Below are 142,503 nucleotides of genomic sequence, written 5' to 3' on the forward strand. Positions count from 1 at the left end.
TCGGATTGTGATAGATAATAAAGCACCATATTGGGCAATATGTTTGAATTTAATATTAAGAAAACCTCATCTGTATTGGATACCTTGTGTCGCACATACCATCGACCTAGTTTTGGAGGACATGGGAAAATTATCATTATTTATTAATGTTATTTTAAATGATCGACAAATAACAAAATTTATATACAATAATAACAAACTTGTGAATTTGATGAGAACATTTACTGAGGGGCGTGAATTGTTATGTTTTGAGATTACACGGTTTGTTATGCAATACATTGCTCTCCAAAATCTTATTCGAGACATCAATTGACTTTAAAAATCATGTTTGCCTATGATGAATGATTGCGAATGGGACTTGTGAGAGATAGGAATAAAGGAAAGTTAGCAAGCAAGGTTTCAGATTTGATCATGCAATGTAAATTCTGAGAGAAGACAGAAGAGATTTGTAAGGTCATGGAATCTTTGGTTAAACTTTTGAAAATTGTTGACCAAAATAAAAAACCTACTATGACTATAATTTATTAGGACATGAGAAGAGTCAAACAATCAATACTAGACTCGGTAAATCATCATTGATCGTATATCCAACTGATTGAAAAGATGTGATCAGATCATCTTAAATTATATATTCATATGGTGGGTAATAATTATGTGTTTTTAATATAGTTTAAATATTAATATTTTACTAACATTATGATATTAAGAAAATTGATATTACCATTTATTATAGCATACTATTTAAATTATCAGTTTCAATGTAATAACTTCTTAATAGAAAGTAATAAACTTTTCAAATAACGAAAATGATTATCAAAAAATTTGAACCAAATATGATTAACTAAGGGAATACAATAGACCAGGTATCAACATATATTATAGTCAAATAATTCAAAGTTATTTTGAAATTTTTATTTTTATAATTTAATTATAGTACATGATTTTTTTATATTGTTTTTTTAATCATTCTTTGCATTTTAAATAAGTTAAATTGTTTATTGACGCGACAGGGGAATTCGATGATGCTCTAACTAAAGACATGAGTAAAACTTCTTTACCAAGTAATATATAAATAATAATAATAATTTACACAATAACAAATATTAAAGTATTTAACATTTTTCTTCTTATCAACTGATTGGTGGTATAATTATGGTTATGATGCATCGACCTAAAAAAAATAACAATTAAAGTCTTGAGTAAGACTTGTTTTTTTCAGGTTGTGAAAGAAATTATAGTACCTTTGATGTAATCCATACTCATCTTCATAATAAGTTTAAAATGAAAAAATTATAAAACTTGGTATTTGCACATTATAACATGAAATTACGAGCTCGCAATATCATGAATCGTAGATTAGAGGATAGTTATTACAATCCTATTGATCTAGATTTCATATTTCAGTATGATGACGTATTAGACCAGTAGTTGAAAGAGATGAAAGATCATTTGATGGATAATAATGACTTGTCTTGGTTGGATAAATAGATTGGTACCTAACCTAAGAGAGATACAAGTAGATCTCCATCTTCGAATGATGGTAACGATGATGATAAAGGTGGTGAAGAGACATAAAATAGAGCATGAGATGCTAGTGAACCTGATAACGTGATTACGACACAAGATATTGATCATATTCATAGACCATTCGATGAGAGATACGAGATATTGGCTAGATTGACAAAGTTTCGTAGTGATGCTAATGATGGAACTCATACTCAATATTATGGTGGCGGTGATAGAGGTTATGATCATTATGGATACCTATAAGAGACGAGTATAAACGAGAATGACATATCCAACAATTATGGTATTTAGTTTAGACATGATGGTTCTTATTATAGTTATAGTCAATCCACTGATGTGTATGAGTACGGACGTTTTTATTCATATCATGGACAAACAAGCACAAGTTATGAACAAAGGGATCATAATCATACTAACACGAACGACACCACAACTGACGCCTTTACTTATTTTTTCTTCCTTGGAAACTATTGATCTCATTCGCAGCATTACGAGGAAAAATAACAATACGTTGATTTAAAATTACTTTTATGTTATTGTATTTTGTATATGTGATTTTAACTTATCATCAAATATATCTAAATAATCATTTTTTGATTTACTTTTTTGTTCAAAATATGTTTTGTAGGTGAGTGGGTTACATACTCTATTGGACATCGATGCAAATTTCAATTCATGTCATTGTGGTGCTTCACTTCAATGATTTTTATTTTTACAAGTATTTATAAGTTAATGTTTGCCTTGAATTCGAATTAGGCTAAATTCAAACTGAGTACTATATTAGAATTTAATTTATTTTTACATGTATGAACCTACTCGTTATCATACATTTGTATTTTATCGAATTACAATTAATGTTTTGATTAATTCTTAACGACTCAATGTTTCCTTACGTTTACATGGAATTCTGTAAAGATTCATTTGAAAGTTTGGTAGTGCCTGTATATTATTTCGAGAAAGTTCAAATAGATCGGTATTATAGTATAAATTATTTGATGGTAGTACTTTGATATTTTTGATGCTCTTTAAATGTTGTTTTTGGAAAATAAGTTTTGTGCACTAGTGCAATAAAAATGAAACATATATAACAATGTAAATATTTAATTTATTTATTTTGATAAGTATATTATATTTTTTTATCTTCATTTTTTAATATGAATCATTTCTGAATTTTTTCAGAAATTTTTAGATTTTTTAAATGGTTAAAAACCATTGTCTCAATGACGAACGAGACGAGACGTCTCGTTCGAGTCAACTCGGTATCGGGGTTGAACGAGACGAGACGTGAAACCGAGTTTTAAAACCACGATTTCGATGTGTGCAAATAGACGCCCCCATTTTTTTAAGGTGTAAACCGATCTGCAGGAGCAGTCATCAAAGAAACCCTGCAAAACTCTCTCTCTTTCTCTCCGTTTTGCAGAGAGAAACCCTACAAAGCCTAGAAATGGATGCCATGAGAAAGCAACTAGACGTGCTGATGGGAGCGAACAGGAATGGAGACGTGACCGAGGTCAATCGAAAGTTCTACGATCGCGATGTCTGTCGCCTTTTCTTGGTCGGGCTTTGCCCTCACGAACTCTTCCAGTTAACGGTCTCTCTCTCTCTCTCTAAGCTCTAGATTTCGATTTATTCCTTATTTATTACTGCCTCGATCCCCTATCTGAAAATATGTTTCTCGGAGAGATATACATGGAGAAATAGGTTTCATGTTGCCGATTCCAGCAATATGGGGTTAAGGTGTAGATGATGAATTGAGTTCCTAAACCATACATCATTTTACAGTTCAAGTAAGAAACCCTAATATATGGTTCGATACTACACTAATTTATGATTCGATACTGCACATAACGTTAATTGGTTTGTAGAGTGCATACTCGCACCAAAATAATAAATGCATGCTAGAAACCTAGTTACTAACGTGCCCACTCTAACGAGAGAAGGGGTGATGAACACACCAAGGAACCAAGGAACCAAGGATCGTGTAAAAACATGATTAAAACAAATATTCTTCATTGAATGATAAAGGGATTACATCTTTTTATAAATAAAGAGTCATAATCCTATTAACTTACTAATTCTATTCTTACTAAAATACCTATTCAAAGCAAATACCCACCTACTAAATCAATAATTAATCATAGAATCCTAATAAAAATAGAAATACAATCTAACTAAAATAGAGTCCTATCAATGCCCCTCTAAGAACTTACCTCATGGCGGAAAAGTAACTTCAATTGGAATATTTTCATCGTCCACTTCATCCTGTCCTTCTAACAAATATACTTGCATCGTTTTACATTAATGGCCTGGAGAGTAACGTTCATCGTAATTATAACATAATCCCTTGTCTTGTCGAACTTTCATCTCGTCATTGGATATTTGTCGTGCAGATGCTATTATCATCTCAGGAGAATTTTTGGTGTGTGTTTGGCCATTGGTAATCAATCCTGACATGGTTGATTTGCATGTTGAAGTCAGAACAATTTCTCTTCTTGTTGCCTTGCAAGTCCGATGGCTTCTTAGAGTGTCAATGGCCTAAACATTAGTACTTATTGATTGATTTCATCGCTTAAGTCTTGAATAAAGGTTCCCATCAATGCACGATCCTCGACTATCCTTCAACTCGATTTGCCAAATTTCAAATTCTTCTTGGTAACCCGCAATAGTTGAAGCCCCATTGCTTCATCTTGGTGGGCAAACTGTCCAAATTTTCGAAATCCACGGGTCCAAAATGGTTTAGCACAGCTGATGTCATATCCCTCTATGTAGAATGCGTATGAGTGTGGTTATACCACTGGTACCACGTCAAAGCCGTGCCTTCCATATGGAAAGAATGCAACAAAGTTTGTTCATGTTCAACAATATCACGGTAAACAAAAAATTGTTTCGCTTTGTAGATGAAATCAAGAGGTTCGGGCCTATCAAATTTTGGAAAATTGATTCTTGCGTACCTTGTTTGAACTTGACCTTCAAACCGGTCTTCTTGCACTCGATTTGGGACACGGTCTTCAATCAACACATCATGATTACCTACACTTGATTCCCCATCAACAAATTTAACGGTACGATCAGGAGGATGATGTGCGGGTGGCTTTTGTATAGATAGTGCTCGATTAGTTGTTGTGTCTGCTCTTGATCCTTCTCTAAAGTCTGTTACATGGCTACAAGAATGGATTGCACGTTTTCCATAGATCCTTCAAGTCGAGTCACACGTTCATCCATGATTTCAAGTTTTGATGGCTTTTTTTTCCTTTTTCCTCATTGACATGCCCTAAGAAAAAGTGCTCTGATACTAATTGTTAGGAACCTAGTTTCTAACGTGCTCACTCAAACGAGAGAAAGGGCGATCTCGAGTGCTCAACACACCAAGGATTATGTAAAAACACGACTAAAACAAATATTCTTCATTGATTGTTAAGGTGATTACATCCTTTTATAAATAAAGAGTCATAATCATAATAACTTACTAATTCTACTCTTACTAAAATACCTATTCAAATCAAATACCTATTAAATCAATAATTAATCCTACCGATAGAATCCTAATAGAAATAGAAATAAAAGCTAACTAAAATAGAGTCCTAACAATGCACCCCAAGATTTGGGCCATAATATTGATTCTAGAGCCAGATACAACTTCAACACCTTGAGTCAAATACTATGTTAAGTATTATCCCGATCTAGGACAAAGCTCACCCCAAAACCAAACACTACTCATTCATTCATCATTGATGTAGCTTAGGAAGACCTAGAAAACTAATAATAGATGGTTTTTGGAAATTCTAGTATCGTTTATGAATTCGGTAGTTCATTCCTTAACCTTTTTATCAATGAATTTATACTTACCAAAAAAATAAAAAATTTGGTAGTTCATTGGATCCGTATATCTGGAACGGACAAGGTGGATGATACTTCCTTTGAGTTTGAAAAGGATCAATTTTGGAAGGTATTTATTATGGTGTAAATGGGTTGGTTCTGGTTGGGGTATCAACGTGTCCATAAGTGGAACTTTTTACATACAATGAATTTGTTTCCTATGGGCTTCTATGTTGAAGCTTGTGGGACCCCTAATCCAAATTGGGAAAATCTCAGTTCTCCTTTTCGCAACTGGCACACTCTATTAATTATTATAACGAGAGAAGGCGGGGTAGTAGTGGTTCGACACCAAAATTTGAGTGGCTATAAATGCCCCCACTTTTATATTAAAATTTAATATAAATTATATAATCAAGGTCATTTTAGTCAAAAACTAAGAAAATTGGAACCCACTACCGTATAATCATGTTGCTTAGTTTTCAAAATTACAAAAGTATCATTTTTACTATGTAATCTTCGAAAATCCTTTAATTAATATTTTAAATTACAAATAAGCCCTTTTGGTACATGTGCTTTTGCATATGTCACCTTCTAATATTGTATAAAGAATGTAAAAATGATAAGGAAAAAAAAGTATATGAAAGGCTCTTTCAAGAGAAACTTACCACCCTTAGTACTATTGTATGTGCTTATTCTTAAGGTGTTTGCTTGCTAAGTTGGTTAAAGTCTGAGTGTTGATACCATGACATGGGTTCAAAACCCACCTTCACCTCCTAATTACTAACCACCAACTGGTTTGCTTATCAAAAGATATGTGCTAGTTTTGGGTACTATTGGTTCCATATATACATTTCAGTTTTGCTAATTAATATACCTTGAACCTGAACCAGAACCATAGCTTACTATGTACAATGGTTCTAATTCCTATTGGTTCTGGTTCTTGTATTGAAATGGTAGTTAGAAAGCAGGAACAATCATTTTTTAATTCCAATTTGATATCATTTAATTAGACCCAAAGGCACCCTGTATATTAGCTTGTATTTAGCTTTAGGCGTCTTGGTTATATTTGTTGTCACACAATATCTTCTTGATAACTTGTACATTTTATACTGATGTGAATCCTTTTTTCCTGTTTGTAACAGAAGATGGATATGGGTGCGTGTCCAAAGGTGCACTCATTGCAATTGAGAAAAGAGTATCCTTTATGCCCATTATTGCGTGTGATTTATTTCCTATTTTTTGTGGATAGACAGAGGTAGAGATTTTATTGAAAGGCAAGGAAAGATTGTAAGGTGGGTTCTTGGTGTTATCGTTTTTCTGGCCCTTTTCCCCCTTGAATTGTATTAGGTAGGACTTCCCGACCTCATTGTTTCTTTTTCTTTTAATAAAGCTTTATACTTAGAAAAAAAAAAGAAAGAAAAAGAAAGAAGAACAAAAAAACTTTGAGGTGGGAATCCTTAAGAGGTAGTTGCTATTGCTTGCATGTGCACTGTGTACTTGTACACCTTCTGTAGGTAAGTGCCCACCAAATTTTAACTTAGATTTACTCTTAGATAATATATGGTTGTCATCAGTTGCTTACCTCTACGATAAGTTATTGCATCTACCTTAATCTCTTAGTGGACCATTTACGTTTTATGTTTTTCAAAGTAAATTGACTGAAAATCTCTGTTGAACTGTTTTAGGATTTTGGAGTTTGTTCAATTGTTTTTATCCATCTTTTTTCCTAAGCTCTTCACAGATACGAAGAAGCCAAAACAAAAGGTGCTCACAACTATGACAGAGATTTGGAGGATGTTATAGATAGGCTTATTGTCGAGTGTGATAGGAAAATTACGAGGGCTCTTAAGCGTTTAGAAGATGAGGATGCTAAAGCTGCTATTGCTATATCTGTATCCGAGGTTACCCAGGTAAATGCTTTTGTGGGTTCTTTGACATTTCTCATTTCATTTACAGAGGGTCTGTTTTTATTCTGGGAAAATTAATTTGTTGACTAAAAATTTTGAATTTGATCACGTAGTTTTGATATTTTGCCAAGAAATAAATTTCCCACAAAATCTCGCTTTCTCACGATCGCAGGTAAATATTTTCTTATATCCCCTGGGAAAAGGAATTTCCCATTGGATGAGAAAATTTGAGGCCGACTATCTTTCATTAATCCGCCCATCTTCATCCAGTTTCTGTTGGAACCATATTTTTTGTACCTAATCAAACATGTTAGCAAAATGATTTTATTATGATTTTTTTATTGTTACTGAACAAACTAGCTCAAATTTTCTGATAGAAAATTAATGATATTCTTTCAAAATGCAGATTCCTGAGGTAATTGAGTTGTCAAAGAAAATCAAGGAGAAGTTGAAAGAAGTTGATCAACTTGGTAATACTATAAGATGGCATGGTTTTCTTTGTTGTCCTTTCTGGTTATTGTCATTTATGGTTGTCAGTGAGAGATGATTTATTTTGTTTGTAGTGCACCCTGTGTAGTGCAGTCAGTCAAAATGAGCAGTTGTTGCTTAGTGTAACCCATGCATATTAGTATAGCTTGCCTGTTTTTCTCTTTCTTTTCTTTCATTCACAGTGCAAAAAAGCTATGTGAACTACTCTTAAAAAAAAAGAAGAAATGTGAACTAAACTCCTGGTAGGCGCATGGTTACTTTTTCCTTGATTTTATGAAATTTGATACTTTGTTTTTTGTTGTCAAATTCGCTATGTTTTCTCCCTGATCATGATTTATCCAAGAAGATTTGTTTTGTGCCAATGACAAACAAAATCATGCTAATTTCAAATTATATCCCCCATGTGTCTGACCTTCGAGTTGGTTCACTGTTTGTGAGGCTAGTGGAGTGAAGGACATCTAGAGGTAGATTCCATTCCAAGATTAACAACGTGCGTTTTGGACACTCTGATCAACCATGTAGAGGAGGACCAATGGGTATGGGAAGCTAGGCATGATGCGAGTTTTCAGCAACATCTTTCTATCATCTCCTCTCAAATACTATGCTGCTTCCATTTCCTTCTTCCTCAATTTGAGATCGTAAAGTTCTGTAAAAAAATTCTTTCTTCATTTGCTTGACTGCTTGGAACATAATCCTCACTATGGATAATGTCATCAGGCGAGAATTCATTTATGCAAATTGTTATTCACTTTGCAGGTCTGATGGGGAATACCTAAAATACCTTCTACTTCATTGCGTGATATCTTGTGTAACCCGGGCTCAATTTTCTCTCTTTTCAACATCACCTTGTATTTTCCATATTATATTTCTGCATTCTTTGAGGGATGGAGAATCGTTTAGGCTTTCCCTTTGCAGCATAAAAAAGGATCCTTTGGGTTATGACTTCCTTTGTCATGTACTTACGCATTTGGAAAGAGAGAAATGACTGAGTTCTTGAGGGGTGCGATCATTTCCTTAAAGAGATGAACATATCTACTATGGGCTTTCTTCATTTCTAGAGCAAAATATTCAAGGAGTTTCACAGAATGTTCTTTGAAGTTTTACATTTCAGATGGGACCAAGTTTGTAATATTGGACCCATAGATTACATTCAATCACCTTTTTGTTCTTTTTCTGCATGCTTATTTACTTGTGCTTCTTGTATTTTATACTCTCTTTTCGGGTTTGGTCTAGTGACCCTTAACTCCCTTTTGATAATACAACTTATAAAAAAAATGTTGAAGCTCTAATCATTTAAAATAAAAAAGGCATGCATGTTAAGAGTGCGATTTTAGTTACCTAAAGAAGTTAAGAAAATTCTTTTAATTCATTTAAAAAACTTTTGATAATAATCAACTTATAAAAAAAATGTTGACGCTCTAATTATTTTAAATTAAAAAAGACTTGCATGTTAAGTGAGAACTTTTACTTAGCAAAAAGAAGCTAAGAAAACTCTTTTAATCATTTAAAAAAAAAAACTAGAGATTTTCAATTTATTATAGTTGTTGCGCCCTTTATACCTTAGCTTGAAATCTAGCTTTTCTTTTTATTCATTTTTTTCCATGGTATATGTATATTGTATGTACCACACTTGCACCCTTAGAGATGTGTCTCAAGGCATTGTAATAAGCTGAATCGAAACATAACAATTGGAGTTCTCTAATCACAAACCAAGCAGTAACCGTTCAGTTTTCATACTGCCAACAAGGGAGGGAGGACTTGAGAGAGGCCGAAGAGGGAGAGTAGGGACTAGGGAGTGGAGCAGCTTTGTTTTTTTTTTCTCCCCTCTTTTTGAGTTGGTCTACTCTGCTCCTTTGAATGAGGCAGGTAATTATGGAGGGGATTGTTAGTTAGTTACTGAGAATAACGTCAACCCTTGTTACTGGTCCTGCAACAACTGTTGATTTTCATAGTTGTCACCTGACTGATCAGCAGATTGTGTCCGAGTGCCTTTTGCAGATTGCGTGGGCTTGACACAATCACTAGCCTCTCCCTTAGGCCATCCACAAGGTTGCCTTTGACTCCATTCACTGGGGTGAAGGTGCCTTGAGGGGGTCCTTGCAACCTCCAATCCTTTACTCCCTTAAGCATATCCGCCTTCATGGAAGCTGGTCTGTCCCCATTGCTCCTGAATTGATCCTCTAGGGGCACTCTGTGTACTTTGACACGCGGTGTGTCTTGCTATCATGTTGTTTTGAGTTTGGTACATGCTGAGCAATTCCTTTGATGCGTCTAATTAGGATGCACCATTTACACCCCCCATACTATAAGGTCCTGTGTAGTTGCTTAGAAATTTCTTCCTGCAGAATTTTTATTTTTATTGAGAAGTATTCTTTTATCTAGTAACATATAACTCACCTGAAAAAGATGTTTACAAGGATTATTCACTATTTGACTGAGGTCTTTCATTGAAAACCTGTCTAGATAAGTTTTCTAGGTGTAGTCATAAGGATCCTTACGAAGTATTTTTTCTGTTTACGTGTGTGCACTGCTGTCTAAATGCTTGAAAATGGCATGTCCACCCATTATTTTGTTATCGTATGTGCGCTGCTGTCTAAATGCTTGAAAATGGCATGTCCACCCATTATTTTTCTTTGTTTTTTAGAATATTCATTGATGTTGTGAAATCTTGTGTGCCTCCTGGTGTTTCATTCTTTAGCTTTTATTTCAATGGGGGACCTCAATCAGTGGTTGAGGAAATCGACCAAGGAGGCTCTACCTTATAGCAAGACATGAGAATTTTATTTTTCAATTTTTTTTCCTAGTTTAACATGGTTTCAATACCCTGGTTTGTTTCCTAGTCATATGAGTGCGTTGTGTGGATCCTTGCTTAAAAATCATTGATAGATTGTATTCAGCGCAGCCTTAAATGTACTGATACAAGGTTATTAATGAGGTGCATGAACAATATTGATTTGCAGATCTTGAAGGCATGACTGATGATAAAATCCGAGCTTTGGAAGAGGTGGAAGGACTCCGAGCCAAAAGAGCAGACAAGCAGGTTATTTTCTGTTCCTTAAATCTTAATCATTAGTGATGTCAACATGTTATTTCTGCTATTCTTGAGCTTGTTTTAAAATGTTTTTAGTGTGAAGTTTCTTGATTCTGGTTTGCTCTCATAATGTTGTAATCTGTTATTTTTCTGTATGACAGTCCATTGTTCTTCTTGATGCCTTCAATAAAGATAGAGCTTCCTTACCCCAACCACTTTTAAATCCTCCACCATTGGCTGGATTGCCTGTTCTTGCTCCTCCAGATCCTCGCACCCAGGAAATGATTAATGAGAAGCTAAAGAAGGCGGAAGATCTTGGTAAGTCCATTATTTGATAAGCTTATGAGATTGTAATGTGTCTTGTATTCATTCGAACTTCTTGAGGTATTATCATGGTTCAAAATATCGGAATGTACGGTCGATGCATATTGGTATCAGCCAAGACTAATACAAAACATTGACCCGGAAACATTCAATGTTTCGGGTATGTATCAGATTATTTCGGAATGTATCGGCAGATGTGGTATTGGTTTTTTCCTTGACCTGAACATTCTTCCGATAGAACATGTTGAACCATGGGTGTTATTAAGTCCTGACAGTTTTAGCTATTTCTTTATAGCTCTGGTATTATTATTATTATTATTATTTTTGGTTTCGGGAAACTGTTTGTTTTTGTAAATGAGTTTCTTTCATTCATTTATATAAATTGTGTGAGAAGCTGGTGACTGATACACACTAGATGTCTGTTAAAAGCAGAACTCAGTGAAAAAATGTCCAATGAAATTGCTCTCCCTGATAAGCAATGTCCACCGAATAATAAGTTCACTAACCTAAATATGAGATCCGCACGTTGGAATTAGTGGATTCTTACACCGACTGGCAACCTGGCACGATCCACATTTATGTGGGCTTCGGCAATGTTGTGTGAAGGGCATACTGCACAAGCAGTCATCCTAATCACTAATATAAACCCTCTTAATCACTAGTATAGACTCAAATACTAATCCTAATTATTAAAATAGATCCTTCTAAACATAAACTAAATAAAACATAAAATTTAACTTATGCTCCATGATCTCCGATGTCATCATCACAATTGGATGAGTTTAAATATGTCAAAAATTCAGCAAAATACTAATAAATTAGTTAAGTCAAGATCTTGTAGGAAATACCTTAGTCAAATTAACAGGGGTTCATCATCTATACAATTGTAGACAAAGTCCCTCCTAACACATGCTTTCATTGGCATTTCGTTGTTTGTTTGGTGCACCTGAAGGTTGCGACACCTGGTTGAAGGTGGTTATGGCAGATTGAGCCAGAGAAGCAGTTGAATGGATTTCCATTTCAACATTTAGTTTTAATATTGATCCATGCATGGTGGCAGTGCCATTTGTTTTTGATAAGTAGAAGATTTATTGAATTGAGAAACCAGGTGGTCTATAGACCAACCTACTGCGAACAAGCTACAAGAAAAAACAAGGGAAAACTAAAGAACAAAAATACATGAAAAACACGATCCGACCTAGAGTCAAAATCCTCAAAAAATACACCATCAAATTCTTTGAAAGCCTTACTCCAGATTGGACTATGTTTCCCATGAATTGCCTAGTTGTTTTTCTCTTCATAAAGCCCAATAAATTGGAAAGGGAGTTGTGGAGGGTTTTTTAGACCCAACTCCTTGAGATGCATGATGCTCTTAATTAGGCTTGATAGGCCTTGATCAGCTGACTTTTTTGCTCTAGTGAATGTTTCCTCAATCTTGTTCCTCTGCTCCAAGAGGTGAGGTCGGATCCGAGTTTCTGGTAATGAAGATGGAGAAGGATGTTGCCCCGGTGTGGTGCCTACCAATGATTCTCCGAAGATTAAGTTAGATTGGGATGGTACTAGAAGATAAAATTGAATTTAGATAGCTTAGAGAAGATGATGAGTGGTGAAACTCAGAAGAGTGATTTTGTTAAGCTTGATTTGCCCTCCAAAATCTCCACCCTTTGCCTTACTTTGAGTGGGGGTTTTATAGGCCTATATTTGGACATGTGTCATCATATGACATACCAAGGTGTACAAGCTGAGTGGGTTATGAGCTGGTTGTGCTCTTGGGTTCTGTTCCCACACCTCTTTAATGTTTGCACTCAAGTTTGATTAAAAAATATCCCAATCCAATGATTGTTGAGTTGGACCGATTTCATGGTTTTGGGGTTGGTGAATCAAAGGATGTTGTTGTCAGCTCTGTTATGATAAGTGTTAGTGGATATCGCATTAAATGCAAATATTTCTTTTCTGGTTTTCAATTTAGACCACCTTGAATTCTTTGTCATATTGAATCCGAGGTAAAAACTCGGATGTTACAATTTTCCCTTCCACGGTGAATATTTCCTCGAATTCTTAGGTCGGGTCTTGTAATACCTTAAGACTTTTTGCGACGCGTGTCATTTTTCCGTGCTATGACTAAAATGGGCTCTACATGAGTCATACCCCATAGAATTCTTTCCTTTAAGAAGAGCATCAATGACTGGAATAGGGATGTAATAGACTACGAAATACCTGACATATTGAACAAGAAAGGAAATGGAACCAAATTTCAGATGTAAAAAGGTGATGGATAAGAATGTGATGCACTTTTCCCACAAGTCTTTTAAAAGAAGCGAAAAATTTATTGCAACAATTCCCCTCAAAGTGATGTTATCAAGAGCATGATTTAAAATTTCGTATCGTTTCGTAATGTTTCGTGTGAAACATTTCATAATTTTAGCTTGTCGAGACAAAACATGCAAGAATCCATCGATCAATCAATGTTTCAATATGTATCGTTTGTATTAGAATGTTTTGTCCGAAACAATCCGACACAAACTTGAAAATCCAAATAAAATAAAAATATACAATTCTGTGCAACAAAAATAGTGATTCGCATGGAAGAATCTTTGTAAAAATCATAGTCAGGATCTCTGGAAAAATAGAGTTTCACGCAGCAGAATCTAATCTCTCTAAAAACAGAAATTCACACAACCATGGTTCTCTTTTTAGCAGAATCATAGGTCTAAAACTGTAACACAAATTATAATTATAAATAGGGGAGAGTAATACTCTCCAATCCATTCCATTCTCTCTCCCCCTCCTCTCTCTCTCTCTCACCCCCCCCCCCCCCCCCCACACACACAAATTTCTTTGATTTGATCACGTGTGTGCCTATCGGGGTTGGATCAGAGGTGCGAGAGTTTGGATTTACAGAGGAAACTGAGCATTCGAGCTTCGAGATTAGGGTTTTCATCAAAAGTTTAGATTTGTAGAGGTTCCAGCTTCGAGTCTTTGTGAAAGGGCTTCACAACAAAGAGATGGGTTTTGTATGAAACCTTTTCAATTGACTTTCTATTTTTAAGAACATCCCCCATTTTTTTACTAAAAATTATGAAGCTCTTCATTTTTATTTTTATTTTTTTAAAATCTGGGCTTTTCCATGAAATCCAGAGTAAGTGGGTGTGACGTGTGAGTGTACATTGCGTGTACATGCATGTTGCGTGTGTGGGTGTTGGACGTAGCCCCTGTTTTTGATATAAAAGAGCCCGAATAGCCTTAATAAGTAAGGATTTCACCCTTACTGAGGATCCTTGGGCTTACCTTTTGGCATCCAAAAACATGATCAAATGTTTCAGGGTTGTAGAGGACAAAATTATATGAACTTTGAAAAAAAAAAAAATCCAAAAAAGTTATTTTTCACCATTGAATTTCAATTTTGAGTTTGGGAATTATTTTGAAGTTCGGTAGCCGGCCATTTTCAAAACCTTGGGTCAAGCCCAAAAAATATTGTTCTTTGATTTTTTGTTTTTTTGGATCTAAGTTTTTAGATGCCATTTAGAGGGCTGTGGTGTTGACTTGTAATGTGGTAATCCATTTGAGCAATACGACACTTAGTAAGGCTTAAAATCTTTACCTAGTAAGGAAAATGTTTCTCTAAAATAATAGTAAAGATAAAAAAAAAGGGAGTGTGAGTGTAGGTAGGTGTGGGGTGCAGCCCCTATATATATGATGTTAACCTTGTTCTTCTCTGCAAGACCACATAGTTTATGTATAAAAATTGATTTAAAGCCCATGAAGTAAATGGTGGGCCAAGTCTAAATTTGTTTGGGAGAAAATATGATAAATATGGTGGTATGTCCTTGACCTTGGACTTCTCTGTGACCAGGCCTTATATGTTCAAAGTGATGACATACCCTGAGTCTCATCTTGAAGAATTTTTTTTTTCGAGATAATGGCATGACCCGCCCCTATATATTCAAAGTGATGACATACCATTGATCTGAGTCTCCTCTTGAAGAGTTTTTGTTTTCGAGATAATGGCATGTCCAGATCCTATATATTCAAAGTGATGACATACCATTGATTTGAGTCTCCTCTTGAAGAATTTTTGTTTTCAAGATAATGGCATGTCCTAATCCGTTATATAAAATAGGTCATGGTCTTTAAAATGATTTTTTTCTTGATCTGAGTCTTCTATGAAGGACTTTACTTTAAAGAGTGGTAAATGTTTGAGATAACCATGTTTCTTCATTTGATGGTATACCTTGACCTTGGTCTCCTTTATAAAATTGTATTAAATCATGAACATGTTAATTTAAATCCTTAATGGGATGTGGTTGCGTTTTATTTTTCATAAGGTTGTTGAGTTAGCAGACCATGCCCCATCCACGTGATATTGGATGGAAGCATGCAAAAAAATATATCTTTGGTGAAAATGTAAATGGTGCAGTTTTGAGAGAGAGTGGTGGGGTGACGAGGCTCAAACAACACCTTGCCAGAGGGTTTAGTGATGTTAAAGACTGTCCAAAGTGTCCTTCAGATATTTCTCAGACCATGAGAGAGAACTTAGAAGAATTCGTAATCACAAATGAAAAATGTCATGCCCGACTAACTAAGATCAATGAGACGTTGATGGAGAGCCAAGTATGTAGCACGTTCTTTTTGATGATGATAGTGATGACAATCTTGACGTTTCAAGATTCGCACCCGATTTGCTACACAAACGACAAATGAAAGCTGCAATGCAATAGTTTACAGCTGAAAAGTGTGAGCGGGGCCAAAGGAAATGAAACAAATTCAAATTCGGAGATTCCTGATATGAGACTGGAGGTGGATCTGGTGGCTCTCATGGAATGAGTAAGATCTTTGGTATTAGAGACACAATGGAAAGGTACACTGAAAAGGTTCAACAAAAGTTTCAATCAAAAGCAAAGAGTAAAGGTCTGAATAAGGGATATCGACCCTTATACGTATCAGGACAGAGACTCTAAGCAACAAAAATTGTTTGAGTGTTGGTTTGGAGGGGAAGGAAAAATGGATTTAGGAAGATCGATTGCAAAATTCTTCATGTTCAATGGTATCGCAGCTAACGCTGCATCAACACCATATTATAGGACCATGACCTAACTCTGTGCTCACTTTTGAGATGAGGATTGATGTTGATCAGTAGATTGTGGATCAACCAAGAGGGTTAAGAACCAGGCGATGATGACAACGACGATGATGGTGGGGTAGTTAGTGGTAGTGGCCATAGAGGCAATAGTGGTGATGAGTATGGTGGAGGTTCTAGTGGTCACCGGTTGCAATCACAAAGGGGACTACCTTCATTTACGGAGGAGGAACACTTTGATTATGCTACTCAAGATCATGATCACGGTTTTTGCCTCAAAATACTTATGGATGTCGATCACAAAGGAGGAGACCAACTCAAAATATTTATCAACCATCAACACATGGAATGGATGCTGTTGCACGAGGCGTTGATTTGATACATATAGGATTATCATATATGGGATTGTCCGATTATGGTGTCATCTTTAGATATTCACCAGCTTCTTATGGTTTGTATTATGGTTCTGGATATGGATCATGGTATGACTCTTTATGACTCCCAGTCTATATCGTCATGAGTTAGGACTACTGCCAATAAGCAAACTCATATCTGTACTACAGTTCTCAGTCGGTGTCATAACCACAACCCGTAGTTGTTATATCTGTTCTTCCCCAGTGTTATCCACGGCCATTCCAAGAATTTTTAAGGCAATACACACTTCACTACTGAGAACATATGAGTTGGGTCGAATATTGTCATTACATAAAACAAACATATCATGTACGATTTGGAAAATCATAAGATGGCACGAACTACTTCGAGGCACTGAAAATCCACATTGTACTGATAATGTATGCTTATGAATTATCACATTACTTTGTATGTTCTTAGAAATTTTAATTTATATTGCATTGAAATGTGGAACTTTTTGTTCTACAATGGTATTAGTTATTGCTTTTGACTTAACAATAAGTTTTTTAATTATTTATCATCAAATAGAGAAGTTACCTGGTGGGAGTCGAACCCACAATCAAATGATTACAAATACTTAGCCTGGCCATTAGGCCATGGGTATGTTGTTCTTGCTGTTCATATGTAAAGATGAAATGTTTTAAGATACATAAATTCATTTTAGAATATTTTGAAAGTGTATAAATGTGAAAAAGATTATTTCTAAGTTTAAATTACAATTTTAGCTCTTCAAATATCATTTTATATATTTATTTGTGAAAAAATAATTTTTGATTATTTACTGTGAATGTTTTGGAATGTTTCAACAATATTTCGTTTTCGTTTTGGTTTTTTAAGAAACTGAAACGTTGGATCGAAACAAGATTTTAAACCATGATCAAGAGAACCTTTTGTTCCCAATACCTGTCCAAATGAAAAAAGCTACTTTAGAAGGAATGTTTGACCCCCAAAACACATGAGGGAGGGGAAAAAAACTCGAGGTACAAGATGAAAGGCTCTGACAAAACTCCATTCCGAAATATGTTCTACAACCTTCGGTTCTCTTCCAATGGGTTGATATGCATGCATGGGGGGTAAACAAATGGTGAGATTAGTGATGCTTTTGATATCATCATTTTGGTCACCCTTTTTTGAATATTGTGAGTGAAATTGGTTCGTACGTATTGGTCTATAACAAAATACTTATGTTGTTCCTCATGTCATTTTTCTGAGTTCTGTGGGTTCCTTCTGGTTTTTGTGTGTTCTATTACTGTGGCACATTTTCTTTTCTATGTTTTCTTTCATGTTAACAGCTATATGACTGTAAGTAGTTTTTGTTAACCTTGAGTTTATTTTGATTTTGATGTATTCCATATTGCATGAATAGATTATGCACATTTAGTAAATTGTGTTATTTTGCAGGTGAGCAAGGACTGGTGGATGAGGCACAAAAAGCAATGGAAGAGGCTGAAGCTCTAAAGAAGGTTTTGTAAATTTCTATCTTGCTTTTTCGAGGAAAGAGGAAGAATTTGTACATGGTCTCTATTGACATAGAAAAAACACATGACATAGTACCTTGGGAATTAGTTTAATAGGTAATAAGAAAAATGAGTCTTTGAGCAAACTAGTGTGAAAACATTTTTTTTAATTATAAATATAGATTTTATTAGAAAACAAGAAACTATACAATCTAAGAGCTCGAGGTGACATGCGAAGGAATAGAAGGGAGAAATACAAATAGAGTACCAATTAACAATGTGATTCATTTATAAACACAATCCTCCTGAAGCAATCCCCTAAACTCTATTAGAAATTGGGGCTATTTTTACTGAGCTCTTTGATCGAAAGAGCAATCACTTGGACTCCTACCTTGTCCCCCGTAAGATATTCTCCTTTTTCTTTCCTATCAAATCCCCCATACAATCGTTAATATAGAAAATCTCTACAATAGTGGGCTTGCAGTTTGCACCTGGGATCGACCCCTAAGTCCAACCATTTTGAACTGGTTGTACATGCATTAACTGCTCATGGAGAGGTCCCTTGGTCTCTGTTATCTGCTGATGATGTAGTGTTGATCAATGAAGTTAAGGAGGTCATAAATTTTTTTTTTTTGATCCGTAAGGAGGTCATAAATTCAGAACTATAGTTATAGAGGTATGCCTTAGAAACCAAAGGTTTTAAGCATAGTATTAAAGTTCAACATATTTCCACGAAACATTTCCATTTCCACAAAGTCTGACTCGAAATTTAACCAACATTTTCTTTATGTATATATTTCGGTGGAAATCGCTGTTAACTTTGTTAAATATTTCAATGTAAAGTGAATTTCAAGCGAATTAATTAAATGTTAGGTATACAAATATAAGATTTCAGTGAAAATATTTTGATGAATAGTAAACTTCGGCCCATATATTCATATAAGTAAGCACATACAATCGTTCATGTTTTAATTAGTTAGATATATTAGTAACTAACATATTTAAACGATAAAAAATATATACGAGAATGTGAGAATATATTTTATTGTTGATTATAATGATGTGATTATGTAATACATATAGCTTGTTCATTTAAAAAAGTGGTTACTTATTAAAGTATTTGTAGAACCAAGATTCAAGACATGCATTGCTAGTTTGTAGGACACTTGTATGCGAGACACGGGTTAAGAAATACCCAGATACGTTTGGTTGTGGCATTGGGGTGTTGGCAGTTGCCACCACCTAGTTAGGTTTTTCCCTTGGAGCTTGCTATGTTTCTAAGGCTTCTTAGCTGGGTATAGTGGTGACATTCTCCTGGAGTAGTATGTGATTGACATGCACAAACCAAAATTAGGGTAAATGTACAAGACATAATAGCAATTGTGCTTTTATGTGGCTGATTCTGGGCAATTAACAAACAATATAGCAAGTTCCTTGTAACTTGCTATATTTTTGAGGCTACTTGGGTGGGTAAAGTAGTGACATTCTTCTGGAGTAGGATGTGATTGACATGTACAAACCAAAATAAGGTTAAATTTACAAGACAACCATAATATCAGTTGTGCTTTTGTGTGGCTGAATGTGGGCAATTGAGAAACAATATTTTTTATAAAATGAGCGTAGCAAGAATTGGGACTTTAAGATGGACGAGTGTGAGTATGTTCAACGTAATCTGGGAAGCTTTAGAAGGAGGTAAAATAGAGGAATGCTTATTTAGATGGTTTGGACCACTTAAAAGAAAAGGTGTAGACATGACACGTACAACAAAGGTCAATGAAGACCTTAGTCTAGTGAAGAGCAGTTTTTTTTTGATAACAGAAAATTTATTGTTTAAGAAGACAAGGAGTCCTCAAAGAGCGAAACAAATGACAATCACTCGCTAATTACATTTTTCCTATCTACACACAAAATCTTCAAATAACAAGCCCTAAACTCCTTAAACTGCTTGCACCAATAAAACAACTAACCAAAGGTATCGAAAATTAGCTCTTGTGTTGTGCTTTCCTTCTCATCGAATGTAAGCATATTCTTCTCTTTCCATAAACCCCAACAAATTGCAAAAGGAGTTAATTTCCACATAATCTTCAACTTGGCAGAAAGGGAAGAGAACTTCCAACCAAACAAGGGAGAAACAACCGAGTAAGAGTGACACCACGAAATCCTAAATCAGGAAAAGAAGTGAGACCAAACGCAGTAAGTCACCTTAAAATGAATAAGAATGTGCTCCACAGACTCACCACTCACTTTGCACATATAACAATAATCAACCAGAATAAGACCCTTACGCTTAAGAAGATCCACCGTTGGAAGCTTATTCAAAGCTGCCGACTACATGAAAAAGGACACTTTTGTGGGCACCTTAGAGGTCCAAATGAAGGAATAAGGAAAACAAGCCCTCTTGATTACCTTCAAGTAACTAATAGAATGATTTGACAAAAAGGCGATCATCACTACTTCCTTTCCAAAATTGGCAATCCGCCCTATCAACGAAGGACCTGTGGAGACTAAAAAGTCAATGATAGAGATTGCGTCCCCGATCTCCCGATCATTCAGTCTTCTTCTAAGGCCAAGGTCCCAAGACTTGCCCCTCATTAGGAACCAAAAAGGCAGAGACAAGCATTCTTTTCCTCATGGATAACGAGTACAGACTGGGAAACCAAAACTGTAAGGGGCATCGCTACACCACCGGTCCTCCCATAAACAAATACGATCCACTCTTCCTACTTCATAACGAATATACTCTCCATTATGAACTATAAAATAAAAAACATTGATCATGGCAACATTTTAGTTTTGTATCTTAGAATTGTTTGTATCTTCATTGATTGAAAATTTTGTACTTTTCCCCACTGGTGTTTTGGTCTGTGCTTATTAACTTCTCCCTCTTCAGTTGGCTGCAAGGCTGGAACCGGGTCTGGACTCCGCAAAGTATACTGCTGCTGATGTGCGCATTGTGAGTCCAATTTCATAAAACCTTAGTTTAAAGTTCATTGCCATGTATACTATGAATAGTCCTTCCCTTTATCTGACATCGCATGTGCAAAGCATGTAGTTTGATGCAAAAGGTGCCAATTTGCTAAGTTGGTTAAAGTTTGTGACTGTCAATACCATGACCTTGGCTCAAAACTTACCTTCACCTACTAATTACTTACTATTAATCTTACTTGCCTATCAAAAAAGAATAAAGTGTAGTTTGATACACAATTTGTTGGTTCCACAATGTTAGATCATCATGCACTTTAATAGCATTGTTTGGCAATTCATGAGAACATAAACTGATGTATTTTGGAAGTTGAAAACTTACATACCTGAAAGTAACCCCACAGTTCTTTCAAAACTTATCATAGTTATGAACTATTCAACATTTTTCTCATTTTAAAATGTGGTACTGTTTGCAGACTGATCAGAAGCTACGTGTGTGTGACATTTGTGGAGCATTTTTAAGCGTGTACGACAGGTAATATTCTCGTCTTGTTTTACTCGGCAATCACAATTCTGTAACTTAGTTTCTCCGAGGGAACATAAAAAGCTAGTATTTAGGGTTTCAAGTACTTCAGCTTTTGACCAGGTGTACTATACCTCTTGTCATCAGCAGGCTTTTGGGCCCAGTTTAACGAGGATAACTTTTGCAGCTAAAGAATGTGCGTGTTATTCCATTTTTGATAGATTGTTTAGTTGGTAGAAACTTATGAGGCCACTATACGTTAATATCTATCCAAGTGATTATGTTTTTTTGTTTGTTTGTAATGATGACCTAGCTTGATTTTGCACTTGATTTCCAGTGACCGTCGTCTGGCCGATCATTTTGGAGGAAAGCTGCACTTGGGCTATATGCAAATCCGAGAGAAGTTAGCTGAGCTTCAGGTGAGATTATTGATTTATCTTCCATGTAATTGCTTATTCTCTTCTATGAAAGATGCACAAGAAACATTAGATGCCCATTGACGGGAACTACCATGAAAGCGTATAATGCCAAATAAATTAAGATATTCTTCTCCTGATTTTATCATTCATTTCATTTCATCTATTGCTGCATTGTGGATGTCACGTTCTATATGTTATTTTCGTGTTAAATTTTTGGGCTTCTTTTGAAGTTGGAACTCTGAACATTTTGATTCAGGTGCTGGTATTAAGTTTCAAATTCTTCCATAGAGATTGTCAGTTAGTATGCCATCTGTGAGTTTTTTCTTACCTTTTAAAAAATGCATGGTATATTTTATTTGCAAATCATCTCCTTTTCCATATATTTTTTCATTTCTGATTAGATTTTGGATAATCAACATTCCCTTGGGGTGGGTTGATTTTTTTAAGATAAACGTGCCATACTTCTTATTCTTTTTAAATTGATCTTCGTGGACTACATAAAAACGCCCGAAAAAGCGCTTATTCTATCCTGGAATTCAACTGTAGCTATTAAATAGGGTATTTACATACAAAATTCTTTCTCATTCTATCTTCGACCGTCACCCCCAGCATACTCACAGCCCACATATTTGGCACTAACACCACTATTTCCATGCCCTCCGGACACATCTCAGCATGTGTCACACATCAATGTTGTTTCGTGTTTCATAAATTAATTGAAAAATGTAGTACTGATTTGTTATGACCACACCAACAGAAGCAATGGGGATTAAATATTTTTTTAAGGAAAAAAGAATAAAAAGGAAAATAAAAAATGAGATCTGAGTAGGAAGTGAAATATTATTTTATTTAAGTAAATACTAATTATTGGCAGGAACCGATCTGGGCTTATAATGAGGATCAGATTCTTGAGTGAGCCTCTCACCTAATGTGAGCTTACTCCTGTTGACATGTATTAATTGCTTCTTGAGTTATTTCATTATCTGATTGTCTAAATTCTCTCTGTTGTGGTCACATTTGCTTACTGTTTACCATTTTTGATAATAGTGACAAAGGATGCTTTCTTCTATTTTCATTCCTTCGCAGTCTCCAATTGGATCCTAGGATATGTGCTCCACCCTAGTAGTTTTCATTTTTTTGTTCTCATCATAGTTTATTTGTCAGGATAAAAGAAAGAGATTATGGACCATATTATAGTTTGAAATTAGATACCTTTATTTGACATTTGAACCAAACCCATGCCTCTTGAGAGGTTTATGACTGCTTTTTGGTCTGCATCCAAGTGCTTTTCTGCTCCATTTCTTGATGCTTGTGGTATCTTCTCATCTCTCCACTTTGGACATAGTATTTGATGCAAGAGAAATTGTTTTATTTTTTGAGTGGTATTATATTGTTATTGATTATTTTCAGGAAGAGAGAACTAAGAGTCGTAAGATAGATCAACCAGAAAGTGATAGAAGGTGCTTTTCTTTGCAAATTCATATTTCAATTAACGCAACAATGAACATGTCAAGTGCAAGATTCTATTTCTACTTCACAATTTGTATCATTATACTCAGATCAAAGGACCGAACCGGGGACCGAGACGTGGCATCAGGCAAGGAGAGGGATCGTGATAGGGAGGATCGAGGTGATAGCCGGGAGCAGGGGAGGGATCATGACCGCAGAAATAGAGACCGTGACCAGTATCACAAACGAGAGCGTGGTCATGACCGTGAACGAGAAAGAGATTCAGATCGCTCTCGCAGTTATGATTCAAGAAGTCGCAGAAGGTCACGATCACGATCAATAGATCGGTCCAGGGGTTATGATCGCCACAGGTATCCTTGTTTTTCAGTAATATAGTTAAACTTGAGAACTCCAATGTGGATTTTCTCTCTCCTTATCTGGCTTGTTTGCTCTCTTTTTCGTCGTCGATCTTCTTGTGCAGGCGGTATGATCGGCACTAATCGCAGATTATCACAGTAGCAAGGAGAATTCGGGAAAAAAAAAGAAATAACTTTGGATTCATATTGTTTACTGTTGTTTGAAAACTTAAATATCGAACACACACTGAAGTCATAGGGGATTATATAATCTCACTGTTTTGTTTTAGATTCTGGTAGAAGATCTGTGTGCTTCCAGCGTCGATAGTGCAATTTGTTTGAATCGTAAATGTTTCTGGTTAAGTGTCGTAATATGTTATTTTGGAGTCTCAAATTCTGCAATGAAGTTGCATTGGATTATGTTTTTAGGGTGATTTAGACATAACCACCCCTCATCGCCCCCTCTGAGCTTTGGTGAATATTTGATATAACACCCTTGTATTTTTGAACTTATGAAATGCCCCCTTGACCTAAGTCTTCCATTATGGTCTAATTAAAATTGACCTAAATGTGCTCAGCTATGACAGTAATAAATTACTTTTTCAAAAATGATAGAAGTTAATCTCTACAAGGATTTTTAAGGAAATTGAAAGCGGGAAATGAGCTGAATTCAATATGGGCTCTGGGTCATGGTTTTAAAATTTGGTATTTCGTCTCTCTCATACTAACTAATAAGATCATTTAATAATAAAATAGAAAAACCTATTTGACTAAACCTAGTTTTATTGATTTGGCCGAGATTTCAAGATTCATCTTAGTTGTCAAACGAGTCATTGTCGATGTTCTTGAATGATATCAAGATGATTCAAGGTGAGTTAAGTCAACTCAATCTTGGATGAGATTTAAAACCATGCTTGAGGGTTGTTCATGCTGGGGTCAGGTTTCTTTCCTCAATGGGAAGCGTAAGGATACAAATCGTCTCAAAATGCAAGGAATTGGTTTTACGCTCTGGAAACTTGGGGGGCCTTTGGTTTGGATTGTAGATCCGAATTCTTGATTTGGATTATAGAAATTGTATTTTAGAATCCAAAATCTCGTTTGGTTAATATTGTTTCTGAAAATTGATATAGTGAAAAAAATTATCCAATTATATTTCTTGAAATTGAAAACGTGAGTAAAAATACATGTTCCAGGGATTGAAGATAATGGATTCTTGAGAAAAAAAATCAAATATTTTTGAAAAAGATGATATTTAGGTAATTTTTTTATATTAATTTTCAAGTGAATTGTATGTTAAGGAACATTTTAAGATTAAGATTAAAAAATTATGATGATTTTGTATTTTTATTTTAAAATATATTATTATTATTATTGTTGTTATTGTTGTGTTGTTATTAATAACTATAATTATATATTAATATTATTTATTAGTAGAGTCATGATGAATGCCCACAGTTTTGGTACGTGACTGACGTGTTAAGGGCACAAAACCATAGAGCTATTTCATTGGGATACACAAGAGAAAGATGTGTGGTTCTGTGTCCTTACCACGCTGGACGGGTATCAAAATCTGCATTCATCATTATTCTTATCATTATTATTATTATTATTATGATTGTGGACTTTGCTATTATTATTACTACTACTACTATTGTAATTAATTATAATTGTAGTTATAATTAATTATAAGGAAAATGCTGAAATGACACAAAGTATTTACTGCGATCTCACAAGTCTGATGTGGGATGTGCACATAACCATAGATATGTTTCCTTGCGATACGAGTAAAAACCATCTATGGTTATATATGCATGTCCACGTTAGAATGGTGAGAATCACAATAAATCTTGTGTCACGCCAACCCGACTCTAATTATAATTATAGTGTTATTATTTTTATTAATTATATTATTATATTATTGATATCATTATTATTTTGATAATTATTATTATTATTATATTATTATTATTATTGTAAGATGTATTTCATAATCGTCATAAGTGGATAATTTGTGAGAATCAGGAGAAACAACCTGAGAGTTGTTAGAAAAAAATTAAATCGATAATCCAAACGATGCATTAAATTCTAGAATTCGATTATGAGTCAAAATCTTCTAAAATCCTAACCATGAATTTGGGATATCGACGTCAAAATTCTGGTGGGACTCGTTGTTCTTTCCACCGGAGTTAATATTAATCTTACTTTTACCTTCCTTGTGGGGCAAGTAGGTGATCAAACCCAAGAGAAAGGGAGAGCAGAGTTAAGTTAAGAGGATAAAATTCGAATTAACCAAAAGAAATTAAAACTGTTTTTCTTTTTATTTTTGAACTTATCAAGAAGATTTAAAGTTGCTAGAAAATTAATCAAAGTAAATGAAGTTAAAAACAAGTAAACTTATGAAATTAAAACATCATTAGAGGTGGATCTATCTAGAACATGTTAATGAGCAACTCTTAGTTTCTAACTTTTTTATAACTCAATCGTAAAGGTTTGGTGTTAGTTCCTTAAATCGAAAAATTTAACAAATGAAACAAAATGAGGGAACATAAATAAAGTAGAATTCCTTGAACTTTTTACTACCAATTATTTATTTTAAGTATATATTCCCAAATAATTATAAATCTATCATGTTTCTTACACGTGCGATTTGACTGAAATTTGTCTATAGATGAAGTGGCAAATTATGTGGACTGTTTTGGGCCATTCTCACCTGGCACACGTAAGAAACACTAGTCATATAGTCAAACCTTCCGGTTTTTGATCGGGCCGACCAACCGCTTTGGGTCGAATTATCGAACCGCCGGGCTATTACGACGAATGGGTTTTTCTTCAATTTCTTTCCAAAAGTGGAAATCTCTCGACTCAGGAGACTGTCACACTGAGCCCTAAACCCCCATCTCTCTCTCTCAATTCTTCAACATTTTAGTCGTTTTTTTACTATTTTTTTAATTCTTGTGATCTTGTCTCTTCCCATCCTTACTGATCGTGAGTCGCAGATACTCAGATTTCACTGGTAATAGATTTCTCTTCTAATCTTCTTATGTGTGAGAGTAATTTGTTATTCTGTAATTGGTTCAACCAATGCAAACTTAGAATGAAGAAAACTAAGTCCACCACTTTTTTTTTTTCTGAAATCAAGATCAAATTTTTGTTTTTAGTTACTCCCATGATCAGTTTTTTTGTTTGTGTGGTTGTTTTCTCTCTTCATTTATTATTCGTTAATGACATAATTTGAGAGATAAATCACTGAGTTGTCAGAAGTGGTGAACATTTATCTAGAAGAAAATCAATTTCTCCAAATTTTATTATTCATCTTTTATTTTTTGTGATTCATAGTGTTGAAATGGGTTTTGGTTTTTTTCTTGTGTTTCATTTTTTTTATTTATGGTTTTTGTATTAAATCTGTTAGTGTTTTCTTGGGTTTATTTCATTGATGTTGATTTGATAATGATGTTTATGTAATTCCTACTTTGGGTTTGCCATATTTTGTTAGGATCCTTAGGTTAAGACTTAAAATTTCCACTCCATTAACACCTAGGTATTTTTTGGAGCATTGGTTTGGATCTTAACATTTGCTATCAGAGCCAACCCCACGTCCAGGGTTTGAGTCACGGGTGGAAGAAAAAAAAGAGGGTAAAGGGGGCTCCACTATAGTATGGGATATGGAAGGGGGTCTTACAAAAAAAGGGCACCGCTATAATATGGGATATGGGTAGGGGTCCGCTATTGTAGGCCACCATGATTAGTTTGGGAAGGGGCAACTTTCTTTACCTAGTTCTTGGAAAAAAGGCCAAGGGCTGGAGGGGGGGCATAAAGTGGGCCAACGAGTGCAACGGCCTTGAAGCGTGGGGGTATTTTAAGATCCTGAGGTTAAGATTTAAACTTTCCACTCCATTAATGCCTAGGTATTTTTTGGAGTGTTGGTTTGGATCTTAACACATTTTTTCTCAAACTTAAGTTGGAGCTCTCCTTGTATTCATGTAAATAGCCAATCTTAACCTATGAACATCATGTATCTTAAAAAAAAATTGAATAGTTATTGTGTTTTTTTTTTCCATCAAAATTACTAATGGGTTTTCCTTTTTTTTATAAAAATAAATAAATAAAAATAGAATGGATGGACAAACCAGAGAATCTCTACATGATCCTAACGACACCAGTGAGCAATCAAGTGGGCAGTTAGATTCAGAGGGTGAGCATGAAGAACACAATACCTTGAATTCAGAACTACAAACGGGAGGTAATGCTGTAGTGGTATCGGAATCCCAACCTTTAAAAGATATTGAGGTCCAGCTACCTGTAATTGGCACGGTCTTTCAATCAGAGATTGAAGCGTACGATTACTACAATGCATATGCCAGATCTTCGGGGTTTAGCATACGGAGAAGTAAAATGGTAATGCGTAAAGATAAGACAGTCACAAGAAGGGTTTTTTGTTGTTCTAAAGAAGGTTTTCGTTGTAAACATCCAAGAGGGAATCCAATGAAACCACGACCAGTAACACGAACTGGATGCAAAGCACGCATGGATATCCATTTAAAAGATGGGAAATATGTAGTCAGTGGTTTTGTTGAAGAACATAATCACCCGTTTGCACGTCCATCTGAATCGCACATGTTGAGGTCACAACGAAAGCTTCAAGATCCACAGACTTTTGATATTGAGAATATATTGTCATATCTGCATGAAGAAATTGAAGTGCCTCAAGACCTCAACTTAGAGGATGGAAACTACACTGATTATCCTTCGCAAAGATGGTGTTACGAGATTTTGAAGAAGGCACAGGTTTTGTTTGGCTACCTTAAATTCATGCTCAAATTTATTCATTTTCTAAAAGTGTAGCTGGTACACAATGTTAGAAAATATAAATATTGGGTAGCTTTGTATGTTCACGAATTTCTTGGGAAACGAAGTCATAGGCACGTAGGTTCAGAGCCAGACCGACTACTTCAAAAGTACTCATCCATATACCAGCTACTGGTACAATAACATAAAGAAATGTAACCAAAGTTTAATGGACCCCCTTTATTTTCCAGTCCAAAACCTGTAATCTTTATCTTCTAGGGTAAAAGTTTTACCAGCAAGATTTTGTATCCTCAATATCATCTTTTACTTTAAAAATCCTACTAATTTGTAAATGAGATAAATTTTTTTTTTTGCTAGGCAAGCGAGAATGCGAGATTAGTGGTCGACAATTTTTTTTATCCCAAGTTGTGGTATCAAAACTTAAGACTTTTAACCAACTTAGCAAGCTGGTTAAGTGAGTTGTGGCTGGACATGATTTACGTGAGTTTTGGCTGTTGGCTGCTTTTACTTGTTTTATCGTCATAATGAACATGTATACCTAATCCCAAATATTGGGTTCCGCAACATGAATTCTATTTCTCCCTACAACACTTTTGAGAGCTATATTTTGTTGAAGGCATGTGTGTTCAAATCTTTTCTTACCACCTCAATACGTGTCATTGCATAACTTTTTGAACGTTCAACTTGTACCAAAACACTCTTCAGTGGATATAATTATCATCATCGTGCATTCCTTATCTCAGATTTGGGTCAACAACATGAATCATATTTCACCCTTTTAATTCTATTTGGAGCTAAATCTTTAGATTTTTTCTTACTACAACCCCCCCCCCCCCCTCTCTCTCTTTCTTTAAAGTTGTTTCTAAGCAGCTCTTGAATTAAGCGGGTTAGAATATCTTTTCCTTTTAAGTTTAGTAGGAGGCCTCTCATTACAATAGTTGAATGGTTGAGATTTGAGAATGCAAATGAACTTTTAAGGTGAAACCTTGGTGAGGTGGTAATGCCACAGACCTAGGATCAAAACCCCGCCTCACACTTAAACCTATCACAATGGGGGAAGAAGAAGAAGAAGAAAAAAATTGCATATGAACTTTTTAAGTTGATATTTGACAGTTTCCTTGATTTTTGTGTCTGATTCCAAGTTGATGTTTGATATTTTCTTCAATTTTTTTTCTGATTCTATAGTTTTGCTTGTCTTCCCTCAGTTTTTCCTTCTTTATATATATATATATATATATATTATGTATATTGCATTCCCTCCGTGGATCTAGTCCTGGACCAGTTAGTGAGATGACCAGCAGTGTGTCAAAGCCTGATTAAATGGGCACAAAAGATGCAATGCACCTAGAGATAATTCATCAAGCTTTCATTGGATACTATTGCACTTTCTTTGGTCCCACAGTCGGGTGTGACTTTGGTTTCCAGATATAGGTCACGCCTAAATCTAAGCCTTGTGTACAGGGTCAGATGATGGGATCCAGAAGGTGTCAGGGTTCCACTTTACTAATGTCAGTCTCTATTGTGGTTCATTAACTGATTTTGTGTCAAAACATATATAGATCATTACTTGCATGGTAAATGTGCCATCGTAAAAAAATAGAAGACATGTTGAAACAGGGCTATAGGCTTTTTCCAATAGGATGTGGCTTAGCTGCAATCATGCCATGGATTATGGACGTGGGAACAACACTCCACACCTCTTATTAACTTAGCTAAGGCACCAACTCCCAGTTTTATGGTTGTTTGATGTAGAAAAAGAGCTTTTCTCTAGGGTTTTTAGAGTTTTGGACATATCTGAACCCTTGCTGAGGGCTTTAATGCCACAGACCTAGGATCAAAACTTTGCTTAAACCTATCAAAATAGGAAAGAAGAAGAATATTTCATATGAAAATTTTAAGGATTCTATAGTTTTACATATTTTTATTTTTGAAAATTGTTCTTAGTAATGAAATTTTCAAGTTGATATTTGGCAATTTCCTTGATTTTTGTGTCTGATTCCAAGTTGATGTTTGATATTTCCTTCAATTTTTTGTCTGATTCCTAGTTTTCTTTTGTGTATCATTTTATGCATGGCTTAATGGTTCGTTAGTGTGATTTTTAATGCTTTAATGTTAAGAATGTGGCATTAGTCGTCAATATTTTATGCATACCACCCATCTTCTACTTAAAAAAAAAAAAAAAAAAAAAATCTTATAATCATTGATATTTTTGTTTTTTATTTTTGTAGGAGGATAAAAAGAAGATTCGGGAACTATCAACCGAGCTCCAACGTGAAAGACGACAATCTGCAGTATATCGAGAACAACTACTTCTGGTTTTGAAAGAGATGGAGGACCACACAAATCACCTATCGAGGCAAGTTGAAAGTATAGTTGATAATGTCAAACCACTTGAACCTCGAGGGAGCAAAGAGCTTTCCTAGCATTTATAATCTTAAGAAAAATTGAGTGAGTACAGTTGCACCATTCTTTTTATTGGGTGGTATCAACTACTCCAGTTCCTTATTTTAAAATTTTCTGTACACTACTTGATAACTTTTAATATATTTACGAAAATGTAAAAAAGCTACCTTGTGTACTTCTACACTAGTTCATCTAGCAAGAAAAATGAGCATTTCTCCGTGAACTCTCTTATTTGATTTAGTAGCATTAGGCTAGGGTTTGTAAGTGAAAGCTGGATGGATCTTGATTCTTGAGCAGTGAAAGATCAACGAAAGATCTTATAAAAGGAATGCTACTTTCTCCCATTGGCCTTGTTTATGAATCTTCATCTCCTTATGAACTTCTGACCCATCTTGGAGGAGGAGTTACTTGGGTTAGATATTTTTGGGAAGATAACCAATATGCACATAGTTTCTACAGCCATGACACAAAACTGAATTATTGACAGGTAGGCTTACCTTTATAAATTTTTAGACCTTTAGGATGGTAAGGATGTGCATTCTGGAATGCTGGACTTTAGGTCCCATTCACTACATCCATTAAGATCATTTAGAGGTTCTTCATGCATTCAAGAAAGGAGTGTTGTTCAAGATAAACAGGGCAAGATTTTGGGAGGAATGTTGGGGTCGGAAGTGACATGTGACCTTGGATTGAGAAGTAGAGTCTTCTGGTTGCCTTATGGATTGTGTCGCAGGTACAATAATACATGCGGAGACAGAAGACTGATGAGTTTGGGAGGTGAGCCACTGGGGCATTTTCTGTGCGTTCATTTATTGATTTTTATGATGACATCCAACATTGACCTCTTGCATTTTGGTGTGTGGTCCTAAAATCCCTTCGAAAGTTTCATTTTTCACTTGGAGGCATTTTTCTAAGCAAGACTCTCACCATCGACAATGTCATTAGAAGATGTATTATTTCTATTAATTTTTGTCATTTATGCAAAAAGACAAGGAATCGGTGGATCATGTCTTCATTCATTGCCACATGGCTAAGGAGATTTGCATGGTAAATGTGCCATCATAAGAAAATAGGAGACATGCTGAAATAGGACTATAGGCTTTTTCCGAAGTTTGTTGTTTCTAGAAAGACTTGGCCATCTGGCTGCACAACTAGGCCTTTTTTCTAGTATGATGTGGCTTAGTTGCAATCATGCCATGGATTATGGACGTGGGAACAACACTCCACACCTCTTACCAACTTAGCTAAGACACCAACTTAGGGTTTTATGGTTGTTTGATGTAGAAAAATAGCCTTTCTCTGGGTTTTTTTATAGTTTTGGACATATCTGAACACTTGATGAGGGGTTAAATGCCTATTTCTTAGGTCTATAGGAGACACAAAGCCTCAAATTATGTTACTAGGTTTTTGGGAATCAAATCAGGACCATTTAAGGTTCCAGACGAATTTGGAAATTTGTGAGTGTTTCGGTAAATGTTGGTCCTTGATGTTACCTAGGGTTTCTGGATCTTAAATGTTTTTCTAGGGTTTATGCGAGTTGGGTGGAGAAGATATGGACCTTTTGTAGTGGTTTCGGTAGTTTTGGAATCTATTTGGTTGTCCAAAGTGTAGGGTGGTGTTGGCGTAGCCATGGCTGAGTGGCTAGAAGGGGACCAAGTTGTAGAATTTTTCGCTAGCTTTCTGGATTGGTATTATAATATAGCAATTCTGATAAACAATTAAAAAGTTACATTTGTCGGAAGCCCGAGTTGGTCATGAGGCCTTATGATCATGCACACACAGGCGCAAGCTTGGCCGAGTTGCCAAGATGTTCTGTTTGGATCGTCAAAGGCTTGTCCAGATGAAAATTCCTGTTGTACATGCCCACACTTGGGATTCGGTTCCAATTCGTCTGAAAAGTTAATTGATGGCCCAAACGATTTGAAACTGTCTGGAAATTGTTCTAATTCGAGAATAGCTCTAAGTTGATTATTCTGGGAAAGGTAAGACAATGATCAGAGCCTTGAATCGGTTGATACCATATTTAAGCTTCGACGCTGTAGCTATTTTTCTTCCTCCTATCCAGACATTCTCTTATGGTGGTCCAGTCGGAACAGCTTTGCCCCGACGCTGTGTTGCAATTGTGTATCCCGAGGAAAATATATGTTTCTATGCACACGCCACATCATGAGAGTAGAGGGGGAGTCAGAAAATCACAACTCTTATCCATATCATTATTATGATACCAATGGAAACTCATGATGAGTGCAAGTACAGATTGACTCCATAATGGCAACACTATGGGATCACCACACAATATTTGTAGACAAACCATTTATCCCAAAAGATCGATCTGATGGGGAAGGACACAATTATGAATATAAGATGACCACGGGTTGAACTGGGGCACAATACGTGATACCTGAGAGTGGAGACGTATAACACAACAGTCCCCCTCACTCATAAGGGTGGAAAATTCCTTCGAATAGACTTGAATCCGTGACCTATATAAATCTAGTCCTCTGTTACCAAGATAATTTCGATGAAAAGTAAGAGAGCAAATGCTCTACTAAGCAATATATAAATGATAATAAAGAAAATTATATTTATAACCCCCACAACTATTGTATACACACCCCACAAGACTACTATACAAACACCAACAATATTATCTTTTCTATACTACACCAATGATGCATTTTCTTATAAATCTAAACTAATTGATCCCAATGTAATAACAGTTCAGTTATGGATTGAGGTGTAATTTAGGATTTTTCTTGTGTTTATTTTCTTCTCGCTGTTGTACTCTTCATGGTAATCTCAACCGTGTTTTGTTTTAATAAAGATATTTGATTTATCTAAAAAGAAAAGAAAAAAAAAATCTATTGTGTTTGCTATTCTCTAGTCATATTTTAATTTACCCAAAAATAAAAAAAAAATTCAGTGAACCACAATAGCATGGATTCACTAATCTGTTGGTGTGTGCGTTGAATCGCATGGATCCAAATCAAGTTATACCGTGCATTTGTTCGTTTGATAATAATTCATGTTTCCATGTATTTAGTGGGATTAAATTCTTTCGATTTTTGAGGAGATTATATTTGTCGACTATTTAAAATATGGTGAGATAAACACTGAAAAATAGTGTTTTAAAATGACCTGACAGGATTGGACTAGCAAGTCTACATGGATCGAATTGATCGTAAAAAAAATATTTATGGGAAAATCGGGTGATCCATCCAATTAAACTGGTTGGGTTAGTAATCGGCTGGGTCAATGAAAGCACTCCGAAACATGGTTGTAAATCTCGTCCGAGACTTAGATGATTTGCCTGAGTCATCCCGGTCTCGTTTAACAACGATATGGATATACATGATGTCTCAGCATTCACATCATCTCGTGAGATAAGCGAGATGTCTTAGATGATATTTTGAAAATCTTGACCAAGTCAACCAGGGTTTTTGTAGATTTTGATTAAAATAATTAATTTTTTAGATTTTAAATATTTATTATATAAATGAAACATGATTTTATGACTAAACATTTCTTAATCTATCTTATTTTATTATAAAATTATAATTATTTTAATTTAAATATATGTAAATCAATCAATATAAATTGAGTTTAATGACTTGTCTCGTTTGAGACGAGTTGACTCATCCAAGGACAAGACCAGAAGCCAAGCCAAAGTTTTGAAACCATACTACTCCAGTTGTGCTGGGGTGACACAAACGGAGACACAAAGGTGACAAAATGATGTGGTGTCGTGCACATTACCGTAGATGCTTTTTTGCAAGATACGAGTAAAAAACATCTACAGTTATGTGTGCACCACCATATCATTTTTGCCACCTTTGTATCATTGCAGCATTTTCCTACTCCAAAACTCCAAATGAGACCTTACTAAACTTTAACTTTAGACATAAAATTAAAATTAATTGAAAAACCAAATCCCTAGATTTTCCTCTTTTCCACACAATTGCGTTTTAGTGATTTATTTATTTATTATAAAGATCATGCAAATCATCTTCTCTACTATTTTTTTTTTAATCCCCCAACTTTACTAAGTTAGTAACTTTACTAAGGGTCCTTGGTGTCACGCATCCAAAAACATGATTCGATGCTTCAAGGTTGTAGATGATGGAATTATATGAATTTTGAAAATAAAAAAATTCAAAAAAAAATTATTTTTCATTGTTGAATTTCATTTTTAAGTTTGGGAGTTATGTGGTTCATTTTCAAAAACTTGGATTTAGTTCTAAAGAATTATATATATGAGTTTTTCGATGAAACTAAGAGGTGTGGAGTTGGATTTCTGATGCGGTAATCCATTTCAGCAAAAATAAGCCCCTTAGTAAGGCTCAAAATCTTACTATGTAAGTGAGGATAGGGTTTTGCCAATTTTAATTTTAATTTTTTTTTTTTCAGTTTTTTATATATTTAAATATTTAATAATGTAATATTTTGAGTTTGCATGATTGACAAATCGACCTGTTAATGACCGGTCCGAATTTTAACAAACGCGTTCGGAGGAATTGACTCGGTCGGCTCAATTTGAAATCTCCAAACCGGGTTAAACCGACAAATCGGTTTAAACCGTGTAAACTTAACAAATGAAACCAACCCATTTTTGTTAATCTCGTTATTCAACAAAACTGAAAAACCTGTAAGATAGAAGCCAGAGAATCCTCCAGTTCAGACCCACACTCTACAAAGGATTCTTAGTTCTTAAAGAATTAGTGGTTTTCTTGGATGAATTCTTCACAAATTAAAAACCATCACAGAGTTCTTCTCTGCAACACTACCTGCACTATCAAAAAATTATCCACTTTGACTTACTCTACTTCTTCAATCCTTCCTCCATCATTCCATGAAGAATTTAACCAAAATAACCTCCCTCTACTGCTTCAATCACTCTCGAGAGCTCGATCTCTCAACGCAACAAAATCCTTCCACGCACTCACAATCACGATGGGTTCAAAATTTGACCAACCCATCTTTATATGCAACAATCTTATCTTTGTATATTCATCTTTAGGTGAATTATTGACATCTCGTAAGGTTTTCGATAAAATGCCTGAACGAAATGTTGCATCTTATAATTCGATTATTGCAAGTTATGTCCGGAATGGACATGAAGATGAAGCTTGGGAGGTCTTTACCCAAATGATGGATTCGGGATTAAGGCCGACACAATTCACTTTTGGGAGTCTATTGTCTTCTAACTCATTTGATATTTTTCGAGGATTTCAATTGCATTCATTGATTTTAAAGACTGGAGTGCTATACATCGATGCTTTCTCGGGGACTGCATTGTTGGGTTTGTTTGGAAAACTTGGAAGATTGGGTGAGGCACTTCAATTGTTTGAAGATATGCCTATAAGGAGCTTGGTAACATGGAATTGTATAATTTCTTCGTTTGGACGACATGGCTTTGCTGAAGAGACTTTGGGTTTGTTCCGTGAGCTCCTTAGAGCGGAGATCTGTCCATCGGAACATTCTTTTGTGGGAATTTTGTCTGCGTTTGGAAGGATACCTGATTTTGAATCAGGCAAACAAATACATGGATTAGTGATTAAAATTGGCTCAGAATTTTACCCTTCGGTCACAAATTGTCTTATCAATATGTACGCAAAATGCGCGGGGACAAACCTTGCGGAGAAAATATTTGAGGAGATGTCTATCCGGGACGTAGTTTCGTGGAATATTATTATTGGGGCTTTTGCAAGGAGTGAGAGACCCGGAAAAGCTTTGGAACTGTTCTTGATGATGTCATGGCATGGATTCTTGCCAAGTCAGACCACATTCGCAAGTGTTATTAGTTCTTGTGCGAGTTTGCAGACCCCAAAGTATGGTGAATTCATTCATGCAAAAACTATAAAGAACAATTTTCAATCTGATATTTTTGTGGCCAGTTCATTGGTTGATTTCTACGTGAAGTGTGATCATTTGGAAAAGGCACATCTTTTGTTTATTGAAAACGAGAAAAATGTGGTCTCTTGGAATGGTTTGATTACGGGTTACTCTACTAAAGGCTCTCGTATTTCGATGTATCTAGTAAAAGAAATGCTTTATACGGGTTTTCGACCAAATGAGTTTACGTTCTCTTCTGTTTTGAAATCTTCATCGAGTCAAGACTTGCAACAACTCCATTGTTTGATCTTAAGAATGGGTTACCATCGACATGAATATGTTTCCAGTTCTCTCATTGCCTCGTACGCTATTAATGGTCTGATATCTGATGCATTGACTTTTTCCACTGATTTGACCCCACCATTGCCTACAGTCTCCTCTAACATAATTGCTGGAATATATAACAGAATGGGCCAATACCAAGAAACCCAAAAACTTCTTTTACAACTCGAAGAACATGATATCGTGTCTTGGAATATTTTGATTGCAGCTTGTACCCGTCGTGGGGATTACATAGAGGCATTTGAATTGTTCAAAGACATGCAAATGGCTCAAATTCTGCCTGACAATTACACAGTAATGAGCCTTTTAAGCATCAGCACTAAGCTTTGTAACCTTGCTTTGGGCAGTTCCATTCATGGGTTTATCATTAAGATGGATTTCAAGAACTGTGACATATTTGTGTGTAACGTGTTGGTGGACATGTATGCTAAATGTGGCAGCCTCAAAAGTTCTACAAAAGTCTTTAATGAAATGACGGATAGAAATTTGATCTCATGGACGGCTCTTATTTCGGCCCTAGGGCTTCATGGTTATGCATGTGAAGCGCTTGAACGGTTCAGAGAAATGGAATGGCAAGGTTTCAAGCCGGATAGGGTTGCTTTCGTTGCAGTCCTTTCAGCTTGTAGGCATGGTGGGCTGGTGGAAGAAGGGATGGAATTGTTTGGACGAATGAAAGATGACTATGGGGTTGAACCTGAGATGGATCACTATGTTTGTGTGGTGGACTTGCTAGCTAGATATGGGCATCTTAAAGAAGCGGAGCGACTAATCATCGGCATGCCATTTCAGCCAAATTCTCTCATATGGCGCACTTACCTTGAAGGTTTCAAAAGATATAGCAACATCAATTTGGAGGAACATGCAGTGGGATAAGAAAAGGAAGTTGAGATAAACTTTGATTATCCGAAAAGGTTAACCATTGTCTTGAAAGCCAACAGAATTCATCTGTGCATGGGAAAAGTACCAAAACTCCCTTTATCAATTTACCCGTTAGAATCAACATTGTTCCTAGCTGGCTGCGTGCATTTGGATTGTAAATGTGGTTGTTTGGATGTAAGCAATCCTAAACAGACACCTTCTCTACACGAGTCTGACTTTGAAGCGGCCAGGCCGCTTCAAAATTTTGGAGGAACCCTCCTGATAACATGATACCTGGCTTATTGTATTTATTTCACACCCCTACATTTTCATAAAGATTCGGGATACCTCCTTGGAGACACCATGTGTAATTCAAAGGAGAGGGTTCTACCGAAATTTTGAAGCAGGATGGCTGTGTCAAAGTTTTTTCCTCTCTACGCTGCCTTCCCATCATCCATGGCCTTGGTGTATTGCTCTTCCTCACAAGCACAACTATTGGTAGATGACCTGCCAAACTTTCAACTTTTGGGTCTATCTCCATTCCAGAATATTGTTGTTCAAGGTCATGGTCTTGCTTATGAAGCTGCCAAATCAAGTTAAATGTTGTTATACCAAACACGATAATGTCCAGTAGAGGTTATCTCTACACAGGATATTGCACGAGAAATAAGAGTAGCTCTAGTGGAGAGGCATTGGTCTGGAACTTGCCAGATGGGATATGCTGCAGTGGAAAAATGGTTGGACCTCATGAGAAATTCCATCTCTACTGCCATATGTCAAGAGGTTTGGAAATGTATCATAAGTGTTGGTGCCCGTAGCCAAAAGTCAAAGTTTATCAGAAGCTTGGTTTAAAATTCCTGAAAATTTAGCTTTTTTATGATTTCCCAGTATACTCCAGTGAAAGAATTGTAGCTCTGTAAAACCCGCCCCCTCTCTTTTAACAGTAGAATCTCATATTGGTTTTCATATGTATAATACTCACTTTTTTGTATCTTATACGGGCAACGGTAGCTTTGGAAACTCATCTAGGTGAGGGATCCAGGATGATAAAAAGTTGTGCTGAGATGAGTTAATTGGGTGTGAAGAAGCAGATTTTGAACCGTATAAGGGTCTGGAATTCAAGCCAGAACGTGCTGCCAAGGCATTATGTGATGAATACATCAGACAGGTTGAGTTTATCATGCATGCCATGTTGAACAATTGGTCAGAGGTTGAGCGAAGTGTCCTTTCTTGTCTACTTGCATGTTACGAGGTTTTCTTTGTCAATCTCAGAGGAAATTTTGGGCTGGTTCCGAACCATGAAAGAGCATATATGGGAAGCTGCGTGGTGTTGATTCTTGTAATGATTCGAAAAGTCGGGAAAATGGGTTTTTACAAGATTTGTAAATGACTATAATCATCGAATGGTGGTTTCCACTTGAATGTCACCCTACTATGGAGAGTTCTCTTCATTTAATATAATTAGAAAATTGAGTATCTTCTTGATCCTTTGCACGGCTAATTGCTATGTCGTCCTTTGTATTTTTTTTCGTAATAATTTTGAATTTCTGATCCACTGAATTTCATCTTTGGGTCAGTTGATGCAAAACCTTGGCACAGTTGTACCAGCAATTCTTTAGGTTCTCTGTCGACTTCAAGATCAGATTGGATCTACTTGCAGGGGCGGAGCTAGTAAGGAGATGGTGGGGGCAATTACCCTCACAGAACATTGAGACACCCCTATATTTTCAACTAATTACATGCCTCACCTCCCTATTTGTCCCCACTCCCTCACCTCCCTCCAATTCCCCCCCACCCCCCTCCCTTTTTTCAATTTTTGGTTGATGAGAGTGCCTCTTGCTCAGGCCTTCTCATATACTAATTGGAAATGACCTAAATATTATTTTCTTCAACTTCTAACCAGAAACCTATGAATTTCTCCTTAAAATCATTCATCTTCAAGTTCTTCAACTATACAAGTAACCATAGTTTGCCCCCACTAAAAGAAAATCCTGACTCCGCCTGCCTACTTTTCACCTTCCTCAATGAGAATGCCAAGAGTCAAGAGATTTGAACTACACACGATATTCCAATTGACTGTAGGTTATATATAAAAGGGTAGCGTTCAAGGGCCAACTTTTTGGCAAAACATTTTTCAAAACATGGGTTAGAGGTTTTGGAATGGGCTGATTTTTGGTGAGGATGATCTCTACGGTGAGGAGATCATCCTCACCAAAAATCAGCCCATTCCAAAACTTCTAACCCTTGTACAAGCTGAAAAATCGTGGACCGTCTATTTTTTGTAAACTGTTTTTGATGGGGTTAGAAGTTTTGGAATGGGCTGATTTTTGGTGATAATGATCTCCTCACCGTAGAGATCATCCTCACAAAAAATCAGCCCATTCCAAAACCTCTAACTCATGTTTTGAAAAATGTTTTGCCCAAAAGTTGGCCATTGAACGCCCCCCTATATAAAATCATTCACTAGACTTTGAGCTACTAGTTTATGTTCTTAGGGGTTTGTTTGTTACAGATTCCAGCTTCTGCTTCAGGATTTTGTGTCTAATAGAAGTAGAAACTCAGAGTTTAGGAAGCTACGTCCAGGAGAGCATTGTTTGTTAAAAAAGTTGATGAAGAAGTAGTAGAAAGAGGTTGAATTGATTTTGTTGTCTGATAGATCAGTTAAGAAGAATGAGGGGTAAAATCGTCATTTCACCCGCATACATTTTTTGGTGTTGACTTCTCATAGTGGCTCTCGCGTGAAAGCTAACCCAACAAGACTTCTCAAAAACGCAATTTTGGGCTTTTTGTAAAAACTGTTGAAGCAGATATTGTTAACAACAAACGTGTTTTTCTGCTCAAAGCTCCAAAAACCATCGAAAAAAGCCAAACCTACCCTCTTGGTAAAATGATCAACAAAAAATTTATATATATATAATAATAATAATAATTATTATTATTTTTCCTACATAATAGAGTTAATTAATATATGCTTAGAAAAAGAATATTATTTTTATGCAGATCATCCAAATATTTAAATCATTAGAAAATTGACTTGAATGCGTTTAAAATTGACTTAGCAGTATTTATATATTATAGTGGAGACTATTAGTTATTTTATAACTAAAAGACACTAGGTTGATATTTTTATAATTAGAGTCGTCTCGGATTTCGGACGAGTCACATTAACTAACTCGCCAGGCCAAGTCATCTCGGCCTACTACGAGTTTTAAAACAATGGGCAGTGCGGCTGACGCGTTCTGGGTTAGGTGCGCATGCGAGCATCCGCAACACACATCTGGACAGTCTCTATTCCCGAGGTGACTGCACACTGCTCTCCTTCGATCTTTCCTCCATTTCCACTGTAACAATTATTCACTCGAAGGGGAAAAACTTCAATCTGGAAGGGATTCGATCGAGAGCTCAAATATTTTGGGTTTTCGAACTTGTTTTCTGTGACTGTTTCTTCAGGTTAGGGTTTCTTGATTGATACTTAAAACTATCTTATTCTGATCTCTGCTCAACCTCTAATCGAACTGCTTTTGTTGTTCTCTTGAGTAGAGGAAAGTTGCAGAATTTGAGTTTGTTTAAAGTTTCATGATTCAACTTCATTAGCTTTGAAGTTCAACTCTGGTACAAAGGTATCTCTTGGTTTTGATTTTTCTTGAAAGGTTAAAAAATTTACTTTCAATTTGTTGACTATCAGCTTGAATTGCATTAAGTTTCTTTTGACCTAACTTTACGCTTGAGAATTGATTTGCATACTTAGATGTTTTGGCCGTCTTTTTAATCTAGAAAAAGGTGTAATTGAAAGATTTCAGAGAAAGCAAGAAAATTGGGAATTTTTCTAATTTTTAAGTGATATAAACTAGTGTTTTATGCTTTTTTTTTTTTTAATACAGGCATTCCACAATAATAAAGAAAATTATAATTGAAAAAACTTAAAAATTGAAAGTGAAATGTAACGGTTTTTATCGTAAATCCAACAACAATCAAGTAGAACTCTAAACAATGTTTTTAAAAAGCATGAGATGTATGTGAGGCATAAGCATTATAATTTTACAGTTATGTAAACAGGCAGTTACAAAGTTAAATAAATGAAAGAAATAAGAAAATCAGTTAGAGCTCTTCTTTCTTATGATTAACAGCTTCTTTACTGTATTTGTTAATTATTAGTTCAGTAACTATAATGCTAATGTAGTATTACTCATGATTAATCCACTCAACAAAATAAACAAGGTATATTTTTAGCAAGCATAATTTCGATGATCATAGCAGGTTGATGACTTATTTGAGAGCCCATTCCTTCATTTCAATCTTGGGATTATTATTCATTTCATATAAAGCTCAAGTTTTTGAGAGCTGGGTGTTTTAGAATTTTTGGTTTGCCCATCATGAATAGCTATGTAGTCACTTGAAAACACTTACAACTGAATCCACTCGAACAATGCATGTCAGATTCATTTTTTTATTTTGATAAGTAAAAATTTATTGAAAGAGGACAAGATGTTCTCGAGGAAGAAATACAAACTAGCTTCTCTCACTACTTACATTATCCCACGTAAACAAAAAAGTCTTCAATAAACAAACCTCTAGACTCCTTAAACTGTTTATGCAAACAAACCAAGGATGCTAAAAATTAACTCATGCAAGGAACTCTCCTTTCCGTCAAACATAAGTCCTTTCCGTTCTTTCCATAAGCCCCACTAAATGGCGAAGGGTATGAACTTCCAAAGGAGATTTCCAACCAAGCAAAAGACCTATGATCTAGTGGGGATGATACCAACTGACCCTAAATAAAGAAAGAAAATAGGGCCAAACACCAAAAGCTAACTCAGAATGCATAAAAAGATGATCAATAGACGCCTCCATGATATTGAATTTCAACATATTTTCACGAAATATTTCCATTCCCACAAGCTCCTACTCGAAATTTAACCTACAGTTTCTTTTTTGTATATATTTTGGTGGAAATCACTATTCATTTCGCAAAATATTTCGATGAATAGTGAATTTCGACCGAAATAATCAAATTTTAGGTATGAAAATGCAATATTTCGGTGGAAATATTTTGATGAATATTAAATTTTGACCGAAATATTCTTTTTTGAAAAAACTTATAATTGCTTTTAGAAAGAACTTGTAAATTGCACATAATATTCATCCGTTAGTATAAATGAGTTACGATTAGTTAGCTATCTATATCATCTTATTTAAATGTATTCTAAGCATATTAGTATCAAAGGAAAGGAAATATAATAACACATGAATACAATACTTAATAGTTTCTTCATTTTAATGTCTTATATATTAAGTTTTATGTAGTTATTGCAACATTATTATTCTCATTTCCATTGTCAGCCTCTTAATACATGTGCATATGTGTAGCAAAATGTTGTTGATATTCAATTTCGCACTCCATATGGTAGTTTATTGTATTTTGATGACTTAATGAGTATGTTTTAATACCTATTTTATAATTTTCTAAAAGGTCAATGAAAATTTCTTCAATATTTCTGTCATGTCCAAAAATTGTATTCATTTCCACACTGATCGAAATATTTCCATTTCCAGACTAACCGACTAGACACCGAAATTGAAATTTGATACCTTGGACTCCCCGCTCGCATTACACATACAATAATAATCCACCAAAAAGAGACCCTCACACTTAATAAGATCAACCGTAGGAAGTTTGTTCAAGGTTGCCATCCACATGAAAATAAGACACTTTTGTGGACCAAATGAAGGAAGAAGGGAAGAGCATATCTTGGTTCCTTTCAAGGAGCGAATAAAACAACTTAACAGAGAAACGACTGTCACGATTTCCTTCCCAAATCCTACGAGTTTGATGCTTGCTCTTGTTTCTTTTGATAAAATTTTCTCCATTCCCAATGAAAGAAAACAATACAATAGTCTTCAATCCACCACATCAATCCCTAGGTTGTTCTAGTTTAGTTTTACTTAAAAAGTGAGTTGTCCTAGATTAACCTTCCTCTTTATCTCCTCTTTTTTTGATAAGCTCTTTATCTCCTCTCTAGAGTTTTCTTTGATTAATTTATGAAGTTCTCTCATGTCTTCCTTGTATCTCTTTATTGAGTGTGCCATGATATGTTATCCACTCAAGGTTCTACCTTCTTCTATTAATTTCTTGTATTATAAGCTCAAGCTAATCCATGTTGAGCTTTTATTGTAGGGTCATAGATAATAACCAGGTTTTACTTGTTTAATTTTTGTAGTCATCTATTTGGCTCTTATGCATGTTTCGAATTAATGAATGGATGGGAATATGTGGTACTATATTCAAAGTTTGCTCGTTTGAGGCATTAGGACCAGTTATGAAATGAATGAATCATACATTAATATGGACTGCTGCTTTTGATTTTGATTTATGGTGTTTGGGCATCAAGAAGATACAGGATGGACTTACGTTTCTTATTTGTTGTAGGAGTATATAATGGCAAGCATCTCCAGTCAAGGGCTTGAGTTAAACAAAAGTGAGAGTGGTTGGGAAGCTGAAATCTTTGATGATTGTGAGCCGATAAAAGATGAGCTTTCAGAGAGACTGGATTCATGTTTTGCTGGAAATGATGAGGTGCTACACTTGTCTATTGATGAAGAACCTCTAACCGCTGACCCTTTAGAACCATATGTGGGCATGGAGTTTGATTCAGCAGAGGATGCTAGGGAATTTTATGACATGTATGGTGTGCGCTTAGGTTTTACCATACGGAATACCCGGATTCGCCGTTCACACAAGGACAACTCAATTATAGGTAGGGAATTTGTTTGTTCTAGGGAAGGTTTTCGTGCAAAAAAACATCTAAACAGGGAAAACAGAGTTCTTCCACCGCGGCCAATCACTAGAGAAGGATGCAATGCAATGTTAAGGGTAGCCATGAAGGATGGGAAAAAATGGACTGTTTCGGGTTTTGTAAGAGAGCACAATCATGAGCTAAATCCTAGCAAAGTACCGCCCCGTCGAATGCAAAGGAATGCATGCAGTGAGGTAAGTTTGAGAGGAATTGTTGTATAGTATATTTGGTATTTTTTATAAGTAAAATTTATATTAAAAAACAACAGTGGAGGTCGAGGAGACCAACCAAAATTTATTTTAAGTTTGGTAAATTTTGTTGAATGCATCACTTCATTCTATATAGGAAGATATCTGAAATTTATACCATGTAATTGTAGAACTGTGTTTTAACCTAATACGAGAAGCTTGAATTGCAAAATATTAGATAGTTCTTACACTTGATAAAAGAAAGTTGAATTGTTGAAGACTTTTCCAATTGTACTTTTTTTTTCTCGTTTATTACTAGATTTGTTTTTTGAATAGTATATGTTTATCACTCATGATAAACCACTTTAGTGTAAAAGAAGAAATAAAAACGCGGTTGCAACATGTTTTAGTATAGAGACTATTCCTTGAAAAATCAAATTAGATGACATCATAAAATCATTTAATTCTAATTTCAACAAAGAAAAATGTTTACCAACTCTTAGTACATGGAATAGTGAGAACTTGAAAGTAAGCTTTACTTGCAAATGACACATAATGGAGATGTGAGCAAGGTTTAAAATATCGAATCAATTGAATGTTTCAGATAATGAAAAAACCAATACGGTATCGACTGATATATTTAATACAAACCAATACATTCCCGAAACATTGATCAGTCTTGGCTGATACCAATACATTCTGATATTTTAAACCATGGATGTGAGATTGACAGATAAGCATAAAGTATTGTAAAATACACTCCCCTTATTCCTTATATCCAATAAACCATAAGACTGATAAAATTTAACTCCTTCATGTTTCATCGACAATATAAGGATTAACTACTTGAATAGTTTGATTACCATTTGATGATGGAACTTTGGAACGAAACCCCACAGTTGTAAAGCAACAACCATGCTCAACTAGAAAAGCCAGAACAAAACTCTTTACAATTCCTCTGTACACTGATTAACTAAGATGCATGATTACCTTCTAATGCTGCAATGATAACGAAGCTTGCATGTTCCACTTCTGAAAAATTGTATGCATTACGTCATGTTGTTGGGTGTCAGTAATCTACAAGGGCTTATTCAATGCATTTATTTGTTACCTGCTTTTGTTTCCTTGTACTCTAACTTTTACATGTTTCTAATCCTTCAACTGGCATGTTGAAGAAGTCCCAAATTCATCCCTCCAACTCCATGCGTTACCTCATCCTGTTGAATGCCAGTAATCTACGAGGGCTAATTCCTAGTATTTAAAGGTTGCCTGATTTTCTTTCCTCATACTCCTCCAACTTGTACAGTTTTCTAACCCGTCGGGGCTGGCGTGTTGAAGAACTCTAAATGCATCCCTCCATCTCCGTGCTCTCTCTCCTTGCACTGCGCTAAAGAGTTCCTCCTTGCTATTCTATAAGTTCGTAGGCATCCCTCATGCAAGGAATTGTAGTGCCAACCTGTTGAGTTCTTTCAAATGCTTGAGTTACATTATTCCTGCTTCAGTTTTCTCACATCTTATAATGCAATCTCTCAATCATTCAGTCGCTAAATGACCGCATAGGCACCTATTTTGTTGTGTATATGCATAGTTTATGCGTCTGGCTTTGAGCTATGGTTATAACAGTCTGTTGTTTTGTCTTTAGTTAGAGTCACTCCTTTTTCCGTGATATATGATGCTTCAGAAGATTATTTCTCTTCTTCATGGATGTCATGTCTTCACCGTCCAAATGACATTTCTCAGTGACTTGACTTGCTCATACTCAACTCCTCTTGAACGACTGTATTGATTGTTCTGAAGAATTTGATTCTTTAGATATTGTATGGTGTACCTTGATAAAGATGAGATTGTAAATACACTTAATTAATTTTAAGATAAAAAGATATCATAGCGCATGAATGTAGTACTTCATTTAAGTAAGTGTTTTTTATATTAAGGTGTATGCCATTAGAATGACATTGTTATTCTCATTATAAGATGTTATTGTTTTTCACTGTCAAGCTCTCAAATACTTGCACATCTGTGTAGCAAAACGTTGTCAATCTTCATTTACATGCATCATATGGTTGTTTCTTATGTTTTGATGACTTAGTAGTTTCTTTTAATGCATGTTTTACTCCTATGGTTCAATGAGATTTTCCTCAATATTTTCTGTCACTTCCTCAACATTTCCATCATTTTCATGAAAATTGTTTAATTTCCACACTAATCGGAATATATTCACAAATATTTTCATTTCTGACTGGCCAAAATAGACACTAAATCAAAATTTAAGACCTTGCGCTTGATCCTTAAACAACTTAACTTACTAATTTAAGTTAAATGATAAAATACTAACTAAGAGCCCACTAGCGACCATGGAGTTATTGGGGTTGCTATTTTGCTTGAGCGCACCGTGTAGATTTTGACGGAGTTTTCTTCGAGAACTTCATGTTTAAGTGGGATGAGTTATGCCTTTTATAGTTTTGTAAGGGCTTGGTTTACCATGCGGCAGGGTTGCCTTTGTAGTTTTTCTGTTCTTTTTTTTTTTCCCCCTTTATAAGGGTCTCTCTCTCTCTCTCTCTCCCTGATAAATTTATAGTTATAAAAAAAAAAATAAGAACCCAATAGTTATTGAGCTCTTACATGTAAGTACTTGAACCAACAATTGGGAGGATGAATATGCTGCATACTGACATAAGTTTTCCTCAAAACAATGGATGTTATATCTTTATGTTATTTCATGGGGACTGGTATTTATTATGATATTCATTGCAGGATGAGAAAGATCAAAAGATCCGTGAACTGTCCATAGAGCTGCAGCGTGAGAGAAGACGATGTGCAGCATATCAAGAACAACTCCGTATGATTTTAAAAGATATTGAGGAACACACTCAACACTTATCACTAAAAGTAGAAGACATAGTTAACAATGTGAGAAATCTTGAATCTGAAGATCAAGATGGTTCACCCCAAAGTTAGGGTGAGTACGATCAGAATAATATTTATTTTGTTAAATGGATCAATTGTGCCCAGCTTCCCGTGTATTGAACGACAGATTTTGCAATATTGGGTGGGTTCTTGCATGAGTCTCAATTCACTTAAGGTGGATACGTTTCAACTGTCCCCTAAAACTCATCTTTTCTGGGAGATTTTCATTGGCCAAGTCCTATCTAAACACGGAATCTCCAAAATAAAACTAAAACCCATAAATCCTAAGATGCTAATTAGGACCTCTTGAAGTGATAGTTCCTTTCCTTCCAATTGATTGAATTGTTACCATGCTTATAAAACAAAATAATAATAATAATAATAATAATAATAATAATGAACAATATTGCTATTATCATTCCAGTCGAGTATCTGCCCTAGGAATTTCCCTATGTGAGATCCATCCATGATGGGTTCTGATCCCATTTATGCGTGCCATGTGTATTAATAGATAATTCTATTTTCATAGACAATTGCATGCATGACACCATTGCCATGAGATGGTTTTTTTTTTTTAATTTTAATCCATTTTAGAAGTATGGCCTTTTCTGTACACTCAATAAACCCTTAAGTACCTTCTAAAATGTAAATAGGCACAGTATCATTTTGGATGCTGCTATTAGAAAATGCGGGTTTTGTTAGTGGCCTGCAGAAGTTCAGATTTTTTGGGTACTGAAGGCGGGAAAAAGAAAGAAAAAAAAAGGCACAAAAATGGGGACCTATAAAGGTGCCACCTCGGTGAAGTGGTAGAGTCTTTGTGTGGTAGTGCCATGATCTGGGATCAAAATCCCTCCACACTTAAACCTATCAAAACAAAAACAGGGATCTGTGGTGGCTGTGAGCATAGTTCTTGCCCGGTGTTTGAAACTGCCCCTATAGATATGACGAGAGAATTACTCTTTGGTAGCGCCCTAACAGTTCTATTTCTTTACTTGTTACGTTGTTTGTTTATATTGATTTTTTGTTTTTTTGAATCTATTGGCTAATTTATCTATAACCCTGTAGTAACCACTAACTAGGGAGTGGTATGGCCAGCTTGATCTTCCTAGGCAAGGAAATAAGGTGGGCTGTCATGCCATACAACCGACATAATACTACTTGCACAAGAAAACTGTTGCCTGGTTGCCTTCATAATGGAGATGGGAGAGCATTGGATCTGTTAAAAAATTATTGGGGGAACAAAATTATGGTTTTTTTAATAAAAGGTTTAAGTGTGAAGGCGGCGATTTGATCACAGGTCTGTTGTACTTCCAAGCAGACTTTACCATCTCACCTATATGGCACATTCACAAAATTATGATTTCATCCATCCATCCAAGGTACACACCTGTAGATACTGAACAATAGATGATAACAGAGAGATCTTGAGATGGCCAAACCGATGTACACAACTTGGTCACGTAATCGAAGAAGGGACAAAGTATGGTTATGTCACTCCTCATTGATGGAATGTCACTGAAATGAAGATATGTAAGTAAAACATAGGAAGAAACTAAGTAAGACCCATTAGTCTAAATATAAAAGGGTGGCGATTGCATTAAAGAATCACCAAAATAGATGTCACTGAGGTTTGAATAATTAAAACCCTGGCAGAAAAAGGGAACTTGTCATAAGATGAAGTCTGGAGTCATTAAAACAAAGAATCCATTCAATTCTAGTAAGAGAAACTCTTTTATGCTGTTTGCTAACTTTGTGTATAAAAGTGAAATTGGCAGGTACCCCGTTGATGACATGATCGAGGAGCCAAAGAAGACCAGGATACGATCTGTTTGTGACATATCTAGAGGTGATTGCATCATGAAGATACCCACATAGTGACCATGGGTGAGATATATTCAATTAAGAAGTAAATTTCCACATGTGGATCTGGCTGGGCATTAGATAGAAGATGAGCAAGGTATGCAGAGTCTACATTATTACAAAGTCTGAGTTTTAACAGAGCCAAGATAATGCCTTGGTTAACTGCAATTGTTTCTTCAACCACTAAGGTTGTGGTGAAACCCCAAGATACACCATCAAGAGTTCAGCTTTTCATCCAAGCCATTATGTATTGGAATGAAGAAGGTAGGTGAGTTTGTGGAACTATAGTAGTTGGTTTTGGGAATGGGGAGGTTGGGTAGGAGTTAGTATGGTTGATGGAAGTATGTTTGGGGCTTGGCTTGTTAAAATGGAATGAAACCCATTGTCTAATCAGGAAGAAACACATTCTCCTATTTATTACAGTGAGAAGGAATCAAACTATTACTCTAGTTTCTGATGCATGAGGGACAGGCAGAGGAATCAAACTAAGATGGAACCTGATTTTACAGAGAAAACACAATCAATAAAATCCATAATTCAGCAAAACGTTGAATGGTTTTTCATTTTCTTGATGTTATGTCGGATCTCCATCATTAGCAGGATTTGGTTGTGTATAGATCGGTCTGGTAAGGAAGTACTTTGGCTAGGTTCAATAATATTTGGAGATCATCAGTTTGAAATAGTTGATGATCAGCTTTGCAATGATCTTCACCATGTGAAAGCTAATTAGCTTGAAGAAGTTCAGCTGGTTTAGGTTAGATTTGGTACTTGTAGTCTATTCGTTGGATTTGTACCATGTTCCCTTCGAGTGCCTTGAGATGCGTCTTCTCGTGAATTCTTGGATCTCATCCCTCGTATCTTCTCCTTGAGAGAGAGAGAGAGAGAGTTAAGAATGAGTGGTTGCGAATTGAGATAGTAAGAGTAGATATGAACACACTTCGATTAACATAAAACATATTCCAAACATGATTGAATCGTGAAACAATGTTCATTCAGTCGGCTCCAAAATTTTCAAGTTAGTTTTTGCCTTTTAAATGCATTGATAAGAATTCAAATAGTAGTTGCATTTCCTAAATACAAACTCAAATCCCAGTTTGGGATTCGCTTGGATGTGTACCCTTGGAGGGAGAAGATTTTTACTATGCAAAAAAAAAAAAGAGATTTCTATTGGCACCCCAAGTTTTATTTATTACACCCCAATTACTTAAAATTTTTATCACCCCATCTTAAATTAACACACCATTTAATATAGTAATTAACATTTCCATGTCAAAATTTTCTTCATGATACTTGGACAAGATAATAAATAAAAAACACTCAAAAATTACCACTATAGACACTAACCCATTAAAAAGAACAAGTTGACATCAGTGACGATAGTCTACTCCAACCTCTTGATGTTGATCTCGTGCTCTTTCCCTCTTTGATATCTCTCTATCAAAGATAAGAAAATAGCCAGACTTGACTTTCTTTCCGAAAGTGAGAATGATATTCATATCCCATTAATTTTTTATATTTTAAATTAAGTTGGGGTGCCAATAGAAGTTCTCTTTGAAAAATTAGGTCCTACTTAATTACCATAGTAAATTTCTGTTCTTAAAATTTTGCTACAACAATTGCAAATCTTCTTAAATTTCTGTTCTCTTCCACTAAATTCCCTTGGAGCCCGAGCTTGAAGCGGGCAGCCCACTTCAAAATTTGGATAGAATCCTATTCGCGACACAATGCGTGATCGTTGGTGTTCATTTAATCAATATTTTAGATACTTCCTTGGATAACCACGTGTAATCCAAAGAAGGCGGTTCTATCAAAATTTTGAAGCGGGTTGCCCACTTCAAAGAAATGCATGCGAAAACTTCACCATCACCATTCAAAGCATCGTAATTGTAAAGTTTTGGCATTGAGTAGTGGGAGAACCATTCTCTTTATATTTTAATTTTAGCCAAAAGTACATTTTACGTCAAGATACATCTTAATTAATTTCAATTAGACTTCTAATTTTATTATAAGGCACCCATCAGATATCCGAAGAAGATCCCATTCTTATGGGATCTTTTAGATGACCATCTAAAACCAAACCTAAAAATGACCAGATTCATGATGGTAGATTAAAAATTGACTAATTGATTTCGAATACATCAAGTAAATAATTAAACCCTGAGGGGGTGGTTCAATGGAAATTTCTGATCCAATAAGCAGTGAGAGTTTGTTAGTTGTGAGTTCGATACCCAGTATGAGTAGTATTTCCTCGGGGCCACCCTCGAGGGCTCACCCTCACTTACCTGGTGCGTGGGTGTTGCACATGCCCGAGAGAGGGACCGAAATGCCTTGGCTCTGGCTCGGGATCTTCCGGTCCTCATATTCGTCCGTAAGTTCGGACACCCCACGTCGTAAAAAAGAAAATGTAATTAGTTAACTTAGGTAATTGGTACCCATTGCCACCCTTGCTCTATAAGTAAAAGCTGGGGTGCCAATAGCATCTCTCAATATTTTTGAGCTTGAACGCTCCCGCGTTCCCACTCCCGCCTCACACTCGCTTTCTCGCTGCCACCACTACTTACCATCGTTTAGTTACAGTTATAACGATCGTTTTTTTTCCCGTTAATAATCTCTCTCTACCTTGAACTAAGGAGAAGACGTAGTGCTTGCGAGCGATCCAAGTGGAGATGATCTGTAATTAGGGTTTCTGGGGACTGAAAACCCTTAATTGGATTCCTTTCTTCTTCTGCTGCAGATTTCACAAATTCCAGATATAATCCATTAAAGTTGGAGGAAGCTTAGTGAGATTTTTAAGAATCTGAGGAGTTAAACGAGTTCTGTTTGCACGAACTCGAAGCAAAAGCTAGGGTTAGTAAGAAACAAGAATGAAATATTTATTTATTTATTTGGTACTTTTAGTTGTTTTTATTTATTTTTCCTTCATCTTGCAATAAAATAAACATACGCTGCTATAATCTGTATAGATGTTACTGTTGTTGTCACCATTGTCCCTTAATCTGTGCCTGTGGAAAACCAATAGGTGTATGTGTGTGTGTGTGGTTTCCAATTTTGTTTGGTAGACAACAATGGGTCTAGTTTAGTTTTCTTGGTTAATCGATGAGCTCCACAAGTGAAAAAATGTTTGAGTTTAAGTTCCTAAGCATGGAATTCTGTTTCTTTTATCTAATCTAATTGTAAAAGAAAAAAGCAACCAAACAGCAGCAAATGTTTGCAGCTCCATATATTCTTGACAGCCAAATAAACAAACAAAGGAAAAAAAAACGAGATCATCAAAGATCAAATGTTGTTTTTAGAACTTGTTTTCTTACTTTGGGCTTTCTTTTCCTTGGATGTAAAGTTTTTAAAGAGTTTAAGGGAGTCTTCTTTAAAGATTTCTTGACTAGATGAGATTTTGTCTGTAACATTACAGACAGAGTAGAGTTGCGAGGTTTGGTATGGGATATTGGCTTTCGGGTCTTGTGGTCAGATTGGTTGGTTTTCCGCCTAATCCTTTATTTTGGTTTTGTTTTTAGTACTTGAAGGTTATAGTCAAAGAGGAAAAGAAAAAGATGAAGTTCAAGGCATTCATTACAGACAATGGAGTCAATCTACTTGAGAAGAGTGAGTATCATATACCAAAATTACCAATAAAACAATATCTTTTTCTTCACCTTTTGCTTCCTCTCTACTTCACATTCTCAAGTCTCCTTGATTGTTCCTCTCTTTTATCTTTTTATTTGTATAGGGTTTCTACCTGCTTTGGACAAGATGGGAAGGGTATGCCACCTTTACCTCACTCAAGACCATGCCATATTCCTTCACAACCTCCTCAACGGTGATGGTGTCCAATCCATAGCCCAATTCCGCAAGGAATCCCTCTTCGACGACTATCGCATTTCTAGTCAGAATGATGATCGTATCGCATTCACCATAGATCTTGGCCTCCTCCATCGTGCTCTTCGTAGTAGTGTGAGCATTCGTGGAGAAGGCGGTGCCACCGCCACTGATCGCCTCCAAATCAAGCTAGTCAAGAAGCTACCGCCCAATTCTCGACAACCCATGCCTTTCCTCACCTTTGAGAGCAAGGTATCTTCTACTCTCTGCCAAGCTATGTTGCATGCATATAGGCTTGAGTGTCATAGTCCTCAATTCTCATAGGTGCAAAGTTTCTTATTCAGTAAATCCCGAAAAATAGGATTCATGGATTTGGCTTATATCTTTGCTACTATAGTGAGAGAAGGTGGAGTAGAAGTGGTTCGCCAAAATTTGGATTCCAAAAATGCCCCCCACCTTAACATTTAAACTTAATATAATCAGGGTCATTTTGGTCAAAAACCAAGAAAATTGTGATCCCACGTCCCTAAATGTATGTGTAATGTACCTATAAGCCATTACATAAACAAAATTTCAATCGTAGAGAATGTTACACGTAGTCTACAGAAAATTCTATTCAATATCTGGCAATGTAAGAAACGAAAATTGGAAAAGTCACACTAGAGTCCATTGACTGTCGTAACCCCATCCATGTCCAGCGTAGTTATGTCAACCTTTTGTAAGTGTCCGTGCAACAGAGCTTCCAAGCAACCGTTTGTTAAAAAGACAATCTATGTCTTCTTTCCCTTTGTAGGTCTCCTTGACCTCCAACTTTGAACTCTTCCTTTTTTTTCCATTTTAATGTATTTTTTAACTCATCGAAGGAGAAAAGGACAAGCCCATGAACCATAGACACCATTATTTCTTATTTCAGGGTTACAAATCCGCGTTGATCCAAGATGTTCCCATCTCAAAGCCTCTGTCTAGAGTGGATGTTTTGGAACTCCAATCTGCTCTCGACATGGCCCAGGATATACCCCCTACTCTTGTTCAGGTACCCGATCTACTTCAGCTGCAAAGCTTTGTGGATCGCCTCAAACTTGTTGGTGACTTGCTTAACATCTCCATTACCCAGTATGGCGATCTGCATTTGCAAGTCTTCACTACCCTCATCACCCTTGGTGCCGAATTCCGCAAATTGCGGGTTATTGGGGTCCAAGGTAATCTTAACTGTAGTATTCTCTCCAACTGAAACTAACTATTTGTTGGTGGAATAAACGGTACAATTTCGGTTCCAGAAGTCAACCATGATTTGTTTTGGTTATTATACAAATTTTAGTGTTGTACTTTGTTGCTTCCAGCCGAAGTTCCAGTTGGAGATCAAGATATGAGCGCTCAATCTCGCACTGAAATGGCGATGCAGAGGGGAGAAGCTCTGTCCGTGGTTTGTATTTTATCTTTGTAGAACTGATAGTTCATCGATCTTGCAAATCGTCAGGATTTAAAATCTCAGTCAAAGCATCTTGTGCATTAGCCTTCTTTCCTCAAAATCATTTTACGTATTTGTCTCATTCATGACCGAAGTTAATCCAAATGACAGTTATTGGAATTGTATGAGGTTTAATCATCATGTTTTGTATTAATTTGGACAGAAAGTGAGCATGAAACACTTCACCAAGAGTCTGCAATGCCATTTGGCAAAGCCAGATTGTGCTTTCTATGGTAAGCCATCCGCAAACATGCACCAGAGTTCTCATAATTTTCGAAAATCTGAGGTTCTCTTTAGAAGAGACAGTTAGTAATATGTGCAGATTATTCAGCAAAACTGGAGTTCAAACTGAATATTTAGAGCTTGGCCAAATTTGATCGTCATAGCTTAATTTCAAATCGTTCAGCAAGTTTGATTCTCTTTTGTATGATTTTAATTTTAATTTTAATTTTTTTAAATTTGTTGTAGGTATAGCGCCACAGGGTGCTTGTTTGACTGTGATATTCCAGTTCTTCATTCCAGGGACACGACAAACAGATAAATCTATCAGTTTACATTGTCGGCTTCCTGTACTTGACAGTGAGTCTGGTTGAAGAGCTATCAGGATACCATCTTCAGGTTTCTTTCTTACATGACGAGTCTTTTCACTCATGATCACTTTCTCACATTTTGTTAGCCAGGTGTCTAAGTTTAACATTGCAAATATAGGCTTGCCATAGTTTTTTATTTCCCGTAAAAGTTCTATTAAACTTTTCTCTAGTAATCTTTGTTGCTTTTCAATTTGTTGTATAGAATCTTGGATCATCAAAATATTAGAAAGAGAAGGAATTCCAGCTGTATTGGATGTTTTTATCATGAGTCGTGCTGGAGTAACATTGAAATGTACATTGTGGGGGACATTTCTGAAGTGAATGTGTGTCAGAACCATAGATGCTTTTCATCGAGATATAAGTGAGATCCCGATGAAAGCATCTATGGTTCTGACACACATCCTCGTCAGAAATGTCCCCCATGATGTACATTTTAATGTTACTTCAGCATTATTCTTTTATCATTCAGCGAACTTTTTTAAGGGAATGGAAAAAATAAATATTGCTAAGAGTGGTAATGCATTGCCAAGTGTTTGATTCAAGCCAGATGAATATCTTTGTCTCTCAAATATAATTTGTTTTGATACGAGTGAGAACACTTTCCTAGTTAATGCATAGACTTGAGAAATCGAAGTGCATAGCGTCGGTTGGACCAATCCAAAACATGTATTGATCTAAATCAATAGCCTAGTAGATTGTAACACCTAATTTATCCTGAATGTAATCAATTTCAACCAAACTTTCTGAATTTGCTCCTATACCGAACCACAAATCACCACTAAGAAAAATAATTTATGGTACAATTCGTTATGGGTTTGTGGAATGCATTGAATAACATACTAACCCAATCATTGTGGTTTCTTGAATTTTGTGATTGGGTTCGATGGACCCTAATAGCAGGAATCTTCTACCCAGCATGCCACTCCTGCTTCCAATCATGTAATAGTTCAGTTTTTAGATTTTAAAGACGTTCCCACCCACAATATAGAACTGCTTTCAGATACTTCCTGCAACAGACTCAATCCGACATTCAGATATACTAAAATGTGACAATACAACATATTTGATTGAGAAATTCAATTATGTATCTCCATCGCCCTCCTTACTGTCACTAAATGAACATTTACCTTTTTTCATGCTAAATGGAATATGAATACATGATGGTTATAATTTGATTCCCTTAAACCCCATTTTAGAGTGGTTTTTATGTCATACTTCTTTGGATATATCCATGTTTTAGTTTTAATGTTTTATTTTTGTTATTTCGAAAAACGATAGACATTATGTTTTAATAATTATTTATATTTAATATTTGGATCATTATATATTTTGTTTATTTATAACTTGGAATGTTTTAATATAATTGTCGAAATTGTAACTTGCTTACATTTTGGTGTAATGTCGCTTCCGTTGCCATATGCCATCATTGGATGTTCTTCGTATGTCTTCAATGGGGTTTGATCTTGGTATCCCACCCTTACGCTGGAAAGAGAGAGAGCTGAGGGATAGAGGGAAAAGAGATGGAGCTCTGAAATTCAAGATTGCAGTTCGAGTGTGGCAATAGAATGTCGATAAAATAAAAAATGATCATGGGAAAGTGAAATCAATGGGAAAATCATTTTCCACCGAAAAAGACATTTTCTAGGATAAATTATTTCCCACCCATTTTTCATGCACAATCATAAAAAAGGAAGGAAACTGGTTGCCTATGTTCTTAGGTATTTTAGATACACCCACAAATTTATTTGCCATTGGATGCATTTGTGTCCAAAGTTATCATACACATAATATCCTTCCATTAAGTACCAAAATTTAAAAAAAAAATATCAAAATCCAAAATAAAGAAAGTAAAAAAAATAAAAATAAAAAACACATTGAAATCTTTGATTATAAAGGCTCCCCCAAAAGCCACAAAAGTATTTCTACAACCTAAAAGCAACAATTTAACCCAAAGCATTAAACCCTCCCCCCTTCATCATTTGCTTGAACTCCTTAAAATTAACCATCCCATCTCCATCCACATCTACATTCTTTATCATCCTCTTACAATCTTCTACAGTCCTCCCTTGCTTCAACCCCAAAGAACTCAAAACTGACCTCAATTCCTCAACAGTAATGAATCCATCCCCATTTTGATCAAAAACATTGAATGCCTCCATCATGTCCTCTTCTTCGTCCGGTTTTTCCATTAATGTTTGATACAATTCGCCAAATTCCTCAATATCCACACACCCATCTCCATTGATGTCAATCTTCTCAATCATTTGACTAAGGTCCGTATCTGGGATAAAGATGCCCAAATTCTCTAATGAGTCGCTAAGTTCCTTCTTCGTGATTTTACCGTCTCCATTCCTATCGAACATCTGGAAGACCCGCCTTAGCTCGGCGGATTCCATCCTATTGAGGAATGGGGATGGAGGGCCTAGAGAGGGGAAGAGAGTTTAATAAGAGAATTAGAGGATTAGGGTTGAATAATAAATTGTGAGTGAAAAAACCATCAGGAAACCGTTTATATGAAAGACTAATCTTGGATAATGTCATAGGTATTATTAGACGTTGTTGAGAAAAAAGTGGAGATAAAAAAGGCCAATTGTAAAAAATAAAGGATACGGTTTGGTTTAATAAGATTATTTCCATTTTTGGTAAGAGCCGTCTCCTAGCGATTTGTCAGTTAAATTCAATGAACCAAAAGCAAATAAATTTCGTTCCTAATTAAAATATATATATATTTCTGTATAATTTTTAATTAAAAATATTTTTTATAATATTTATTCCCCACGTCTCTTCTATTTTTCCAAGCCTTAATTTCTATAATTGCCACGTCTCTCTTTCCAAATCTTTGGCTTTTTGAATGAGATTCGAGAAAATTAAGATTATTTGTATTTTTGATTATAATATATGATAGGTGGCATATGCAAAAGCACATTATCTGAAGGGTTTATTTGTAATTTAAATATTAATTAAAGAATTTTGAATATTACATCGTAAAAATGATTTTTTTTTATTTTGAAAACCTAATCAACATGATTTTATGGATTTGGCATTGTAATTTTCTTGATTTTTAATCAAATGACCTTTGATTATATTAAGTTTAAATGTTAAGGTAGGGAAATTTTTTGAAATTCTAATTTTGTTATTAAATCACTTCTACTCCGTTTCTCATTATAATAGTAAAGACAATATCTTTACTATTATAATGAGAGGAGTAGAAATGGTTACACACTAAAATTTGAATCAAACAAATGCCCTTATTTTTACATTTATACTTAATATTATTAAAGAATTATTTTCGTCAAAAACCAATAAAAGTACAATCCCACCACCCTACAATCACATTTATTATTATTTTAAATTTGAATCACATTTATGTTTTCTACAAAATTCTTTGCATAATATTTTAAATCACAGAAGACAATTATTATACAAGTGTGTTTGAACGAGCCACCAACTATAGGAATATAAAAAATCAAAATATATTAATTGTACAATTTTATATTTCAATAAAATATCACTATATATTAATTTTATTAAGGCCTCTATATTAATTTGTTTGTGTTAGGACTTGAGGTCGCTTTGTTAAGTACAAGGTTGATTTGAAAAAAAAAAAAAAAAATCATAGTGGGATGTTACTTGCCTGACCTAAACAGTGAAGCTCGGGTTACAACTAGGGCTTAAAATGGGCCGGATTTGATTTGGATCCACATTCAGATCTGAATGACTTTTTAATCTGAACTAGAATCCTTATCCGACTTGATCATACTAGATGAATCATATCCAAATAACTTAATTCCAATCCAAATCTGACCCAATCAAATTACGTAATTGATGGGGTAGGATAATTCAACATTTTTTCTTCTATACTTATTTGTTAATTGTTATATTATTCTATTTTATCATTATAATCATTTTATTTTGTAAGAATTTATGTTATATTTGAAGCAGTAGAAAAGGATATTTTGAAAAATCTAAATATGTAATTTAGACACAGGCAGATATATGGACTGATCCGTTTCCAACTTGGATCATGAGATATCAAACCATATTCGACCCATTTTTTATTCAGATTTACTCCAATGACCCAAACCCACTAAATTTGGTTTCAAATCTCTTGGATTTCGGATAAAATCCAACCCATTTCATTCCCTAGTTAGCAGTTACAACAAACCTTTGAAAAAATAGGGTTAAAAACAATAGACCCTATAAATAATCATGTTTATTTTCCTTCCCACTTGTCAATCTTATCTGCATTTATGCCAACAATTGCTAATTTATCCTACCAAGCTATCTGTATCCGTTAAGCCGTCAATCAGGTAGGCCTTCCCTCCCAACGAGAAAATGATATTCGTTGGAACAGAGAATATTTTCCTACCAAGATTGGAAAATTGTTCTCTCAGGGATAATGACTTACCTACAAAATGCATAAACGAACACATGCAAATCACATTTTCTTGGAAAAACCATTTTCCAACTAGTTTTGCTACTAGAATCATAGAGAATGAATGAAGCAAAGGGTCTGTCTGCAGATTTAAGACAAGAAAACAATTGTGTTTCAAACCATTGTGTTTATCCAAAATTGTTTTTATTGTAACCATAAATTAGCAAACATCATGATCTTCATAAAATAATAATAATATTTGTGGCAAAATATCAGCAAGTTTTCAATGAGGTAGGGAGCGCTCATCTACCTTATGGTTCCACCAGATATGGATGACACCTTGCAAACACCTGCTGATGTGGTGAAGGGCACGTCTTTATATCGTGCCACCAACTCTGCGTCCGTTTGGAGATCCACTTGCACCGTTTCCCAAACCTTCTTCTTCGGGTTGAGAATATTGTCAGGTTCACCTTGAAACCCAGGAAATGTAACTCTCTCTCCCACAGTAGCAGACTCAGGTGGATCAACCAATTCAACCTGAAACCAATCCAGTGTCACATTAATTTAATCGATCAGCACTTACATTCGTCCACATCAATCAATCAGTTTTCAACTGAAATGAAATCTATATCCTAAAAAATACCATAATTATTTTTTGTTATTTTGGGTCATTTAAGGACACGAAATTCGCTGACTTGACCCATTTGTTTCATAGAGAGGGCAAATGAAAATAAATAAATAAATATTTTGAGTTATAAGTGAATTATAACATTTAAAAGTGTTTTTCTTTGCTTACTTTAGTGTGATCGTTGTTGGAAGCAGCAAGAACCATTGCTTGCGACTTAATACCCCTCATGGTCGCTGGTTTTAGGTTGCAAAGAACGCAAACCTTCCGATTCTGCACGTAAGGATCCTTATAGTTACTAATAATGATCAAGTAACAGTATTTAAAGACATTAAGAGAGCTGTTAACCGAAGGAACCCTGACTAAGAAGAAGAAACAAACCTGCATTTCTTCAAGAGGGACATATTTGACGAGGCCACTAACAACAGTTCTTGGTGTTTCTTCTCCCACATCTATCTCTTCCACATAAAGGGAATCGGCATCTGGATGCTTCTGAACCTTAGTGATGAGGCCAACACGGATGTCAAGTCTGGTAATGGAAATTTCTGCTTCGGTAGTGGCTTTAGGTTTGGCTTCAGCTGCAGATTTTGTCGTTCTTTGTCTTTTTAAACTAACATCTGTTGAAAAACATGGAGAACTAGACATAAGCATCTCCAGATGATCAGGATGAGAAAGCATCTTCAGCAGTGGGCTTGAAAATGTCAACCTTGTAAAGGCATGTTTATTCATTTTCTATATGGACTACTATATATTCAAGCAATACATCAAATATCATTAACGCCATCGTTACTAATGTCGTATCACAAGAATTTGGGGTCAGCAAAATGAATCCTGTTCATCCATTTAATTATGTCTTTTTTTTTCTTTTTTTAAAAGTAAAATTGTATTAAAAAAACCAAGAACCAAAGGGCGGTTGAGGGGGCCAGCCCAAACAAGGACAACACAACATGAGGACTACTAGTGATAAAGCTAAGTTACAAACCCTTTCCCATCTCTCTAAGAAGTCCTAAAAAAAACACCCCTTTGAACTCCGTATAAGCTTCACCCTAGAAGAAGAACAGCCCCAAAACAGACAAGATTACATCACCCATGGACTGCTCCTTATCTTCAAAAACACCGCTATTCCTCTCTTTCCAAATAGCCTAACAAATAGCAAAAAGGCTAAAGCTCCAAAATTAATTATGACTTCAGAGTGAAAAAAGTTCACTAAATATATTTTTTGGTATCAAACTGTATAAGAGTCACTGGAATCAGTCAGAATTGGCAACAGTACACCTGCACTTCAGTATGACAGGACAGTATCTGTGATGAGGTGTAGTTTTCCAAACTTACTAGGGCACAAAATTGTGGTAAATTCCTGGTTCATAATCTCATGACCTTTTTCTTTATTTTCTTTTTGTGTTTTTTAGTAATGCAACTGAAATCACTAAAACTAACATTCAGATGGAAAAGAATGAAAACGATGTCAAGTATTACCGGAGATTTTTGTTTCCTTGAGCTGCTCAGCAATCTTTTTTGTTTCGGCCTCTGCCTTCACTATCCTATCAGCTTGACTTCCGGCAAACTTCTCCCTGTAGAACTCTACTTCATCATCTTTCTGTTTGAAGACAAGAATCATTATAGGAGTAACTACCAGTCGATGTAACAGTACAATACAAGCAAACACAAAAACAAAAAAAAAATTATTTTATAAAGATATATATACCATTTCCTTAAATAGATGCTCTGGCACTCCTATCTTGTGACCAGCTGGTAAAAACTCCCAAGGTCTTCTTGCCCTTTCAATGTCTCCTTTTTCTTCGCAAAGTGAAAGTTGTGTTTCAGAAGGGAAATTTAGTTGCTTCAGTACCTTGTGTCATCAGAAAACAGAAAATGTTTCAGAATGTCTAAACAGGTGGCTACACAAAGGAGTATTTTCTAACCTACAACAGTAGACTATGTGGCCCAGATGTTTACCTCAACAGAAAAAGAAGGCATAAATGGTTCTAAAAGAGATGCTAGGAGATATACTAGCCCAATTGAAGTTCTCATAACGATAGAACAGGAAGGTGGATCTTCCTTATAAAGTTTCCAGAATTGGCTCTCCTATGAAGCATATTGAAAATTCAGTTAGACATAAGCAGAAATAAATAATAATCCTAAAAAAGAAGGAAAGTAAAAGAAAAATGAATCAAGCTTACTTGTAGATAAGCATTTCCCTCACTAGAAATGTTCATCGCAGTTTTCAGTCCTTGCTTTAGTTTAACCTGTCATAATATGCAACGGAAATATTTTTCCTTCTGAGAAAATGCATCCAGACAAAGAAAAAAAAATCTCTAAATCAAGTTGTTGTATTATCTAGCTGCAGATAGTTTGTAAAAGCAATTAAAGCACATTAGTTGAGACGCATTCGATCACCTTCTCCATAGCTTCTAGATATTGTTCAACATATCTGCCAACCTTTTCTGCCAATGTCTTGGTCAGAAGATGCGATTCTACACCTGAAATATCAGGAAGAACAGAACCATATCCCTGTCCTGCAGAAGGGTAGATATCAGTAAGAACCGCAGGAAAATATGACACATGCAATGGCAAACATGATAAATTTCCACGCCATGTCAGAAGAATCCTTAAAACATGAATGTCATATATATATATATGGGGGGCGTTCAATGGCAAACTTTTTGGCAAAACATTTTTCAAAACATGAGTTAGAGGTTTTGGAATGGGCTGATTTTTGGTGAGGATGATCTCTACGGTGAGGAGATCATCATCACCAAAAATCAGCCCATTCCAAAACTTCTAACCCCATCAAAAACAGTTTACAAAAAATGGACGGTCCACGATTTTTCAGCTTGTAAACATGGGTTAGAAGTTTTGGAATGGGCTGATTTTTGGTGAGGATGATCTCCTCACCGTAGAGATCATCCTCACCAAAAATCAGCCCATTCCAAAACCTCTAACTCATGTTTTGAAAAATGTTTTGCCAAAAAGTTTGCCATTGAACGCTACCCTATATATATGGGTCCCATTCGGCAGCCAAAGTTAGGGAGCAAACACCAGAATGGGCTGATTTTTTGCGAGGATGATCTCTATGGTGAGGAGATCATCCTCACAAAAAATCAACCCAATTTAAGATTTCTTACATCATCAAAAGTGGTTTAGAATTGTGGACCATCGATTTTTTACCGTTATTTTGTAAAGCACTTTTGATGGGGTGACAAGTTTCAGATTGGGCTGAAAACTTTTAAGCCATATAGGACAAATTTTGGCTACCTAACATTGGCTGCCAAATGCTACCCTATATATATAGACAGCATTCAATAGACAAAGTTTTGTCCTATATGGCTAAAAAGTTTCGGAATCAGCTGATTTTTTGTGAGGATGATCTCTATGGTGAGGAGATCATCCTCACAAAAAATCAGCCCATTCCGAAACTTTTAGCCCATATAGGCCAAAACACTTTGTCCACAACTTTGTCTCTTGAACCTGACCCTATATTTATATATCAAGTTCGAGGGCGATGTACAAAACCAAATATTTTTCAACATTTTCCATTCCCAAACTTCAAATTCCAGTTTACAAGTTGAAGAATCATGGACCATCCAATTTTTGTAATGGGGTTAGAAGTTTCGGAATGGGCTGATTTTTGGTGAGGATGATCTCCTCTCCATAGAGATCATCTCACAAAAAATCAGCCGATTCTGAAATGTGTAACTCATATATTGAAAAATGTTTGGCACAATGTTTGGTTTTGTACATGGCCTTTGAATGCCCCCCCCCCGCCAGAGTATATATACACACACTCCTAGCATCTTTGATTTCATATGAAAGGGTTTCATTATAACACTAGATGGGTAGTTAATCTTAAAGAAAAAAGGTACTTGGGTCCAACTTTGGTGAAGTGAATATTAAAGTCCAACGTATGAATACCAATGCTTTTAAATGGTAAGGCAAGTGTACTGTGGCATAAGGTTCGTGTGCGTGTATTTTCTTCTAAATAATTACTTAATACACATGTAAAGTTCCCGGTAGTAGCAGTAAAATGAATCAAACAACGATGACAAAATTCTTGCTCACTAATTCAAAATCATATCCTTAGAAACGTAGGATTTTGTTTTACAAATATACATAGCATACTAACCTGGATCTTTAGCAATGAAATGCAATACTCGATTAATAAAATTGCCCAAGTTATTGAGCAACTCGCTGTTATGTTTTGCTTGCAAGTCTACCCATGTAAATAATGTGTCTGATACCTAAGTTGCACAAATCCATAAGTATTTGCAAGGGTAGAGATACAGAAAGCATTAAGTAAAACCTGACTAGTACCCAGAATTGAGATAATCAAATGGATCTAGCAGCAACAGAACTCACCTCCGGACGATTTGTTAGCAAGTAATATCGCCATACTTCTGGAGGAATCTTCGTATCTTTAGCATCGTTACCAAAAACTCCTACACCCTTACTTTTAGAGAACTTTCCTACAAAATCCATGCAACAAAAAAAAGAGAAGTTCACAACATTTTACTGATAAAAAACTAAAGAAAAAGAAAAAAGTTCACAACATTCAAGAACCAAAACACCATATTATGATGAAAAAGAAAAAATATGTGGCATTATTCAGCTGATGCATAAAATATTCGTCAAATTTGCACACTGACAAAACCACAAACATAAAGCTAAGCACACACCTGCTTCATAGTTCAAATATTCTGTAACACTGATAGTCTTCATAAATGTCCAGTTTTCGCCAGTGCCAATAAGTGTCGAAGGAAACATTACCTGCAATTAGAGAAATAGCACGAATCCTTCATTCCTAAGGCCTAAGAGTAACCATAATCACAGAAAATTTATTACAAACCTACACCAAGTCAATTACAGTAATAGATGCAAATTCATTTGCAAAGAGCTGTGAAACACAGAACAGGGTTGTAAGAGTGACAAAGAGGCCCTTGGAGGGAGGGCCCTTCACTTGATCTAATAAGCAAGAGTCTTTGGCGATGTCCAAACTTATTAGATTCCTGGTGTCAAGATACAATTTGTTAACTGCCCCCATCCCTTTCTAATTTGAAAACAAGTGGCTTCTCCATGAAAACTTCAAAATCGGATGATTGGTTGAAAGCTCCAAAAGAAAAAGTTGGTGTGGAAAAGGGAGATTATAGGTAAAGTTGATGAAAGGAGCTCTTGGCTTCTCCCAATTGTGTGCTTGTTATCTAACAAAAGTATCGCCATACAGTTTGGCTAATGCATCCTCATCATCATAAGTCATCAAGAGTTTGAAAAGAACAGGAGATGAAGCATACGTACAGTGTGGAATGGTACATTATCCTTGCCCATAAATTGATAAAGCTCCACATTTTCAGGATTCTTCCACCACTTCTCCCAGTCACGAGTATAGCATGCAGTGATTGAAATGTACCCAATAGGAGCATCAAACCACACATAGAAAACCTAAACAACAAATTGTTGCAACCAATCACAGTAAGACATAGGTCCAGCATGCCTTTCATTGACAACCAAAAATGGAATTGATCCTGACAATAAAAGAAAGAAAAAGATATAACGAAATTATACCAAGTCCATCAATTTTATTTACCTTATCTTTAAATTTCTCATGTGGAACAGGAACCCCCCACTTAAGATCCCTGGTAATACATCGTGATTTCAGCCCTTCTTTTAGCCAAGCATTCGTTGATTGAATAGCATTTTGGCTCCAAGATCCAGCCACTGACATGTTGTTGATATACTCTTCCAATTTATCCTTCAGCAATGGAAGCTCTAGAAACAAGTGGTCTGTATTACGAATCTGTGGAGTGGTCTGACATACCTGTACCCAAAACAAGTGTAAGTGTAAAACAAGAGAGCTCCTATTGGCACCCCAACTTTTACTTATTACACTCCAAATCCTTAAATAATTTATCACTCTCCAATTAAAGATTAAAACACACCTTCAAGCATTACAAAGTTTTGGCTCAAATTATAATCTCAACATCACAAAACATTGTAACACTTGTTCAAACAATTTCAGTAGTTGCTTACAAGTATGATTAGGCTCATAAAATCCTAAACCCCAAAAAATAGAAATCTAGAAGGAAAAAAAAAACAAGAGAGCTTCTGTTGGTACCCCAATTTTTACGTGTTCTCAACCACTCACTTATTTTCTTTATTTTTTATTGGGGGTGTAATAAGTAAAAGTTGGGGTGCCAATAGCAGCTCTCTAAAACAAATAGGAAAAAGTGAACCTCCCAAACATAAATTTTAGCATCAATGTTAAAACTAGGAAATAACATACCTTGCATCTAGGATCTTTTAGCTCTGTTGGATTCAACAGCTTTCCACATTTTTCACACTGATCCCCTCGTGCTGAATCATAATTACATTCTTGTGTCGGGCAGGTTCCCTCCACAAGCCGATCAGCTAAGAAACGCTTGCATGCATCGCAGTAAAGCTGTGATGTAATTCGAATTCAAAGTAGATGGAACCATTAAGGTCAGTCATAGTTATGCTGAATAACTGGTCAAAGTGCAAGTCGACTATGAAACAAATACCCCGTCAAACAAATGTAAGAGGAAGAAATCCATAGAAGTACAAGATCACTCATAAAACACACAGGAATATACCAATAGCTAAGGTTAAACATAACTATGGACCTGCTGCATTGTGTTTTCAGAAAGCCAATTGTTCTCCATCAGTTTGTGGAAAATATCTTGGCAAACTTCAGTCTGCTGAGGAGTAGATGTGCGTCCAAACTCATCGAAACTTATATCAAACCATTTATAGACGTCCTTGTGAATTGCATGGTATCTACATGAGCAGGAAACACAAGTTGAACATGTAGCAAAGATGCCATTTAGTACCATATTCATAAATTACAACCAAGTTTTGAGCACAAGCATGCCCTTAAAGCTATCTTATATGTTTCCCTCAATTATGTAACTAAATTTCAAGAGGGTTTTATGCAGTGGGTTCAGTCATCTGGCATGTTTGGACCCATAAGTTCTACATTTGGAAGAAAAGAGCCAAATTCCTCAAATGGGTGATTTTGAAGAAAAAAACTAAAGATTTATACAACTGGATGATAATAATTATGCAACGTGGCCTGAAGGTGCTAGCTACCTAAGTTGGCTAACATCCATAGTTATCTTGATACCGATGTTGTTGTTGTTGATGAAGATATATGGTAGTTAGAACGATATTGAGGGTAATGTTAATCGAAGAAAGGTTTCAAATATTAATGAAGACCATGCGAGGACTAGACTAAAAGGAGATGTAATTCTAGACTAACAAAATAGCAAACAAACTTTTGTGGAAATAGTGAAACAAGAGTTATAGAAGCTCTGGCAAGTATAAAAGCTTTGGCGAGTAAAGACGCGAAAGGCATTGCGTCTATATGGTGTCTCAATAAAATTTTCAAGTGCTTGGATATGTATGGAGGAATAATAACAATTGTGAGAACAGATAGTGGTCAGAAAAAAACCACTAATAGCACAGGTGGTACTACTAATGAGTTTTTGCACCTGTTTCAGAAAGATGGCTCTACCTATGCCTTTTTTCTTCTTGATGTCAAACGGGAAGAAAAAACACAGCACATTCTCATATGTACGCAGTAAGGGCATCAATCAAGGAAGAGCATCACATCTATGCATATGGTTTTTTTAATCAAAAGACAAAAGGGAGAGTTTGTTGAGTAATGAGTTTATCCTGTAATGTCAAACCATAGATTCCTCAAAGATTGAATAATTTGAGTCTGGGGGGGGGGGGGGGGGGGGCAACCCCTATCGTGGTTGCAAAACTCGGTTTGAAGTCCCATCCATCTACGAGACCAAGTTGTCTGACGAGATAAACACTTTAACCTGGCTTTGAATAATTTATTTGCATATATTTAAATGAAAATAATTATAATTAAAGACATTTAATCATAAAATCATGTTTTATTTATAGAACAACTATTTAAATTCTTAAAAAATTAATTATCTTAATCAAAATATAAAAAATTCCGGTTGACTCTGCCAAGATTTTCAAAATATCAATCAGAGTCATCTCTTTTATCTTGCGAGATGGTGTGAAGTCTGAGACACAATGTAAATCCGTCTCGTTGCTGAACGACATCTCAGTCTTGGACGAGATTTAAAACCATGCTTTACATGGATTCTTATGTGGTCTCCCTCATCGCTTAGTGAGTTTGCAATTTGTAAGAAAGTTGTTTTGGTTGAGTCTTCTCATTGTAGTACAGTTTAAGAGTTTTTCAAGATTGGGGTTTTACCATGTAAATGATGTGCTCTTTTCTTGTTTGATTAATTATTATTGGTGTAAAAATTGAAAACATATAAAATAAAATGAATCAAAAGTAACAAATATAGCAAATTTAATTACTTGTCACAAATCTGCTTAGGAGAGCAGTTCTCTTCCATGGCTTTCGTCTCTGTGGCGGTTCCATACTCGTCAGTCCCACAAATGTAAATCGCATTGTAGCCTCGTAGACGACAGTAACGAGCAAACACATCAGCGCTTAAAACACCTGAAATCAAAGAGAAATATTGAGATTAATTTTTCTTCAATCTTAATAATTTGATCGAAATTAATGAAAAAAAAAAAAAAAAAAACTAGAGAGTTTGAAAGTGTGTGTTACAGCCGATGATGTTTCCAAGATGAGGAACATTGTTGACGTAAGGTAGAGCACTTGTGATCAGGATGTTTCTGCGGCCTGGAATTGGAAGTTTGGGGACTTTACCATCTGCTCTGCCTTCTTTGAGATCAGCCATCAGTTTCTAGGGTTAGGGTTTCAAGGAGAGAGAGAGGAGGCTGAGCTCCTCCGCAACGAAGTTGACAAATTCAGAGAGCGAGCTAGCGAGAAATTGTAAGGCCTGTTAAGACTTCAGGGTCAACCGAAAAAACCCTTGACCGGTTCAGCAAGTATTGACTGATGCGAATAGCAGGTAGGGCTGTCAACGGATAGGTATCCGATCGGATAATGCAATATCCGAATTCGAATCCGAAAAAATTTAGTGATATCCGAATTCGAATTCGAATCCGAATCCGATCGGATATCACTGACCAGTATTCGAATTCGAATTCGAAAAGCATATCGAATATCCGATCCGATAGAAATCCTACGAATATTAGATTGTCTCTACCAACCTCTTCAGTCTGTAAAAAACCCCTTTTGGAATCCAAAACATCATGGAGTCGCATACAAACCCTTATTGAGAGAGAGAGAGAGATGAAGTATGTACCTGGAATCATAGACGCTCGGCAGACGGAGAAGATGGTGGTCATGGAATTCGCCGGTTGGAGAAGATGGTGCTCATGGAGTTCGGATAGTGAAAAAAAAGGGTTTGGCTTTAAGAGAGAGAGAGGAAGGAAGTATCACCTGGATGTGCTAACCGGCCGGAGAAGACGGTGGTGATGGAGATCGTCCTGTCGAAACCATGAAAATCAGAACGGAGGTCTGGTTTTTTTTTGTTTGAGTTTAGAGAAGATAAAGTTTAAAGGTCAAACTTCGTTGTATGACACGAAGACATAAGAATATATACATGTAGAGATGAGTTTTGTTATGTAACATGAATATATAACATACGTATTCCAATCGGAGCGGATATTATCAAATCGGATTTCGTAACATCCGAATTCGTATCCGAAACTCATTCGAATGTAATAATAACATCCGAATCCGATATCCGAAAATTTTGGATAATATCTGATTTTTCGAATTCGAATTCGGATTTCGACTATCCATTGACACCCGTAATAGCAGGTCACGTGATTGTAAAACTAGGTGTCTCAAGTTTCGTATCACCTGTGTTACAAGTTGACTCTTCCGAGTTATCTTTTACATTTTTTGAATATTATATATGGGTCCCGTTCAGCAACAAACATTTTGACAAACATTTTGGCAAAACATTTAGAGGTTTTGGAATGGGCTGATTTTTGGTGAGGATGATCTCCTCACCGTAGAGATCATCCTCACCAAAAATCAGCCCATTCCAAAACTTCTAGCCCCAGTTTACAAGTTGAAAAATCGTGGACCGTCCATTTTTTGTAAACCATTTTTGATGGGTTAGAAGTTTTGGAATGGGCTGATTTTTGGTGATGATGATCTCCTCACCGTAGAGATAATCCCCACCAAAAATCAGCCCATTCCAAAACCTCTAACCCATGTTTTGCCAAAATGTTTGTTGCTGAACATTTCCCATTATATATATATATATAGGGTCCCGTTCAGCAACAAACATTTTGACAAACATTTTGGCAAAACATTTTTCAAAACATGGGTTAGAGGTTTTGGAATGGGCTGATTTTTGGTGAGGATGATCTCTATGGTGAGGAGATCATCCTCACCAAAAATCAGTCCATTCCAAAACCTCTAACCCATGTTTTGAAAAATGTTTTGCCAAAATGTTTGTTGCTGAACATTTCCCATTATATATATAGTTTGTCAAAATGTTTGTTGCTGAACATTTCCCATATATATATATATATATATATATATATATAGGGTCCCGTTCGCCACCCTTAGTTTTACCACACACTTTAACAAACGCGTTTTGTCTTACATGGGTTAGAAGTTTCGGAATGAGCTGATTTTTGGTCAGGATGATCTCTATGGTGAGGAGATCATCCTCACCAAAAATCAGCTCATTCCAAAACTTCTAACCCCATCAAAATTGATTTACAAAAAATGGACGGTCCACGATTTTTCAACGTGTAAACATGGGGCTAAACATTTCGGAATGGGCTGATTTTTGGGGAGGATGATCTTCTAATCATAGAGATCATCCTCACCAAAAATCAGCTCATTCCAAAACTTCTAACCCATGTAGGACAAAAAACGTTTGTTAAAGTGTGTGGTAAAACTTAGGGTGCTGAACATTTCCCATATATATATATAATGGGAAATGTTCAGCAACAAACATTTTGGCAAAGCATTTTTCAAAACATGGGTTAGAGGTTTTGGAATGGGCTGATTTTTGGTGAGGATTATCTCTATGGTGAGGAGATCATCCTCACCAAAAATCAACCCATTCCAAAACTCTAACCTCATGTTTACAAATTGAAAAATCGTGGACCGTCCATTTTTTGTAAACCATTTTTGATGGGTTAGAAGTTTTGGTATGGGCTGATTTTTGGTGATGATGATCTCCTCACCGTAGAGATCATCCTCACAAAAAATCAGCTCATTCCAAAACCTCTAACCCATATCTTGAAAAATATTTTGCCAAAATGTTTGTTGCTGAACATTTCCCATATATATATATATATATATGGGTCCCGTTCGCTAACGTGATCCGACGGATGAGATTAAATCTCGCAGCGATTTAACTTAAACGTATAACTTATGGATTTATTGAAGCGCCATCCCTCAATTTATCAATATTTAATCTAAAGTCCTTCTTCTCTTTAAACCCGAGAGCAACAGAGAACAGACGTTCTCTTTGACTCAAGAGAAAATTTCGATCTCTCTCATCTTCTCTCGCTGAACAGACCCTCTCTCTCACTCTTTCATTCTCTCTCGCTCTCGCTGACCACCCTTCTCGAACGTCTTTGCAACGACCTCGCTGCAACTACCTCCATCTCGACCTCGTTGCAGCCACAAAAGCCTCTCCATCTCTCGCTGCAACTCCCTCTCGTTGAAGACAGGTACTCTCTCTCTCTCTCTCTTCTCTCCTCCCATCACTCTTTTATATTAATTTGATTTCCGATTTGATGAAGACAAAAAATCCTAATTGTTTAGGGTTTTTTATTTATTCCGGAATTGGTTGTGGTTTGTTGAAAATGATTTTCTTACTACTACTTAATGCTCACAAACACTTACATTACTTGAGGTTCTGAAATAAGTAAAAAATATATCAAAAATCACTTAGAATGCCCTTCAATGGCACTATTGGACTTGCTTGAGTTTTAAGGAGAAGACTTCACCATCAATTATTCAGGTTATTTATTTATTTTATTTTTTTATATCTTAAATTTCTCCAAAAAAAAAAAAAAAAAACTGAACTGAACTGAACTAAGGGCATGAAACTTTGTTTTTTTTCTTGGATTTTTCTTTTTATTTTATTTTATAGAAGAGAGAAGAATTTGGTGATGGCACTTGTTCAAATTTGCAATTCAAGTTTGTGGATTTTTCGAAATAGAAGAAGAAGAAGAAGTGATACAAAAATAAGAGGTGTTGCCTCCTCAGAGGATTTGAAAAAGGTGAAGTTGGGAGAGTCTGACTTGAAGGTCACAAAGCTTGGGATTGGAACTTGGTCATGGGGTGACACCAGCCACTGGAACAACTTTGAATGGGATGGTAATTAATGCTCCTTTGCTTCTTCTTTTTTTTAATATTGTACCAAAATACATAATCTCATTTTTTTTTTCAGTGGATAAAGGACATTAAAATAAAAATAAATGTTTTTCCCTTTGTAACTGAGATGTCCGACCTCTTAGCCTTGTAAATTATTAATTATTATTATTTATCGCGAATGATTCCATTATTAAATATAGTATACCCGATCCTAATCAGCATATTTTTTTTGTTTTACTCCTCGCAACTCTTCCTCGGCTAGGCTTGGGCTGAATAGCAGAGCAAGTTCAAGTATTAGTAGCATAGCAAAAATGCGTTACTCGTCATTAATATGTTTTCACATACATTTCCCTCCCCCACACACACTGGGTAATATTTGGGATAAATCCCAGAAGGTGGCCCCTAAATGGCAATTCATACTCAAGACCTCTGCTTCTTGAGGTGTGATCCTGGCCATCTCACCAACCCTCTGGAATTGACTCGAGGATTAAAACCAATAACAAGTTTATGATAAGGGTGGCCCCTAAAAAACATGTTTTTATGTTTCAAACACATTTTTTTTAACGTTATATGTATACTTTGTATATTTATTGTTTTTTCCCCATTTTTTCCCCTTGTCGTTTTAAACCCGTATTTTGATGTGGTGACTATGACCGAGACATTACCTCGAGATGAGATTTAAAACCTTGAATGTGTAATGGCTTTTTAACTACTGATGTCAAGATTCAGAAGTTCATGCTTGTTGTTTCAAAAATTTGTTTATAGGGTACATTGATGGGCTTGGGGATGCTGTTGAACAAGGTCTTGTGAAAGCAGTAGGGGTCTCGAACTACAACGGTAATTTTCGTAGGTTTTTAGTCTATTATTTGTGGAGTGTTGTAATGAAGTTTTGTTTTGTAGGCGTGTAAGCCTCATTGGTTTTTGTATATATGCTTCAAAAAAGCGTCTCCGAGATGCTCACAAGCAACTTAAAAAGAAAGGAATTCCGTTAGCTTCGAACCAAGTAAATTACAGCCTCATAAAGAGGACTCTAGAGGAGAATGGTGCTAAGGCTGCTTCTGATGAGCTTGGAATCACTTTGATTGCTTATTCACCTATTGCTGAAGGTGCAATTCCCATGCTTCACTTCTATTTTACTTTATATATTTTCATTGGATTTCAATTTGTAGGACAATCAAACCAACTTTTGTTAACACCACCCCAATTCATATGTACATCTTGGGGTGGCGTTAGCAAAAGTTGGTGGGGCAATAGAAGCTTGCTTTAGTTCATCTGGCCTGGCCTCCGATAGAGGTGAGGCACTAACGATGAAACATTCCTGCCTATTCTGTCCAAAAGCATTAGCGAGCCCATGATGGGTCATTCAAAGCCCCATGCTAATGACGAAGCACTTGGCCTTTGCGAGGGAGACGAAATAGCTACACTTCGATTTTCTATGGGATTACCTTGCCTTCTTGTTTGATGCCCAACTTGATAAAAGTCCATATTCAGAAATCTCAAACCAAACAAATAGCCTCTCATTTGCATACATATACTTGGCTTTTCGATGGGATTACCCCACATTCATCTCATTTTCCTAAAATCTTTTTGGAGGCTAGTGGTTTTCTCAACATGGAGTCTGTTTTACTAGTTAACTTTGGGTTAGCTCTTCTTACCCTTTTTGGGTTGTCGATACAAGGTCAAATACAGAACCTTTCTAAGGTAAGCAAATTATTTTATAATATATTTTGTTGATTAATTTCTTGTTATAAAATCTTTGGATGTGGGGAACAAGTTTTTCTTGAACCTGGGGAGTTTCTCCTTTCTTTCCCATATTCTAGAGTTTCTAGATTATTTCCACAAAAAGGTGAATTTATTTATTTAGATTTCTTGATCTGAAATGTATATGCATGTTTATTTTATCTTTTTGTAGAAAACTAAGAGGGGGGCTCCAAAGGTAGAAGTGGACACTGGAACTATAGATGCCTCAATGGATGAATGGTTGCAAGTAAGTAGTTATGCATCATATTGGGCACAACTTCATTAATGTCTTTGGTGGGCATTTCTTGACATCCCCAAGATCCCACTGGGTTCAGTTAGAATCTCATCTTAGATGCAGTAAAGGAAATCAAGTCATCTCTAATACTGTCTATTTTTTTTATTTTTTTTTTTATACTTGATCAGGGAACTGCATATGCTCAGTCGCTGTCCAACAAGTCGAAGAAGAAGTAGTTTTTTTATTTGTTATTTATATGCTTTTAAATTGTTAAGAGGGATTGAGTGTGATCTCATGTAAGTCACGTTATAGCCATTTGGCTCTTTTATAAGAGCCCCAAAGTTGAGGTAGCAGTCGATCAGAAAGGGTTTGTTTGGCTTTTGTAGTATGGGAGATGTTTTTATGATTTAGTTTTTAGATCTTTTAGTGCCATTGAAGAGCTGTTAGAGCTTCCAAAAACATGAAAAAGAAAAGTTAATCCAAGGATATGGGACAAAAATAAACACAATTTTGGTTAAGTTCCTTATCTGAATTTTTAATTTCCCTTTCTGAAATGATACTTGGTTCATCCATTTTCTATTCCAGTGTGTTCTGTTTGGTCGGTGTTTCTTAGTGCAAAGAAAGTAGAGACCCTACATGTAATCTTGAGCCAATGCTGTATTTGTTGGGCAAAAATCATTTATACCAGGAACAACCAGAGTTTGGGTTGGGCATATCTATCTTTAGTGGTTAAGAGTTTAAACTTTAAATATATTTAGGTGTAATGATTCTTAGTTATGAGATCAGTAATGTTTCTTGTCTTTAATTTTTTAATTTTATTTTAATTAGTGCTGTCCACAATACTATATGTAATGGCATTAGGGAATGATGGTGGCCATTCATGAGGATCCCACCAAGAAATTCTCATAATCAAATAGGTTGTATCTGTTTAGAAAATATTTTCTTAGGAAAAATCAATGAGAAATTTGTTTTTGTTGGCAAGAGTATATGTGACAACTAAATCATGCACTTTAAAGTGGAGTTTGTCAAAGTGTTAATGTCTCAAATTAGCTGGGATAAGCGAAGTGAGGAAATGTAGGATTTATCTTTGAAGAAAGTTGTTTGAAAACTTTCAAGAGTAACCCAATCAAATATGGTATATTTGGCATATTGCATACATGGAAAACACAAAAGAAACTTCAAAACATCCGAGCATGTTTTTCCAAAAAAGTGTGGATCCTGTCAATGGGTGGGATCAGGCCTGAAATCTGATCCGTTCTGATTCAGTAACTTCGATGTTTTGGAGTCTGATAAGGTTTCAATCTGATATCTTGTTGGGTTGGATCTGAATCAATGCTGAACATTTTAATTTTCAAGTTTGTTTAGGTTGTCACTCAAGACTTGATAATGTCTTAAAAGATTTTTATTAGTAAAAAGAGATCCATTGCTCTTTGGTTTTCATAAGATTTGAAATGTTCCTTAAGAGGATCTGTGCGCACATAATCTTGACAGTCTAAACACAAACGAACCTGGAATTTTTTGAATTTCAACAAGTCAGTAGGCATATAAATTATCATCAGCACTTATCTTCAAAGAAAATATCCCTTTATTGAAACCCCCCCTCCTTATACAAATAAAGCAAATATTCGTTTATTAATTGAGTCCTTCCATGATAATCTAATAACAGAGAAAATAAAGCCAATACTTGGTCAAGGATGAATACTATCTTTTCTGTCTTCGCCATTGCTCCAAATGTTTCCACCTGTAACATAGTATAGTCATTAGAAGGCATTACTATCATGAATTTTTTGTCTATATAAAAAAGAAAATAACCAAACCAGCATAGGTCACTAAATAAAGCTCCTATCAAAAAGAAGTTTTATAATGCTTTGTAGTTTTTGGCGATACTTACAGCAATTTCTTGCATCAAATCAGTAGCTTCAGCCACATGACCCTATTCTTCCTTAATCTTTACAAGTTTCTTGATTAGCCATGCCCTCTCTATTTCAACATATATCTAAAAGTGACAGATAATTCAATTAAAATTCCCAAAAGAAAAAGAAACCAACAAGTTCTATAAAAGGATAAGCTAACAGGGCACCGTTGGACTCATCAATATCTCTCACCTTTCCAGCAGATACACTGTTGAGTGTTTTGATTAGTTCTACATGAGTTTCAATATCAGGTGTCTCGTCAATATATTACATCGCTTGTTGAACGAGTTTTGATTAGCATTGTCAATGCTGTTTCCAACAATTGAGATAAATTATATTTCATAAATATAAACTCAACTAGACATAAAATAAAAATGAATCAGGGAAACATGAAGAAACCACCCTCATTCCGACCTTAGCTCCTAGGCAAAAACAAGGTAAAAGCTTAGCAACTGCTCACCTAGAAAAACACGAATTTGATGACCCACCATGACATGAAAAGCTTTATGCCACAACACTTCAAATGCCTTGTAGCACACTTTTTGGGCCGAGTGACACCATGAACATTAGGATCGTCTCTTCGTGGGCCTTCATACTGCAATCAAAAACATAGATTACACGCTCTTCAATATTCAAAATATCACTTGAAATAGGTACAAAAATAACAAAACTGAATATTTCCATTTTGTGAGCATGAGGAGATCATCCATTCAATCATAGTCCAATTTGTATTAAGGATGACAAAAGAGTAACCACATGTAATCTTTTAAATATCACTACCAATCGACAAATTTCTATTGGATAAATTTATACATTATTAACACAAAAAATTTAATCCTTATGCCTCATACACATTGAAACTCCTTACACATTAAAGTTTTAAAAAAAAATAACGAAGTCAAACCACGTTGAAGGTTTCCTCAAAGTGTTAATTTCCAAAACTTTTAAAACACAAATCTCCATCTTTCTATCATGATCTATCATTTTTTATAAACAACTAAAAGAACTAGTAAGAGATTGTAATTGATTTGGAGCATCAAACCACAAAAAGGATATTAATTATGCTGAACTCTATGTAGACACAAAAGAAAGAAAAACAATTCTTCTTTGACAGGGATGGTAAAACAACAAGCAAAATCCCATAATTGTTGAGTTGTAGGCAAAATCCTAAAATTTCTCCTTGAACATACAATAAAAACAATTGACAATGAGATTATGTATTTTGGTACAATATTAAAAAAAAAAAAAAAAAGGGAAGAAGCAAAGGAGCATTAATTACCATCCCATTCAAAGTTGTTCTAGTGGCTGGTGTCACCCCATGACCAAGTTCCAATCCCAAGCTTTGTGACCTTCAAGTCAGACTCTCCCAACTTCACCTTTTTCAAATTCTCTGAGGAGACAACACCTCTTATTTTTGTATCACTTCTTCTTCTTCTTCTATTTTGAAAAATCCACAAACTTGAATTGCAAATTTGAACAAGTGCCATCACCAAATTCTTCTCTCTTCTATAAAATAAAATAAAAAAGAAAAATCCAAGCAAAAAAACAAAGTTTCATGCCCTCAGTTCAGTTTTTTTTTTTTTTTTTTTGGAGAAATTTAAGATATAAAAAAATAAAATAAATAAATAACCTGAATAATTGATGGTGAAGTCTTCTCCTTAAAACTCAAGCAAGTCCAATAGTTCCATTGAAGGGCATTCTAAGTGATTTTTGATATATTTTACTTATTATTTCAGAACCTCAAGTAATGTAAGTGTTTGTGAGCATTAAGTAGTAGTAAGAAAATCATTTTCAACAAACCACAACCAATTCCGGAATAAATAAAAAACCCTAAACAATTAGGATTTTTTGTCTTCATCAAATCGGAAATCAAATTAATATAAAAGAGTGATGGGAGGAGAGAGAGAGAGAGAGAGTACCTGTCTTCAACGAGAGGGAGTTGCAGCGAGAGATGGAGAGGCTTTTGTGGCTGCAACGAGATCGAAATGGAGGTAGTTGCAGCGAGGTCGTTGCAAAGACGTTCGAGAAGGGTGGTCAGAGAGAGCGAGAGAGAATGAAAGAGTGAGAGAGAGGGCCTGTTCAACGAGAGAAGATGAGAGAGATCGAGATTTTCTCTTGAGTCAAAGAGAACGTCTGTTCTCTGTTGCTCTCGGGTTTAAAGAGAAGAAGGACTTTAGATTAAATATTGATAAATTGAGGGATAGCGCTTCAATAAATTCATAAGTTATACGTTTAAGTTAAATCGCTACGAGATTTAATCTCATCCGTCGGATCACGTTATATCGAACGATCTGAAACTGTTTGCCAAAAAGTTTTCCAAACCGTTAGCCAGCGAACGGGACCCTATATATATATATAGGGTCCCGTCGCCACCCTTAGTTTTACCACACACTTTAACAAACGCGTTTTGTCTTACATGGGTTAGAAGTTTCGGAATGAGCTGATTTTTGGTGAGGATGATCTCTATGGTGAGGAGATCATCCTCACCAAAAATCAGCTCATTCCAAAACTTCTAACCCCATCAAAATTGATTTACAAAAAATGGACGGTCCACAATTTTTCAACGTGTAAACATGGGGCTAAACATTTCGGAATGGGCTGATTTTTGGGGAGGATGATCTTCTAATCATAGAGATCATCCTCACCAAAAATCAGCTCATTCCAAAACTTCTAACCCATGTAGGACAAAAAACGTTTGTTAAAGTGTGTGGTAAAACTTAGGGTGCTGAACATTTCCCATATATATATATATATATATAGGGAAATGTTCAGCAACAAACATTTTGACAAACATTTTGGCAAAACATTTTTCAAAATATGGGTTAGAGGTTTTGGAATGGGCTGATTTTTGGTGAGGATGATCTCTACGGTGGAGGAGATCATCATCACCAAAAATCAGCCCATTCCAAAACCTCTTACCCATCAAAAATGGCTTACAAAAAATGGACGGTCCACGATTTCCCAACTTGTAAACATGGGGCTAGAAGTTTTGGAATGGGCTGATTTTTTATGAGGATGATCTCCTCACCATAGAGATCATCCTCACCAAAAATCAGCCCATTCCAAAACCTCTAACCTATGTTTTGAAAAATGTTTTGCCAAAATGTTTTGCCAAATTGTTTGTTGCTGAAAGGGACCCATATATATATATATATATATATATATATATATAGGGTCCCTTTCAGCAACAAACATTTTGACAAACATTTTGGCAAAACATTTTTCAAAACATGGGTTGGAGGTTTTGGAATGGGCTGATTTTTGGTGAGGATGATCTCTACGGTGAGGAGATCATCCTCACCAAAAATCAGCCCATTCCAAAACTTCTAGCCCCATGTTTACGAGTTGAAAAATCGTGGACCGTCCATTTTTTGTAAACCATTTTTGATGGGTTAGAAGTTTTGGAATGGGCTGATTTTTGGAGATGATGATCTCCTCACCGTAGAGATCATCCTCACCAAAAATCAGCTCATTCCAAAACCTCTAACCCATATTTTGAAAAATGTTTTGCCCAAATGTTTGTCAAAATGTTTGTTGCTGAACATTTCCCATATATATATATATATATATATATATATATATATATATATATATATATATAGGGTCCCTATCCGTGGCCAACAGTTTGGCAAAACATTTTGGCAAACACTTTTTCAAAACATGGGTTAGAGGTCTTGGAATGGGCTGATTTTTGGTGAGGATGATCTCTACGGTGAGGAGATCATCCTCACCAAAAATCAGCTCATTCCAAAACTTCTAGCCCCATTTTACGAGTTGAAAAATCGTGAACCGTCCATTTTTTGTAAATCATTTTTGATGAGGTTAGAAGTTTTGGAATGAGCTGATTTTTGGTGAGGATGATCTCCTCACCGTAGAGATCATCCTCACCAAAAATCAGCCCATTCCAAGACCTCTAACCCATGTTTTGAAAAATGTGTTTGCCAAAATGTTTGCCAAACTGTTGGCCATGGATCGCTACCCATATATATATAGGGGGCGGTTCGACGGACGTGCAGGAAAACATATGAGAAACTGATGTATATCAAACGTTGGATGGAGAGAAAACATCGGGGGAAATGGCGTCAGACGTCAATTCAATGTAAGAAACGGAGTTTCAACATTTTTCAAAAAACTCCCTTGACTTTTTTTTTTTCATTTTTTTATTTAAATTACACTAACTCTCTGTTTTCTACCCAACCTTCATTTTTTCCTTTGATCACTGAAAACCCAAACCTTCGTTTTCCTTTCAAACGGTAAAAACCCAACCCAACCCAACCCTTCGTCTCTTCTCTCGATCGACTGGCCCATCTCCTCTCTCTCTCTCTCTCTCTCAATTTTGCATAATTGTGTTCCTTCCTTTGACATTAAAATCTTTTTAGAACTGTTTTCTTTTTTATGAAAAAAAAAAATATTTGTAACTTTCCTTCTTAATTTCTTGGTAAGGAAATTTTTTAACGTTGACTTGCTGGACAAGTGGCTAATCCAACCACCGCAAGCGAGCTCGAACATATGGTTATGTATGCAGCACAAGGTGTCGGTCTCGTAAAGGATATACTTCCAGCGGGTGAGATTATAAACAACTTCATAGAAGGTGTTAAAGGGATCATCAAGAACCTAGGGGACAAGTACCTCCCAAAATTTGATCCTTAACTTGCTTCAGTAGCTTAAAAAGGGATGAATTCATGTTGGTAACTGTCTAAGTTGTGGTCTTAGCTCTGTCTTTGGATGTTTAGGAATAAGCTTTGAGAGAGAAAGAGGGAAGAGATGGGTCAGTCGATCGAGAGAAGAGATGAAGGGTTGGGTTGGGTTTTCACTGATCGAAGGAAAACAAAGGTTTGGGTTTTCAGTGTTCGAAGGAAAAAATGAAGGTTGGGTTTTCTGTCGAAGGGTTGGGCAGAAAACAGAGAGTTAGTATAATAAATAAATAAAAACAAAAAACAAAAAAAAGTTAAGGGAGTTTTTTGAAAAATGTTGAAACTCCGTTTCTTACATTGAATTGACGTCTGACGCCATCTCCCCTGTTGTTTTCTCTCCATCCAATGTTTGATATACATCAGTTTCTCATATGTTTTCCAGCACGTCCGTCGAATCTTATATATATATATATAGGTCCCGTTCAGCAACAAACATTTTTCAAAACATGGGTTAGAGGTCTTGGAATGGGCTGATTTTTGGTGAGGATGATCTCTACAGTGAGGCGATCATCATCACAAAAAATCAATCCATTCCAAAACTTCTAACCCCAGTTTACAAGTTGAAAAATCGTGAACCGTCCATTTTTTGTAAACCATTTTTGATGGGGTTAGAAGTTTTGGAATGGGCTGATTTTTTGTGATGATGATCTCCTCACCGTAGAGATCATCCTCACCAAAAATCAGCCCATTCCAAGACCTCTAACCTATGTTTTGAAAAATGTTTTGCCAAAATGTTTGTTGTTGAACATTTCCCTATATATATATATATATTTGGATTATAAAATGCTGAGTCACATAATTTATATTTTATTTTAGATAGATAACAAATATTTAAATAAATAAAATAATTATTATTATATATTGAAAACACAGAATCCAATTGATTTGACTCGATCAAATTTTCATAAACTCAATCAATATTCCATAAGTATTGGTAACTCAACTCAGATCTCAAATGAGTCAACATGGTAGTTAATTCACAGTAACCATCTCAGACGAGCGGAAGTCTTGAGTTCATGAGTTCGAATCCTCCCTTAAAGGCCACCCTAATGGATAAATCCCATAAATTATCAAGTGCATGTTGAGGGAGGGGATTGCACATGCCTCGAGGATTAGTTGGGTGCTCTAAGAGACTCGAATACCTCAGTCCCTAATCCATTCCAACTCAACAAAATTTAAAAACCGAATAAGGGTAAAATCCATTATTGTAACCTAATTTGCAGGTATTACCCAATAATTGCAAGTATTTCAATTCCTATTACTTCCAATTCCACACCAACGTAGATAAATAGATAGATCTTGATACATACAAAAGAAATCAGGATATTCGATGGAGACTGAGTATACTCAGGTATCCATGATCATTGAAGACTTTAGGTTGATTCAATGAATCATGTTCATGTCGTGTTCCACCTTTGATTCAACTTATATCCGAAGGAACCCTGCACGGCCCTAACACGAACTGATTGAAATGTGCAATCATGATTCATAATGAGGTAAACTTTCACATTGGCCCCTTCTTTATCCGGGGTTGGGAGTTGGGACTGACATTGTAGTGTAGAAGAATACACAGCCGGAGTCATGAAATGTATCCATATCCAAATAAAGAAATTGTTAAATCAAACAATCAAGGTATTAACACCATGGTTTTAAAACTTGTTTTGAAGTCGACAAGTTTTTCGATATGTTTGAGTCTTCTCGTTCAACAATGAGAAAAATAAACCGTGAGTTTAAATCTCGTCCGATACGTTTGACTTGTCTATCTGTCTCGTTGGTGGACGATACCAAGACATATTGGACGAGTTGTCTCAGTCTTGGACAAGATTTAAAACCATGATTGACACAATATAGTTGTTGGTAAAGAGTATACCTGTAAGAAGCCGTGGATCAGTAACCATGAAATTGCTCTTTTTAACACTCTTTGTAAGAAACCAAGTCATTCACTTCAACTCTTACCTTTCACAAAATACAAGTCAACAGTTCCACAATGTCTGAACTCTTAGGATTAGGAAACTGGTTCATAATTTCCTACTCAATCTCAACTGATTTTAATTTTTCCAGCTAAAAAATCCACTCAATTTGGCAAAAAAACTTAAAAGGTCAGGGAAAAAGAAGAGAGATACCTAAATTCAAGAAAAATTACAAAATTTTCAATAGAATTTGGCACAAAGGAACCCCTTCTGACCCTCAAAACAGTATACCAGAAGCCGCCCCTGATTGGTGATCGATTTTGGTTGGTTGGTTGGTAACATCAAGTACCAGTTTGAGGAGCTCACCTGCACCAAAACTAAAAGCATATCTATGTCTACAATAGTTAATCTATCAAAGTCTTTCAACTCCTGTAACCAAGAGTCTGACTCTGAAGATTTTGGTTGTCTTCTAATAAACGATCATACTCGAGAAGTAAGTCTTCCGATTGCTTCTGAAGGGCTGCAACATGAGCTTCAGCGGAGATTACCCTTTTGTCTTTCTCTTCTAATTCCAATTTCAGCTTATTCGAATCCTCTATTATCTTGGAGATTTCTTCTTGGAGCGACCTCATTTCCTCTAAAGCTTTCTTTTCTTTCTCCTCGAATATAAGGCGCTCTTTCTCAAGCTTTTGAAAATCATGTTTGGAATCTCCAACTTTACTCCTCAACCTAGTAAGTTTTTGAAGATAGTCGTGCAAACGATCAATTATGAGTCCGAGAAACAGGGAGTAACCTGCAATATCAAAATTCAGACTTTAGGGAAGAGATGATTTAAGGTCATCGATCGAGATACTGACATGTTAGTCTTGATCTTGGTTTGTTATGTTGTGAAAGCATCCAGATGATACTAGGATACAGGCAAGACCCAACGAAATATATTGTAAATAAAGGGGAAAAATAAAAAATAAAATAAAAATAAGAAGTTGTGCAACTAAAGAAACTTAACTAACAAGGTTGATGGTTGCATCTTGTTTGTGAATTACAGCAATCACTTAGGCCACTGTTTTCAGCTATTGGTGTTGTACAGATGGTACGCTTCCTTCCAGATGGAAGTTTAATGATCAACCAACAAAAATATAAAGAAGAGAATGCAAAAAGAAGGAAAATAATTACAGATCTCCTTTGGACACCTTAAATCCATTATAAAGAAAACCAACAACTCCCCCCACCACCACCAAATACATATGTATGATCAATCTCTTCTCCACATGCATCATTTTTTTATTTTTCAACAAGTGTTTTCCAATCCACAACCAATAGTTATGCAAGACGAGGGATTAAATGTTAATCTATAGCTAATAGTGGAGGAAATGCAAGAGATTTGTAGAAAGTAGAACCCCTCTAGGAAAGGTTCTTACGCTTAGCCTATGGGTAATTTCTTGGGGATTTGGATAAAAAGAAACCATTTTAAGATTGTACGGGGATGAGTTTCAAGGTGCCCATTGGTAATAGAGACACGAATGTAGCTAAGTGCAAGTCTTCAAGGTTTGTGTGCTGTTACCTCTTGGGTCCAACCAATTAGGAGGTGATATGGATGGATTTTGGATTTGCATAGGGTTCTAGGGATCCCTTTCCATCATTTTCACAAAGAGGCAAATGACAAATGGATACTTCTCCGACGAGAGTGTTTTAGAAGCATTAAGATTTGAAATCTAATCCCTTTGCTGTTCTGTACCTCCTCTTCTCTTCTTTTTAAGAAGTCATTTAACAACAATTTTCAGGGTCTTCACATGTGGCAGGCAACTCAATGAAAAATCCTTGGAGAAGCACTATATTGCTATTGACCATCTTAGATCGCTTGGGGGTGAACTAATATCTTCCATACATCATACTCTTGGATATACTGGAGATATTCCAGACACTCTCACTGAATGTGAAATATTTTGAGATACTTGGCATAAAAGGAATTCTCTCCCTATGATACATACATATTTTACTTTATCAAAATGATACTTCAAAGTTATTTATCAAAAATGGCATTGATCAAAAAAAATATGGAAAAACCACAGGAAGCAGAATGTATAGACAATACACAGAGAGTGTTAATTGTGAAAATTAAGATGAAGAATCAGTAACTACTCTAGGCCTGGGCAACTTCATGGTGGTGGCCATAAACACAAGACAATGCAGAAAAAATCGTAAATACCAAAGACCCATATCTTCATGTCCTACATGATTTTTTTATTTTTATTATTATATTACTAGGCACCATCGGGTAGCAATAGTAGTTCACGGGCTACAGTAACATGGATTGCTGGATTGAAGGTGGAGATATCATTTAATCAAAGAAAACCGATGCCTACGTCAAGACAACTCAAAGTTTACATAGCTTGAGAGTAATCGTGTTGGAGCCTGCAAGTTATCTGAAGTTATTCAATTTTTTGCCATTCATAAACCAGTTTGCAATTTTTATCTCTACAAATCAGACAATATAAGGCTGTGAGACAACAAGTCTACCATTGGCTTCTTAACTGGTTTACAAATTAAAACTGCTAGTTGTAGCTTGCAAAACACAACAAAGATCTATATAACCCCTCTTTACTGAGATGTTTTGTTTCATCATGGCACCTATGTATTGAATAAACATTAGCAATTATGCTTCCTATTGACACTATTCTTAGCAATGTATGCTAAATCATTTGGGTATGAGTGAAAATAATAGATCGTCGACTTGCTAATCCTTTTATATGACCTAGCAAATTCAATGATCTCCACAGCCCGCTTTTTCAATCATTGCCAACGATAATGCTAGATGAGTCTCCTGCAAATGAGAAGCTGTCTAAAAAGATCAGAAAACCTTGAAGAATTGTTGCTTCTTCTAGAATAGATTCCAACTCCCCAATAGGACTCACAAGACCACGTTTTAGGATGATGCCATTCTCAAGCCAAATCCAATTTCCAAAAAATTAAAAAAAGTGCCATTAAATTGTGTTTAATCCAACCCCTATCCAGCTTCTTCCATGGCATCGTCAGTTTCTTCATAAGTTCACTACCTATAATGGTTTTGCCTTCCCATTTTTTATATAATTAAAGCATAAGATTGTATTAACAACTTATTATCATATCTTTCCAAATTCTAGTGAAATCTACAATAATAAAACCTAATAAACAATTCCATAATAACAATTATCATTCCACCAAGAGCCTCCAAATAGTGCTGCCAACTTCTAGCAGCGTTTTGATCAATGCACACAAATCTATTGTAATACATGCACTAACGTGCCAAACTCTTCCATTTTAGGAAGCCTTAGTCAAGATACTTGATGAATTCCCTTAAATACTTGATGAACTCCCTGTAAAAGACGATCAACTTGTTTTTGGTATTTTATAAAGAACTTATTCTTTGTTTCAGCTCTCGCTAATATGACAAGGATTTTTTCAACACCATTACTCCGGCATCTTCAAACATTCCACCCATCCAGGGCAAAATGGGAGTGCCATCAAGTTTTTATCCAAGCACACTTTGGCATCATACACATGGCATAGAACTCTTCCAATGCCCTATTAAATGATTGCTTATCCAATTGGAAATTAAATCCTCTACTTTGAATTTCATCGAAATAATGGTGGATCATAAAAGTATTTAGTTTGATTTTAAAAAAGATACCAATCAGGAATCTTCTTCTTACATATTATCATCATTCATTGCTACATTTGGAGTGGACTATACAGATCTTACTTTTCCAATCTACTTACAACAATATTGCACTTTTAGGGGTTTTTTTATCGTGTCAACACAAAGACACATTTAAACTTCCCGACACACATCCAAATATGTATGTCAGTGTCACAGTTTATGTCACGGTTTATTTTAAATGATTTCACTCTGATTTTTTTTTTTTTATGGAAGATGTCATGTTTCACCTTTCATATGCTACTTTTTAAGTTCAAGAACAAGCATAGCTGCTTGATGACCACATGAAAGTCTACTTATATTTATTAGGTTACTATATACACCTCTTTCAGGGAGATTATTTACAGTTGTGTGACTAAAAGATAATCTGCCAATTGTAAACCACTCTAATAGCCATCATTAGCCAATACGCCATCCTTTTGGCAGTTTGTAATACTACCAAAGTAAGACTGACATTAATCTATGTCTCCTATTCATATGGAAAAAAGTACTCTTTGTGACATTTACCATTGTGGTATTTTTTCAGAAAAAAATGTCCCTATGCTATCAGCTTGTGATGATATCATTATTTAAGAAAGTTCTATAACTTATGGCAGGCACTTTATGAGCATCCCTTAAGTTGCCTACATTTCAGAATAAGGTTTTGATGATAAAAGCTCTCACAAAGATCTTTACAACATGACCCATATCAAACATAAACTAATCATGAAAATTTTCTATAATACCCTCAGAAACTTGATTCTTACAAAGAATGATGTACACAAAAGAAATACTCATTTTATCCAACCGTCAACTTCCTAATCAATTCCCCAATACTTTATTTAAAAATTATTATTTTTTATTCAGAAAATTTTTATTAGTCACGGAAAAAATAAATAAATAAAAGGCTATACAACTCTTAAAGTAACACGTAATCACACGTTCATGCTCCCTAACCAATAAAATGCTTCACCATAAGTGCTGAAATCATCCATATATTAATATTAAGCCCTAGCTATCCAAGAAAAACTTCAAATAAAATCCAATCAATGCGCTATCTCTCGAGAGAAATCCAGTAATTATTTCAATAATAATGAGGAAAGTTACTGCTACTGGTACTGTTACCCCGATGTGGACTTGTTCAAGTTCGATGCTGCTGAATAAATAGTTTAAACAATGGATAATCAAAATCTAAGGTAAAGGCTTAGGTAAGGGCCTTCATCTTACCACATTCCCCCAGCTATCAAAAGACATTTTGTATAATTTTCTTTTTGATAGGTATAAGTGTGAATACAGGGGTTTTGATCGCATGTCTATGGTATTACCACACACAGACTTTACCACCTCACTGAGGTGGCACCCTCACATTTCATTTATATCTTGTCATCTAATTATAGCATCAAGGTTTAAAATGTCGTTTTGAAGGAATGTTTTGGTTAAGGAAAAAAAAAACATTCCGCATTGTACGAACCATATATACAAATCAATATTTTAATGATAAATAATTAAATAAAAATGTTTAGGTTAATGATTTACAACTATTTACACTATATATTGTGAATACACTAAATTAGATTGCATTAAAGTACGTTTAATGTTTAAACATTCAATAAGCTATCAAAATATAACTTATTGAATAAGGTGTTTGATTTTAATGAAAAGATTGTGGGTTCTTTCCTTTTGGATTTCATTTGAGAACAGCTCCTCAAAATATAACTTTTTCTCGGTAAAAAAAACATAGATTCAAAAGGACTGAAATATTTTTTGTAGATATTGCAATGCTTCTTCATTGGACTCTTGATATCATTTGAATCTTTTTCTTGTTCTTGTTCTTGTTCTTTTTTTTTTTTTTTGCAGAGATTCCATTGCTTTTTTTCAATTTTTTTTATTTTTCAAAATTTGGTTTGTTTCGAAATGTGTCGTTCCGAACTTCCGATATAAACCGAAACTTTTTTATACAATCCAACACCAAGCAAAACATTTAAGTCTATGAATGTTTTGTATCAAAACGTTCAAAAATCAGTATATACCAGCTGCTAGATTCTGATATAACATGATACAAAACTTTGAACCATGTATAGCATAACCCCTAAATTTCCAGCTCTTTCCAAGTATAGCAATCATTCACTTTTCAGACCCCTTTCATCCACAAAAACATTGTTAGCATATTTAGCCATCAAATTAGGGTTTTTTTTTTTTTTTTTTCTCCACCAATTAACAGAAAAATCCACTTAAGAAAATTCAAATCTTTCCTAGAAAATGAATGCAATAAATATAGAGGACAACATCTCTAAAATGGAAAAATTGGTGAGGATGTGACCCATAACCTGGAGATACACTCGTAGAGTATTATGTTTACAAATCAATCTAAAGGAGAGAAAAATAAATTACAATCGAACCAGCTATTCTTTATGGAGGACTGAATTTTGGAATTTTGGGCAGTCAACAAGCTCATAGAATGAGCATAATCATGAATTAAGTTCTCAATGGTTTTCTGCCCAAATTTATTTATTTATTTTTTTTTTTTTTTAAAAGCCCATACAAACTCGATGAAGAAAGAAGAACTTTGCATTACTCAAGCAATGCTTCAAGGAGTTGTATTCTCAGAAGGATCCAACTCATCAGGATATGTGACCCATAAGGTCGCGAAAACTTCTAGAGTATTACATGACAGAAGTATACCAATCAAACTAAATGGAAATAAATTATATATATAAAAAAAACTATACTTTATAGAGAACTGAATTTTGGGCAGTCAATATGTTCATAAAATGAGCTTAAACATATTAAGAAACAAAATAATGAAGTTAAAAATTCCCATTCTTTTCAACAACAATCCTACCCAAATATCGATACAAACCAGATATACATTATGTGACTGATAGAAAAAAATCAAACTTAATGCGAAAAAAAGTAAAAATTACAAAACAACCATACGAACATCTATTACTTTGACATGTTCATAAAATGGCATCACGGATATGAAGAAACAATGCAATTAAGTTCTAATTTTTTCAATGTCTCTTCGATATTCTCACCCAAATATTGATAAATTGAGCTATACTACATATGACTGATGGATAAAAATCAAACTAAATGCGGAAAAAAAAATTAAAAATCAAAATTACAAGACAACAATACAACCAACAACTAATTTCATAACAATGAGCATCCCAGAGATGAAGAAACAAAGTAATAAAGTTAAATTTTTTTCAATTGTTTTAGAATTTAGACTATATATTCCTACCCAAATATCAATTAAAAATAAATAAAAAATTTACCCATGAGAGATGCTTCAAGCAGATGTGTTCTCCAGAGGACTTGATCCATGGGTGTTACAGTTCCAATCTTAAGCCCTTTGTTTTGGATCTTAAGAATGCTATAAACACTCGATGCAAAGATCACAGACATTGTAGAAGCGATTGTTTTTACAGTTGCGGGACCCTTTCCAGTCTTCAATTGATCCAAACCTAACATCACTAGATCTCTCAATGGTCCGATCTTCACCATTAAAAGAAAAGCTACAATCCCCTCGGCGAATAGAACTAAGAACAGTAACTGAATCATCTCTTTGTCTTTCTCACTCTGGAAGAAATTTTTGTGAGCTAGAAATGATGAGTAGTGTTGATTAATGCCATGGACGAACAGATTTTGCAACAGATCAAGAGAAAAAACCGAGCTTTTCTGCAGAGAGAAACCTAATTTTTCCTGAGTGTCGAAGACAGAGAGAGATCAAAAGCCAAGAACATCCAAGAGGGGTGGAGGATTGGACGATTTGAGCGAAGTATGATCCGAACTGAGATTATATTTGTTTATTATAGAAGAGATGCTATTGGCACCCCAACTTTTGCTTATAATATCCCATTTTCTTAAATTATTTTTCACACCGCAATTAAAGATTAAAACACACCATTCAAACATTTCAAAGGTTTGATTCAAATTATTACGAAACATTATAACATGCAAGAAATTGGTCAGGATTACTTGACTCCTAAGAATGACTTACGAGAAGTACATGATCCCAGACCTTTAAATGCAAAATTCAATGGTTGAGATTTATCATCAGGATAAGTATCTCTAGATTTGTGTTATCAATATATTCATAAATTTCAATCATTGGATTTTGTATTTAAAGAGTCAGAATCATGTGTTTTTTTCATGAGTTGTACTAAGTGACTATAAGATTGGACTTCGCATCGCACATCTTGACATGAAAGTGAATAAGAACCATAGATACTTTTTCCTTCATATCTCGGGAAAAAGCATTTATGGTTCCCATACACTTTCACGTCAACGTGTGCAATGTGAGATCCAGTCTTGAGGTCACTTCAGTATTATTCTTAAACAATTTCAATACTTGTTTATTAATTTTTTGTCGAATTAATAAAATAAAATCACTTTTTTAAGAAGAAGAGAAAAAATGGGAGAACCATTGATGTTCGGACATTTACATTTCATTAATATAAAAGTAATTTGACAACTCGTAATTTTGATTAATAATAATACAAATCATTGTCTCAATATAATAGTACTAAGGAAAGAGTACGTGCAATTGTCCTAGGGCCACTTTGCATAATCAGTAATCATCAACCTTCTCTCAATATAATATTGTAGATGTTATGTCATTGATTTATAATATAAAATAAATTAAAATTTTTTTTTTTTAATTTCAAAATGACAAGTATAGAGGTAAAATCTCAAATGTCATTGATTCCTCGAGATTTACCCCTAACAATTGATATTCATTATTATTGACAGACACAAACGATCAAAATTATAAAGAAAGATAATCAAAATTTAAAAATAAAAAATGAGACAAAACACATGATCTGTTCCCTGGATTAATCCCAAAATCAGACTACTTCCCCAAGCTCTAAAGAGCCGCTCTAATATTCTTAAAGTATTCTCAGATAAAAAACTCTCTCTCTTTAGACGATAGTCTTGCTTTATATAGAAAAAGATGAAACTAAACATTAATGAAAATGAGTCAATTTCTCTCCCTAATCAAGAGATTCTCAAATAATTATTCAAATCTATCATTATCCAAAAAAAGAAATTCTCTAGAAGATTTTATATTTATAGATAAAATTATATTTTTAACTAAATAAAATTAAAATCAAAATATACCATCTAATACCTCAAGATACATATTAAATATATAATGTGATTGATCATTGATATTCATTTTATTCATGCCAAGTATTTTCATATAAACAATTAGAGAGTTGTTATTGCCACACTAACTGTGTCCAATTATTTGGTGATGCACATAGGGAATGGAGTGGCATTAACAAAAGTTGGTGTGGCAATAATAACTATTTATAATTATCTTATCTGTTAATGCAAAGACATTTTGCAAAAGTATCTATTGCATTTAGGGTAAATTACACTTTGACCCATAACATTTTGATAATTGCACTTACCACCCTTTCATTAATGGAGTTAAAATTTAGATCTTATTTTACTATTTTACCCTCTTATTTGAACTCACTTTTTTCACGGACATGTTTTTTTTAATATATAAAAGAGAATAACATTTTAAAAGGGGCAAAATGGTCCTTATAAAGGAATTCAACTGTTAATTTGGCAAAAAGGGGGTGAGTGAATCTTTTAGAAAACTATATAAAGGAGGTAAGTACAATTATCAAAACATTAAGAGGTCAAAATGAAATTATGCCAAATTATAAGGGGTCAAAGTGTAATCTACCCTTGCATTTATATAAGGAACTTTTTTATTTATTTATTTATTTATTTTTAAGTATTTCTTAGACAAATATCAAAATATATCTACTTTGTAAAATAAAATATATTATTGGACATTAGCATTTCTTGTATATAAGACAAAGGGACACTACATGTAAAAAAAAACACCAATTAGAATGCTTAACTTCGCTTAGAAGATTTAAATAATCTATAATGTTGTGCCAATGACCTCACCTTGTAATAATAAACCCACACACTGAAACTTTAGGATCTATGATTGCACAAAATCCATTTTCAGAGGAGTATGAATTCATTTGGGGAAATAGTTTTGGGAAAGAAATTTATTAAAGAATAAATATGTTATTTTATTATTTATTTATTTATTATTATTATTATTTTGGGGGGGGTTGGGGGGAAGAGGAGGGAACAACAATATGAAGTGAAAAGTTCATCATGGGAGAGTGGAATGGGAAAACATTTTTACGAAAATAATTTCTTTGCTCATTTTCACATGTAATCATATAAACTATCGTTTTTATTAGATCATTTTATCGCCCATTGGGTTGAGTATTTCTTGTTGAGGGTCTGAAACTCTTATATTATTTTCCCATGGTCTTGGTTTACCATGGGAAAAGCTAAAATTCAACTATTTAATATCAATCAATTTGACTAAAAATGTATAAATCATGGGGTCAAATAAATCAATAATGTATACAGCATGACACTTTTGGGGTGACAACTGTTGAATATTGAGTTGATATGGCTACAAAACTCTTCACCATTTTGAGTAAAATAAAAAAATGTGTCCAAGCCAAGGAAGAAACTCGACCTACTTAGATTAGGAATCTAATCGTGTTTTATTTGTGCGTGCGCTGTGTGTGTGTGTTGGAATGGGATAAGGGAGGACAAAATAAATATATTAGTGTTTTAGAAATAATTGAAACATTTTTTTCTATTATGGTTGGTTAAACGAATGATGTTCCTTTATTGCACTATCTCCAAAGTCGAGTATTTAAATATTTTATTATATTTAAGGTTCATGTTCGGCACCCTATGTTTTGCCATACTTGTTTTGTCCTACATGGGTTAGAAGTTGTAGAATGGTCTGATTTTTTGTGATGATGATCTCATAAAAAATTAACTCATTCCAAAACTTTGAACCCCATTAAAAGTGGTTTACAAAAATTAGACGGTCCATGGTTATTCAACTTATAAACATGGGGTTAGAAGTTTCGAAATGAGGTGATTTTTAGTGAAGATGATCTCTATGGTGAGAAGGTCATTTTCACAAAAAATTAGTCTATTTCAAAACCTCAAACCCATGCAAGACAAAACATGTAGGGTGTCGAACATTTCCTTATGTTTAATATATATTTATTTGAATCACTAAGTTAACTCGAATTGAAAATTTTAAGTTTAAACTATGATTTTAATAACATAAACTTTTCTCTTTCTTCACAGATGCCAAAAATATATATTTGAAGGATGAGAGTCCGACTTTGAAACTGGCATGGCACTTCAAAATTTTGAAGGAACCCTCGTCCTTACAAAACTCGTGGCCTTTTGAATTTATTTTATACCCCTACATTCCCACCAAAATTTGAAATACCTCCTTGAAAATGACACGTGTAATCCATCAGAAAGGGTTTCTTCAAAAGTTCGAAGTGGCCTATCTGCTTCAAAAGTTTGAAGTCGTTTTTCAGAAGGACAAGTTGGTTGGGTGACTACTAAATAAGCATGAACCTTTTTTCTTGGAGTTAGGTTAGATATTTAATTAATTAGTTTGGGTATTCCCATAACAAGGACCATGTACTAGGCATTTATTCTTTCCTCGTAACAACAATCTCTTGTCCATTCAAACCATTTCCTCCAAGCTTTGTAATTTTCTCCCACATGCATATCAAATGTCGGTAGGTCATATCACATGGGTTTGTTTATGAATCAATCATATTTCAAATATATATCTAAGGATACAATACGATATGTGTACATTTGAAAGAAAAAAAAAAGTTATATAGACCAAATGCCCATATACACCTTGGAGCATGCACTGAGGTCCCCATTTGGGATATACGGACTGTCCTGTTAGCTCAAATGACACCTCAACTCTCAAGGGTTCATGATTTAGATTAAGTTAAACAATCTTTTTTTTTTCATGGTCAAATAGTTTAAATTGGACAATTACTTAAGTCCCAAAATTTAAAACGTGTTCACCATCGAAGAAAAAATATCCTATTTTGTTGGAGTTGTACATGAATATAACACCATATCATATTTTTTGGGTACCACATGGATAAGGGTGTCAATGGATAGTCGAAATCCGAATTCGAATTCGAATTCAAAAAATCGGATATTATCCACAAATTTTCGGATATCGAATTCAGATTTGGATGTCATTTTAACATTCGAATGAGTTTCGGATACGAATTCGGATATTGCGATATCCGATTCGATAATAATACATATATTATGTATTTATGTTTTACAACAAAACTTTATATATGTAAATATATAGTGTTATGTATTCGTGTCATACAACAAAACTTAATTTCAAAACTTTACCTTCTCAAAATCACCTTCAACAGTAAAACACCAGACGACGTTAATGATGGTTTCCGTTTCGACTGAACTTTATCTTCAAATGAGAGCACTATTCCGGTCGAAAACTTTATCTTCTCTCTCTCTCATTCCGATCTGAACCAATCGGAGTGATTTTTTGAAGGAAATATGTGGGTTTCGACTATGCGAACTCCGACATGTCTACTCCGGCCAGCGAGTATCCAGGTACATATTCTCTCTCTCTCTACTATCTGAACCTGTCGGAGTGATTTTTCAGATGAAATCTGTGGATTTCGACTGTGCGAACTCCGATCGAATCGGATATCCGATATATTTTTTGGATTCAAATTCAAATGTTTATTAGGGATATCCAATAGGATTCGAATTCGAATAGTATTATTTTTTTTCGGATTCGAATTCGGATATAGCAGTATCCGATCGGATACCTATCCGTTGACAACCCTACACATGGACGATGCGGTCCATAAAGATATGGGTTCACGAGTACATGGATCCATATGCATACATGGATTTTGTTAACATGTGCCCACCTTAGAGCACATCTTAACAAAACCCTACATACATAAGAGTCCAACTTTGAAGCGAGCAGCCCGCTTCAAAATTTGAAGGAACTCACCTTGATACAAGAAACGTGGGGCTTTGAATTTATTTCACACCCTTACAATTCGGCCAAAATTTGAAATGCCTCCTTGAAAATGCCACGTATAATCCAATGGGAAAGAGTTCCCTCAAAATTTTGAAGAAAAGTTTTTTTTTCCATATCATTACCTCATTGGACCAGGACATATATCCACCCAATCCAAACCAATAAAGAATCTAAGTCGGACCGGTTCTGGACCATGTCCGACACTTGATCCGAACCCGATCCATTCATTGACAGCCCTACCTGTCTACCTACCAACCGACTGTAAAGTCTTCTTTCCTCGCTGTCCTTTTACCGTCCCACAGAGATTAGGACATTAGGAATTTGGATGATATCCGCCACTAACAGTAGCGTCGCTAACTCTCAATTCTCAACAGTATCAGTGTTAGAGAGAGAGAGAGAGAGAGGCCCACACATAAATACGCAGTAACGTAACGTATTCTACGTAGGGCATGGTTACAAGCTTGAACCAATGAGAGAGAGGGACAGAGGTCAATGCGTGCTTGACTATTTCTCTCACTATTTCCTCAATTTTTTTCTGATAGTCTTTGGGTGATGGATCTGTGAAGAGGAGAAAAAGTTGAATTGCTGCTTTTCTCTCGCTTCGGCTAGTTTTAACGACCAAATGGCGGTAAATTTCCTCATTTTTTTTCTTCTCTTTTTTGGATTATTTTAGAAATCAAAATGATGAATTATTTTTATTTTTCTTCCTGGGTTTTAATGGTTCCTTTGTAATGTTTTTGTTCCGATAGTGCAAATTAAAATCATTTTGTGGATTGTTGAGTCTTTGTTGGGTTGGTTTTGATTTATTAGGTGTTGCATTGTGTTTGATGTGTTGTATATGATTGATGATGAGGAAAAAGTGGATTTTTTGTAGGGATTTTGACATCTAGGTTTGATTTTAATTCTGGGTTATCAACTACTGCTTGTGTGTCGATTAATGGGGTGAGTACTAATCTGGAATGAACTCAAATGGGAGCTAAATTGCAAAATTTCTTTGGAAGTGTGAACATTTCTTGGAAAATTTTAGGATGTTTCAGTTTTGGGGTTTTTTTTTTTTTTTTGGATGCTATTAGGTAGAGAAAAATGTTGACATGTTGGTTTGTGGATTCTGGTTCTTAGATGATACATAGAGAGTTGAAATCACAGATTCTGGGACCTCTATGGATTTTATTTGGGGGGTTCTTCTGATTTGTTTTGTCTTCCTTTCCGATCTTTCCATGGGAATGAAAAAACAAATTAACTAGATCAAAGTTTATCTTCTTTTCTTGTTTTTTTTTTTTTTATATATAAAAATATAATAAAAACGGAAAATTGCTGTTCAGTAGATCTAATCACTATGGGGAATAGAAGTCTCCCCCACTCAATCAAGTGGATTGCATTGGTGGTGGTGTCACCTCATCAGTTGCCACAATGGGGCATTCCTCTAAGAAGAACCACTCTTCCATCGTTTGGATGATGAGGGTGAAATTTATTTATTTTAGCTTTTCAGAATGAATTGGTCAAGTGAGACTTAATTGTCTATTAGTAGGATTGAACCTATGGAAGGGTGTCCTTGGTTGGATCCAGTTGAACCTGGAAAATGTGTGGTCCAAAACAATAATTCAGGATCGCCCATAAGAAAAGCCTATCTATTATGGTTGTTTTGGTCATGTAGCTTCAACTAGTTATTCCATTCTGATTTTAAGTAGTGAACTACCGTCTTTTAAGTGATGAAATCTAAGATCCCTCCCAAGGACTGCTTACCGTCCTCTTCTCACCATCTTTTGCATAAATGGTAGCAGAATTTGGTATGTTGTGCCTAGGATTTGTCTTATGCTAAAAACCATCCCAATTGGTAGATCCATTGTTTTTGTCAGAGTACGAAAAATATGCTGAACAGTCCCCTCCTCCCACCCATAGCCACACCCCCCACTCAAAAAAAAAGAAAAAAGAGAGATCGTTATTTATGGTTATCCAATCTGATTGGTTTTCAATATCGGAGATCTCCCATGTTGATTCATCTAATGGTGGGTCCTGTCCTTATGCTACATGTGAAAAAATTGAGAAGTACATAGTCATAGCGGTGTATGTACTGGGGACTCAAATCCTAGACTTTTTATTTTCTAGGAAGGTGTTTTACGTGTTCCGTCAACACGGAAATGAAGATGTGAAACTCAGAATGTACTTAGATGGATACAGGTCATTTTATTGTTGTCTGCAACACAATGTTTTAGATTATAATAGATCAAAGGATGTATTAACTGCCTCAAACACTAAGAAAACCACATAATCTTCTATTAGCAGTTTAAAACTCAAAAAATAATTGGGAATTTAAGACAGCCTAATAAAGTTATAAGATCTCTCAACAATTGTTTGTTGAAAGTGAAACATTCCGCTGATGGTTTGATTTGCTGATTCAGTATTCGATAGAAAACTTGATTTACTGATTCAGAGTCTCTAGATGCTGATTGAAAACTATTGAAAATTAAGAAAATTTGTTAGGCTTCCAATCTTAAATTTGAACCATATTTAGACCTACAATTGTGACATATATTTGGCATATCACTCCAGGACCCCTCAATTATTGAGACACTCTCGGGCATGCCATGCCATAAAATCTACACTGGTTTAATGCTTCTAACCATCTTCTTGGTTGCATTTTTTTAGGATGTTAATGGCATAATGCAAGATTTTTCTTCTGCCTGTTCAGAAAGATGTCATTAATTGGATGGTTGGGTTCATCAGGTTGATGGGTTTTTTGTCTGTGAAAAATCAAAATGGTGGCCCAATAATAGGCAGTCTGCATGGGCCCCAGCTACTGTGATGGTCAATAAACTGTGTTACATTTTGTAAATATTTTGATATTACGTAGTTCTTACGCACTTCTAAAGTCTGATTGTAAGGCACTTTTTTGTACTAATATGAATTATTGGTTATAAAGATAGATTTATCTTTCAACATGATCATGTAAATGTGCGGTTGTACAATGGCAACAAGAGTTATTTTATCAAAAATTGCAGTAATATACCCTCCATTTTATTTGATCTTGCGGCTGCTCAACTAGATTGTTCTGGTTGGGACCCCTTTTATATTGTGCTTGTTGGTGAACAAACAACTTTTTTATTTTTTTTCTTAATATGTGAAAGCATAATCACAGACATTAAGAAGACGGGTATCTTATTTAGTAGGAGCATACCATGTTACAAAGTTACTACGCCTTGTGCTTTTTAAAATGGAAAAAATCAGAGATGAGATTGGTCTGACATTTATTTATTTATTTTGACTTTAGAACTTGGTTGACCGGGCTAAGCAATATTGTTCTAAGGGTGGGCATCCGTAGACTCATGGAAAATGAACTCATATGTTCACTCACAATCTTGACCGTGTAACATACTAACACTATTCCCTAAGATTTATATCAACCACCAGATTCCATGTTTACACGGTTGGGCTTGTGAGTGAACATATGAGTTTCCCTTCCATGAGTTTGTCGATCCCAACCCTTATTCTAAGTGGTGGAGTTCTTAACTTTCTGTGAGTTTGTTATGTAGTGAATTGCCATAGTCATGTCATCTTTTATAGAAGGGAATACAAAGGAAAATAATAATTATGTCTACCATTTATTAAATATTTTAAATGATTATTGACTCATTTGACACCTTTAGTCCAACAAAAAATTTACTCATCCCAACAACCTATTTACAAGTGTTTGGTAGAACTGACAAAACTAATGTTTATGGCAGCAACGTTCAAACGTACCTAAGTTTGGCAACTGGGAAAGCGAAGAAAATGTTCCTTACACGTCCTACTTTGAGAATGCGAGGAAGGGTAAAAGTGGAGGGAAAGTGAGGAATCCAAATGACCCTAAAGAGATGGATGTAGTTTCTAATGATACACCTGTAGTTCAAGCTTCTCCTTCAAGAGCTGGGGTTGAACCAGAGATACCAGTCAGACATCAAGCTGTGAGGTCCAAACATGAGCGCCAATCAAGCAAGGATGATGGGGACCTCAGGCAAGTCGGTGATTCTCCATCCCACCATGACACCATCAATTGCAAAGTGACTGCTGATTCGTCGCATCAACGATATGGTGACCGTGGAGTTAGTTCTGGGGATACTCCCAAAAGAGCAAGTCGACAAAGTGGTGGGCATGACCGCAGCGTTGAACAATCTCCTTTACATCCACACCTTCAGGCAAGGGTTGGAGGCAGAGGTGGTGGCAGTGGCAGTGGCAGTGGGGTGTCTTCTCCCTCTCGGGAAAAAAAATCGTTTGAAGGTAGCCATGGGTTAGCTCCAAATACCCCTGGAAGATCCCGGCTGAGATCTGTTGCTCTAGGCGATGAAACTGTAAACTTCTTAATTCCCTATCCTCTTCATACATACATACATACCCATGTCCATTTTGTTTTTTAGTGAAAAAGATAAGGGTATTTTGATCTTTTATATAATAAATGCTCTTAACATTTGCTGCAAATAAGACATTTAAATCCAAAGACTAAATATCCTTAACATTTATTGTGCAAAAGACAAGCATTTATTATGTAAAAAATCAACATACCGTTGTCTTTTTCACTAAAAACCAAAATGGATGGGGGCATTATTGGAAAGTGAATGTGGTGGAGAATGCTAACATCCCCATGAGGTCTTGGACGTTAGCATTCCCTCACATATATAACATTTTGAATGATTCAACTGTCCATGAGTCATTCTCAACAAGATGATCATTGTCATAAAATATCAATCCTATTTATAAAGCTGGACTCAAATTACTGTTTAAATGAAAACTTCTGATTTTTCAAACTCAAGTAAACCTTTTACCAGGTTAAAAATGTTAGAATGTAATGAAATTTAGTTGATGAGAGTTTTCAATGGTAAAGAAAATTCGTCTGTGACATCATACTCATTTAAGCCCCACGAGCAGGAGTTCAACTAGGGAGCAAGAATAGACTAATATATATAACTTCAATGAGGATGATCTTCATGTGAGGAGATTATCCTTACCAATATTTAGCCTTGATTCATCTCCACTTGGGTCCCATGAGCACCATTTTAGTGTGTTGGTGCAAATATCTTGGCCTTATACTGGCCTTATACTTTAGTATGTTGACACACCCTTTACATAAGTCTTATCATTTCGACACATACCCTGCTTACCAAGTATCTTCATCAATGTGTGTCTGTCTCTATGTAAAACTATATGTGAGTGGGGGCATATGATGTAATTTATAATGTGGCAGACTGATAACAGTGCTGCGGTACCAAAATTTGGTGATTGGGACGAGAGCAACCCTTCGTCAGCTGATGGATATACTCAGATATTCAACAAAGTTAAGGAGGAGAAGCATGGTGGGTTGGCAAAGGAACCAGTCATACCAACCAACTCATCTTACCCTGATGGTCACAAGCAAGATAACAGTGACAACTCTACGGTATGTGGGTTTCAATCCTTTTGATTCGACATCTATTATCTGGTGCTTTCATACTTCTTTCGTTTTAGCTATTCGGAGCTTTTACTTATTGTTCTCCATAATTTTCTTGTTTGATTCAGATGTGTTTCTGCTTTCCATGGGGCAAGAAATAACAGTCTCTCTGCCTGTGAATGGGTCATGGATGTAAAGCTCTGAAGGCTGACTATAGAATAGCTTTGTCAAAATGCATTCTTTCTGTCCCACTTGTGTGCTTATTGTATTAATAACCTATGTACCTTAATATCCTCTCTTTTTTTTTACTTTTAATGTCTGGTTATAGTATTTGCAAAAGATACCAAGATCATGCCCACATTCTTTTATTCTATTTCACTGTTTTTTTTTTTTCCAAGAGGTGTTAATATTTTGGGTGCATATGTTCTTATTGTATCTCATGATATAGAGGAGTGTTAGGAAGCCAGTTTAAGGTATTGTGAGATGTGACGGTATACGAGCCGGTTCTGGTTTGGTTTTTGGGTACTTAGAATCAAGATCCATCATATTTTTTTGATTTTGGTTCTTGTTGAGTCCAGTTCTAAAATAAATGGAATTGGAATTGACAAGAATCACAGATGCCTGTCGGTTATGGTCGAGTACACCTCGAATCTAAAAATAATTTAAGGTATGTTTGATTGCACCTGGAAAATAGGATGGAAAATCAATTTCCATGGAATATGACATTTTTCAAGTGTTTGATTGCTCATGGAAATGAAAATTCATTTTATATCTCAATTAAAAAGTCCACCAAAATATGAATTTCACTTTCCCACCCATATGGTTGGGAAGTGAAATCCACCCATATTTTCCATCCTCAAATTTTCTACACTCATATCTTTTTTTTTCCCTACCACCACCACACTAACTTCGTCGTCGTCATTGCCTTTGCCGTCGTCACCATCTTCGACCACCTTTTCTTTCTCTCTCTCTCTCTTCTTCTCCTTCTTCATCCCTCACCTCCGTTGCCACCATCTCCACCACCACCACCACTACCACATTCTTCCCTCATCTTCTTCCTTACTTACTTCCATCGCCGTCGCCACCGCTGCCACCACCACATCCTCCCCCCTTCCTCTTCTTTCTCCTCATCCTCTCCTTATCTTCTCTCTCTTCCTCCTCCTTTCTTTCTTCGTCTTTTTCCTCATATAATTTTTCCATGATTTTATCCAAGTAAAATCAAATAATAGAATTTGATTTTTCAACCTTACCTATTTTCCACCACAATTTTTCCATGGATTTCAAATTTCATGAAAAGTCACTTTCCATGCAATCAAGCATATCCTTAGTTTCAAATGGATCGAGAAAAATCAAATCTTGCACTGGTACACAAATATTTGGACAACAATATCAATTCATTTCAAACCCAAAAACAAATGGTTTTGCGAAAATTTGCCACATTATTTAGTACCGTTAATTGAACACTAACACTCCTAGTATTACCATTCCTAACCCGAAGATCAATAAGTTGCAAATAGTCCTAAAATGTAATTGAATACCTATTGATACCACATGGATAAAATCGAATAAGTTCTTGTAAGTTGCTTCAATTAGTTTAGATTCAATTGCAATCAAGCATGGGGAAAGAGGATCTATAACTGATGGTTTTGATTTTTATCCCAATCTGTTTTTGGTTAAATTATTGGAATCGATGCCTAACACCTTCCGAATTTCATAATCAAACTCCCTATAATCTAAACCTTATGTTTGAACTGGCCCTTTTGCCAAAATCTAGAATCGAATTCAATTACTAGGTTGTAAAATTTGGTGATGACATGAGTCAAATTTGTATACCCAAAAAAGGACCAAATATGACCTCAAATCAAACCTCAAACAAAAAGACCCGATCTGAACTAATCCGGGGAGGGCCAGTCCAAGTTGGGATCAAGTCTCCCACAATTGTAATTGACCTTCGTCTATCCAAGCCATCTCAATCGATTTTCCTTTTGTTCATCGTCTATTGTAACTATTCTTATATACTTTTATACAAACTAATTAAATTTTAGAGAAATTTCCAAAAATGTGATCAATTAACGAAATTACCATTCAAGCTAACTATTCATTTTAATTCCCAAACACACGAAGAGCGAGATCACATGTTTTTCAAAGTGAAGATCTCGGTGGTTTAAAGTAGTGAGATCATTGATTGGCAATCTCGCTTATTATAAAAGTGATGATCTTGCAAGTTCACAACGACGTTGCTACTTTAAACTAACGAGAAGGTCACTTTAAATTTTTTGGGAATTAAGAATTTTGTCATATTCAATTCACGAAAATGGTAATTTACCCTAAATTTTATCTTCACTAATATTTTCACTCATTGATCTCGACAAAATATATAAGTCTAGAAGTTGATTTGGGCTTACTTCGATCAACTCTATTGCTGTTGCTCCAAGTATGTTCCTCAATCCTGCTAGCATCAATGTGGTATCTGTCAATGATTATCCAACGATCAAGTAAGAATTCTTGAAAAGACGTTGCTTTTCTTTCTCTCTTAATCTTCAGAGATCCAAAAGATCTCCTCACCTTCGATGCTACCTTTATTACATATCTTACCCTCAAGATTAGGATTTTCTCTTTATTCAAGATTTAATCTTGTAAGATCCAACGATCATGGAGATCTTTCTTAGTAAATGGAACCTTCCTTAACGTATTATAGGAATCATGAGATTCTTTCTAGAATTTTGGATCTTAGTGAGCAAGGTAAAGAACTGTACGAAAACTCAGATTCAATTTGCCTTATTAGTCAGGGTAAACTTCAATCCAGGCCTTGCTCTTCAGACAGGTAGCGTTGGACTATTGGCTCATCCTATGTACCACTTGCTTTTCGAAATCTCCTCTATTTTCTAATTCCTGTTCTCAACGAGACACGTGCAAGGTTTTGATAAGTTACCAACTTTACCCTCTATAATAAGTATTTAATTTTTTATGGGGGTCCTACTTTCTATTGCATCAATAGTTTTCGTTTCTAGGGCGCACCCTCACTTACTAGGTACATGTGATGTGCAGGCATTGCACGTGCTCGGGGGAGGGACCCATATGCCTTGTTTCCGACACTGACTCTTTCGGTCCCCAAGTCAGACGTAAGTTCAAACACCCGACATAAACAAAAAAAAGTTTCCGTCTCGACAAGGTCGAACTAAAATCAAAAATAATTCAACAGGGGCCTATTGTCATTAAGCCAAACGCTTCAGAATCATAGAAGCAGGCAACATTATCAAACAGAGCCTAAGTTTTCAAATTAATGTGTCATTAAATTGGTCCATATCTCGATTTGGACTCCAAGTTGTTGGATCGGATTTCAAACCTGATCCGGTCCATTTACAAACCTAACGTGCATCGACCGAATGACGACTTCTACGTGTACGAGCCACCGACTTGTCACACGTGCAAAACAATGAAGAATGCTTTTCTGGTTTCGCCGAATCGAGGCCGAAACGAAGGAAGAAAGACATCAAAACCATCTCTCTCTCTCCCTCTCTCAATTTTTGAACCCTAACCCGATCGATCGCAGTAATCAGGTATGATTTTCGATATCTTGATTTCCCGTAATTTGTTTCGATTATTACGCTTTATATCGATGCCGTTTCACTCACGTTGGATTGTTTCTAGGGTTTCATTTTCCTCTCGATCTCTTATGTTTTTCATTGAATATTTCTAGGGTCTCCAAAACAAGTATCAAAATCTATAAAATCTACAAAATCGAAAGAAATTTGTTGGACGAATCGTTCCCATTTTGATTCATTTATCTCAATTAGGTTTTTTTTTTTTTAATACAGGTTTAGGGTTTTTTTCTTAGAGAGACGCCTTGACCTACAACAACCGAAGAAGTAAATCTGTACCCATAAAGATGAGCACTCATGGGTTTAGGCGACCTATACAAGGGTACACGAGGGACACTCTGAGGAGAAAGAGAGTACTAGCGTTTGACCTAAATGATGCACCTTCGGGTGAGATCAGATCGAATTCGGATGAGAATATCGAACACCGATTAGGAAGAATGGCACCTATGGCACCTGTGGCACCCATGGCACCACCAGCAGCATCGGTACCACTTGCCACAACAATTGATGTCGAGGCCATCGACGATGAAGTCGTGATCTCTTCGCCGAGAAGCTTTGCTGAAGTATGAATTTTTTAATTTTTTAAATTATCATGTTATTTAATGATATATGTATAATCTCCTCATTGTTATCCAAATAATTCCTGGAATATGAGTTGGGCTTTACTTAACTTCCTTCTTTTTAGGCTAGGAACAATTCCAGAAGGAACTATGGGGCGACGACAGTGTTGGTTGATGAAGATTCGGATGTTCGTCAAGGCCATCGGGGTTTGAGTTTTTCCCCTTTCACGGTTAACTGTTTTGTTTATGTCACAACTTTATATTTTATATTATAGAGTTCTTACCTAGAAACAATACATATTTTATTTGGAACAAATGTCCTTGCTTTGTTGTTTAAGTATTTTAAGTGAACTTTCTTGTAAGTTTATTTACTGAACTAGTTGGACAAAAAAGTGTGCTAATTGATCAATATTTTGTGTTGGCTTTAATTGTTTTTGGCCTTTGGATTGGGTCCAGTGTGTTGAATGGGCTTTATATAATTGATCATGAAGTCTATGAGAAATCACATGAATCCAACAACTGGAAATCAGCAACTAGGTTGAGTTTTGGGGTGTAGACTGGTCAAGGTGTATAGGTGGGTGCCACATGTCACGGCCCTATATGCACAAAATCACAATCTGACATGAACACAATCACAATCTGATATGAACATACCAGAAGGGAAACTAGGAGTAGCCCCAAAAAGGAATTCCTATATAGAAAGTTGAATGAAATATTGAGAGGGTTAAAAGGGAAGTATTGAAGGAAGATTTGAAGACATCCATTTGAACATATGGTTCTAGCGAATTGAATGGCAAAAATGGAATCATGTTGCCAAATCCTAATAATTGTGATAAGTCACGATTAGTGATGTTGATGATTACATATGCTTTAGGGGAACTTGGTGATCAAGTGCATGTTGGAGTTGGAGTTAAATGAGGATTTTGTGGAAATAGGTTTACTGCCCATCTTTTTAAAATTTACAAGCTACCCATATCAGTAAATTTTATTTTCTGGGATGCTTAGGCAGGGTACTTTACAACCTTACTTTAATTTTTGTCAAAATTTTGGATTTATGACCTAGCAGATGAACTTACCTGCGATGTTTGGGCAAATTTTATTGTTTGTACCAGATCTTAAAGCAAATGAGAGATGCTTTTGCTATCTTTCTACATTTGCTTTCTTTGGGCAAGAAAAAACTTCTGCTCTATCAAGGGTTTTCGAGTAAAAAACAACTCGTATTATTGAAATCAAGACCAAATTATGTATATTTCCTATTATTGTTTATGTTCATGTTGAGATCATGTTGCCTAACACAATACTTGGGGCAAGGCAGAAATAATGATGAATTTTTACAATGACCATTTCGTTGTTTTTGGTTGAGCTACTATGTTTGGGTTTATGTGTTAATCTCGATGGAGAATCTTGTTGGATGCCACTAAAGTAGGCTAGTGTTATTTTTTCATTTTTTCATTATTATTTTTTTCTAATTTAATTTTGTTCTTGCATTTTTCCTGGACCCACTTCCAATTGCAACCATCATAGAGGAGCCAATAACTAGGTTGACACTAAATAGCTACAAGAAACGCAGAAGAGTTCCACCAAACCAGACTATTATCAACTGTGAGTGTTACATAAATCTGGAAGGGAGCTACTATGCCAAGGTATAATAACTAATATTTCTCATATCTTATATTTGATATTGAATTCATGCTTGATTGCTGGTCCTTCATACTATTTGAACTGGGCTGTGTTGTCTTTTATTTGCACCTTTTATTTAATTTAATTAAGTTGAAAATATTTTAATGTCAGTTAATTGTCAAGTCTTTGGTCTATTTTAAATGACTTGGGTGCTCAGATTGAAATTTCTAGGTTGATACTTGTACATTTAGAATTCCAGCAATACTCCTGCCTTGCATATGCTATATTATTTGCATGCTCTCTTAGTTGTTTTTTGGTATGCAGTGGAACAGGTATGTGCAAACTAAGTATCATGGGAAGATTTTCATAGGAAGATTATTCTTCCATGATGCATTGTTTTCGATGATGGATTAATATTGAACTTTAGAAGTTACCAAGCCCCCTTGGATGGACTACTTTTGCATTCAAGTGGTCATGGAATGTATTAGGGAGGGAGCGAATATATGCTATCTGAGTTGAAGATCATTTCAACAATCGTATCTATGTTCTTAACATAAAAAAAAATCACATCTAGGTAGTTATGAGATGTTTGGTTGGATAGAAATGTCTGAATGCTTTCTGTCATTAAAGTAAATTCTGAGGGAGCATGTATCTTTCTTTGGGTTGTTAATTGGGCAGGACTTCGGGCCAATCTGGTTATAAATTCTCAAACTGATCCTTGTCCCTACCTTATAGCGGGCTTCTTGTTGGACTCGGGCCGGGCCTAGTTTTATAAAATTAAAAGTAAGGAAAAAAAAAAAAAATCAAAAACTAGTGCTCAATGAGAATTGATAACTGAGCATATTTTCTGATATAGATTTTACAATGTAGTGTTCTAGCTTATTAGGCAGGGAATGCAAGTGATGCGTAGTGTTGCACAAGTAATACCTTTTCTTAACATTTTTTGACTAACCAAAGTTTTTTTTTTTTTAAATAATATATATTTGTCAAAAATAATATAGATTATTAAAAAGTTAAATAATTTACTCACTTTTATATAAATCAAGGTTAATTTTAACGATGATCACAGCTTCCAACTCTGCAATGTCATAGCCTCCAAAGCAACGCAATTGTATGAACCTAAGTATGCAAGCAGAGTCTAAACAGATATACTATTTGTATGGTTAGAATTGACAAATCATAATCAAGCTGATTTCTTGGCTTGTAGATCTCCCGGACGTGTTTTTTCAAATGATCTGAGACCATCCAAATGGGTGAGAATTTTCATCCTACAAGGCAGCCCTGAAATATCTTGATAATAAGGACTTCTTCTCCCTCTTGTTAAGAAGCTTTTCTTGAATCTTGCCTAAAACAGAAGAAAAACCCTAACTCATTCTTTAGACAACTAGCTTTTCAACGTGCTCCTTTATGGTGTTTGAAACTAGAAATTTTGGGGTCTGACAACTAGACTCTTACCTATACTAGTACCTATATGCACACACCCTGTAGCAGGCCTGGTTCGGCCAGACTTCTAAGGACAAGGCTCATGCATGATCAATGTTATCAAATAGCATATGCGACCAAATGTGACCACCATATGTTGTGCGCATATGTGAAATCGCATATGGCATATCCGGTCGCATAATGCACAAAATATTTTTTTATTTAAAAAAATAAATAAGAATGGAAATAAATAAGAAGAAAAGAGAAAATGTTTAAAAAATCGGAAAAAAGATAAGAAATTATAAACAAGCCTATAACAATATATTTGGATGACACTCGTTTTTCAAATTGAATAAAATTGATTACATTTAGTCATTTAGTAACAAGAATAAAATAACTCAAGAAGCTAAATAGTCAATAATGTATAAACTATTCACGATACAAAGGTGACCTACTTTAATTACCAAGTTCTAGTTCTAGATAATTAAACTGAACTCTGCTTTAGTAGTTTAATCATTGGATACTATGATCTTATGTTAGAATGCATAACCTCAATATTTTGAAAAAACAAAATAAAAACATGACTTAAAGAGAATATATATGCGGGTGAAAGAATCAAAAGAAATAGCTTAGAATAATGCAGGAATAAGGGGTGTAAATAGGGTAGTTGTAGGAGAAGATAGATTAAGAAAACTTGAATTTAATGCTTCAACAATCAAATCTTTTTTCCATTGGAGAAATATGCCATCACATATTGTATATGCTATTGCATACTGAACCAAAAACCGCACATGCCATGATGGCATATGGGATTTACTAATAGAAAATAGCATATGTGACCGCATTTGACAACACTGGGCGTGATTGACTTGACCCCAGGTCAGGTCTAGAGTCGGGTTGGGTTGGGCTTGTCCTGAAAAAAACAGGTTGGATCGGGCTTCGGGCCAAGAGCTATTTTTATTTTTTTTATTTTTATAAGTATACATTTTTATTGATAAAAAAGGCCGAGGTGGCCTTAAATACAAGAAGAGGAGAAGGAAAAAAACAAAGGAAAACAACAAGCCCAACTTTAGCTACACAAGGCACATGTCATCCCACTTAAATACAAAATCTTCGAAGAACACCTCTACAAACTCCTTGCTTAATCTGCTCCAATGGAAGTGCCGATCCAAGATATCCAGAATAACCTCTTGAATAGACTTCTCTTCACCATGGAACACGCTACCATTCCTCTCTTTCCAAAGACCCCAACCAACTGCAAAAGAGAGAATAGCCCACAAGTGTCTTTTCCAATTGGAGAAAGTGTTAAGAGTCAACCCACTGAACGATGAAAGGATGTCCAAAGGAAAGACCCTACTCACCCCCAATCCTTCTTTTGGCAATTGACACATTTATAGACTTGTTTAGCATTGGCCCATATGTGTAGTGCACATGGTTTACTTGTTCCTTCTTTAACAAATATGGTTCAGATGCTTTTAGATATATTCCAATGTGTGCACTTCCTTTGGATATAGTCCAACACCCAACTAACCATATCATAGTCATCATCATCTAGGTTCATCTGAACATAGTTTGTTCCTCCATTCGATTCTGTTTAAAGCCATGCCTTCTATTAATTCTAGTGTGTTCATATCTGCTTTCGGTACCTCAATCCACATTCTTCGGTCTTCCTCTTGTTTTTTTAGAACCTTCGACATGGCTAGTCCACCTATTTGTGGTTGTATTTAATCTTTGTCCACACGACCAAAGCATCTCAATTGACTTTCTCTAAGTTTATCACATATTGGGGCTACTCCTACATGTCCATTTTACTCAGCATTGAAATTGAAAGGCTCATACTTTTCTCTTCTACTAATTTCTATTGAGCTAGCTACATTTCACACATTTTTCGATGAAAATGTTAAATTGCAGTATATATTACTTTTTAAAAATGTAATAATAGTCCCAGTAGGCAAAATGCTAAGAGAAAGTTGATTGAGATGGTTTAATCATGTGCAACAAAGGGTAAGTTCAACCCTAGGTATATGTTATACGGAATGTGCAAGTTGAAGGTTCTAAAAGAGTGACAAGAAGACCCATAATGTTGTATTCCTCCTAAAAACTTCAGGGATATTCGTAATTTTGGACCATTGAATCCAGGAACTTCATAATTGATTGCATGCCATAATTTGATGATAGCATCTCATGCACAATGGATATCCGTGGATAATATGTTATCCTTGCAGTGTAACGTCCTTCATCTTTGTAAAACTAACAATGGAATGGAGCCTCCTACTATTATATTTTTTCAAACTGATTGACACGGTTTACTTTGATTGGTCATAAGAAAAAGGACCTTTGATGCGGACTGTTTCTGTATAAAACAATGTTTGTTTGGCTTTGATTTTTGGAACCTGTGCTATTTTAGCAACACTGTATGGATCCTTTTGACCAGTAAGATTTATCGACTTATGGAATATACTAATGCTGCCCAGAAGTCATACGGTGTTCTAAACGAACAGAAACTAGGAGCTACTTTATGGTTGCCATATGGAACATACTAATCCTACCCAAAAGTTGCACTATGCATGCATTTTCAGTTTCTTCTTCACTGCTATGATTCTACTGATTCTTTTTGTCTCCAAATACTTTTTCGTTGGTTAATCTATTTAAAAAATATTAAACCTTAATTTAGATGCATGAAACCTCCAAATAATTTTTTGCATGTTAATCAGTTTAAAAACTACTAAACTTTAATTTAGATGCATGAAACCAAGAACATTCATACCCCCCACTATAAATCTTGCAATTGCCTTACCAAGTAAATTGGTCCATCAATCAAAACTAGTATCTTTTTCTTTTTCTTTTAAAATCAGTTTATGCTGCAGTTTACAGTGATGCATCACAAAGCTATCTGCACCTTCTTTGTTCATTTCAAGTATTTAAAATGTTTCATGCCTTCTATTGCATCTTATCCTTTTGAAGGAATAGATTGTGGAGGGTTGAAGAGGGAAGGAAATCCATCCATTAGGTATGCAGGTCTGCAGGCAACCTTGAACTCGGTTTCAGAGTGTAAACTGGCACAACAATGGTACTTGCCATCGTCATGTAACACGAATTTTCTGCTTGTGCACGTGACTTCAAATTTATTTTCATTACGTGCACTTTCGCAAATATCAGGATACATTCATGACTGTTGACGTTTAATTTACATGACATCCACTCATACTTCTACTTCCACCCATTGACATGCATTTCTAAACTATCCTAGCTTTAATCTTGAGAGGCTTTATTTTGAATCGTCGAAACTGAAATTTAGAGATTGATTTTCGATACTGGCTTAATTGTTGTCCTAGTGAAGCCATCTAAAGATGAAACTAACCTTCAATCATTGTAACAACAGAGGATTACGAAACCTTCGGAACAACCCCCGAGTGTGCAACCACCAAAGGAGCCACCAACTTTCAGTTGCCCAGTCTGCATGGGAACGTTGGTTGAGGAGACATCAACAAAGTGTGGTCACATCTTCTGTAAGGCCTGCATCGAGACTGCTATAGGAGCTCAGAGTAAATGTCCTACTTGTAGGCGAAAGCTGAAATTGAAAGACATCATCAGGATCTACCTTCCTGCAGCATGTTGAGCCAAGCTCATACCATCAGACAAGAACTATGGATCGGTATTTCTTCAATTTCTATTTAAAAGATTCGACTGCAATAGAAAAGAAAATTTCTTTTGGTCTCTTTTTTTATTTGGTTCTTTATATAGTTCCATTGAATGATATACAATGGATTTTGTGAAGTTCATCATCATCATCGTCGAAGCATTATCCCGACGATCTGGCATATTTTTAGCTTGACTGAGATGAAAAGGAATGTACTTATTTCTATTTATTTTCAAGTGTTTTGATCTTTTAGAACTACCTTTTTTTTATGGCAGTTTGGTTCGTGAGACGATAAATGAGCTAGCTGAATTCATTTTCAGGCCTATAGGTTCTTAAGATTAATGTCTATAATTTAAATGTTTCGTCGATGATTCCAATTTTGGTGTTGTTTGGTCGTTGAGGAAAAAAAAAAAAAAAGCTTCAAATCCACTATGTTCTATTTTTGGGGTTTTTTCAATTTGCTCGAGACATTTTAGGGTTTGATGAAGGAATTGTCTGGTTTTTTTTTTTTTTTCGAAAGGATTTTCCAAGGGTAAATCTGACATATCACTCTGGGTTTCGTCGGTATTTGAGATGCTCCAGTGTTTTCAAATCACTATATAGGACTTGATCATGGTCTTCTCTAAAATGCTAATAAAATTTGACCTAAATACCCTTCAGTTCAACCACCTTTCACTTGTTTCTTTGCTAAATGTATATTTTTTTTCCTTTCACTATTTGCCTCATCTCCCAAAAATTCCGGTAGTTTTTTATGAGGTTTTTCTACCTCACATTGTAGTAGAGAGGTAGTTTTTTTATGAGGTTTTCCTACCTCACACTGGAGCAGAGAGACTAGAAGAAATTTGTCAAAGATGAGAGGCACATCAACAGATTTATAAATCGAAGTTGTTTTTAATGTATTGAAATTAGTCATGACCTCAGCCGGCACTCGTGCTTGACTTGCCTGCCCAATTTCTCGACAACATTTTTGAAGAAGATCCATCAATGTGAGTAAAGTCCTTTCATAGTGAAAGAAACTGTCCCCCAAATGATTTCGAAATGAAATGAGGGTGAGAGAGAAGTTTGCCAAAAGCTGTTAAGACATCAATCCCATTTAACTAAATAATAATGATTTTTTGACGCCCCTGATGTGACATGTACTGTAATCAAAGATTCTTTTTCTCGCAATACACAATTGCATATATTTATGGGGATGGGCAGTTATGTATACCAAAGGGAAAAATCTATGGTTCTAACCCATGCCAAGTCGAGGAGCATGTGTCAGAAAACCAGGACTCAACTAAAAATTGATCTCTACAATAGTTCATTATTAATTAATGCTCTATGGTCGTTTTAAACATGCAATAAATTATAATCCGGGTGTCAAACATGCAAAGAAACATGGGTTATGCCAGAAACATGAATCTAGGGCACATTGTGGGGAGGGAGGCAAAAATAGGTATATTGGGGTTTGCTATTACCGTTTCAGCACACAAAAGTGTGTTGGAACAAGATTAACCGTGTGGTTGACGTTCCTGACTACATGGTCAGGGATGCAACCAACACATTATTGCCGAAACAAGAATAGTGTTAGCACAATTTGTGTATATACTCAACTTTAATTTAGACCTATTGTATACTTAAAATCTTGATTGGATGGATAAGAGAGAAAAGTTTGTCATTTTAATAATAATTTGTTCTCTCTCTACAAATCTCTCCAATTTGAGAGAGATCAAAATTTAGCATTTTTCTCTTTCATTTTAACTTCTCTTCTTTCCTCACTCAACTTCTCAAATGAAAGAAATGAAGAGAAAATTGACTTTATTTTCTCTTCTCTTCCCTTCATTTCTCTCAATCCAAACAGAACATTAGTGTTCTAGTGCTTGACATTACCGGCAATATACTATGTACCACTGTGTGATAAGGATCTTACACCATTTTTGACGAGGTCTGGGATGAATCATTGGAGGTAATGGACATGTTTTATAGGTTCCATTGGTGGCATAATGTGTGCATACAAGGTTACCATACGATGCCATGCCTCTAGTCTCACAAGGATATACGATTATCCTCTTCAGGATCCTTAGATACTTAAGCCCTTTGGGTTTAAAATGGAAGAAAAACGAAATATGGTTTATTTCTTCCATATAACTCTTATTAATGCACTATAGTTGCATTGGAGTTGTGTGTTAACATACTCTCTGCACATGCCCACAACTGACACTAGTACATCTCTGAACATGTAACGTTCCACTTAGAGTGGGTCTTACCATTAACAAGGTATGCATATCTAGATCATGAACTTAGTCTAGAGCATGTTAGTTAAACTGATCAACATGGCCGATTTGATTCCACTCATTCTAATTCCGAGTCAACTCACCCAGATTCTAAGGAGTCTTTCAAGACTGCAAAGTGGCAATATTTTTATTTTTTATTTTAGGGTGATTTTGAGATACCCCCCTACTTTTTGATGAATATTAGAGATATCCCCCCACATTTTCAAATTGATGACTTAAATCCCTTGACTGTTGTTCTTAACAGGGGACCAACAATAGATCATGCTTTGAGAGAATAATTACTTGTCAAAAGACTGAAATACCCTTCTAGTCAAGCCATGCCCATGTTTGGGAGGATAAAGAATTGTCAAAAGACTAAAATACCTTCTCAATTAAAATCCAATAAAACAATTAAGATCTCTAATATTAAAATTTGTATGGGATGTAGGATTTAGAGTGGAAGATTGAAAGTCTTGAGTTTTCTTTTTTTTAGAAAGCTTGTTATCATCTTCAACCTCTCATTTTGATAAATACTAAAATCCTAGAGAAAATTGACCGTCATCCATTCATTCTTGCCATGAATCACACAATATAAAAGTGGCAAAATCGCTTCACTATCTCATTCCAAGGAAAGATAATCTCAAAATCATGACCATGGTGGTAAATCTTAAGGTTTTTTTTTTTATCCTTTTTGAAAAAAATATTTATATTTTTCACCTGAGATTTTAATTTAAAATTTGAAAGTTCATTACCCATACCTTTTTTAGGTCTTTTTAAAATTATTTATTAAATCTAATGCAACCATGAAATTGTAGCCTGCAAAGGACGTTAACTTAAAAAAAAAAAAAAAAAAAGTTGGAGAAGATAAATGTGTTATGAAAAACACTTTTCTTACTAAGTTAGGAAGGAAATTTCTAAACCCCATCATCTTTTGGCATCCAAAAACACAGTTCAATGCCACATGGTTGTACATAAAAGAATTCTAAGAACTTTGAAAAGAAAATTTTCAAAAAAAAAAAACTTAATTTTCATCATAAATTTTAAATTTAAATTTGGAAGGTCGGTAGTAGTCTATTTTCAACACCATTGACCAGTCCAAAAAGTTAAATTTTTTAGTTAGATTTTTTTTTTAATCAAAGTTTTTCCATGAAATCTGGAGTGTTGTGGTGTTGGAATGCCAATGTGGTGGTTCATGTGGGCCCAACAACCCTTGGTAAGATTTGAAATCTTACTAAGTAGTCATATTACCCTACATTACCATTTACGTGTTTCTATTCAAACCGAAACTTAGTTTATGCTAAAAAAAATATTACTATGGTTGTTTGGCATAGGATGATTGTAGGCCAACTAGCTTAGTTGAAAATGCAATTATAAAAGCACCCACAAATTAATAAGAGCAACCCACACCATAGCCGAATTGTTTTGTCTTATATGAGTTAATTTTTTTTGGAATAAATTGAATTTTGGTGAGGATGATCTCCAGACCATAAAAATCATCCTCACCAAAAACCAGTCATTCCAAAACTTTTAACCCATATAAGACAAAATAAAAATAAAAAATGACTATAATATAAGTTGCCCTTATTAATTCGTGGGGTGCTTTATAAGTATCATAGTTGAAAAGAACAATTATTTCATTTTATCTTTCAGATTCTTTTAGTTGCCCTCGATGATGTTTCAATTATTTATTAGTTTCTTTTAGATCTTATTTAGTATACTTGACATTTTTTCAATGAGTGTATTTTAGGAAATTTAAAAGACATTGATTCACGGATGAATTTAGTATGAAGATATTTCATTCTTTCGACAAGTACTTATTCTGTCAAAGCGTGATTTGTTGTTGGTCCCTCGTTAAGGACAACAGTCAAAGGATTTAAGTCATCAATTTGAAAATGTGGGGGTATCTCTAATATTTATAAAAAAGTAGGGGGTATGTCAAAATCACCCTTTATTTTATTGGGAGTGGGATCTTAAACTCTATTAAACAAACCCTTAAGCTTTATTAAACTTATTCAACTTTATGTGGACTTGGAAACCCCTCTTCTCTTTCCTCCCTCTTTCTTTCTTTCCTTCCATGCGATCTAGCCATCTCTAGTTACAGAGATCCGTTGCCTCTCTCTCTCTCTCTCTCTCTCTCTGGATATCATTCAGGTACTCTCTCTCTCTCTCTCTCTTTCTCTCTAGATCTAGGAGAATGATTAGTTGTTAACAAAAATCGATGCTAAGCTGATGACCCAATGGCATGATGCCACGTGTGCATAAATCAAGGTAAAATCAAAGCACTTCCACCACTGGATCATCAGCTTAGCATAAATTCTTGGTACTAGCAAGTAGTAAGTGGCATGTAGGGCGTAAAATGAGTCGGATTTTATCCGAAATCTGTGTGATTTGAATCTCAATTTAGCGGATTTGGAACCTTCGAGTAGATCCAAATAAAAAGATGGTACGGATATGGGTTCATGTCTCTTGACCCGAGTAAGATCCGGGTTGAATAAGGACCTGTGCCTACATCCATCTAGATCCGAGTGATATATTGCTTTGAAATTATATTTTTATGATTTTCGAATATATCTTTTTTTTACTAAGTTAATGTAACATGAATTCTTATAAAATAAATGAATTATAATAATAAAATAGAATAATATTGCAAAAAAAAAAAAAAAAAATTGTTGAACGATTTGAAATTACCCACCCGATCCACTCGAATAAAGTAATTCAATTGGATTAGATACAAATTTAGTGTAAACTATATGGTTCAAATATGATTGTAGCTAATAAGATCCGAGTCGGATTTGAACACTAATACAAATTCAAATAAAAAATTCAAATTTGGATATGGAAATATTCATATCCGACCTGAACCCGATCATTTTAAACCCTAGTGGCATGCACAAATGAACAACTAATTTTTTTTTTTTAATAACAAATAGTTTATATAATTATTTTAAAATTTTAAAATAGACAATCATAATTTATAACTTAATATATTATAAGGGTATTTTTGTAATTTCAATAAATTAACTAAGATAATTACGAGAGTCATGGGCTGCAAATTTATTTGTTTTGATCAAAACGACTCTTAATAAATTGTTCTAGAATTTCTAGATGCTGGAGTATATCCTAAAGAGATCCCACTTCCTCATGAATTCATCTTGAATCGGGATTTTTTGGCTCAACTTTATCCCAGTCTTGTCGAAGGAGCAACCCCATTTTTCATCTTGAATTGGTCAAAATATGCATAATTTCTTACTTTTCGTGGAGGATTAGATCTAGTAACAGGGGTCTATGTCACTTTAAGACGACTCTAAATTCAAATGTATTGCGAAGGTATTCTTGAAAGAAAATTTGGGCGTCAATGACTCTTTGCTCCACCTTCTATAATTATGGTAACCAGAAGGTGGCATGTGCAAATGCACATGTATCAAATGGGCTTATTTGTAATTTAAAATATTGATTAAAGTTTTTTTTTTCGAAGATTAAACCGTAAAGAAGATATTTTTTATAATTTTGAAAATTAACCACGTGATTATAAGTTGTGGGGTTGTAATTTCTTGATATTTGACAAAAATGACCCTGATTATATTAGATGTAAATGTAAAATTGAGAGCATTTGTGGGATACAAATTTTGGTGTTGAACCATTTGTACTCCACTTCTCATTATAATAGTAAAGACTAGATGAAGGCATGTGCAAACGCACATGTATCTTAAGGGTTTATTTGTAATTTAAGATGTTAATTAAAAGGTGATTTTTGTAGGGCTTAAAAGAGATTGGATATGGTCCAGATATGAGTATGTTCAAATCCATCTCCAAATCCAGATCTGACTAGGATCCTAATAGTTAAAATCATATCTGAACCATTGCTAAAATGTGGTTAAATAGGGACTTGAACTCAAGACCTCTCAATTTTAAAGAGAAGTCTTGATCACACTGCACCCAGTTATTGTTGGTTGATAGGAGATAACTTGAAAAATATAAAAATATAACTTACAAAGTAATCTATCATTTGGATCTTGACGTATATAGGAATAAATCCATGTTCGATCCGGATCCAACTTGGATCAAGGGACATCAACCCATATCTGAATCATATTTTAATTTGGATATACTTGATAGGACCAAACCCCCTAAATTCGGATTCAGTGCACTTGGATTTCGGATAAAATCCCTAGTCCTACCAGCACTCCTCTACCCAAAAATTTCATATTTCCTCTTTTATTGATGTCATTTGCGCCGCATATTAGACAGCTGTTGGTCTGTGAGCAAAAAAGCACTCAAGAAAAAGTTAGGAAGATACTATAAGAAAACTTAACAGATATTTTATAGACTCACTTGAGTTTATTCATGAGTCACTGAGTTGACTCAACTTTATGGACATGAGAGTCGAGTTTTCGAGCATTAAACATAATTTTTCATGTTCAACAGGTGCAGTTTATAAGAAGAGATATAAGCCCGTTTAAGGATCCATTACCCCTTCCCAGAATGGCAGAAATAAACAGAGAAGTTGATAGGTGTTGTGTGGTCTACTTGTATTATTGTAACTCATATTACCCTCTCTTCAAATGAACCATTTAATTATCTTCATTGTTGATAGTTGTTGTTGTTTTGGTGTTGTAGGTATGCAGTTGTTACAGGTGCAAACAAGGGAATTGGGCTCGAAGTTGTTCGACAACTAGCCAGTCAAGGTGTCATGGTTGTTTTAACTGCTAGAGATGAGAAGAAAGGGATCGAAGCGACATCATCGCTAGTCAAGTCGGGTGTGTCAAATGTGATATTCCATCAGCTTGATGTTCAGGATCCGATTAGTGTTGAATCTTTAGCCAAATTCGTGGAGACCCAATTCGGGAGACTCGATATCTTAGTAAGAGGAAGAGAATAGCTTGCTTGGAAAACTCAATAGTTCTTTTACTATGCAATGTTTAGAAAGGCATGCATGTATTTGTTATTGTTGAGTTTAATCCCACATCGGACACAAATTTCCTTGTCTCCCTCCTTATAAGCTCTTGGGCCTCTCCACTCATTGCCAATTGGTTTTGAGTTGGACCCCTAAATTTATCATGGTATCAGAGTGGCCCTTTCTCTCCTCCACGTCACCCAGTTCATATCTCCACGTGCTTTGGCCAAGTCCGGCCCACATGTGCGGGGGTGTGTTGAGTTTAGTCCTCCATCGGACACAAGGCTCCTTGTAAGTTCCTAGGCCTCTCTACTCATTGCCAATTGGTTTTGAGACCCCCAAATTCAATTATCGTAATTTGAAAACTCGTGGAGTCGACTTGAAATTTCATCGAGTCAACTTGATTGGATTTCGAGGTGACTTGGCCGCAAACAAGATGGGATTTTTCAAAACATTTGAACAGAGGGAAAAAAAAACTTTCTTAAAAAACAAACTACGTGTGAAATGAGGTGACTTGGCCGCAAACAAGATGGGATTTTACAAAACATTTGAACAGAGGGAAAAAAAAACTTTCTTAAAAAACAAACTACGTGTGAAATGACAACAACCAGTGGAATTTCTTCATTCCACTGCCTCTACTTTTCACATTAACTAAAAATACAAAAACATTATATTATTACTCTATTGCCATTCAATAAAAATATATGAAAATTTAAATTAATTTCATCTGAATAATTAATTAACAAATACAAAATTAATATATTTATATTTAACATTTCACACCTGAAACCGATAAGAATTGGAACCATGTTTAATTAAGGTTTCAATTACGGGTTCGTTGCTTTTTTTTTTTTTCGAATAAATTCTTATACTTATCCAAAATAGAATAATGTCGACGATCATCCTTTGTAGGTTAATAATGCAGCAGCATCTGGAGTCGTAGTTGATGAAGAAGGTTTGAAGGCCTTAAATATCGATCCTACATCTTGGGTAAGTCGATCTGTAACATGTTAACCATGTTAAGTTAGTTAAGGTTTGTGAATGTTAATAGAGTCGGGATAATATGACTGGTCAGGTGGCATACTCAATCGACTCCTTGATGTGACAAGTTCGGGAACCGCAGATCTGTGTGCCTTGGGATACATGATTGCACTTCCCCATAAAAAAGTGTATCCCGATGTGTACAGATCTATGTTCCCGAACTTGTCCACGTTAGGGAGTCGATTGAGTATGCCACCTGGTGTGTCGTATTATCAGGACTCATGTTAATACCATGACCTGGGTTCAAAATCTTCCTTCACTTACTAATTACTGACCAGTAACTCTAACTCGCGTGCTTATAAAAAATAAAAAATAAATTCCCAAGAATTGTGGACATCCCAAGCCCAATGGTTGAAATTCTTTTGTTGTTTTTTTTTTTTTGGATCAATGCAGCTATCTGGCAAGGCAACCAGCTTGGTGCAAGGAGTGATTCAACAAACTTATGAGAAAGCAGAAGAATGTCTAAACACAAACTATTATGGTTGCAAAAGAGTCACAGAAGCTCTTATTCCTCTTCTACAGCTCTCTAAATCAGGAGCAAGGATTGTGAATGTCTCTTCTCTTAGAGGAGAGCTCAAGGTAATTTGCATCGGAATGCAACTTAATTTTGTTTTTTTTTTGTTTGTTTGTTTGTTTAGTGAGCATGTGAATCCTTAGATCTAGCAATGTATACAAATAATACGATGAAACAAACAAGACAGGAAACACAAAATTTATGCACTTCATCTAGGTCAACATCCACAAATGAGAGATTTTCACTATTTTTGAGAATAATTCCATCCCTAACTTGTAAAACAGTATGTTTCTCAATCCAAAACCAACTCTCCTCAACCCAAAAATTCATTCGTACTGTCATCATGACTTATCCGTAGGACCCCTAGATTGGGTATTTGACCAGGATGCAAAACATCTAACCAAAAATTCTTTAAAAAGAAATGGCCTAATTATGGACTTGCTCCCTCCCTCCATATAAGGGCCTCGATTTTTATTTATTTTCTTCTGAAACTCTTTGAAGATAAAACCCTTAAGTTTTTCCCTAAAAACTGATCATCTTCAACCTCTAGCGTAAAATTTTTACCCTTCAACTGCAAAGATTTTGTTTTCTTCAACCTTCAAATTTCAAGAATAAGATAAGGATTTTAGTGAGGTTGAAGATAATGGATTTTTGAGAGTGAAAAAAAAAACAACATCATTTGTATAATCCTCGAAATTATCCCAAACGATTTTCAAAACTTCCTAGAATTTATATGAATTAATCCAAACTGACCCCCACTTAATATGCCAAATCCAAACTTGGTTACTATGGGCTGTATCCCCAACCACCTTCTTTGTATTCTTTGTTTTCTCTTCTTAATACATATTTACATGAAATAAATTGAGACTTTTATATTGGCCTTGGCATTTAGAGAATTCCCAACGAGCAGACGAGAATGGAAATGGGAAACCTAGATACTTTGACAGAAGAGAAATTGGATGGTATATTACAGAGTTTCCTACACGATTTAAAACAAGGCGTGCTCGAAGCTAAGGGATGGTCCGTCATGCTTCCATCTTATAGCATATCTAAGGCCACACTAAATGCTTATACTAGAGTTCTTGCCAAGAGGTACCCTAAAATGTGCATCAATTGTGTTCATCCTGGCTATGTTAATACTGATTTAAATTGGCACACTGGGACCATGACTGTGGAAGAGGGAGCAAGAGGTCCTGTCATGTTGGCTTTGCTACCCAATAATGGTGGGATTTCAGGCCACTATTTTGATCAAATGGAAGTTTCGGATTTTTGATTGAAATTGTTATAAAAGAAGGTAAATTTGTCATCGAATGAACGTCTTGACTCTTCAAGTACATTGTAATATTATCATAGGAGGATTATCTTGAACTAATGTCGGATTGAATATTTTTACCAAACTTTCTTCTTCTACTTCATCTCCCTTGTTTTGCTCTTATTTTAGAATTTTTTTGTTATTTGATTGGTTGAGTAGCTTCATAAGGACTTATTTTTGTCAATATCTCAACTAACCCAAACATAAGCTAAACCAGGGAATATTTTAGAGGCCGAATGTTCAGAATTCTGAATGTGTGCTTGAACCAGCACAAGAAAAACATTATTTTTCACCGTTGATTTATAATTTTAATAGAAAAAAATTAGAGTCGTGACCTCATATTTTGGAATTAAAAAACATGATCTGATGTCACAAGCAACGAAATTCTACGAGTTTTGAAAAAACAAACAAACAAAAAAACATTATTTTTCACTGTTGATTTATAATTTTTAGTTTTGGGAGTTCGGTAATAGTCCATTCCAACATGTTGGATCAATTTTAAAAATTAAAAACAAATTAATTTTTTTTTATATGAGTTTTCCATGAAGTCTAGAAGGATGTTGTGGTCAATTGCCAATGTGATAATTCATGTGAGCCCAATGAAATCTTACTAAGTAATAATTCATGTGAGCCCAATGAAATCTTACTAAGTAAGGAAATAATTTTTCTATATTTTTACATAATATTTTTAGTAATAACAAGCCAAAGCAATGGCTAGATGTAATGAGTGTCTTGATTTTCATGTTCGTTTAACATTTTTGACAGTAAAGAGTCTGTTGGACCCAACTTTTGTGGTTTGGCATTTATTAGGATGTCAGTTTTAAAGAAGCTGTTGGAGTTGCACAATGTGGGAGACTATGAATTTAAGAGAGTTTCCTTGATCGGTTAGGAAGTCTCATGATATTCAAAGCTCTCGGCCCTATCTCTATATCTATAAGGTAAAATATACTTTGACCCATGTAATTTGGCATAATTTCATGTTGACCCCCTAATATTTTGATAATTGTACTTACCTCCCCTTTCACTTATCCTTATTATTTTATTTATTTTTATTATAAAAAATAACTTATAAAATGATAATTAAAAATGCCTCCATCTAAACATTCACATCCTTAGGGATATTTTTGTTTATTAAGAAAAATAATATTTTTAAAAGGGTAAAATGGACTTTATAAAAATAAAAATCATTTTTTAAATGCTTGATCGAGGGCTAGTAAATGAAAGGAGGGGGTATGAGCCCGTAAAATAACTATAAGGGAGGTAAGTACATTTATCAAAACGTTAGACATCAACATGGAATTATGCCAAACTAAAGGGGGTCAAAGTGTAATTTACCCTATCCATAAATAAGGGAATATGAATATTAAAATATTAAGTAGTGGATCCCACCTTGATAGGAAATGAATGGTAGGTCCCACGTTATATTAGATCTATTTAACATCTTAAAGGTATTTTATTTTCACTAGTCATTTCTACTCTCAATAAATTCATCACAAGTTCATTTTCTTGAAAAATTCACATGTATTTCATTTCTGGCATGTTGGTTATGAAAAGCACACACTTCATTTTTTATCTAATTTTCATGATAACTTGATTTACAATTCATTTGTTTCATTTTTTTTCCCAAGCATTATATAATCCATTTATTTAATGAGAGATTATACTCAATGAACTTATTAAGAACAAAGATTTCATTAAGTAATGAGATGTTGGCGGAAACTAAGGCCCTGTACTAGCAATTGTCAGGTAATTACAGGTTCAATTATCAGATATGATATCAAATACTTGGTTTTACAAGCTCAAAAACCCAGAATCATTTCTTATCATTCCAATAAGAAAAAACACTTTTCATCAATACCCACATCAATCCCACATAAGCAAGAACACATGTTAGATAATTTGGTTACCAGACATATTTGTAGCTGATACAAATCTCTATTGAATAGAATAATAACTTCAGGAAAGTAATGCAATAGTAATGTATCTTGCAATCTGAAAAGAATTCAGATGAGAATATTGAACATCGATTAGGAATAATGGCACCACCATCACCATTGGCACCACTTGCTGCAACAATTGATGTCGAGGCCATCGACAATGAAGTTGTCATCTCTTTGCTGAGGAGCTTTGCTGAAATATGAAATCTTTTTTTTTTAATTATCATGTTATTTGATGATATATGTATAATCTCTTCATTGTCATGCAAATAACTACTGGAATATGGGTTGGGCTTTACTTTACTTCCTTCTTTGTAGGCTAGGAACAATTTGAGAATTAACTATGGGGTGACAGTGTTAGTTGATGAAGATTTTGAGTTTCGTCAAGGTCGTTGGTGTTTGAGTATTTCCCCTTTCACCAATATGTTAAATGTTTTGTTTATGTCACAGCTTTATATTTTATATTATAGAGTTCTTACCTAGAAACAATACATATTTTGTTTGTTTAATTGAACATTCTTAACCTTTCTTGTGGTTTACTGAATTACTTGGACAAAAAAGTGTGCTAATTGATTGTTACTTTGTGTTTGACTTTAATTGTTTTGTTCTTGGGATTGGGTGTAATGTGTTCAATTGATGGGCTTTATAGAATTAATCATGTAGCCTATGATGGAGAAATCACATGAATCCAACAGCTGGGAATCACCAGCTAGGTTGAGTTTTGGGGTGGAGACTGTGGTCAAAGGTGTACGCCGAACCTTCATAGTTCAATTCACCCCCAAATGGGTGCCACATGTCAAAAAATCTTATCATGCATGGAGAAGCTCTACGTTTCAAGTATATAGTACTTGGGCCCTATATGTATACAATCTGATATGAACATCCAAAAGGGAAACTAGGAGTGGCCCCGAAAAGTAAATGCAATATAGGAAGTTGAATGAGAATTTGAGATGGTTGGTGCATTACAACAAAGACCATGGTATGCAGCTTGACGGCCAAAAAGGACAAATATTGAACTATTAAATGCAGATTTGCATACATCCATTTTGAAGATATGGTATTGGAGAATTGAATGGCAAAAATACTAATGATTGGGATAAGACATGATTAGTGATGTTGGAGTTTAATGAGGACTTTGTGGAAATAGATTTACTGCTATCTTTCTAAAATTCACAAACTACATAAATTTTATTTTTTTGGGATGTTTAGGGAGGATGTTTTATTACCCAACTTTAAAAACAATAAATTTTATTTATTCATAGATCATAAAATTATTTATTTTAATTTTTGGAATTTTTTTAGATTTATGACCTAGCAGATGAAACTTACCTGTGATGTTTGGGCGAATTTTATTGTTTGTACAGAACTTAAAGTAAATGGGAAATGCTTTTGCTATTTTTCTTCATTTGCTTGCTTTGGGGCTCTTCATAAAATAACTTCCACTTCATCAAGGGTTTTCGAGTAAAAAACAACTTGTATTGTTGAAATCAAGACCAAATTGTGTATATTTTCTAATATTGTTTATGCTCACGTTTGAAGCATGTTGCCTAACACTATATATAATGATGAATTTTTACAATAACCCTTTGTTGTTTTTGGTTGAGTAACTATGTTTGGGTTTATGTGTTAACACTGATGGAGAATCTTGTTGGATCAAATCTTTTAACGAAAACAAATTATTGTTGAAACTTTCTACGTCATGTTGTATCTAGAAAAGATCGAGTTCGCCATTCAGTGTCAAAAAAAAAACTCTAGTTTGCTACTAGCACACCACGGCTTGACTTGACATTGCCTACTTCTAAAAAGTATTGTAGTCAAGAGTGAATTACAAACCCACGACGATAATGCTCATAACCAATGGCCCGGAATCAGCAATAGGTTGATAATTTTTATTCATTGGATCACCAAATCAGGTGGCAAAATATTCGTCATTGGGCACTAAGGTTCTGCCCTGTGGCCCAAAAGGAATACCAAGATAGTACAAACTCTTAAAGAGTTCTTCCACTCTAAAAGCTCGTCATTCTTATCCTAGAAGTTTAGGGTTGGATGAAAGAATTATAATATTCCTCCATTCAATTCTATCTAAAGCTATGTCTCTACTAAAATTCACTGGACTTCTAGTGAAACCCATAACTTCTCTTTGTTTAATTTGTCCAAACTTGTGAGATTCAAATGCCTTAATTAGTTATAAGGATAGGTCACATGGCACCATGAGAACTTGTGGCATGATACTTCCCAAAAAAATTAAAAACAATAATAAAATAATAATCACTTCCACAAGCCTATGTGATCATCATTTGGACTACCCAGGCATTTTAGAAAGTTCACTTTGACTTTCAAACACTAATTTGACTTATTGGCCCTTTAAAAACTCCCATATCCTCTCTAATCAGCATATGATACTAACTAATCATAGTCTGAAAGATCTCATTGAAGATGTTTTGAATTCATGTGATACGGGGAAAAACCTGAAATCCTACCAAAAGAGATCATTATATACACAAAGTGAAAATTGGAAAATTCTGACAAAAAAATTTGATGGGCCAAGGCCCACGAATATTAGAAACCGAATTTTGATAGTCCAATGTTGTTGAATTTTTTAATGTTCCCTAGATTTTACGGCTTAGAGCTGTTTAATTTCTACCATCTTACATTAATTTGACAATTTTGGCCAGTCGAAAAAAAAAATCGACAATGAAAAATTCAACGCTTGGGTCCGTCAAATATGGGCTCTTTTCACATTGTATACTTATTGTAGTTACAAAATTTTGAAATGTATCTCATGATTTACATTATGACTTTGATCTCGATGCCTCTGTAATTATGAATTCTCAGAGTACTTAGGGTACTATACGTACAAAAACGCTTTTTCACGCTAAGTCACTCAACAATGCATTAGGAATGTGATCTTCTTTTTGTTTTTCTCCCTATTTATAATTTTTTTTTACCTTTAAGATAGATAGTGTAACTACTATCTTTGATTTCAGCCTCCACTCGTGCTGTGTAAATGTCTTGTATTCTGTTGCGCTACGCAGAATTGCAGCCATGCAGAGGTAAAGGGTATGATAATCGTGTAATATTTTCTTAAGAGTTTTCTATGTTTTGGGGGTTTCTTATTTGGGGGATATTTACATATTTTAATATCTCTCTGTTTTATAAATAGAGATCTCTAGGACTATAAAACATATGAGAAAATAATAATTGTTTTTGTTTTGTTCCGTGGACTTAGGCAGACTGCTGCACCACTTAAATCCTTGTCCTTGTGCTTGGTTTTTTTTTTTTTTTTGCTTTTGTCTTTTTGCTATTTTGATTTTTCTCAACTCACACATTGATTGCGTGCGTTTTATACCCTTGGCACCATTGCCAATCACTCCAACCCATTCTGAACTCAATCTTGGTACCATGGCATGTTTACCCTGAGGCTTAATTCGAGACATGCATACAATGTTTCCAAGTCATGCAAAATCTAGATCTCGGAATGTGCTTAGTCCTCACATTAAAACATTAACTCTTATTTGACCTCACATTTGAGATGGTACATGCCACCATTTAAAAAAAATATCAAAAATACCCCACACATATTACTCCCTCGTATTTGACCTCTTGGGATTTATTGCTTAGAAACAAAGTTCGGATTCAGTGATTATTTGGTGGGGTTTTAATTCAGTTAATTTTGATAAATAGGGTAAAATTTGAGGAAAATTTTGGAGAATACCAATGATCTTTTCTTTTGGGTAGACTCGACTTGAACTCATGACCTCAAAGTTGCTTTGCAATGTGTCAACCCAACTAAGCTTTAGGTCTAAGCCCTTTGGGTTTCTTAACCAAACCCATCATTTTCAACCTCCCTAAAAATCATATCTTGTTCTTGATATTTAAATGTTGAAAAAAATATAATTTTGTGAATGAAGGGTAAAAATGTTATCATATTTCGTGATTAATCGATAAGTTGTCGATTAAGTCATTGATTCGCCAATTTAATCAACTAGCCCGAGAATTTTATGAATTTTTGTAAAAATTCATGATTATGATTTATTGTACAACCATAAAGTATTAAACCCTTATACCATAGGGATATTTCAGGGTTACAAGAGAGTTGTATGGGAAAACTAGGGTTTCAGATATGGTCCGATTCTAATTGAGCCAAAACACCTAGCCAAACTCAGACTGTCTAACGATCAGCCTGGCCAAGCCGAATAAAAATCACCTATTTCTAAGCCTAGACGTATCCACAAGTACATGGGCCTATTTATAGGCCAGCGTGCAAGTTTTCTTATGTGTATTACAAGTATAACTTGGCGCCAAATTGGAACATAACCAACATAGGTCGGTTCTACTAAGTAAGAATCAAAACTGAATCGAACCGAACTGCCCTTAGAATGTTGCCCATGCAACATTAGATTTAGCTATCTTGGTAAGTTGGTTAAAATCTGTGAGTGTTGATATCACAATTTAAAACATCTCCAATGATAAAGTTAAATTTACCTTTGACAATTATATTTTTTGAGATAATAAAGTGTAAAAATGTTAATACTTCTTTAAAAAAAAATAAAAAATAAAAAATAAAGCCATTGATATGTTTTAGATGACAATTTGATTAAAAAAATATATAATAAAAAAGGTTTTTTTTATTTGTTTGGATGGTACTTTGGTCAAAAGAAAATTCAAAAGACATCTTTTATAATCTAAAAGCCATTTTAGTAAATTATGAGATGTGCTAAAATCATGCCAAATATAGCAACGGTTTTAACATATGCTATACTTAAGAGACCATTTGAGATTGGAGCACAATTTTGGGAAGTTATTTCAAAATTTGGAATTGCCATCTCAATTTGAGACACACAATTGGAGATGTTTACGTTCAAAACCCACCTTCACCTATTAGTTATTGACCACTAACCCCGCTTCCTTAGCAAAAAAGAAAAGCATGACAAAAAAGGCAAATGATCCTTCAAATGAACATAAAATAAGTTATTTTGTATAAGAAATAAATGATCTCAAATGATAATTATTATTAAAAAATATAGATTAATTTTATACCAAGACATAAATTAAAAAGCTTAGAAAACATCAGTGAGAGGAGGTGATGTGTTTCAAATCATTGAGCTTGAATGTGGGTGACCTTATTCTTCTCCTCTTTTGATTTGTTTCTCTAATATTTGACCAGTTCCCCAACGACTAGATTCGGTTTATGAGGACGATAGATACGGTTGAATCGAGTTTGAAGGCCACGTACCATTTTAGGAGTTTGTACCTGGCAACAAAGTTAGTCTTGCATGTGCCACCAACGTGTATATTTTATTCGAGTTTACAAATTGGCCTCTCTTTGCCCTAGATGACATACAGAGATTATAGTCCAAAGGCAGGTTCATGTTTTCGATCGAGAGAGAGAGAGAGAGCCCAAATCTCAAATGGGGTTTGATTAAAAAGGGAAATGAGGGATGAACATGTGGTGGTTTTCAATGAGATATGCTTATAGAGAATCAAACCAATTTCCTATAAATCTCACATATATATATTTTAAAGTAAATATATTTGGTTAATTTATTTTATACTATGGATCTTAATCAAAACCTTATCCTAAAAAAATTGATTTTGGTTGAATTTGAAAAAAATATATGGTTCCTCCATTCAATTTTGCATTGATTTCTAATGTATCCATGTTCATTCTCACTGCTGCATGGAATCCATTTAGGAGGTTTTATATATCAAAACCCTATATAATTAGATGATTGGGAATTGTTTGATCGTATAAGTTAAAGAATGATAAGCAAAAGATCCCAAGAAAAATGTCTACAGAATCCAACGGCTGTGGTGGATCCATCAGGTTAGTCTTTGAAATGGGAGCGTATCCTAAGTGAAGTGGAGACTGCCTAATTGAGGGTATTTTCGTATTGACGTCATGCATGTTTGCCACATGTCCAAGCATTAAGATGGTAACTAAGCTAAACCAGCTCAGAGATCATCCAATGTCACTTTGAGATTATAGACTAAGACGGTGTTTGTTTGCGTTATTTTTTAGTGTTTATTGCTGAAAAAAAATAAATTCAGTACTTTTGTCAAAATAGCGCGTTTGTTTACTCGTGTTTATTGCTGAAAATAAGTGAAAAAAATTCAGCACTATTTTGATGCTAAAAAAAAGTGCTGAAGCGGTAAGCACTTCGCTTTTTTCAACACGGACAAGTTTGCCCTTTGTTTTTTTGAACATGGACAAGTATGCCCTTATTCTTAAAAGGATATTACCTCTTATATCCCATGGTAAGTATATAAACACCCCACAAATTAATAAACCCACACCATAGCTAAATTATTTTGTCTTATATGGGTTAAAAGTTTTGGAATGAGTTGATTTTTGGTGAGGATGATCTCTACAATGAGGAGATCATCTTCACAAAAAATCAGCACATCTTGAAACTTCTAACCCTATCAAAACAAGTTCAAGAACCGTAAATTGTCCCTTTAAAAAAAAAAGTATTTTTAACGAGTTAGAAGTTTCAAAATAGACTGATTTTTGGTGAGGATGATCTCTAGACCATATAGACCATCCTCACTAAAAATTTGCTCATTCCAAAAACTTTAACCCATATAAAACAAAATAAAAAATGGCTATAATGTGGGTTGTCCTTATTAATTCATAGGGTGCTTTTATAATTACACATCCTTTATTTCCATCGAAAATTATTCATCCAAAATTAAGTTCTTTTAAAGTTGATGTCAAATTTTGGTGACTTGTATGACATTATTATTTTTAATTTGAAATTTGTGGGTTTTTATAAATAGAACTTATTATTTATAAATTGAAGATTATTTGAGTATTATTTATTATTTAAAAATAAATTGTATTTTAATTTTATAAGAAATAATATATTTTATTGTGTTTGATAATAAATAAGCATCTGAAACATGTAAACAATGTATAATATGATTGTAAGGGTAACAAAGACAATTTATCAATTTCAACAATGTGTAACAAATTCAGCATCTAAACAAACAACTTTTTCAGCACTTAAATTCAGCGCTTATTAGTTTCAGCGCTTAATGCTATTCAGCACTTATTTTTTTCAGTTTAACAAACAACACCTAAGAGTCGTGCTGGAGTAACATTGCGAGGACATCAACTGACGTGGATGCATATTAAAACTATAGATGCTTTTCATTGAGATACGAGTGAGATTTCAAAGAAAGCATCTATGATTCTGTACACACCAATGTCCCTTACAATGTAACTTCAGCATCATTATAAACTAATTAGTCGAATTTAAGTTTGGTCCTCTCTTTCTCTACAAGTGAACTTATTTTTGCATTTCTATGATGTCATCCATTTTACAAGGTACTGTGGTAGAAAACAATGAAAAAATGGACAGCATTCAGGTGATTGTGTGATAGTTGTTAGTTTTAGATGTCTCCCGAGTAAAGGTGTCAATGGGTACCCATTTAATTAGAATCAAAATCGAAAGCCTCGGCTCTGATTCTCTTATTATTGTAACTGATTAGAGACAAGTCTAAAATAGAACTGAATCGATAAAAATCGAAACCATTAGGTTCTCTATCCAATGGATACCCACGGGTACATGGAACCGATTTATTTTGTCATTTTTTTTCATACTATGGAGGATTTTTAAAGTTTTTTTTTTCAAAATAAATGCATATTATATAAAATTCTTCAATTTTTCATATAAATTATCGGTCAAAGCTGAAAACGAGTTCTCTTCTAAAAATTTAATACTTTTAACTAAGATAAATTTTTATTTTTGAAAAAAAATCATTAATTTATATCTTTAGTATAGCAAATCATAATCAAGTTAATATTTTTGTTGATAATATATTAATTTTTTGAAGGAAATTTTTTTTATAATGATCTGAAATACTTTTTTTCTCATTTGATTCTTGAAAATCAAAATCAATGGTACCCATGATTTTTGGTGGTTCCGATTTCATTTATTTTGAAACCAGAACTTCACTAAATATAATGATTATGAGTTTCTTATGAACCAACCCATCGACATGAGGGAGTACGCCCCCAATATATACATGGAATGAGCATTTATATAAGCGTTCAGGGAGAAATGTCACGGTAACATGTGCAACACGGATAATACAGGCAGTTCAACCAAGATACCTTCCCTCCCAAAATTTATGACTTAAAAAAAAACACATGTCAACCCACTAATATTTTGACAATTACACTTACCTCCCTTATAACTATCTAATTGGTTAACTACCCCCTTTCCGTCTCCGTTTACCCTTATAAAATGTAATTTCTTTTTATAAATAAAAATATCCCTTTGAAAAAATGGGATTACTTGTGAATGGTTAGATGAGGACATTTTTATAATTTTAAAGTATAATTTTCTTTATATAAAAAGGATAAAATGAGATGGTAAAATAATAAAGGGTTAGGATCTGTTGACTTCTAAGAATGGCTCGTGAAATTAACACATGATCCCAACCCTTTAAACACAAAATCTAGTGGTTGATTTTTAAGTATCTTAACACAAATCTCGGAGATACTTATCTAGAGAATAAATCTCAACCATTGGATTTTGCATTTAAAGGGTTGGGATCATGTGTTTTTTTTCATGAGCCATTCTTAGGGGGTAAAGGATCTTGACTCAATAGTAAAATAACATCTGAACTCAAACATCATGTGTGAAAGGGGAGGCATTTCAAAATGTTACGGGGTCACATGGAATTATGCCAAATCACAAGGGGTCAAAGTGTAATATACCCTTTCTTAAATTTATATTTCTCAATTAGCATGGAATCTGTTTAAGCCAATTTGGGAACTTGAATTGAAACCATGACTTAGGACCAAAAATGCTTAATCCTACCACTAATCCATGGATCCAAAAAAGTCTTATTGTGATTTTTTTTATTTTTGGTCTTCTTGGGAACTTGATTAATGGAGTTCAAAGTTGATCTAGAGTACAACAGCACTGTCTTTCAAAAATTATCTATAAGAAATAGTTATTATAGATAATTACCAGTAGAAAGCTTTCAAGAACTCTTGATTTCCCTTCCATGCTAGATTGAAAGCTGTCTAGTATATATAGGGGGCTCCGCATTCTTTCCCAACCAATAGGAATGTGACACTTGGCAGATGACATGAGGAAGAATAATACTTTATAGTAGATCTTTGCACCCCACTTTGGCTAAATTTCTCTCTCTAAGCACATTTAAATAGAAAATGTCATAAAATTATGGTGAAATTTCATTTACATATTGAAAAATAAAAAAGAAAGACTCCAAGCCCCATTAGATTCATGGATTTATCATCTACAGATGAACAGTTGTACTCATAAGAAACATAAATATAATTCGAGTGGAACATGGATAGCATTTGAAGCAAATCATTCAGGGCACAAGATTGGTTCTATGATCGTCTCACCTGTCATCTTCGACAGCAGCAACAGACCTCATAATCATTTGTTGGAGAGCATCTGATCTATTTCCCCATTTTGATTGTACATGTCCACAATTCTCTTTGCATATGAAGGCATGTGCATATCAGCTCTGCAATCATCAAAATTTCAAATATCAAAAGTGAGGCTTCGATCGCTCTGCCATCAGTCACTACATTTGTTTATGGGCTAAGCATCATAGGTCAGTATGTACTATAACGGAAACAAGTTACCTTTGTTTTCCCCAGAAGCGGTTTACATACAAATAGTTCCGTATCGTATGGTAATCCAATGAATATCTGGCAAACTCCAGGCCTTTCGGACCAATCTAGGAAATCAACCAAACTAACTCTGAGATCTTGCTTTCAGTTGTGTTACATCCAGGTTTTCCATGAAGAAGGATACTTACCAAGTTAAGGACAAATGCTAGCAAATTCCCAATAAATTTAGGAGCGGGTTGAGAAGGACCCTTCCCTGAGAAAGAAAAGTTGGGAAACATGAATCAAATGGTACAATTTGCTAATAAATCTTATGATTACGACACATAAAGAATATGGCACTAATACCCAATTTTGTGTTATCATCTGCTTTAACTGTCTCCATGACATATGGACGTCGATCACCCTGAAATAAGATACTCAAGATTCAATATGGGTTTTAATTCAAATCTTGGCATGCTTTAAACAAAAAATATTTTATACACATTCCAGTATAATATTGGCCAATCATACTTTGCTGATTGTTGGGGTGATCTCCAAAAGATTTTCCACAAGACTAAGCATTTCCCTTCCGCATTCGTTTCTACAATTCGATGAGCCAAATCTTTTTTAGCATCGTTATCAAAAAGGGTAATAAAAGAATGGGTAACAGCTTAACGATTTGTATCAACATGAAAGAACAGAAGGGCATCACCACAAACTGATCAAATTACCATGGAATAAGAATTCAAAATGGATGCTACCAGATTTTACATTGCTCATTAGAGACATTACCTGACAGTAATATATTGTGGATGCTGTGTCATGCTCACTCCAGCATACTTCGGCACACCCATGTATCCCACCACCAAGTCCTGTGGTTTTCCAAAGCACATGCATGAAACACGTATAAGAAAACAAAATATCGGTTTCTTTGATTCAAGAAAGAACCAAGTTTCAAGAGGTTTATAATTAGCCAACTTGCCTTTTCTTTTAGGAAACAAAAATATACAACTTACTTATAAGCATTATATGAAAGAAAATCTTGACAATAAAATGCAATTCAAACCAGTTTTTTCCTAGGGTTGTAAGAAATATCTCCATTGTTCATTCAACAAGAGTTCAACTAATAATATAAATGAACTTAACATTGAGCTCCTTGTAACATTTAGAATAATGTCTGTAGGAAGAAATATAAAAAAAAAAACTCACCGCTAATGCATTTGTATAGTCAAAGCAGCTGTGGGACATGAAAATAAAAATGAGTTAGACTATGCTTAACTAGGAGAATAAACATAATTGACTTTCATAAACAAATTCTTTTGAGTATTAAAACACTTGATTAACCGATTTATATAATATCCAAGTGCTTAGAAAACATTACACAAAGAAACTACAGTTGGATAAGTGTAGCGGTGTTAAAGAGGGGTTCAGTCGGGTAAAAATCTTCCCAAGCTCGGACCGAGGCCTAAAGTAGCAAAAGCCCAAATCAGCTCACCCATCATGGGCCCAATCAATTTTGGCTGTAGGATAACTGATTGGGCCTAAGCTCATTATTATCAATATGTAGAGTACCAATAAAGATTGTAGTTTCTTATAATTAATAAAGATTTCAATTTTTTCCAATTTTTTTAGTTTATGCATTCTTGTTGAAAATGCAAAAGTAATAAATTATAATCAAATTGGCAACAAAATTTTACAAAATAAATTTCTAGGATGGTTGTAATAAAAGCATACTTCTTTTTTTTCAATTTATTTTATTTTCCTGTCTTTAATTTTATTTCTATTTTTATTTAAAAAATAAAACTGTTATGCCATCATATATGTCTAGTCACACACCATGGCATATGCTATTTGACAACATTGCATGGGTATATTTTCTTGATTTTGTAAATTTACTCTTATTGTAAAACCCTATAATTACTCAAAATTCAGTTGAAATTTTTGGTTGGGTATATTTTGTCGGTTTCCAAATTGATAGGAACTGCCTAGTCTTCACTCCTCCATGTTCTCAACCATGCTTTGGGGTGGAGAGAAGTTTATGGTACATAGAAATAGAGGATAGTAGTACTCTTGATCCTGTGATTTACTCTTATTATTACAGAACCCTATGGTTCCACATAAAAAATAAAAGATAGAATTCAGTTTTAATTTTTGAAATAAAGAATATGAAATTACCTATAGCAAGATGGTGCAATAACATCAACTAATTCATTTGCTGGTAAGCAGAAATAAGGAACCTGCATTAATTAAATTTAGAACTACTGATAAAAATAAAATAAACATAGAAATGAATGAAATGATGTGCTTGCAAGATTTAGTATTGCTAACAGGAAAGCTTAGGGACCGAAGTACCTCTTCAATTTGACCGTCCAAATGCTTCAAGTGGACCTATTAAACATATCAATAATTTAAAACACCTATCGAAAAAAAAAATTGCAAGAAATTTTAAAGCAGTCAAACTAGAAAATAAGATGAACTTAAAAAAGGTAGCACCCAAGGTATTGGGCTGGAGATAATATGTAATGTGAAATAAATCTACTGTAATACTGTTTACATATGATCTCTGTTTGAGTTTGCATGGTTTTCAAAATAAGTGTTTTGTGTTGTTCTTGCATAGAAAGGACGAGAAGAGGGATGGATCTTATTTCATATTCCATATAGTACCATGGGGCATGGGAGAGGCATTAATCAGTATCTTTTAGCATAGCTTGTTATTTGATACCTCATGACCAAATTGGTTATTGTGCAGTTAAAATTTGATACATTTAATAGGATCACCCCCTTGGTTGACTTACTATGAGGAAGGACTAGTGTGGGTCAATCTCGTTTGACTAATTTTTACAGTTTACACACTTCAGATTGATAACAATGGAAAGTCAGCAAACCATGTCTAGAGAAGCAACTGAATACAATAAAATTCTTCAATTATCGGCAAAGCAATAGCTTTAAATATTATCATCACCTTGTAATCTTGCATAAATTCATAATGCAGAACTGTTTCTGGATCACTGCTGGCAGCCTTAAGAAACTTGTCTAGGCCCTCTCGAGTACCATTATCCACTAAGAAAATAGAAACATCGGATGTCAGTATCAAACCAAATTATATATTATAGGCCAAATATTTCCAGTAACATATCGGTCTTAAATTAAGTATACACGCATTACCCATCTCTAGATTAAATATTAATGGAGAGATCAATGATAGTGCATAATTTTGTATTTATAATAATTAAGCTCACCGGCCAAATGCAAAATACTGGCAAAATAAATTGACAATAAACTGAAGTAGAAAAGTTTTCACTACCACAATTGGTGCCAAGAACATAAAGCTTTTCCAAGTTCAAGTGTTGCTCTATAGATCTTAATGCTGCAGTTTAAGAAATCACTCTGCATTACAATAGTACAAGTCACAACAAAGAAAAAAAAAATGAACATAGAAAATGCCTGTTTAGAATATATGCCAGACCTTGCACTTGGCAACCCACACCACAGAAAAGAAGCCGTTTTACGCCAGCTGCCTGTTCGCATGTTGAAAAACACGAAATCATATAACAGTTCTGAGGAAATAAAATTCCGTACTCTTGAACCATGATAACCAATAACTATGGAAATAAACTTATGACAAACAAATTGGTCCTTACATTTATAGACTTAACTATGGTTAACACTGTTAATTATTTTAGTTGCCCCCCCTCCCCAATGACAAATATGTTGTCAAATTTAGGTTTTGGGGTCAAGATTTAAAGATGTTTACTATAACTATAGCAATAGTTCGGAATCGATTTTATTTCTCTTAGTGTAAGTACTTAGTAGTTTATATCTGATGCATTTGCTATTGTTATTATAGTCCAAAATAAATTATAAGGAATCAATTTTACAACTCCAGTGGTCTGGCATTCCAGGGGCATGTTTCACATGGCATCAAAGCTTAACCCTCAAGGTAAATCAAAATCAAATTCAGCTTTGGAAATTGGTTTCTTTGTAGTATTCAATAATATAAAAGGAATTCAGCTTTGGAAATTGGGTTTTTTTTTTTTTGCTTTTCCATCATATAAGATGAAATGAATATGTATATTTACAATGAATGATAGCAAGGTCAAACCTGAAAATCCAAACAACTAAATATCATAGAAGCTCAGACCAATGCACGGACCACCCCATGCATACAGACAAAAACTAGCAAAGAGATTTAAAAAAAATAAGGCACCTCCACTAGGGCAAGGGTATTAAGATTAGGGGATAATGTTGGCTTAACACCTTTTGCTGCCAGAACTTCTTCAGGTGTCCTATTGGAAAGAAACAGACAAAAGTAACATGTCTATAAATCCAAATCTTTGAATATAGAGAAACTACTTTCAAATACAGATTTCTTTAAACATACCTGGCCAAGACAGGCCTTGGAGTGAATCTGTCCTCAGGGTCACTACATAGAGTAAACAAAGGAAGAAATTTTCACTGACCGACAAATAAAGATAGAAACTAGCTTTAAGAAAATCAATAACTAGTTACTTTGGTCCATTGTTTACTACAATGATTTGTGCCACTACCTCTGCACACAAATGACAGCTTCAACCATGTTTGCTTTCAGCATCTCGATTGCAATGGTCGTTACTATCCCCGTCCATTGTGCTCCTAAAATTAAATCACAATCATGCAAAACATATCATTATTACCAATAAATCTACACGAGTTTCACCTGCTTCAGAAAGGAAAAAAATTGCTAGATTGAAGTTCAGTATACAATTATCTAGCATTCATATGTTTAAGTTTAAACGCTATAAATAAATAAATAATTGGGATAGGGAGAGGCGTAACTGTAGAAATATGATCAACAATATTAAATTCTGGAAAAACTATTCAAGAAAGGGAATATTGTTTTACAATCAACAATCAGAGCTTCATTAAACCACAAAGAGGTGCTAACAGAATAATTTTCTAGGCTCCCAAGGAGCTTATATTGAAGCAGGGAGATAGATAAGAACCTTAAATTTTCAAAAAGTGGGGATATGGGCCAGAGAACTTTGGTTCTAAGTCATTGGATCTGGATTAAGAGTGCACATACTGAACTCTCTCATCAAATTTCTAAAAGGGGTTTTCAATTAAAAGATTTTAAGATCTGTTAGAAATTAAGACAATACATGTAAACAAAAAAAATATATAAATATTGTCACCTAAATTTCTGTTACTGATAAAGATCCTCTTTTTTAAGGCTTGAGACAATTTTCTTAGTAATTCATCCTACAAAGCTATGTGGAAGTCCCTAATTTCAGCACTCTACTGTTTAATCAATGTTTATTAGCATAATTATGCAAATGGACTTCGTAGTATTATTTTAGTAACAAAATACTGGCTACATAAATTTGATGTACTTTACTATTTTGATGGAACAAATGTATAACAAAATGAGATATTTCATCAGTCCTCTTTCAACACTTAAAGATAATTGAATGTGCATTTAGTGTCAAAACTAGTGTCTTCTAACAAACAAAGTCCATCATGAAAAAGGAAAGCCGAGATGTAGAATGCTCAGAGTTGGGGATTATAGGATATTGAGAATTACCTTCTACAGGGTTAGTTTTGCGAGCGTACAACAACTGTTCATGAACACCTAAATAAGTTTCGTCCAGTGATCCTACTTTTCTCCCTCTGCCATGGACTACTGGTTCCAAGCCCTAATACAAAGAAAGGTGTTAATAAGAATCCACAAGGCAAATTCAAAATTAATCATTGAGAAAATCAAAGTATTTAATTGTCCATTCTTTCTACCATAAAGATTTTATCAAGAGATCAGATAAAATTTTGATCCTCTGTAGAGGTGTAGTCATTGGGGTGTGTACGTTTTTATCTTGAGTCACGATCTAGAACAGTGTTCCACTCCTATAACAACGTTATGTGTCTACGTGGCACATTTTTGTTGCAGTTTAAACACATCAGGCTGCATGCACAACTTGGTTAAGAGCCCTAGGTGTTTAAAACTCCAACAAAAATGTGCTACCTTTATTATAGGAATGGGAGGCCGTATTGGATCTTTAGGCTTTTATCTTTTATAATTTCTTGAGCATTGTCACAAAATTTACGGAATTCTCCAAAATTTTGGAAAAATTCACCCAATAAGGAACCAATTGATGAAAGCGGCGAATTTTATATTTCCAATAATAAGAACCTTCTTTTCCCCTAAAAATCTTTGTCTTCAAACTCTAGGGTAAAAAATTTACCCTTCAATCTCAAGAACAAGATAGGATTTTTAGAATGGTTAAAGTTGATGGGTATTGGGGAAGAAACCCAAACACATCATGTGTATAATCCCCAAAATTTCTCTGAAACCTCCCAGATTTATCCAAATTAAACCGATCTAACCCCAAGCCAAATAATTGCCAAATCAGATCTTGATTACAAAGCTTCTTAGGTACTTCCTCACAAGATTTTCTTGAGGTTTGAGCAATAACCGATGGCTGAAAATAAAGTAAAAGCTACATTAGGTGCCATTTTCACGGAGATTCCAACTGTCTTTAGAAAGATTCACACTTCTCTAAGAAGAACTTCAATAATTTCAAAAAATTTACAAAATCCAAAATCAAGTTGTTGGCAAAAAAAAAAAAAAATTAACTTTTTTACAGAATTAGATTAATGTCAGCCAAAAAATTTATTAAATTCAAAATCAAGTTGTTGGCCAAAAAAAAACAAAAGAAATCACTTTTTTATAGAGTTAGATTAATGTCAGCCTCAATGTTAATAATTCGCTCACTGTGGCGAATTCCGTCGTTCTAAATATGCTCTAATTGATAAATTTTGCAAAGAAATTACTAGTAAGAAAAAAAAAAAAAAAAATAGAAGTTGAGATCTTACTTCAATCCTAGACATTCCATCACCTAAGAAAGCGCAGGCGTTCTTCACATGGGCAATGTAATAAGTATCGCACAAACCACATTGACTGGCCAAGAAATGAAGTAGAGTGAGATAAAATAGAGAAAATTACAAGTAAAAAAATGGGGGGTTTGGATTAGAAGCTTTATTAAAGAGGAAGAAAACCTGCAGTGGTCTTTAGCAGGATAAGTGCCTCCTGGAGGAATGGGTTTTGATCGTTTTCTCCAATCTTCTCTTAGCTTAGCTGTGTTAAGGTTTTATAGAACTATCAGAGAGAGAGAGAGAGAGAGAGAGAGAGAGAGAGATGATTTATGGATGAAAGGTTACCTCGTGATGATGATGCAGATATAGAGGAGAAGGCGAGAGGGAAAGAAGAGAGCTTGGCGAGGGACGAAGCCATGGAAGCACAGAGAGAGAGAGAGAGAGAGAGAGAGAGAGAGACTGTGTGGCTGAAACTTAACAAACAACAAGAAAACAAGTGGATCGGACAGATGGGATGTTTGATTAATTTCTGACGTGGCAATCTGGGGAATTTAAATCACCTCTGGATAAAAATTGGAGTGAATTTCTATCGCCACACTAATTTTTTTATTATCAAACATCAATCCCATGTGTAAAGTATATTTAGGCAGAGTTTTTTTTTTTTTTTTTTTTTCTTTTTTCTTTTTTTAAAGATTGCTTTTCTAATTTAATTAAGAAGAATTTCTATTATATGATAATTCTTTTTTTTTTTTTTTTTATTGAAGCCCATGACTTGGTTTTTTATGTAGTAGAGGCCATGGTTTTTAAACTCAATATCACATCTCGTCTCGTTCAGCTTCGATACCGAGTTAACTCGGACGATACATCTCAGTCTCAGACGAATTTAAAAACCATGGTAGTGGCTCAAGAAGCTTAGGAAGGATGAATTAAGTGATCCAGTAGAGAAGCTCAAATCAGGTGGGTTTAGTAGAGCTTGTAACTTAAAATTTTTTTTTTCGATTTCTCAAAATTTGGGATTTAAAAGATTAGTAAAACCAATTTTAATTTGTGGAGAATTGATGATTATGAGATTCACCTCTCTTCTATTGGCGATCACACAAAAATATTGGATTCAAAATTATTCATTATATGTACTTGGATAAGTTAAGATTCAAAGAGAGGGGTATCGCACGAATTGATATATGTGTGGCCCTTTGTTTGGTGGTCCATAGACCAAAATTGATTCGGGAAATCAAAAGCAAAAAAGTAATAATAAATAAAAATATGAATCCATCACTAATACAAAGATGTACTATTCATGTCAAGGTTTCTTATCTCAAAAATAAAAGAATTCTTATTCAATTCTATAAAGATTAAAAGACCACATGGATGACATGTAAATCTTATTGACTGAGTTAGTAGTGCACTCGTGGTACTAAGATCCTAGAATGGCCTTTGTGAACAAAGTTGGTTGTTTAATTTGCGAGCTTCTGAATATTATAAAGTTGATAAATTTATAATTCTTTACAACAGTAGAAAACTTGGCCTTCAAGATTTTGAGACTGTTTGCAGTGAGAGTTTATAGACCATAGAATGCACAAGGGCATATAAAATTTCATCGATTTGCACCCTATTTAGGCAACCAAGCACCTACAAAAGAATTTGTTAGATTGAAAATCATTATAAAATATATTGGGTTGGTACGTAGTTCAATTGGTTCTTTTGATCTACTTATGTCGATCTTCTTGAACCCCTAATCCTTTTGTGTATGCTTTATGTTCTAATTAATTCTACACTTAGAAAAACAATGAATTAGGAAGAAATGGTCTAGCAAACATAAGCAAAACATTGGTATTCTCATAGTCTACGCAAGAGAAAGAAAATATTCAGACAAATATGCTTAGTAGGACAGTCGAGGTGAGATATTTACATTGAAAATGAAGAAGTA

At 35.0% G+C, this 142,503-nt stretch overlaps 10 protein-coding genes, 2 long non-coding RNA genes and 1 pseudogene across 34 annotated transcripts; 8 read left to right on the plus strand and 5 right to left on the minus strand.

Moving 5' to 3' along the window:
* The first annotated feature begins 2,862 nt into the window (after positions 1-2,862).
* Positions 2,863-24,245, plus strand: LOC147401907 (U1 snRNP-associated protein usp106-like). Of its 3 annotated transcripts, XR_015178746.1 has the most exons (14): positions 2,863-3,118; positions 6,486-6,538; positions 7,085-7,253; positions 7,657-7,720; positions 10,700-10,779; positions 10,932-11,088; positions 17,987-18,048; positions 20,933-20,995; positions 21,441-21,499; positions 21,825-21,906; positions 22,163-22,218; positions 22,781-22,836; positions 23,317-23,366; positions 23,466-23,548. XR_015178746.1 is itself a non-coding variant. In XM_086443387.1 (13 exons), exons 1-13 carry the CDS (start codon positions 2,972-2,974, stop codon positions 23,853-23,855), a joined length of 1,266 nt encoding a protein of 421 aa, XP_086299513.1. In that variant the 5' UTR covers positions 2,863-2,971; the 3' UTR covers positions 23,856-24,245. The 3 variants fall into 3 exon arrangements, 2 of the variants coding, with proteins under 2 accessions (XP_086299513.1, XP_086299514.1); XM_086443387.1 differs by lacking the exons at positions 22,163-22,218; positions 22,781-22,836 and adding an exon at positions 23,837-24,245 and having other exon boundaries at positions 23,466-23,726; XM_086443388.1 differs by lacking the exon at positions 22,781-22,836 and having other exon boundaries at positions 23,466-23,605.
* Positions 24,246-26,427: 2,182 nt separating this feature from the next.
* LOC147401908 (Pentatricopeptide repeat (PPR) superfamily protein) lies at positions 26,428-39,428 on the plus strand. Of its 3 annotated transcripts, XM_086443389.1 has the most exons (3): positions 26,428-26,724; positions 27,824-28,496; positions 30,746-39,428. In XM_086443389.1, the coding sequence occupies exon 3, from the start codon at positions 35,652-35,654 to the stop codon at positions 37,965-37,967; it is 2,316 nt and encodes a 771-aa protein (XP_086299515.1). In that variant the 5' UTR covers positions 26,428-26,724; positions 27,824-28,496; positions 30,746-35,651; the 3' UTR covers positions 37,968-39,428. The 3 variants fall into 3 exon arrangements, with proteins under 3 accessions (XP_086299515.1, XP_086299516.1, XP_086299517.1); XM_086443390.1 differs by lacking the exon at positions 27,824-28,496; XM_086443391.1 differs by lacking the exons at positions 26,428-26,724; positions 27,824-28,496 and adding an exon at positions 28,503-28,997.
* Positions 39,429-41,139: 1,711 nt separating this feature from the next.
* LOC147401909 (uncharacterized) lies at positions 41,140-50,150 on the plus strand. 4 transcript variants are annotated; one of them, XM_086443399.1, is made up of 5 exons: positions 41,145-41,402; positions 41,493-41,572; positions 44,380-44,940; positions 47,689-47,893; positions 49,617-50,150. In XM_086443399.1, the coding sequence occupies exons 3-4, from the start codon at positions 44,389-44,391 to the stop codon at positions 47,890-47,892; spliced, it is 756 nt and encodes a 251-aa protein (XP_086299525.1). In that variant the 5' UTR covers positions 41,145-41,402; positions 41,493-41,572; positions 44,380-44,388; the 3' UTR covers position 47,893; positions 49,617-50,150. The 4 variants fall into 4 exon arrangements, with proteins under 4 accessions (XP_086299526.1, XP_086299525.1, XP_086299523.1 ...); XM_086443397.1 differs by having other exon boundaries at positions 41,148-41,402; positions 49,605-50,150; XM_086443400.1 differs by lacking the exon at positions 41,493-41,572 and having other exon boundaries at positions 41,140-41,402; positions 49,605-50,150.
* A 1,998-nt stretch (positions 50,151-52,148) lies between these two features.
* Positions 52,149-56,774, plus strand: LOC147401910 (Hus1-like protein). 5 transcript variants are annotated; one of them, XM_086443393.1, is made up of 8 exons: positions 52,150-52,548; positions 53,214-53,301; positions 53,426-53,766; positions 54,428-54,713; positions 54,855-54,937; positions 55,146-55,215; positions 55,451-55,600; positions 56,470-56,774. In XM_086443393.1, exons 2-7 carry the CDS (start codon positions 53,250-53,252, stop codon positions 55,573-55,575), a joined length of 957 nt encoding a protein of 318 aa, XP_086299519.1. In that variant the 5' UTR covers positions 52,150-52,548; positions 53,214-53,249; the 3' UTR covers positions 55,576-55,600; positions 56,470-56,774. The 5 variants fall into 5 exon arrangements, with proteins under 5 accessions (XP_086299521.1, XP_086299519.1, XP_086299520.1 ...); XM_086443394.1 differs by having other exon boundaries at positions 56,473-56,774; XM_086443395.1 differs by lacking the exon at positions 56,470-56,774 and having other exon boundaries at positions 52,149-52,548; positions 53,223-53,301; positions 55,451-55,821.
* Positions 56,775-57,435: 661 nt separating this feature from the next.
* Positions 57,436-58,080, minus strand: LOC147401911 (calmodulin-like protein 3 pseudogene; annotated as a pseudogene).
* A 1,992-nt stretch (positions 58,081-60,072) lies between these two features.
* LOC147401912 (putative methionine--tRNA ligase) lies at positions 60,073-69,926 on the minus strand. The gene is made up of 18 exons (XM_086443401.1): positions 69,788-69,926; positions 69,184-69,418; positions 68,928-69,072; positions 67,205-67,358; positions 66,847-67,002; positions 66,151-66,381; positions 65,862-66,005; positions 65,246-65,336; positions 64,929-65,035; positions 64,696-64,810; positions 62,970-63,088; positions 62,753-62,818; positions 62,529-62,657; positions 62,278-62,421; positions 62,049-62,169; positions 60,954-61,189; positions 60,744-60,845; positions 60,073-60,484 (listed from the first exon to the last, which is right to left on the minus strand). The coding sequence occupies exons 2-18, from the start codon at positions 69,314-69,316 to the stop codon at positions 60,254-60,256; spliced, it is 2,424 nt and encodes an 807-aa protein (XP_086299527.1). The 5' UTR covers positions 69,317-69,418; positions 69,788-69,926; the 3' UTR covers positions 60,073-60,253.
* On the plus strand, positions 69,865-76,558 carry LOC147401913 (uncharacterized). Of its 7 annotated transcripts, none has more exons than XR_015178749.1 (7): positions 69,865-70,000; positions 72,036-72,191; positions 72,617-72,843; positions 73,606-73,677; positions 73,741-73,946; positions 74,753-74,827; positions 75,004-76,558. It is a non-coding gene; the product is annotated as an uncharacterized LOC147401913 (long non-coding RNA). The 7 variants fall into 7 exon arrangements; XR_015178750.1 differs by lacking the exon at positions 69,865-70,000 and adding an exon at positions 74,179-74,541 and having other exon boundaries at positions 71,590-72,191; XR_015178753.1 differs by lacking the exon at positions 69,865-70,000 and adding an exon at positions 74,434-74,541 and having other exon boundaries at positions 71,592-72,191.
* LOC147401914 (uncharacterized) lies at positions 76,378-79,078 on the minus strand. Of its 3 annotated transcripts, none has more exons than XR_015178754.1 (6): positions 78,648-79,078; positions 78,008-78,234; positions 77,189-77,323; positions 76,921-77,037; positions 76,707-76,811; positions 76,378-76,556 (listed from the first exon to the last, which is right to left on the minus strand). It is a non-coding gene; the product is annotated as an uncharacterized LOC147401914 (long non-coding RNA). The 3 variants fall into 3 exon arrangements; XR_015178757.1 differs by having other exon boundaries at positions 78,008-78,118; positions 78,648-79,076; XR_015178756.1 differs by lacking the exon at positions 78,648-79,078 and adding an exon at positions 78,359-78,638.
* Positions 79,079-83,342: 4,264 nt separating this feature from the next.
* On the minus strand, positions 83,343-90,779 carry LOC147401915 (uncharacterized). The gene is made up of 2 exons (XM_086443402.1): positions 90,287-90,779; positions 83,343-84,125 (listed from the first exon to the last, which is right to left on the minus strand). The coding sequence occupies exons 1-2, from the start codon at positions 90,570-90,572 to the stop codon at positions 83,755-83,757; spliced, it is 657 nt and encodes a 218-aa protein (XP_086299528.1). The 5' UTR covers positions 90,573-90,779; the 3' UTR covers positions 83,343-83,754.
* Positions 90,780-96,220: 5,441 nt separating this feature from the next.
* LOC147401916 (RPM1-interacting protein 4-like) lies at positions 96,221-101,705 on the plus strand. Its single transcript, XM_086443403.1, has 4 exons — positions 96,221-96,562; positions 99,657-100,259; positions 101,150-101,341; positions 101,461-101,705. Exons 1-4 carry the CDS (start codon positions 96,557-96,559, stop codon positions 101,491-101,493), a joined length of 834 nt encoding a protein of 277 aa, XP_086299529.1. The 5' UTR covers positions 96,221-96,556; the 3' UTR covers positions 101,494-101,705.
* A 3,031-nt stretch (positions 101,706-104,736) lies between these two features.
* Positions 104,737-112,434, plus strand: LOC147401917 (uncharacterized). 2 transcript variants are annotated; one of them, XM_086443408.1, is made up of 5 exons: positions 104,737-104,892; positions 105,151-105,497; positions 105,620-105,701; positions 107,019-107,137; positions 111,919-112,434. In XM_086443408.1, exons 2-5 carry the CDS (start codon positions 105,222-105,224, stop codon positions 112,153-112,155), a joined length of 714 nt encoding a protein of 237 aa, XP_086299534.1. In that variant the 5' UTR covers positions 104,737-104,892; positions 105,151-105,221; the 3' UTR covers positions 112,156-112,434. The 2 variants fall into 2 exon arrangements, with proteins under 2 accessions (XP_086299534.1, XP_086299535.1); XM_086443409.1 differs by lacking the exon at positions 111,919-112,434 and adding an exon at positions 111,501-111,588.
* Positions 112,435-116,443: 4,009 nt separating this feature from the next.
* LOC147401918 (short-chain dehydrogenase/reductase 1-like) lies at positions 116,444-122,295 on the plus strand. 3 transcript variants are annotated; one of them, XM_086443404.1, is made up of 6 exons: positions 116,444-116,582; positions 118,857-118,942; positions 119,049-119,292; positions 120,238-120,315; positions 120,760-120,945; positions 121,773-122,295. In XM_086443404.1, the coding sequence occupies exons 2-6, from the start codon at positions 118,914-118,916 to the stop codon at positions 122,151-122,153; spliced, it is 918 nt and encodes a 305-aa protein (XP_086299530.1). In that variant the 5' UTR covers positions 116,444-116,582; positions 118,857-118,913; the 3' UTR covers positions 122,154-122,295. The 3 variants fall into 3 exon arrangements, with proteins under 3 accessions (XP_086299530.1, XP_086299533.1, XP_086299532.1); XM_086443407.1 differs by lacking the exon at positions 118,857-118,942 and having other exon boundaries at positions 116,454-116,582; XM_086443406.1 differs by lacking the exon at positions 116,444-116,582 and having other exon boundaries at positions 118,881-118,968.
* An 11,103-nt stretch (positions 122,296-133,398) lies between these two features.
* LOC147401919 (7-hydroxymethyl chlorophyll a reductase, chloroplastic-like) lies at positions 133,399-141,081 on the minus strand. Its single transcript, XM_086443410.1, has 19 exons — positions 140,922-141,081; positions 140,760-140,838; positions 140,577-140,661; positions 139,291-139,402; positions 138,278-138,362; positions 138,112-138,153; positions 137,938-138,016; positions 137,197-137,248; positions 137,035-137,097; positions 136,693-136,790; positions 136,083-136,118; positions 135,906-135,967; positions 134,940-134,967; positions 134,523-134,602; positions 134,262-134,331; positions 134,097-134,154; positions 133,940-134,004; positions 133,764-133,858; positions 133,399-133,642 (listed from the first exon to the last, which is right to left on the minus strand). Exons 1-19 carry the CDS (start codon positions 140,992-140,994, stop codon positions 133,552-133,554), a joined length of 1,353 nt encoding a protein of 450 aa, XP_086299536.1. The 5' UTR covers positions 140,995-141,081; the 3' UTR covers positions 133,399-133,551.
* Between the last annotated feature and the right edge of the window lie 1,422 nt (positions 141,082-142,503).

Source organism: Akebia trifoliata, chromosome 5, assembly GCF_017979445.1.
Source record: "Akebia trifoliata isolate Shusen 1 chromosome 5, ASM1797944v1, whole genome shotgun sequence".
Classification (NCBI taxonomy): Eukaryota; Viridiplantae; Streptophyta; class Magnoliopsida; order Ranunculales; family Lardizabalaceae; genus Akebia; species Akebia trifoliata.

Excerpts from the sequence above, each read along its gene's own strand:
- LOC147401908 (XM_086443389.1), top strand. The coding sequence starts at position 35,652 with ATGAATTCTTCACAAATTAAAAACCATCACAGAGTTCTTCTCTGCAAC.
- LOC147401907 (XM_086443387.1), top strand. The coding sequence starts at position 2,972 with ATGGATGCCATGAGAAAGCAACTAGACGTGCTGATGGGAGCGAACAGG. Across the intron at positions 18,049-20,932 it reads AGGCTGAAGCTCTAAAGAAG|TTGGCTGCAAGGCTGGAACC; the intron begins GTTTTGTAAATT and ends CTCCCTCTTCAG. Across the intron at positions 21,500-21,824 it reads TTTTTAAGCGTGTACGACAG|TGACCGTCGTCTGGCCGATC; the intron begins GTAATATTCTCG and ends CTTGATTTCCAG.
- LOC147401909 (XM_086443400.1), top strand. The coding sequence starts at position 44,389 with ATGGCAAGCATCTCCAGTCAAGGGCTTGAGTTAAACAAAAGTGAGAGT. Across the intron at positions 44,941-47,688 it reads AAAGGAATGCATGCAGTGAG|GATGAGAAAGATCAAAAGAT; the intron begins GTAAGTTTGAGA and ends TATTCATTGCAG.
- LOC147401910 (XM_086443395.1), top strand. The coding sequence starts at position 53,250 with ATGAAGTTCAAGGCATTCATTACAGACAATGGAGTCAATCTACTTGAG. Across the intron at positions 53,767-54,427 it reads TCCTCACCTTTGAGAGCAAG|GGTTACAAATCCGCGTTGAT; the intron begins GTATCTTCTACT and ends TTCTTATTTCAG. Across the intron at positions 55,216-55,450 it reads GCCAGATTGTGCTTTCTATG|GTATAGCGCCACAGGGTGCT; the intron begins GTAAGCCATCCG and ends AATTTGTTGTAG.
- LOC147401918 (XM_086443404.1), top strand. The coding sequence starts at position 118,914 with ATGGCAGAAATAAACAGAGAAGTTGATAG. Across the intron at positions 118,943-119,048 it reads ATAAACAGAGAAGTTGATAG|GTATGCAGTTGTTACAGGTG; the intron begins GTGTTGTGTGGT and ends TTGGTGTTGTAG. Across the intron at positions 120,316-120,759 it reads ATATCGATCCTACATCTTGG|CTATCTGGCAAGGCAACCAG; the intron begins GTAAGTCGATCT and ends GGATCAATGCAG.
- LOC147401915 (XM_086443402.1), bottom strand. The coding sequence starts at position 90,572 with ATGATTCAGTTACTGTTCTTAGTTCTATTCGCCGAGGGGATTGTAGCT. Across the intron at positions 84,126-90,286 it reads GCTTGAAGCATCTCTCATGG|GTTACTCCCTGTTTCTCGGA; the intron begins GTAAATTTTTTA and ends TTGATATTGCAG.
- LOC147401912 (XM_086443401.1), bottom strand. The coding sequence starts at position 69,316 with ATGGCTGATCTCAAAGAAGGCAGAGCAGATGGTAAAGTCCCCAAACTT. Across the intron at positions 66,382-66,846 it reads TAAAAGATCCTAGATGCAAG|GTATGTCAGACCACTCCACA; the intron begins GTATGTTATTTC and ends TTTTGGGTACAG. Across the intron at positions 60,846-60,953 it reads TCCCTCTTGAAGAAATGCAG|AATCGGAAGGTTTGCGTTCT; the intron begins GTTTGTTTCTTC and ends CCTTACGTGCAG.
- LOC147401917 (XM_086443408.1), top strand. The coding sequence starts at position 105,222 with ATGAGCACTCATGGGTTTAGGCGACCTATACAAGGGTACACGAGGGAC. Across the intron at positions 105,498-105,619 it reads CGCCGAGAAGCTTTGCTGAA|GCTAGGAACAATTCCAGAAG; the intron begins GTATGAATTTTT and ends CCTTCTTTTTAG. Across the intron at positions 105,702-107,018 it reads TGTTCGTCAAGGCCATCGGG|AGGAGCCAATAACTAGGTTG; the intron begins GTTTGAGTTTTT and ends CAACCATCATAG.
- LOC147401916 (XM_086443403.1), top strand. Across the intron at positions 100,260-101,149 it reads TTGCTCTAGGCGATGAAACT|ACTGATAACAGTGCTGCGGT; the intron begins GTAAACTTCTTA and ends ATAATGTGGCAG. Across the intron at positions 101,342-101,460 it reads ATAACAGTGACAACTCTACG|ATGTGTTTCTGCTTTCCATG; the intron begins GTATGTGGGTTT and ends TGTTTGATTCAG.
- LOC147401919 (XM_086443410.1), bottom strand. The coding sequence starts at position 140,994 with ATGGCTTCGTCCCTCGCCAAGCTCTCTTCTTTCCCTCTCGCCTTCTCC. Across the intron at positions 138,363-139,290 it reads CAAAACTAACCCTGTAGAAG|GAGCACAATGGACGGGGATA; the intron begins GTAATTCTCAAT and ends ATTTAATTTTAG. Across the intron at positions 133,859-133,939 it reads TAGCATTTGTCCTTAACTTG|ATTGGTCCGAAAGGCCTGGA; the intron begins GTAAGTATCCTT and ends TTGATTTCCTAG.